At 41.7% G+C, this 121,896-nt stretch overlaps 1 protein-coding gene and 1 long non-coding RNA gene across 11 annotated transcripts; one reads left to right on the top strand and one right to left on the bottom strand.

The window, feature by feature from the left end:
* Positions 1–10,720: 10,720 nt before the first annotated feature.
* LOC119859997 lies at positions 10,721–78,292 on the bottom strand. Of its 4 annotated transcripts, XR_006277779.1 has the most exons (6): positions 77,741–78,292; positions 71,297–71,299; positions 61,467–61,525; positions 60,583–60,627; positions 40,923–41,055; positions 35,998–37,872 (listed from the first exon to the last, which is right to left on the bottom strand). It is a non-coding gene; the product is annotated as an uncharacterized LOC119859997 (long non-coding RNA). The 4 variants fall into 4 exon arrangements; XR_006277778.1 differs by lacking the exons at positions 35,998–37,872; positions 40,923–41,055; positions 61,467–61,525; positions 71,297–71,299 and adding exons at positions 10,721–11,093; positions 29,767–29,839; XR_006277780.1 differs by lacking the exons at positions 61,467–61,525; positions 71,297–71,299.
* A 1,180-nt stretch (positions 78,293–79,472) lies between these two features.
* SPRY2 (sprouty RTK signaling antagonist 2) lies at positions 79,473–86,739 on the top strand. 7 transcript variants are annotated; one of them, XM_043504650.1, is made up of 3 exons: positions 79,570–80,996; positions 83,569–83,653; positions 84,985–86,739. In XM_043504650.1, the coding sequence occupies exon 3, from the start codon at positions 85,036–85,038 to the stop codon at positions 85,975–85,977; it is 942 nt and encodes a 313-aa protein (XP_043360585.1). In that variant the 5' UTR covers positions 79,570–80,996; positions 83,569–83,653; positions 84,985–85,035; the 3' UTR covers positions 85,978–86,739. The 7 variants fall into 7 exon arrangements, with proteins under 7 accessions (XP_038268937.1, XP_043360585.1, XP_043360588.1 ...); XM_043504653.1 differs by lacking the exon at positions 79,570–80,996 and adding an exon at positions 82,324–83,079; XM_038413009.2 differs by lacking the exon at positions 83,569–83,653 and having other exon boundaries at positions 79,473–80,996.
* The last annotated feature ends 35,157 nt before the right edge of the window (positions 86,740–121,896 follow it).

Raw genomic sequence — 121,896 nt, 5'->3', positions numbered from 1 at the left:
GTATTGCCACCCTTACTTCTGTGCTGCCTTCAGAGCTCAGCAGTTGGAGAACAGTGACTGTTGGCCAGGTGCCCATCTCTAATGGCAGCGCCCCGCCAGCAGCAGTGCAGAGTAAGGGTGGCAATACCATACCATGCCACCTCTACTTCTGCGCTGCTGCTGGCAGTGGCTCTGCCTTCAGAGATAGGCTCCCAGCCAGCAGCCACTGCTCTCCAGCTGCCCAACTGAAGGCAGAGCCACTGCCAGCATCAGCAAGAAGTAAGGGTAGCAGTACTGCAACCCCACCTACAATAACCTTGTGATTTCCCCCACCCACAACTCCTTTGTGGGTCAGGACCCCTACAATTACAACAACATGAAATTTCAGATTTCAATACCTGAAATAATGAAATTTACTATTTTTTAAATCCTCTGACCGTGAAATTGACCAAAAAGGACTGTGAATTTGGTAGTGCCATAACTATATAGCTTGTCCAACCTTTAGATATAGGGGCCCAGATAGACACATAAGAATTATATTGAGTTCAGTGGGAGATGAGAAGAGCTAGCCTTAGCACTTTTGCGTGGGCCTGCAAAAAAAGTTTTATCACCCCTCGTATATACCATGTGCCACTATTCACATGGCTGACCTAAGGGTCTTGGGGAAGATCAGTGAGATAAGGTGTGTGTAAGGGGGCATATTCCACCTCTGCCACCATCATCAGCCTCCTGTTGCAGAAAAAGATTCCAACTATTCGTTCCTGTCAACTCTAAACATTGGTTGGTAATGGTTTATGCTTTCTAGGCTATCTTTACAGGAATAAAGACTTGAAACTAACTTTTCACTTTTCAAATTAAAACTAGTGTTCTCCTAGGCCCCCATCCTGCAACTGGCTCTGTCCCACAGAACCCTGCACCCAAACCAGGTGTAGCACTGGGTCTCTTGTTTCTCCAAATTAAGGAAGTTTGTTGCTAGGGAGTATGGGGCCAAAGGATGTACATATCTGAGAACAAAATCAGCCCTCAAGTATAAACTTCCAACATGTGTGCTCTTTATTTAATTGATTGATGCAGGGACATCAAGCCCCATGTGGTTTCATCCCTACCCACACATTTGAGCTGAGAGTAGAGGAGAAGCCAAAATTGAATTTATTTACATTTTTGGTGGCCGGTATTTATATTATCTTTAAAAAAATATACCTGCCTACAGCTTTGTTCTGGACTTGAAATGTATTTTTGCAGGACTTAAAATCATGCTTTTGCCACTCCATTAGAATTCCTTTGTGAGTTCACTGTAGTACAAAACAAACACATTCACACAGTCAGACCATAAGATGTCAGTACATACAGCAGACAGTTTGAAGAGTATCAAAAGCTGCAGCCATGCTACAGACTACATTAATTTTAAAAAGCAGGTATGTTAATGATATATACTACTTAGAAATATGATAGAGAATTTAATTATAAGTACAATCTGGGATTTATACATACTATTTATCATGAAGTGGAGAATATGAGAAATATTCTTTATGTTGTTTTTTAAAGAAATGGAGGTTACTCACCTGTAGCAGAAGGTTCTTTGAGATGTGTGGTCCCTATCTGTATTCCACACAAGGGTTACACATGCTCTGGAATTTTTTTTTGCAAGCAGTATCCGTTGGTCTGAACAAGCTCTCCTCATACACTGAACTGAGGGTGTATGGGCTGACACCTCTCCTGTTCCTACTTTTACCACAAATTCAGATAATCTACAGCAGAGAGGACGGAGGGTGGGTAGTGGAATACAGACAGGGACCACACATCTCAAAGAACCTCCAGTTACAGGTAAATAACCCCATTTCTTCTTCAAGTGATGGTGCCTGTGTGTATTCCACATGTAAGAAATTAACGAGCAATGGTCAAACAGGAGGTGGGTGTGAGGGTGCAGAAGTAATAGCTGACTCTAATACTGCTTTCCCTACAACTGTTTCTGCAGTAGAAGATTGGACCAAAGCGTAATGGCTTGTGAAGGTGTGCAAGGAGCTCCAAGTAGCTGCCCTATATATCTCTAGTAGAGGTACGTCTCTTAGAGATCAGCAGGGGCTGCCTGTGCTCTAGTGGAGAGAGCCCTCTCCTCTCTGGGTGGGTGGGTGGGTGGGGGATGTGAGCTAGGTGGTACCAAAGGATAATACAACCAGAGATTAATTTAGAAAGTCTGCATAGAGACAGCTTGACCCCTTAATCTCACTGCTATGGAAACAAATAGTGCAGGTTCTTTATAATGTTTTTTGCTGTTTGTAGATAAAAGGCCAGTGCCCTTCGGATGTCCAGAGAATGCAGTCTCCTCTTTTCATCCAAGCCATGCAGTTGAGGAAAAATATACTGGTAAGTGGATGGTCTGACTTATGTGGAACTTGGAAACATTTATACAGATTCATTTTGAGTGGGGGCATAATGAGGCCTTTTCTTTATAGAAGTCAGTACATGGCAGGTCTGCCATGAGTGTCTGCTGCTCGCTGCCTCTTCTCCCTGATGTTATGGCAATTAGAAAGACTACTTCCATAAACCAATGGGCCATAGAGGATGTGGCTAGAGGTTTTAAGGGAGGTCTGGTGAGAGACAAAAGAATGAAACTGAGGTCACACTGGGGCGCAAACTTCACCAATGGTGGAAAGGATCTAAATCTAGTTGTGACAAGATGAGTGAAGATTGTGTAGTTATCCACTGGAGGATGAATAGTGCTGATTGCTGCTAAATGCATCTTAAGAGAAATGAAAGAGGATGAATTCAGGATGAATTCTGGAACATGAGCACTCCCGTATACCAATGCCCATCCAAATACCAGGATCTGAGCTGCTGTCGTTCCAGACTGGGGTGCTTGAAAGTATATTTGCTTTGTGTTAGAAGGTCTGGAAATGGGCAGATGTTTATAGGTGGCTGAGCTGAGAGTTTCAGTAAACCTGTAAACCAGAACTGTCTCAGTCAATTAAGTGCAGTAAGAATGATTCAGTTTCTGTCTTGATGGCTTTTCTGTAGAACCTGCAGTATTAATGGAATGGGAGGGAAGGCATACTTCAAGTGATCTTTCCATGGTAGCAAGAGGGTATCTCCCATCGAGCCCTTGCATAGGGCTGTTCTGGAGTAGTACAGGGGTAGTTTCTTGTTCACCTGTAAGGCAAAAAGATTCCAGGACAGCATTCCCTATTGGGTGGAGACCTTGAATTGTGAATCTCCAATTCGTGGTTTGCAGAAAAACATCTGCTGAGACTGTCTGCTAGGGAGTTCTGCAACCCTGCTAAGTGTACTGCTGAAAGGGTTATATGATGGCTGATACATCAATTCCAGAGGCTGACTGCTTCTATACAAAGAGGGAGTGATCTTGTCCCCCCTGCTTGTTTATATAGAAGAGAGCTATACTGTCCAACATTATGGACATATCAGGATTGGATGAGTGGGAGGAAGGTGTTGCAGGCTCAATGGACTGCCCTGAGTTCTAGTAAACTGACATGAATTCTGTACTTCTGAGGGGTCCAGATGCCTTGAGTCATATGATCATCCATATGAGCTCCCCAACCTAAAAGGGAAGCATTGGTAATGATTGTTGCTTCAAGATTGTTGCTTGATCACCCAAATCTAATTATAGAGGTCTCTGTGTATAGAAATTTGCTCCGCGATCCTGGTTTTTAAGATGATTTTTCATTTTAATTCCCAAGACCTTTTGCTTTCACACGCCTCTTCCACTCACTGAGAGAAAAATAAAAACCTGCCATTTACCTACTAATGTAGTTGTCTTTGTGTTTCTTTTGAGAAACTCATGCTAAATACTGAGACAAATTCTTTGCCATGAGTGGCCTTGTGTATTCAACAACTTGGCACTCTGCTGTAAAGCAATAAGTCTAGAATGTCGAGGAATTCTTAGAAACTTGCCTCTTTGACCAAACATGGGCAAAGGAGAACTTGTATCAGAATGTAATAACAATATAAAACATTCTGTAAGTAGCTCTTTTACTGTGTCATGAATCAATCAAGAGCTTTACTACAGGACTATATTTTGGCAAGGATGCTAACCATATTATTTTTTTTCTGTTCTCATTTTTTTTCAAGATAGATATTTAGTTATCTTTTTGCTGTCCCTTCTAGATAAGTCACTGATCCTAAACAGAAATAAATGTAATTTTCTAAATTACAGATGTCTACAAAGAAGCTTTTTAGAATTTGTTTTCAATATATGTCTATTGGATTGTATAAAGGACTGAGAAGGTAGAATTTATACTTATGCTATCTTTCCTTTTTAAGAAAAAGAAGGCATCTAGTTTTGTCAATGAAATGCAATGTAAATCTGTAAACAACATGAATGGAGTGTTTGTCAATGTTTCTCTCTCAAGTTGCATAAGGGAAGTTAAATTACTTATTTTAACTTATCTTTGGAATAAATAAGGGGAACGGAATAATTTATCATCATGTTCTAAAACTTGTTTGTTTACCATCATGTTTTCATATCAGTACTTAAAATTCTATGTTTCTAAAGTGGTTTTTGGTTGTTGGATTGGTTTTTTTGATTGTTTGTGGTTTTGCATAATGGCCCAATGCCATCATAGTACAGGATGATACATCATGTGGCACAGGAAATTCAAAATGATGACACTGCGGATGAAAACCACAACAATTGTACTTATCTCAATAAAAAACCCAACCTGGCTCTACAACACTTCTAGCATGAAATTAATTTATTTTGGTAAGCACTGTCGTCTAGGAGAATAAGCACAAACTTCAGAGTCGGATGTTCCTGAGTTCTAATCCTCGTTCTCCCACTTATTTTGCTATGTAGCCTTAGGCAAGTGACTTCACTTTTCTGCTCAGTTTTTCCCAATCTGTAAAATAGGTTTAATAATAAATGGTTATTTAGTAGACCTAGTTGAATTTTTTTCAAATTTCAAAAACAACAACAGCAACCAGCATAATGTTTTGAGCTTTGACCAGTTCTATTAGAGAGGAAGAATGTTCTTGTGGTTAAGGCACTGGACTGGTACCCATGAGAGTAGTAAGGAGACTTACCTTGTGTAAAACATTTCACCTCATTATGCCTCAAACTCACATCTGAGGATAATAGTATCTCCTTTCTCCCACCCTTTGTCTTTTCTATTTAGACTGTAAAATTTCAGAGCAATGTCTCTAAGTGTTTGTGACTCACCTAGTGCAATGATGTCAGCTGAGTCGCTACATGATACAATAACCATAAATGTTTGGACAATGGATGTAAACTATTATTATGATTAAGAAGCCCCTGCATCTTCTCCTTCACCAGTCCTACCTTCTTCATCTCAGCATAATCACACTTTAGTTTGTGTTTAGCAGGTGCCAGGTCTAGTTCAACCTTCGCTTTCTACTTAGAATCCATATAGTTTTGTGTTGAAGTTGCACATGTAAATCCTTGTACAACAAGACATAAAACAATCCAGTAGAGGAGAGCAAAATAGGAAGAGGGACCCACCAGTTTTAGCTGTTGTTTATCATCATGTGAGTCAATGTTATACAGAAAAGTGACATTGTGTCACAGGACATGACATGGGAACAGGAATGATAGGGACAAAGGAACTGATATATCAAAGTTCATGTTCTCACACAGCCCCAACCCACACAAAACACCTCAAACAAGCCTGTGTATACTGGCACAAAATCTGGAGCCACATATGGGGAACATCCTTATATTTCTATCCTTCCCATTATGGAAGGAACTGACAGGGCCTTTCTGTTTCTCCTGGATTCTGGCTAAGGAAAGAGGCAGCTGGTGATGGAGTCTCCCATTGTACTGGAGGTAAGGGAGATCTGGAGTGCCAGATTCTGCCTCTTTCTCTCACAATCTCCTCTGGAGAGGCAGGGGAACCAGCAAGGAGACAGTAGAAAAAACATGGAGGGAGATATGGGACTTCCAGCTTGTTCAATTCTTCTCCCTCAACTGCTGGTAGGAAGCCTGGAACCACATAAAACTCTCACATTTTCCCTTCTAATGAGTCCTCATTTCATGAGCCAGTGAAGAGGAAGGATGAGGGGGAGCTCTGGGAGAACTGAGCTCTCCCAAATCCAGATAACGAAGAGGAGGCTGAGCGCTGTCCCTGATTTTAGAATTTACTTTAGCCATTGCTGAGCAACTGTAGCATGCTGGACTGGTGGTAAGCCACACAGCTCTGGGAGCTCCCTGGCCCAACGGTATTTTATTGAACCAATGTCAAAAACACTTTAAAGTTCCCAGCTCAGCATCTCTAGCTTGGTTGTCTGAGGTGAAAGCACAATGTTTTCTGAGGTTACTGACTCAACAGCTATAGCTTGTTTGGTTGATACCAGAACACAGGCCTTTGTGAGGTGATTAGATCAGCACTGCCAGCCTGCTTAGCTGGCTTGAAGATTCAGGTTTCTGTGAGGTGTGACAAAGTCAGGCTGGACAGCTGTAAGAGTGGTAGGAGGTAGGTATATTCCTGGAATGATAAAGGCCCTTTTCCCTATAAACTGAAAAGCAGTTACCTCAGGTAAACTAGGGACACCTGAATCCCATTAAGGGCTGCCTGAGACCTTTAAAAGTCCACCTCTGGTGAGAGAGAAGGAAGGAGAGACAAGCTGCTGCAGGGCTAATGGCAGCAGAAAGAAAGGCTGCTCCAGGGTGGATGGCTGCTCTCCTCCCTACTGGAGAAGTTACATAATACACTGCCTGTTTAGGGGAAGGACTAGCACCCCAGTGCCAATAACACCACACTCATGGGTAGGGGAGAGTAGGAAAGCCTATTCCTTTTCATTTTGTGTTAGAACTGGTTTCTCTTTTTGCTTGGAGATGGGGCACTTCTTGGGCCGGCCCTGAGGCCTGCCAGAAAAGTATTGGAAAATAAACCCCCAAGTGGAAGAACAAACACCATCTGGAGTGGGGCTGACTTACTCTAGGGCCTCACTGTCAGAGGGGGAAGCACTGAGGCCCCTATGTGGAGGTGCTCTGCCACAGATGTCAATAACTCAGCAATTTTAGCATGCTTGGCAGAAGCCAAGGCAAACACAACCCTTTCTAAAGTGGCTGGCTTGGTACCTCTGTCTTGCTAGTCTGATACTAAGGGCTAGTACAGACTGTAATAGGGTAGAGAGGATTTTGAATATAGAATGAAGGGGAGGACTTAAAGAGAAGGGAATCCTTGTGGGTTCATTTCACCATTTCAGTACAACCACTTGGTTGGTGGTTCCAGCAGAATAAAGCCATTTGTTAATGTGGTGTAGATGGCTCTGATACACTAATGTCTTTGTCTTCTGGGTGCTGCCTTTCATATTACTGAGGACTCTCCCTGGATATAGAGAAAACAGCCAGTTAATTCTCAGAGTATTTTCATTCTGTTACAGAGGCAGGGATCCATCACATATATGGGGACTAAACAGACTTGTTACAGAAGAGGCACATACCGTGATTTCTTTTGGAGACCTTACTTTTGTTCTTTCCATTTTAAATGTACTGTATATGGTTTCTTTTTTGTTTGGAAACATGTAACTCTTCTGACTTAAGAAAGTGAGTCTAAGTCTCTTGATACTGTTGCCTCAATGACAATAGCAAGATCACCTTCTACGCTGAAAAGGGTCCAGTAACAAAGAAAAACAGTGGAATAGTTTGCTTAATAAGATGAACAGATGATGTAAATAGTGCGGAAGCATCTGGAGTTATTTTCCAGCTGCTGATATACACAAGTATTTCACAACCTTGAAAGACAGTCCTGTAATCTAAACAGCAATTTTATACTGCTGATGCATCATGTTCTTGATATTGAACCAAAGTCAAAAGTGCCTGTTTTCTTACTATTTCTATTCCACATTATTTTGTAATGTAGGATGCACTTTAGCATAAACAGAATAATCTACACATGATGTCTTGCTGTTTAGGTAATTACTACAATGAGCCAAGTTCAGAAGTGACATAAATGTTGGTGTAAGTTACACATTGGTATGTCCCCACTGAAAGATCTTTTTCCTGAACCCCTAGTGCGAGTTTGTTTCTGTATGAGGGGAATGCAGACCCAGTGATATGGAGTCAGAGTTATAGGCAACAGTCAGCATGAGCCAACTCTCAATAGCTTATTCATTGTTTACTGAGTCCTTACTTGTCCCGTTGAGTTCAATGGGAGTTTTGCACATCTCCTGTCCCTGGTGATCAGCAGGCCTGGAGCACAGCTAGAATTCAGTCACCCAGCCAAGCTCTTCACTCATAGAATGCTACTCCATTTCTGATTGTAGAGGCCTTCTCAGAAGGGACCAGAGAGCCTTTCTATAGCAACCCTGCTCGGTTCAAAAATTCAGCTGTCAGTTGGAAATGACAGACAAATCAGTGAAGGGGTAGGAATAACCTCTCAAGACCCTCTTGAAATGCAACCCCCAAAAGGCCCTAGTTTAGCTGGGGATTTAGAATGAGCTTTCCCTATCCCAAGACCGTTATATCCCACAGAGGGAGATGGGAGTTCATTAGGGTGAGCTCTCTGCAATCTTCTGGGGCACTGCAAGTCCATAACATGGAACATATGAAGCAAAGAAAATCCTATAACATACTGTGAGGCAACTGCAGTACATATTAGGCACACTTTAATCAATGGGTAAACTAAAAGACATGCCCAGCATTCAAGCTCCCTGATTCCCAGTCTTCTCCTTTGACCATAATATTACCTACACTCCCTCATCTACTTAAGTGACCTCTTTCTGATTTTAATAAGAGGTATAATACTTGAAATCCCTCTCTAATAATAATTGGAGCCTTTCATAATTTGTTTGTACAAGGCCTGATCCTACTCTCATTCAAATCTACAAATGACTACAATGGAAGCAGGCCTGGGCCCATCTTGATGTATTCTACAACAGAAGGACCATAGTCTGGTAAATTATAATTGCTGCAAAGGTATTTGCAAGTATTTCAGCATTAGCTTTCTGGTTGCAGTCTTGGCAACTGGAAGCAGTTTGTTCCTGTTTGAAATAAAATATTTTTTTCTTGGCGGTGTAAATAAAGATGGGGGGGCGGGGGGTTCAAACAATGTTATTGACTTTTCCACAAGGAAAACAGGACTTGCTCCCATTCTCACTGAAATCAGTAGAAAATGTTCTTGTAACAGGGTAGAGGAATGCTAACAACATTATATAGAACTACTACACTTCCCTTTTTCCTGCACTTCAACTGAACTTTTTGGTGAAATCCAGGCCAGAGTTCAGTCTTTTCAAGACTTGTCAGAAACCATTATACGGAGTTAAACGTCGGGGTTATTTTGTGTAAAACCCTGAAAAATAGATATTAATAGTTTTCAGTCTACTTCAAAGAGCGAGAGTACCATATACTTCCTTAGTAAAACAAACATTTAATGCACACAGAAAACATTGCAAATAGCATTTGGAATACTATGAGAAACTTTTAAACAAAAACTATTAGTAAATACACTGGTGTTTCATTTCTGTTACACATAGTCAACTATAAAGTTTTGACATAACATTCTAGACTTTAGCACACACACACACACACACCAAAACACATTCCACTCTGATCTTCTCTCAGAGATTATTTTTCAGTCTTTATAGTATGTTTGTAATCTACAGATGTATCACTTGGACTCTTTAATGCTTGAGGAGAATGGCAGCACCTCAGTCCTTTCAAACACTTCAGAATCCTATCAGCAAAAAAAACCAAAAAAAAACCACCCCACAACAACAACAGTCTGGGAATCTCCACAGCCAGCAACATTCTAGCCCTTGGGTTAATAGCTGACGAGATCTCAGTTGGTGGTGACATTTAAGTCTGTAGCCTGTATCCAAAGGGGTACACAGAATACGATCAGTATACAAAAGATCCATTCTCTGAATCTCCCTAAGGCTTTTTACTCTATGGGCAGTCTCTTTCCCTCATATGCCCAGCTAAATTAGGCAAGAATTTCCAACCCCTCCCAACTCTGAGCTCTGCCCCATTCTCTTTAACATAGACATAATCCCAGTTTAGAGCAGTCAGATGATAGCTAAATGTAAATTCCGTAAGCTCTGTTGTGTGTATGAGTAACAAATGCCCTCCTCCCAGTTCTCCCTTTAGGGCCACAGAACATAACATGGTGGACCAAACATTCACCTAATGGAGGGCTTCCCTGTAAGTGAAACTGGAATAGCATTCACCTGTATCCAAAGTGATACAGGGTTTGGGAACTGGTCCTCACAGCAGACATATCTCTTGGTTCCAAGTCAATCAGCTGTTGAGTCCACAGGACTGTCTTTAACTCCTATATTTATAACTTTTCCTCCCTTGTGCTCCAATTGGCTTAGCCCAGAGGGCGACTAGGCTGTGATCTGCCAGGCAGATTGCCCCCAAAGAAACTTCCTGTAGAGATTCAGAAACTGCTGTTGAGCATGTTTAGTAACTAAACTGCCACATTCTAGATCAGGATGTTTCTGGACTCTTCTAGCCAAGTTTCCTGCCCTGTCCTCTGCAACACATGTACAGAGTATACCAACTAAAATCCACGTGTCCTCCCCACTGATTCTCTCCCTTTATTTGGGCAAACAAAGTCTAATGCTGCAGCATAAAACCTGTGGGTTATACTCCCATTGGAACCATGCTGCAGCTCCTAATGACCATAAAGAAGAACAAAGAACTTCAGTTGTTGGTTACAGATATGCAATGTCACATCAACAGAAGACTAGATACATACAGTGATAACCAGTACTTGTGCAATGCAGTATTTACAATAAAATAGCAATGATTCAGATTTTACTTTTTTTAATACAGGATTTCTTTAATTAGGCCTGGAATCTAAGGGCTAGATGGAAGTTTATCTTTGTAGAGGTAAAACAGTAAAGACAGAAAGAAAAAAAAAAGGAGCTGTGATGAGAGTAGGGAGAAGAAGAGGAAAGGATGGGACAGGTTAGGATGAAGGTGCCTGAGCATAAGACATCACATATAGACTACGTTTGAAGAAGATGCATTGCTTGCAGAATTCCCTTTATGGCTCTTAGGATCATGCTCCAAATCCTATACCAATTCACGTTAATGGAGTCTTTCCAGTGATTGTACTGTTGCAGGCAGTTAGTATGAACCAATTTCCTGAAATGCCCTCAGCAAAATGAAGCAGACATCCAGCTTGAATTATCCCAGCCTTTAATGAAACAAACAGACTGGATTAGTTTAGTCACTCATAAATGTAAACTTTTGTCTTTGGGTAATTAAAATTTTAGAGAGCTAGAGTCCTCCCAGGTTTTTGCAACATGCATTGACACAATCTTTTTTTTTTTCTCCCTATGTATTTTAGCAATGGCTGATTGCCCAACAGATTGAGATGCATTTTCAGTGAATAACAGAAGGCTTTCAAATAACTGAAAAAAACAAACAGGGCTGAAATAAATTAAATAAATACAAATGATTTCAAATGAAAAACACACTATAATCTCTTTTGACTTGAGACATCCTCCCCCAAAATCCAGTTTTCATACAACTTAGATGGAAAGGCAGTGTACAATTCACTTATGTAATCTTCTTAGAATTAGCATATGGCATATAGAATTAGCATATGGCACATAGACATGACATTCTTATTATAGGATTAAAGATGTACAGGTCCAATAACAGAACACAGAATAAGACGCCTCAGGGCAGATTGTCTGCACCACTCAAAGCAGCCAGATCACCTCTTAGGGGGTTACACTGGAGTGGGAGAATCCCCAGTGGATGCAAAGTAAAGGGTTCTTATACCAGAACCCTATAGTTTGCAGTGTAAGGGGTGTGAAGGGGCACGTAGGAGGCATGGCCAGAACACGCTGCACTCTAGCTATCCATGATGGGCAGATTTGAGGGAGGGAAGGAGGCAGGCAGCCAGTCAGCATGGGCTGCAGCAACCTAATTTATATCAGAACTGGGACCAGCTTAGAGCCTAACTCAGGACTGGGGGTCAGCCACGATCTGCATGGGAGACCCTCCCTAGCAATCCCCTGCCCCCTCAAAAAATCCTGTTCCATACTTCTCCCACCCACACCCTACAACCCTCCAGGTTCACACCCAGGTTCCTTCCCAGAAATTAATTCCCCCTCCCTCCGTGCCTCTGTTACCCCTGACTCCCCCATACCTGTGCACTGCTTCTGAGGGGTGCACGAAATATGTTTCTATTTTGTAGTTTCAATGAATTATTACTCAGAGTTCTGTATTGATAGGCCTACCAAGAAATTTGTCAAAAAATATTTCCTGAATTTTTTTTGTCATCTGTATTGTTACAGATGTATTTGCAGAGAGGTATTTTGAAATAAATTACCAAAATAATCGAAAATGGCTTGATTATATTGTGTTATTTTCACAAACAAAATATGCAGAATTTTAAAATATTGTGCGCCAAGTTTTTGGTGCAGAATTCCCCCAGAAGTATTTTATTGCTCTTTGAAGTCTTTTGTTGTGGCTGAACACAATGGGCATCTCTATTGACTCTGGCTACTAGGCCACACCGCCCTGCATACAAGGGCAAACTTACTGACTCTGGTCACTAAACCATACTGCCTGGCCACTGGGCCATCCCACCCTGCACTGAAGGATAGTCCTTTTGATTCTGGCTGTTAGGCCATACTACCCTGAATCTAGGGGCAGGCCCATGGACGTTGGCCACTGGGCCCTACCGTCCTGTACTGAAGGGTGGTCCTATGGACTCTGACCATTAGGTCATACTGTCCTGAGGAAGAGGGTGATTATTTGCACTTGGCCACAGGGCTATAATGACCGTCCCCCACACAATCCTTCATATATAAATTGACAAAATCCAGAGAGAGTGTCCTATTGTCATAAAGTACAATGGTTGCCGAGATAGATATATATATATATATATATATATATATATATATATATATATATATATATATATATGAGCATGGTGAGGAGAAAAAGTCTAGGGCAGAGAGATACCACCAGTCAAAGCCGAGAATTGTACATGGACATACTATAGTGACTGATGAGCATTCCAGAAAGGCTTACCAATATGTAAAGAGAAGACAAGGTTTGGGTAGACAGACAGAAGACAGTAGCTTTAAGGCACCAAGAAATGTTATTTGGAGCACCCAAAGGAAAAGACAGTTTCAAGGTAGTTAGCTCACCATGTTTTATGAATCCAGCCAATTCATGTTAACTGAATCTGAGTCTGGTTCTTTGACTAAAAGTGGTTTTAAAAATGCACGCAGACAATATTATAAGCATGTACTTCTTTCTGTGCAATACAAACAAACCAAAGGAAATTATACTCATTTAAAATCTGTAATTACAAATCAGCTGCTTGTATGGCATTGAGAGTTTTGCCACTGACATGCGTAGGAGAAGGATCACACTTCCTAAGTTCATGTTCAGTTAAACTCTTTTCAAATGTATTTTTGGGATGCACTTCTGGCAAGAGAATATACAGCAAAGCACCTGTTCTCCTACAGTTAAAAAAAAGTGTCCAAGACATTACAAAAGACAAAAAAAGGAGGAGACTAGACTTCATTGTAAATTTGAGCAATTAAAAACCATTTGCAACCAACATTACGAACAGAGCTTTATATAACGCGACATATCTCTGACTAAAGCTTTTAATCCTTGACCCTAAAACGTTTATTACACAAGTGACATATAGGGTCAATATTAAATTGCACCTTATAAAAATCAAGTTGCATATGTAAAATAAGGATCTATAAACTCGCACAAGTGAAATCATTTACTGAAATTCACTGCATCTCCGCTGTACTCTATGGAGATAATAAGGGAGGACTGTAATTTTAATTGGTTCAATAAAGCCAACTCGTATTATGGTAAATGAATGTAAAAGCTAGATCAAAGCCAGCCTGCACAACTGGCCTGTCAGCGGCATCATGGAAACAGAATTAGCAGCCCTTCCAGCACAGTGGTTAGCAGCGAGGAAGCACACTGCCATGCACAAGGTGATCCTCAAAGCTTTTTAATTTTTTTTTTCTTAAAGAGCTTCATCAAGTGAAGGTCATTGATTTTTAATGTTGTCTGGTGAAGAGAAGAGGCAAAGAGCATAATGGATGGGGAGAGGGAGACAGAGAGAAAAGGAAAAAAGGATATATATAAATGAGGAAAGGATGCCTAGTGCATTCTAATGTCCTAGGGTCCTTCCCTTGGCCCTGTACATGATCCTGAACTAAAGAGACAGAAAGAGGACATTAATTAGTAGCTTCCTCTCATATGTTTCCCAGTGATATCATCTCCTCACAATGATCCCAATCCTCATCCCAGTGACTATGCTCTGCACTAGGAAGTAATCTTCCCCTCCATGCTGCATAGATGATTTGTATCCAAGTCTAAGACCTCAATGCTGCAGTATCCTCTGATCTTGACATGCTACTCTATCTAGGGTACTTATATTGCCCCACTACCTCAATTGTAAATGTATATATCCTCCCCCTGGGAGGAAGGGAATAGCTATTAGCACTATTTTACACAAGTGGAAATAATTAACAGAAAATGACTTACCCAAGGTCACACAGGAAATTGAACTCAGGTTTCTCAAGTACCAGGTTACCACCGTAACCATTACACCATTCTTTATCTCTGTTAGGAGCAGGGGGTGAGGCTGCAAGTGGATCTCCATAGTCTCAGATCCTCTGCCTCCCACATACTCTCAACAGGAGGGCTTCCCAAAACCTGCCCTCCAAACAAGAGGCCTAAACTGGTTCCACTATATTCAAGGCACTTGCAACTGTGGAGGAAGAAGTGGGACTCTGCCTTATAAAAAGAAGGGACTGGCTGCAGTTTACTAATCAGTTTCACCTCAGATGTCAGGAAAGGGCACTAGAGAACATTATCCACTTGATAAGGTCCAATAAGCTCAACTTTAAAGGATTCTTTCCTCTCCATGAATACAATGAAACTGTCAAGTATAATTTCCACCCCAGCAATGCTATCACAGCTTCTCACCTCATAAGATTACACTATATAAGCAGAGTAGCAGCCCTTTTAGTCTGTATTCGCAAAAAGAAAAGGAGTACTTGTGGCACCTTAGTGACTAACAAATTTATTTGAGCATAAGCTTTTGTGAGCTACAGCTCACTTCATCGGACGCATTTGGTGGAAAAATGCATCCGATGAAGTGAGCTGTAGCTCACGAAAGCTTATGCTCAAATAAATGTGTTAGTCTAAGGTGCCACAAGTACTCCTTTTCTTTTTACTATATAAGCACTACACTATTTTCTGAGCCAAAATGTTTACACACACACACACACACACACACACACACACACACAGAAACAAAAATCCAGTCTGAAAACTTATTCCCAGCAGACTCAGGTAGTTTAAGGCCCAGCTACATGTATGACTATTTGAAAGAAGACTCAAATAGGCACATGGGAACAGAAAGCAATAAAGGTTTAGGAGAGCTATCCTAAGAAGCAGCAATACTTTAATAATTATAATTTCTACTAGTTTGTGACACATAATCCCCTTTAAAGGATAATATATTACTAATACCTGGTCTATAGGTATTTGTACAGTAATTTGAGAATTTCAGATTGAAGGCCCTAAAGAAATGCAAAATATTGTTTTTGTTGTTACTATTATTACATATCCCTTTTAAAGTGTGGCTTTGCTGTGAATTTAAAAGTGGACTGTAATACAGAAAAGCACTGTTCATAGTACACAGAGTAGTATAAAATTACAGCATTAATGGAAATTCAGAAGAAGAAGAATTTTCATCTTTGTTCTGAATTGATGCAACCATTCAACAACTCAGAACCTATCAGGTACACAGCTCCAAACTGGGAGAACAGTGATGAGAGCCCAGTATTTGGAATTCACAAAATGATAGAAAAGGAGACACTAAATATGAACCAGAAACTGCAAGTGGATGTGTATATAGAATCAAATCTCACAAATTGGAAGGTGTTCCAGGATTCAGAGCCTTGAATACTTGAGTAAACCTTAACTAGAAGATATAAACACAGCAGCCAATGGAATACTTAATAGTAGAGTCAATTGGAAAAACACAAGCAGCACTAAACAAACAGGCCACACGTTTGTGGACAGACTGCAAATAAAAAGGATATAGATTGAGCTAAACCTTCAAGGATACTATTAAAATAGCCAAGGAACTGTATTTTTTTTTATGTTTGGAAAGCACTTAGCTCATTGTGTTTGCTTCCCAAAAAAACAACCACCAACAGTATTGCGTAAACTGGATGTTAGAGGCAAAGGGGATGTACAGGTTTCAGAGTAGCAGCCATGTTGGGATGTAAAAAGGAAGAAAACTTTCTGACACCATCAAGGCACATGAATATGTAATTCAAAGCAGTTTGACCAAAAATAACTTCATTCAAGAAAAGTCAAGTGACACTGCAACACACCCAAAACAAAATCAAATTTGGATTTCGACCAAGTTGTTAACATTGGTACATAAATATGGAATGGACAGTGACAAACTAATTTCCAGTCCTAGATTTTCTGTGTTGATAGCACCACTGTTCTAATGCACAGCTACAGGCACAGGCACAGAAAAGAAGAGAAGGTCCCATAATAGGAGACTAACTTGGAAAAAGTCTCAGAGCACAATTGTATGAGCATGAGAACAACCCAAATCCCATCAGAATAAGCAGTTGTAAAAACCCATTGGATCATATCAAAGGAATTGAGTAAAGTAATAAAATTCAAAACACAGGCAGAAAGCTGATCATGATGTCTGTTAAAATACCCCCCCCACACACACACAAATCAATGAAGAACAAGCAGCCATTGCAAAATCAACCAACCACATGTAACTTTCTCAAATAAGTACAGAGAATGGTAAATGATGGCGAGGTGCCAACCTCAGGCAGTATGGGAGAAAGTGACTGAACCACTGGTATTAAAAATTCCACCATGGCTGAACAGAGTAAAAGAGATGATTAGAAGCAAAAAGGCATCCTTTAAAAGTTGGAAGAATATAGAAAGGAGCATAAACTCTGACAAGTCACATGTAAAAGTATAATAAGGCAGGCCAAGAAAGAATTTGAAGAACAAATAGCTAAGGACACCAACACGGAGAGATTTTTTTTTTTTTAAGTAAGAAGCCTGCCAAACAGTCATTGGGGCTCCTGGACCACTCAAGGTGCTAAAGGACCACGTAAGGAAGATAAGGCTGTTGCAAAGAAGCTAAATTAATTCTTTGCATTGGTCTTCATTGAAGATGATGGAAGGGAGATTCCCATACCAAGCCTGAGGAACTGTCCCAGGTTGAGGTGTTAGTTGAGGAGACTTTGGAACAAATTCATAAATTAAAAGTAATAAATCACTAGGACCAGACAGTATTCACCAAAAAGTTCTGCCAGAGCTCAAATATGAAATTGCAGAACTACTGACCATGGTATGTGACCTATCATTTAAAATCAGCCTCTGCACTAAATGACTGGAGGGTAGAGTATTTTTTAAAATGGCTCCAGACGCACTTCTGTCAATTACGGGTTGATAAGCCTAACTTCAGTACTAGGCAAGTTGATTGCAATTATAGTAAAGCACAAAATCAGACATAGAGGAACTCAGTGAGTTGGGGGAGAGTCAATATGGCTTTTGTAAATGGAAATTAGGCTCATCAATCTTTTAGAATTCTTTGAATGTGTCAACAAGAATGTAGACATGGGTGATGCAGAGGACATAGTGTACTTGGACTTTCAGAAAGCCTTTGACAAGGACCCATACCAAAAGCTCTTAAGCAAACTAGCAGGCGTGGGATAAGAGAGCAAGTCCTCTCCTGGATAATTACTGGTTAAGGGTAGGAATCAATGGCCAGTTTACACAATGGAGAGAGTAAATAGCATCCCACGAGATTCTGTATTGGGACCTGTGCTGATCAACATATTCATTAATGATCTGGCAAATGGGAATAAACAATGAAGTGGCAAAATTTACAGTTGATATAAAATTACTCAAGCTAGTTAAGTTGAAAGCAGACTGCTAAGAGTTACAAAGGGCTCTCACAAAACTGGGTGATTGGGCAACAAAATGGCAGATGAAATTAAATATCGATAAATGCAAAATAATGCATATTGGAAAACATAATCCCAAATATACATACAAAATGATGGGATCTAACTTAGCTGATACCACTCAAGAAATAGATCTTGGAGTCATTGTTGATAGTTCTCTAAAGACATCTTTTCAACATTCAGTGGTAGTTAAGAAAGCTAACAATGTTAGGTACCATTAGGAAAGTGATAGATAAGACAGAAAATATCAGAATGCTGCTATATAAATCCATGGTACGCCTACACCTTGAATACTGCATGTAGATAGTCACCTCATCTCAAAAAAAATACATTAGAGTTTGAAAAGGTGCAGAGAAGGGCAACAAAAATTATTAGTAGTATGGAACAGATTCCGTACGAGGAGAGATTAAAAAGAATGGGACTGTTCATCTTAGAAAAGGGACAACAAAAGCAGATTATTATAGGTCAAATAAAATCATGAGTGGTACGGAGAAAGTGAATAGGGAAGCTGTTTATTTACCCCTTCATAGAACACAAGAAGTAGGGGGTCACTCAATAAAATTAATAGGCAGCCAATTTAAAAAACAAAACAAAAGGAAATACTTCTTCACATAAACAGTTGAGCTGTGGAACTCATTGAGAGGTGATGCTGTAAAGGCCTAAAATTAAAACTGTGTTAAAAAAAAGAATTAGATAAGTTCATGGAGGACAGGTCCATCAATGGCTTTTAGCCAAAATGGCCAGGGATGCAACCCCATGCTCCAGGTGTCCCTGAAACTCCAACTGCAGAAGCTGGGACTGGGCAACAGGTGAAGGATCACTCAAAATTCCCCTGTTCTGTTCGTTCCCTCAGAAGCACCTGGCACTGGGCACTGTCAGAAACAGGATACTAGGCTAGATGGACTATTGGTCTAACCCAGTAAAGCTGTTCTTATGTTCTCAGGCTGAATTCAGTTCCAGCGAGGGGCAATGACTCATGCCAACTCTACAGCTTCTGTGTAGGTGAATGAGAGAAAGAATAGCCCCTTGGGTCCAAATCTGCCACTCTTACTGCCACTGAGTAGTAACTTATTCCTCCACTGAAATCAATGGCTGTATTGAATTCAAAGGGAGTTTTGCAATTGACTTCAATGGGGCCAGGATTTCACCCAATGGATCCAACTCAAAAAGGGTGGAAGAATTGTGTCCTTTCAGTCAAGGCAGTGGAAGAAATCCAGAGCCCTCAGTTAAAGCCAGAGGGCCCAATTCACCATTATTCTGCACAGATAAAATGTCTTCAAGTTGAGTGTAAGGCTTTGCTTCATTCAGCCAATTATCCTCATTTTACAGATAGGGCTAAAAGATAAGGGGATTTGGCCAAGGATAGACAGGAAGTTAGTGGCAAAGCCATTACTAAAATTCAGGCCTTCCTGACTCCCAGCTCTGTGCTAATTCCTAATTCTTCCACACAACACTGCCTTTCAGGGCTAATGGTTTAAACACTAAACGTTAATATAAGTGTTTAATTATATTAAGGAACTTCTAATATACAGTGACTGATGAGAAATCCCTGTTTTTCCTTTATTTCCATAATTTTCATTCAGATATACAAAAAATATTTGCAGTCACTATAGTAATAGAGGCAAATCTTATGTCTTGATATCTGCAGCTGTATGATTTCATGTTATGCATCTAGTAGTTTTTAGAAGCTAAACAGATTACGTTCTGGTCAATATTTAGATAGGAGACCTTCATGGTAAACCTAGATGCTGTACATAGTATTTTTTATTAAAAAAGGTGAAGCTTAAATACCTATATTTAAGAATCAAGCCCACAGCATTTACTGTGGTAAAGTGGTTTCCAAAATAGCGGGTGCATTTATGATGGGGCAAGGCCCCATTTTTCCCCTTATTCTGAGGAGTCCTAGATGCACAGACTTCTTATTCCAATACAATAAAAAATATATTTTTCAATATGACTCCACATAGAGAATATTTGTTTACCTGAATTATAGCCAGAAAGTCCATACTACTTTGCCAAAAAATGGAGGATTTATACAGTCCACATTTAACAGAAACCATCTAAAGCAGCTCTAATAAATCTTATCACTTGATCTCAAATCATCTCCAGTTAATAATCTCCAGAGGTTGTGTTCCTATTTGTTAAACTAGTTTATCAGAATAAATTCTCATTAAAATGTTTTTCTACACACTAAAAAGTTTCTTTGCTATGTCTAAAGCAAACAGTAATATGTTACATTTATCCTTCTGTAACAGGAACAGTGTGATAATGTATCTTTCACTTATCCTCTGAAAACAACACACTGTACATTTCTGTTTTCCTGTAACAGAACCCAGGCTTAATGCTGATTTTGTCATGTGCCTTCATTTCAACTGGTACTGGTTTTGTTTTTCTTGGACCCAGCTAAAGCTAAGTATACTGCAACATAGCTTATTTCATGTCAAAATATTTTGTGCTACACATACTGACTGATCAGGAGTTGTTTTCTCTAAACACAGCAAAGATTTCCTCTTGTTGTTTCAGGATATTTCTAAAACGTGCCTCTGAGCTTAAGGCTAGGGTTTGATTAATGCATGATTTCCTCTTTAAAATTAGAAACAGGAATCATGAGTGATGGTTAATAATTTTCATTTGCTCTTCTGCTCTGTTTTCCAAGCAGACTAATTAAGGTCCTGGTTCCCAGGCCTGATTAGGCTTCTTTTACATCTGACTGCAGTTTGCAGATAGTGCTTCAAGGCAGAACTCATGCTTATTTTCAGTAAATGGGAACAATATGGAAAGGAACAAGAAGGTTGGGGTTTTTTTCTCCTTTAATGAGAGAAATCGTAATGTCTCTTGCTTGATTCAACAAGATAATTTAACAATAAATGTCAGAATTGGAAGCAAAGTAACAAGGCACCGATTTATGTTTTCAGAACTGCACGGTGTAGGCATGTTATTAGTAACAGCTCTTTTACACTTTTACTGAATGTGTTGGATTGATTGGCATTGGGTCAATCTATATTGGCTTGAATTTAACATGAATCCAGAGAACTGTAATGCTTCCTTGCCTACTCCACCTGTTTAGTCTCCGAGACTATATACTGATGTATTCATGATATTGTGCAGTACCTACTGGACATCCCAGCCACCAGGCAGATTCCAGCTATTAGTCAGCAAGGGTGGAAAGATGCTAGCTGGTGTAAACAATCCAATCACAGACCTGAAACAGGAAGCGGAGGGAGGATCCATTGGACAAAGATCCCACACCTACCATTAGAAGAAAGGATGTGCATCCCCTCCCATACACACCACTGTGTCCCTTTTAAGCTTGGCTTTAGCAAAGAAAAAAAAAAACCAAACACCCAGGGTTTACCCATCAGCAGATTTCTTAAGACCAAATGTCCTATAATGACTGATTCATGATTGGCGATCCCTGAATTAGAGGATGACCTCTACCACGGATTTACATATGGGTCCTGAGATAACTCAGGAGTCTGATCCTGGAACCGCAAATCCACCCACAGTAGGTACAGACATTGTGTGGTAGGCCACCGGCCTGCTGGGAGAAAGTTTTCAGCTTTTGAGAGCAAGGTGCATCTCCTCAAAGTGGGCCATTCCCTGATATGGCACCATTGGCATCAGTTGGCGTCTTGCTCTTCCCAGCTTGTGATGTCCACTCAGTTTTCTTAAGATATGCTTTCAGTGTCTCTTAGTAGCGTTTCCTCTGACTATCGCGGGATCTCTCACCAGGGGCGAGCTGAGAGCAGAGGATTTGTTTTGGGAGGTGAGAGTCTGGCATCTGCACACAATGTCCAGCCCAGCGAAGTTGATGCTTGAGGATCACTGCTTCAATACTGGCAACATTGGCTTCAGTGAAGATACTGGCATTAGTGCAGTGATCTTGCCCCTTGACATGAAGGATCTTCTGGAGGCATTGTTGGTGGTACCTCTCCAAACTCTTGAGGTGCCATCGATAGGTCACCCAGGTTTCGCATCCACAGAGGAGTGTAGGAACAACAATAGTCTTATAGACCTGTATCTTGCTATCCTGCCGTAGGTCACGGTCCGTGAAAATGCATTGGAGCAATTTCCCAAAGGAAGCACTTGCGCACTGGATCCTGTGCTAGATCTCACTGTCGATTTTTGCATTTTGAGAAAGTGGGCTACCAAGGTAGCAAAAGTGCTCAACTGTCTCCAAAGTCTGGCCTTCATGGCGATTTGTGAAGAAAGTCATACTAGCAACTCAAAACTGAAGCCCAAAGGAAAATCCGTGGCATCAAAAATAAGTGGTGGAGAGAAAAGGCCATGGAGATTGAACTTTATGATGATAAATATGACATAAGCAGCATCTTTCAGGCAACAAGGGCCATTTACAGCCCATGCTCCCATGGACCCACACCACTCCAAGCCCAAAACGGATCAACATATTTTAAGGACAGCGAAGCCATAAAAGCCAGATGGAAGGAGCATTTCGAGTTACTCCTGAACCATAAGTCAACTGTCTCTGATGCCACTATTGAATCAATAGCTCAATGACAATGAAAGAGAATCTCTTGCTGACCCTCTCACCCTCAGCCATTATGAAACTAAGAACAACAAGACTGCAGGGCCTGATGGCACACCAGCTGAAGTCTACACGTTTGGAGGTGAAGAACTGGTAGGGAAGTTCTACACTCTTTCTTCATATCTGGAACGATGAGAAGATTCCAAAAGACTTGAGAAATGCTAACTTTGTTACAATCTTTAAGAAAGGAGATAAAAGTCGGTGTGTGGAAACTACTGAGGCATTGCCTTGCTATCTACAGCTGGGAAAATTCTTGCACGTATCCTCTCAAACCGATTACTTCACCTTGCTGAGGAAATATTGCCAGAATCTCAGTGTGGTTTGAGAGCATCCCGCGGGACAACCGACATGATCTTCGTTGCACGAAAAATCTCGGGCGCAAAAATCAGGACCTTTCATGACTACTTCCCCTCTCAATCCTTCAGTGCTTGGTTCTCAAAACATTTGAGCACCCTGTGGGCCACTGGAGATGTAGTGATTTGAGAAAAACTGGGCCAAGCTTATTATATAGTTTCAGGACAAATCTTTTTACTATGTTTTGTCAGAGCACTTCTGTCTTTCCACTCAGATGTATGTTTGTTCTCCTTCCCATAGAATCACAGAAATGTAGGACTGGAAGGGACCTTAAGAGGTCACCGAGCCCAGCCCCCTGTGCTGAGGAAGGACACAGTAAACTAAACCATCCATGACCGGTGTTAGTCCAACCTGTTCTTAAAAATCTTCAAGATGGGGATTCTGCAAACTCCTTCAGAAGCCTATTCCAGAGCTTATTTACCCTTATAGTTAGAAAGTTATTCTTAATATCTAACCTAATCTCCCTTGCTGCAAAGTAAGTCCATTACTTCTTTTCCTACCTCAAGTGGGCATGGAGAACAACTGATCACATTTCTTTTTATAACAGCCCTTAACATATTTGAAGATTTAACACGTCCCCTCTCAAGACTAAACCTCAAGGCCAGTTTTTTTAACCTGTCCTCATAAGTTAGATTTTGTAAACCTTTTGTCATTTTTATTGTTCTCCTCTGCACTCTCTCCAATCTATCCACAGCTGAAAGTGTGGCACCCAGAATTGGAAACAGTACTCCATCTGAGACCTCACTGGTGCCAAGTAGAGCAGGACAATTCTCTCCTAGGTCTTACATATGACACCCAATAATACACCCCAGAATGATATTAGCTTTTTTTGCTATTACATCATAGTTTTGACTCATTCAATTTCTGATCCATTATAACCCTCAGATCCTTTTCAAAAGTTCTACCTCCTAGTCTTTTATTTCCCATTTAATAGCTGTGCATTTAATTTTTCCTTCCCAAGTACAGTACTTTGCACTTGTCTTAATTGAATTTCACCTTGTTGATTTCAGAACAATTCTCCAATTTATCAAGATCATTTTTAATTCTAATCCTGTCCTCTAAAGTGCTTGCAACCCTGCCTAGCTTTGTATCATCCACAAATGGCATAAGCATACTTTTCCACTCTATCATCCAAGTAATTAATGAATATATTGACTAGCACCAGAACCAGAACTGACCCCTGCAGGGCCCCACTAGAAACATGATCCCAGTTTGACAGTGAACCATTGTACTTAAATATTATTAACCAATTTTTCAACCAGTTGTGCAAATTACACTAATTTCATTAGACCACATTTCCCTAGTTTGCCTATGAGAGTGACATGTGGGACTGTGTCAAAAGCCTCACTAAAAATCAAAGAGACAAGTTGTGCGAGATAATATTTATTGGACCAACTTGTGTTAGTGAGAGAGATAAGCTTTCGAGTTTACACAGAGCTCTTCTTCAGGTCTGGGAAACATATTCAGTGTGTCATAGCTAAATACAAGATGGAACAGATTGGTTAGCATAAGTAGTTAATACATATTTTAAGGAACCGTTCAAGGTTAAGGGGCCACATCACCTTGAATGGCCCCTTGAAATGTGTGTTAACTGCTTATGCTAAACAATCTGTTTCATCTTGTATTTAGCTATGACACACTGAATATGTTTCCCAGACCTGAAGAAGAGCTCAGTGTAATCTTGAAAGCTTGTCTCTCTCACCAACACAAGTTGGTCCAATAAAAGATATTATCTCACCCATCTTGTCTCTCTAATACCTTGGGACCGACACAGCTACAACACTGCTTACTAAATTCAAGATATATCACACCTACAGCTCCTCCCCCCACCCCATCCACTAGGCTAGTAATCCTATCAAAGAAGGAAATTAGGTTAGTTTGACATGATTACTTCTAGACAAATTCATGCTGGGTATTACTTAAAAACATATTATCCTTTAGGTATTTACAAACTGTAATTTATTCCAGTATCTTTCCAGTTATCAAAGTTTGGCTAACTGGTGCACAAGTCTCTGTGTCCTCTTTGTTCCCCCTTTTAAAGATAGGTACTATGTTTGTCCTTCTCCAGTCTTCTAGGACCTCACCTGTCCTCTGTAAGCTTTTGAAAATAACTCCTAACAGTTCTGAGAATGCTTCAGTTAGTTCCTTAAATAAATACTCAAGAATGAATTTCATCAGGCCCTGCCAACTTGAACACAGTTAACTTATCTATCCTTAAACTTTTATTTTCCTGTTTTGGCTTGCATTCCTTCCCCCTTGATGTTAATATTGATTGTGTTAAGCACCTGGTCACAATTAACCTTTTTAGTAAAAGAATGAGACAAAATAGGCATTAAACACCTCAGTTTTCTTGGTTCATTCTTTGTATGCCTTCCCCGCTAAGTAAGGGGCTACACTTTCCTTCATCTTTCTCTTGCTCCTAATTTATAGAAACTCTTCTTTTTGCCTCTTATGACCCTTGCTGGTGTGCCTTAGCCTTTCTGATTTTCTCCCTATGTGCTTGCATTATTCTTTTGTGCTCCTCCTTAGCAATTTGTCCATGTTTTCACTTTTTGTAGATTTCTTTTTGATTTCCACATCATTAAAATGTTCCTGATGCAACTATTGGCTTCTTACCATTATACCTAGTCTTCCTTCACATCCGGATAGTTTGCTGTTGTGTCTACTTTATTCCTTAACTTTTCTTCTTGGGGACCCTACCTATCACTTCTGAGGCTGTTAAAGACTGCTTTTTTTTGAAGTCCATTGTCCTTATTCTGCCTCTCTCCAATGCCTTCCTTTCCTTTGAATCATGAAATCTATCATTTCATGATCACTTTCATCCAAATTGCCTTTAACCTTTAGATCTGCAATCAATTCATCACAGTCTGAATCAAGTCTCAAATGGCTGTCCGCTTGGTACTTCCTCCAGCTTCTGAAACAAGAAGTCATCCCCGATATATTCCAAGAATATATTGAACATTTTGTGTTTTACCATAATACTTTTCCAACAGATGTCTGGGTGGTTAAGGACACTAACCAGGTCTTGTGTGCTAGGTATTTTTTATTTCTGAAAGAAATTTGTTCTACCACCTCCTGATTTTGTTGTGTATAAAAGACCACTACCATCTTATCACCCGTTTTTTTCCTTTATCTTCACCCAGAGACTTTCAACTGGTTTGCCTCACCTCCTCCTAGACCTCAGAACAAGCATATATAGTCTTGATGTACAATCAATATCTCCTCACTTTTTCCTCTCCCTGTTCTCCTGAACAAGCTATACCCTTCTATATCAATATTCTTCTCATGAGATTCATCCCACCAAGTATCTGTGATGCCAATTAAGTCATGATTTAGCTTATGTACTAAGACTTCCAATTCTTCCTGTTAATTCCCCATACTCCTTGCATTTGTGTACATCTAAAATACTGAGAATATTCCCCCATAGTAATCCCTATCATTGCTCTTATAACCCTACTGTAATGCCCCCCTCAATATTTAGCCCTTTGATAATGTCAACTTTTTTTATACCTACCTGTAAGCTTTTGTCACCTGCCCCATTTGAACCTAGTGTAAAGTCCTTCACTCTAGGTTTGTGAATCAGTGTGTGAACATGCTCTTCCCCTTCTTGGTCGGGTAGGCCCTCATCTTTTCCCAGCAGTAATCTTTTCCAGAGCAGCATCCCATGGTGGCAGAAGCTAAAGCCCTCCTATTGACACCATATTTTACAGCCATGCATTCATCTCCAAGATGTGCATGTGCTTTCCTGGGCTTTTACCCTCAACCAGGAGGATGGATGAGACCACCATCTGCACCCCTGACTGCTCAAAGGGATGGATAAGCCTCAGCAACTTTTCCATAACATCTCAGATCCTGACTCCTGGCAGGCAGCACACTATCAGTCATTGCTTCCCTGAACTGGATCCTCTCCATTTGCTGTACTCCTGTGACTCCAAGCTGCCAGTTGGGTAATGCTTCTTTTATTTTTTTTTTTTTAAAAGCCGTTTACCAGTAACAGAGTATGAAAGGATCAGAAGCATTAGAATGCTTCTAATTACACATCTTCCTTTAAGGTGTTCCTTACCCTGACAGACATGATTTCTATTTTATTCTTAATTTTGAATGTCTAGGACAACAATTATTTCAATGAAATATTTTTAAGGCAGCTGCTATATGTTGATGGGAAGAAAAGTGCTGATATAAATATTTTCCCTATAAGACACTTTTTAAAAAGGACAAGAAAAGTTAAGTAGTTTTTATTGGGCTCTAAGACATCAAAGCTACTGTATGAACTTCCAGGGAACCCACAGTAAAGCCCACTACTTCCAAAAGTCAGTCTTATGATTCAGCATTTTTCCTGATCTTATTAGGTCTGAAAGCTATAAATATAACAAGTCTTCAATGTAAATGAAAATACATGCTGATAATATTAAAGCCCTGAACAAAAAAAAAAAAAAAAAAAAAAAAAAAAGTCATACACTGTCTCTTTATACTTTAGCAGTAAAGGCTATTAACATAACAAGGGCTAGATCAGTGGTTCTCAAACTGTGGGTTGGGACCCCAAAGTGGGTCACGACCCCGTTTTAATGGGGTTGCCAGGGCGGGCTTAGGCTTGCTGGGGCCAAAGCTAAACCCCAAGCCTTAGGGCTTCAGCCCTGGGCGGCAGGGCTCAGGTTACAGGCCCCCTGGCCGGGGAAGGTGGGCCTTTGGCTTTGCCCCTCCACCCCTGGGAGACATTGGTCTCTCCTCCTGGGGTCCTATAGTAATTTTTGTTGTCAGAAGGGGGTCGCGGTGCAATATAGCCCGGGACTAGATTATTGCTTTAAGCCACATGATAGGAAAAATGCAGAAGTATGCTACTCCAACAGCAGATTTGGCATCTCCTGTAAGTAGGTACAATACCTCCAGGAATACTGAAGATGTGCACACAGCAGTGGCATCTACTATAACTTTCTATGAAGTGGGGTATGCACTTCCACTGGGCTAAATAAAGGATTCAGGAGTTTAATTTTAGGAACCCAGCACTGAAAATCCAAGAGCTCTACTGTGTCATCACTTTCAAGCCCCAATTGATTTCAAGCATTATCTTACATTACTATATCCCACAGTTTCTGTGGAGGGTTGCATATGTCTTAGAGATTTTATCTGGAAGTCTCCTATTTAAGTACTGACCAGGTCCAATATCGTTTAACTTGTGTATAATACTGAGTAAATTACAACCGAAAACCATATTATGCAAGTCCATTATACAATGTTGTTCTCTCCACAGTCTCACCTCCCTTTTTTTGTCCGGTGTTTTTACCGCTTTATTTCTCTCTCCCTGGGTAAATATGTATTATTTAACTCTGTAAAGCATTTTAGGCTGCACAGTAGTTTGTATGAAAGACACTATTCAAAGCATTATTTTAAACACACACACACACACACACACACACACGGAGCGTAAGGGAAACTATGAAACTACTCAGTTACACTTGTGAATAGGGGAAGACAACTTTGTTTTAACAAGATTTTCACATTAACTGATTTTATTTGATTAGATATTAAAAGCCCACAATGACTATCATGACAAGGTGGTGTATTTTGAAGAGAAGGAAAATAAAAACAGAGGAGAAAGGATGGGAAATGAAGCCTTCCTTGTCTTGGTAATAAGAGTTACATGAAAAAAACTATTACCATTTTCGGTGACTGACAGATTCATGAATTATGCTAGTGTCTCCAGGACCCATGTTTACCATCTAATCATCTAAGTGTTTTTTAGAATAAAACAGTTAGGGATGTGTTTATAGAAAGCAGACTGAGATTTTGATGACTCAAACACAAGATTCATAGATTCCAAGGCTAGAACAGACCACTGTGATCATCCAGTCTGAGCTCCTGTAAAACACAGGCCACAACATACCCCCCAAAAATTCCTAGAGCAGCAGAGGCATTACACACTTTGCCAATGCCCTCCATTCTTCTTATCCCACACAGACAAGTACTACAGATCACATTCATATTTTGTTATTAATCCACTTCGTCCTCCTCACGTCACTAAGTCGTAAGTCAGAAATGTATATTAAATCAGTAAGAAAAATATGTTTACGTTATTTCTGGCCTTTGTGTGCATCAGGACATCATTCATTTAAAAAATATATAATTTAATGTGGGGATTGACAGGTCATTTAGAATTGGTCTTATTACAGGTGGGGCTGGTAGCTATTAAGGTTGCCCAACACTTCTTATTACAAAATTATGTTTTCAGTTTCTTATAACTTTGCCAAACGTAACTTGTTTGGACTAAAATTTTCCATTCCAGGTATCTGCCTCAAGGTATCTGCCTTTTTAAAACATTTCAGCCAATAGGGTTCATCCATTCTGAGAATGAGGATAGAAAAAATATGTTGTTCTGCAATATTAAAAAATGCTGGTGACCTTTTACTTGAGAATCTCAACACCCTCATTCCTTGGGGCAGGAACTTGAAATGTGGGGACAGGGATGACCTTTGTGTTAAGTATATGACTTTTGCTGTCTGAAAATTCACCCAAATTTGGCCAAGTTTTAAAGCCTTTCAAAAATAGAAGTTGCACGTGCTCAGTTAGAGACTTTAGAGCTTAAAAGCTAAAATCTTCAAAGATTCAATCCTCATTGCACATGCTTCATCCTAGAGCTTACCAGACTGCATTTACCTTCCCCACAAAGTGACTGAGTATGCTCTAGCGTAGGCTACAGGGGCAGAGCTAGTTTTCATCCATACTGACATTTGAAATGCTGTGGTTGTTACCTTCCTAGTTGTCTTAAATTTTCAAATGTAAATAGAAAATCATTAAGCTACTTTAAATATTAAACACATAGGGCTTATTCTCATTCACAATAAAGCCCTTTTCTACCACTGACAGTATAAAAGGACTTAAGGTGAGTTTATATGTAACTGCCAACAGAGATTGCCAATCACCATTAGATGGAAGAAGTTACTTTAAGTTGTTACCTTCAGCCATTTCCAATGAATGTCCTTTCACTCAATGTACAACACATGCCATCTGCAGCATCCTTCCATGCACCTACAGAAAATGATTTTATTTATTTTGTACTTTGCTTGTTGTGTGTGTGAGGTTATTTATGAGTACTTGTTTCAATTTTGTTTTGGAATGTAAATATGGAATAGTCGGTTAATTTTTTTGATTATCTACTTTACAAAATGTTTCGTGGGCAGGCTACCTTTTACTAATTATCTTTTGCATTTAATTTTGTCAAGACATTTGGAATTCCTCAGGCATCAATACCCAAATATATTTTTATTTTGTATTATATTGTTTTAACTTAGCCCCAAGTTGGTAATATTAATAAATTAAACCAGTATCATAGAAATGGAAGGCTCTATATAACTTAACAATCCCCTTCAGATATCCAGTCCTACTTTTATTAACATACTTTCCTATTTATAGTTCTTTTAATAGGGCAAGAAATTTGGAATTTTCTTAACCAAGAAATGATTTAGAGAAAAGTTCAATATGCTATTGCCATTGTTTAAAATTCGACTGTGCACACTAAAGCTAAATATTCCATGGATTCATATAGAATTATTCTCAATTACATTAAACACTTATGGGAATCAGAAAACGACAGCTGATTATATGCCTTTAAAGGAATACTTTGTACCTGGGCTAATCAATTTTATACTATGAAATGTCATCAAAGTCCTTCACAAAAGAAATATAGGGTAACACTGAAATCAGTGACATTACTATAAAGTTTAAAATGATTGTTCAATGTATATTAGCATTGTTTCATGTTTCTAATTTGACTAGTAAGTTGAGCTAACAAATGAAGGCTTATGAGTAACACAAGCAAGAAAAGAGGGCAATCCTGTCTTGATCAAGATCTCATTTAGGCTGAATGGTTTTAACAACATTGTACCAATGATAAGTGTTGACTTAAAACTAAGCCGTGTATCCTCCTATTCTGTAAAACATCTGCATCATCTGAAACCTTGAATACCTGGGATCGCATTGTGCTCCACTCTGGAACAGTCCGATGGATGCTCATTCATGATGACATTTTCCCAGTGTAGACAGGCCTATTGAGGTGCCTGAGTAGTGGCCTATGCAAGTTTTAAAGTGAACTGAATCAGGGTGGAAGACTTCCCTCCCACACTCTCCTTCTGCCCACAGGTTTGTGTGTAGTATAAACAATTGAAAGGTGCTTGGTAGAGCAATGCTAATAATAAAACTTGGATCCTGACATTTAAGATTTGACCCAACCATACAAACCCTACGCAAGCCATTACTGAGGTCAATGGCTGTTCTACCAGACTAAAAACAAAATAATATGTTCTTGAAAGCATATATTCAGAGAAACAGGCAAGGAGGCACAGAGGAATACAATATTTTTACAACTTTAAAAACCTGTGAAATTCCCACACATAAACTTTATTAATTTAATGTTCAAGTAGCTTGACTGTTGCTTGGTATACACTTAAAAGTTACGTCAACATAGCTACATCTTAAAAACCACATCCATGTCTGACATAATCCCCATTGTAGATGCAGCAAGGTAGAAGGAAAAATGCTTCTATCAATGTAGTACCATCATTCAAGGAGCTGGTGTTTCTACATTGATCGAATAATCCCTTCCATTGATGTGGAATGTGTCTACACTACGGGGATATGCCAGCATAACTATCTCTAAATAGCTATATCAGTAGAGTATAGTGTAGATATACACACGTACATACCTTAAAAAGAAAGGAAGCAAGCATTTAAGTAATTTAACATCCCATTTACCCCTTCCCCTTCTCAATATCCGCTACCTTCCTTCCACCACACACAGCCTGCATACCTACACTCTTATCCTGAACCACCAACATGTAATCTTAATTCCAGGCATAAATATAATTCGCCAATGCACACACATGCAGATTTCAATTAACTGATGTCTACATAAAAACTATTGCTAAATTTAGAACAATCGGTAACAGAGATCACTCACTCATAACTTTTCCCAAGCATTACAGAAAGCCGTATACTGTAGACATCGTTTACAATCTGACACTAGACCTCTCTTCCTTGCACACATCAGTACAAAAACCACATTCAGAACTACATACAATCTGATTTATGAAAGCCACACCAACCTGAAAATAATCACAACTCAACATCACGTAACCAATAAATACGCTTGGAATTAAGGCTGCCCACTGGTTGTTCAGGATGAGGGAAGAGATATCTGAGCTGTAGGAGGTGGAAGGGAGGTAGCTGAGGCTGAAGAGAAGAATTTATTAGAGGAGTGGAGATGAGGTGTTGAAAGACAACTGCTTATTTTCTTGCTTTTCATAGTTTGTGTTGGTGGAATATGCAATCTAGCATTTTTAACTCTCAGCTAACCAAGTTTTATGTGGTAATATAAAGACCTGCCCACCTCCCATTAGGACATATATAAAAATCTAACCCACAAACAAATATAATCACAAAGTAAAAGCATAATTCACAAAACAAACCCTACCAACCATCAGGCCTTCTCCTCCCTAAGAGCCTGGAAGTGATGGGTTTTCCACTATGTCTGAAAGGTTAGTAATGGGAACTGAGAGTGCTCTGCAACTTTTAAAATCAGGCCACGTACTTACATATGTACTTTATGAATTTAGGTGCCTAACTGCAGAGAGGCAAGTCTGAAATTTTTGACCAGTATATTTAAGATATTCAACAAATAAAGCAAGGCATTGAGGCTCTGGTCCAAAGACCACGGTTAACTGATAGACGCTCATTAATGTCAAAGAGCTTTTGATCAGGCCTTAAAGCTGTACAAAGCTAAAAACAAAATGTTTCGAAAACCACACGTGGTAGTCTCTGCTGGCTCAGCCAAATTAAAATAATCTACGATTGTCTACCATTTAGATGGGGAGGGGATGTATTCCTCCTGCCTGTCTCAACATATGCAACTGAACAAAAATATGGAAAACATTCCATTAAATCCAATGTGTAAACATTGCATCCAGTCAGTAAATTAATCTAAAGCATAGCATAAAGCAGAATTCTATGAACCACTGAGTCCTGTAAAAACTCCAGGGTCACAGCATGTTATCAGTGGCACTATTAAGTATCACCGCCTTCTCTATTTCTGAAAGGCTCTTCTCATCTATTCTGTATTTACCCAGAAGTGGCCTACCAATTCACAATCTGCCCCCCCCCCCCAAAAAAGGTAATTATTTCTATCCATATAAATGCTTAAATTTTGATGGGAAAACAAAAAGCCTCGGCTCCTTCATCCCTAAGCCATAATATCCTATTCCTCTCTTGTATATTCACATATACAGCAAATCTAGGAAAAAAAACAAAAAAAAAACAGTAAGTTGCATTCATCATAGTATTACACAACAATGTTTTAATAGTAGAGGCTGCCTACTCCAGACTTGCTATCCTATCCTGCTCCAAGCTTGCTCTCTTTTGGTAAGATCTTAAGCAATCCTGAGCAACTGCTGTTTCTGCAGACTTCAACGGGTGTCATGGATGTTTTTCTGCTCAGGATCAAGTCTTTTATTATGTCAGTGGGATCACATGAGCCCTCACAACATAAATGGGAAACACACAGCACCCAGTGACTCCAATGAGGCCTACACATATGCATCTAAGGGTATGGCTACACAACAACGTAAGCTCAAAGTTAATGGAACTAGAATTAGCTGCCATGTGTTAGGGAACCCTGGGCTTGAGCATCTACATTGTATTTAACCCTAGGTTAAGAATTCTCTGACCCATGCTTGAAGCTAGGGCTCTGGCATTCACACTACAGTGCGCAGACCCGAGTCAGAGTAACCATATCCCAGAGTCCCTAGCACCCGCCCCCGATATGTGGCTGCTCTAGCCCTATGAACCTGGTGAACTGTGGAAAAAATTTCCTACCCATCCTGCAGGTTACCAGGAAGCAAAAGGCTTGATCAGTTCGCTCTCCATTGCAAACCCAGGAGGGTTCTCTGACAGTGGGCTTGCAGATCGGTGATCAGAAGAGAACAGGTTAACTATGACCTGAGCTGCTGCTCTTTGCAAAGGTGGGGGCATGGTTTCCGTTTTCAATCAAGTGAATTGGAGATTGTTGGGATAGAGAGGAGTAAGGAAGTTGTCCCATGAAATTGTGGGATACTTCTGGATGACTCCTGGGACCTGAATCAAAGAGGGTTGCGGTTACACTTCAAATCAATAGGGCTTAGACCCAGGGTCCCAGCTTGACTCAAGCTTGGGCCCTCCAGCCCTGCAGGGTCCTGGGTCCAAGCCTTGGGTTAGCACAGGGATCGGCAACCTTTGGCATGTGGACCATCAGGGAAATCCACTGGCGAGCTGGGATGGTTTGTTTACCTGCAGCATCCACAGGTTTGGCCGATTGCAGCTCCCACTGGCCGCAATTCGCTGTTCCATATCAATGGGAGCTGTGGAAAGTGGGGTGGGCCGAGGGATGTGCTGGCCGCCGCTTCCCGCAACCCCCATTGGCCTGGAACGGTGAACGCGGCCAGTGGAAGCTGCAATCAGTCAAACCTGTGGATGCTGCAGGTAAACAAACCGTCCCAGCCCGCCAGCGGATTTCCCTGACGGTCCACGTGCCAAAGGTTGCCGATCCCTTGGTTAGCACAATTGCAGTCTAGACACAGGTAGTCTAGACACAAGAGAGGTTAGCCTTGAGCCCGGGTACAAGCCCGGGCTTACACTGCAGTGTAGACAGACTCAAGGGGCAGAATTTGGACCCAAATCTTCATATAACCAGGAGAAATCTCTGTGAACAAGTTCTCATTTACAAATAGCTACCTTGTGAAATTACTCTCAAACTACAGTATATACATCTCATTATGCACCCATACCACTTCAGAGCAGACAAGCTGAGTGATTATTGTCTCCAAAGATAAACTAAGGTCTAAAAAAAGTGATGAGCGTAGCAATATACTTACCTGTATCAGTCATTACTATAGCAATATCCCAGTGTGTTGATTGTGGATGCTGTGGTGCTAAAGGTGCCATCTTTGGAGTGAGATGCAAAACTGAAGTCCTGAAAATGTGTGACCACCAAAGATCCCATGACACTTTTTGCAAGATCCTGGATATTAGTCATAGAATCATAAAAACGTAGGACTGGAAGGGACCTTCAAAGGTCATCTAATCCAGTCCCCTGCACTCATAGCAGGACTAAGTATTATCCAGACCATCCCTGACAGGTGTTTGTCTAACCTACTCTTAAAAATCGCCAATGATGGAGATTCTGCAATATCTCTAAGCAATTTACTCCAGTGCTTAACCACCCTGACAGGAAAAATTTCCTAATGTCCAATGTAAACCGCCCTTGCTGCAATTTATTCCCATTGCTTTTTGTCCTATCTGCAGAGGTTAAGGGGAACAAGTTTTCCCCTCCTCGTAACAACCTTTTTGGTACTTCAAAACTGTTATCATGTCTGTGCGTCCCCACCCACCCTCAGTGTTCTCTTCTTCAGACTAAACAAACCCAATTTTTTCAATCTTCCCTCATAGGTAATGTTTTCTAGACTTTAATAATTTTTGTTACTCTTCTCCGGACTTTCTCCAGTTTGTCCACATCTTTCCTGAAATGTGGCACCCAGAACTGGACACAATACTCCAGTTGAAGCCTTATCAGTGCAGAGTAGAGCAGAAGATTTACTTCTCGTGTCTTGCTTCCAACACTCCTGCTAATAATAATCCTAGTGTCTTATCCAAAATGCAGTTTGCATAGTTGCAGTATATCTAAAGTCCTCATTCCGTTTCTATTGAACACTGTATTCTTCTTCACAGAACATTCTAAACTGTTGTGTTGCATCACTGTGGATTGATAAATGGCTCCCATGTTTCAACCCAAGGGAATATCTACCAGAGTTAAATTTCAATTTAAATGAAATTTAAATGTGTGGAGATTAAAGATTTCATAGAAATAGAATGTATTACTATGGAATCAATTGTAGAAGGTGATGCAGACATCAGCTTAAATAATAAACCATCCCCCCACCCCAAAAAGAGCATCTATTTTTCTGCTTTGCATCTTAGAAATTACCAGGTTTGTTTTCAAATGGAGTACAAACATCACACTGCAGATTCAATTTCATATGCCAAGTTTCAGTCTAGAATGAATTTTTACAGCTAAATTATAAATCCCTGAAAACAGGGGGCTATAATGGAAATGCTGACTACACTATCATAAATAAAAGCCTGCCTCTGAAGGATTTCCAAGATTTCCAGTTCATAAAAAGTTTAATGTTTCAATTGAGACTTACACTACAAATGACAGCAAGCATTACAAATAAAAGAAATTTGCTCACGACATATTGCTGGTAACTGTTCAATGTCCCAGAAGTTGAAAATATCAAGTTAAAAAATAGCATGATAGACCACATGCTCTTAACCCATACATTTGCTTCCAAATAGGTTTTACTATGCCATATTGTTTCCTGCAAGCATTTTTCTGTGGTAAAAGAATATAATTGCAAGTCACAGTTCTACCATGTATACAGATCATTTTACAATAATAGATTTTTCACAGGATAATGCCTTAAACTTTTATACTCAAACTATGGCCATTTTTCCCCCTACACAATCTCTTGGCTCTACTGACATTTAGAAATGGCTGTTCCCATCATATTCAGAAGCATTTCAACTAGCTTTATTTATTTTATTTTATTTATTTACAAAAACTCCACATTTGCATTGAATAATTTATACATTTGCTATAATCTCAAACAGCAGACTTTTGGAGGTGATGTGGCCTGTGCTTATTTGGTGAGTAGTAATAGTTTCCAGAGAGTCTTTCACTTCTAGATGACCAGATCAAATTTAGGCCCAGGTCATTAGCAGCCAAAAAAGTCACTAATATCTAATGATTGTTCAGTGCTGTTTGTGAAATAAATTAGTAGTCTCCCTCCAGTTCCAACTGGGTAAGTTTCCATATGACCAAACCAGCAACACAGTTGGCATAAATGGTGGCAGTCACAGCAAAGATTTAAAGGATTTGATGGGCATGGAGACTAAATGACACTCTCACTGCTCCATCAGCCTCAGGGCATCTCTAACTTAAGCCATCTGAGGTCCCTAACAGTATGCCTCCCAGCCCAGTTATACGGACACACACTGGTTCTGCTCAAGCTAGCATGCTAAAAACAGCAATGTGGATGTAGCAGCAGGGGAATTAATTAATCCTCACAGCATCCTTACTGAAAAGGGGACTGACCCAAAGCCCACTGTAGTCAGTAGAAAGAGTTTCATTCATTTTAATGTGCTTTGGATTAGCACCCTGATGAAGAAATTAGAAGCCACGGAGCTTCAATCACTTGCCCAAGGTCACACCATAATTGAATCACAGAACTTCTGTGAAAGGAGGAAGGGAGATCTGACAATATAATAGAACATAAGTTGCCAATTTAAGCTAAATCTATATACACAATAGTCAAAGTAGCTCATATGCATCTATATTAGCCGTTTGCAATGGTTAAAATAAGTCACATTTAAATGGTTTAGTTAAATCATTGTGCTTTTCTAGTATAGACAAAGCCAAAGGTAGCACCTGAGGTTAATAGTTGTAGTAACAGAGTCATCAAAGCATAGTGGCTCAAGGAAGCTTTTTATCCTCTTTCTTTTTGTCTATCTGGACAAAAAGAAAGTGGGTGAGGTGGTAGCAGGAGGATAAAAACAGCAGCAGCTTCTGGCTGAAACTGCAGCTCAGTGATTTAAGCCATCCCCTGCCCTCCTATGCAAATTTATCTCCTGAAACCAAGTCTAACCTCTTACTTTTAGCACTATTCCTCCCTCTCTTGAGCCACTAATAGGGCCACAGAGCTCAGTTTAGTTCTGCTAAAATTATTTATATTATGGATATTCTTTGTTTTATTCTAAATTAAGCCATGTCTTCCCAATGATTCAGAAAGAAAGAAAGAAAGAAAGAAAGAAAGAAAGAAAGAAAGAATTCCTCCATCATTTAAATAGATCAAAGCAAAAGTACATATACATAATGACTGTAGGGTTTTGGTTTTTTCCTTCTCCTCCTCCCCTGGTTGCTTCTTTCTTGCTGCCTTGATCTAATGTTTTGCTTCTGAGAATAGAACTTATTAGCAACCCTAAAATAAAAAAAATAAAAAAATTAAAAAAAAAAAAATATTTTTCAACAAGAGCCTCCCCTTTGCCAAACATCCCAGTTTGTCTCCAAGGGCTTTAAAAGAAAGGAAAGAATGAAGAACGGAAACCATAAAGCATGCATTACTGCTATCATCTAATTACTGAATGAATAGCACAGTTGTTTTGTCTGATTGCACTAAGCTAGTTATCCACTGCTAGCTTCATTGACAAGAAGGGAATCTACACAAATTATAGGGAAATTCAAGCACTAACGGTATGTTTTGGTTCAGAGGTTTGCAATGACTATTGGCTTTGGTTTCTGGCACAGTTTGCCTTTGCCATATGAACTCTACTGGGCTGGGTCAGCCTAAAGCATTCCAAAAAGCCAGAGAAGAGGACAGACTTCCTTGTCATCTGTATCCCATAAATAAATTAAAGTGATGTTCTCCAGTTAGATTTTGTTTCTTGGCAGCCTAATCTGCAATCAAAGAAAGAAAAGCTTTTCATTTGTGGACTTCAGCTAAAGGAAGGAAGCTTTTGTATGCCGATTCACCAGAGACCAAAATATTAAAAAGTGAAAGAGGAAAAACATATGTTGCAGTCCCCTTAAATAAGTGGATCAAAAAAAGAGTTGTTTAGAGAAACTGACTCATTTTAAGATGCTGAAAAACAAGAGTGTTTCTTTACAAGCAGCAGGCATAAATGCACCCTCATTACCTTATTTCAACATTTTGACAGGTTTTTCCATACATTTCCTTCCAAACACATTTATACTTTCTGTATACTAGATCAGAAGAATTTGAAAATGGCTGTGTCTAACATAACTCTTATTCATGCTTTTTCCATCAAGAAACAAATCTATTATAACAAGCACTGGTAGTTATATATTTCTCCCTCTTTTTCCATTTTGTAGAAAGAGAAGCGATATGAAATTTACTTCCATGCATTTTGGATATCATAACTGCCAAGGAGCTGCAGCCAGAACGAACGGTGACATGGGCATCGCCAGTTCAGCCCACTGTATGTTGATTTTTAAGAATACAAAAACCTGCAGTAAAAGCAGTTGCATTTCTTATCTTGTGGCAACATCTCAAAGTTCCCTCAAAGTATCTCTGAACTTTGTTACGTGCGTTTACGTTCACATCTCTCCAGTTTTCAAACTGTTTCTTTTTGTTTGTCTTGTGCTCTCAGCTCTTCTGGAGTAAATCTTATTTCTCAGATCCCTTATTTTATTGTAAATGTATTTAGACTTCAAAATAATCCATTGACTGCATCCAGCATTAATACATTTTAATTTTAGGTACACATTATTTGAAAATAATTTAGCACCTCAAAGCTTGAGTCATTTAAAACTACACTAGATAAAGCACCAGACACTATACTGTAGAGCACAGGTGCTGACTTATTTTTCCTGGTGGATGCTTCACCCCCGTTGCACCAGAGGCCCCGCCCCCACTTCACCCCTTCCCCCAAAGCTCCACCTCTTCCTGCTCTGCCCCCTCCCGAGGTCCCGCCCTCCCTCAGATGCCTCCAGCCAGCTGCCACACAGCTGATCGTCAGCCCTGCCGAAAAGCTGTGGATGGTGGGCTCTGAGCAACCCCTATTTTTTTCCATGGGTGCTTGAGCCCCAGAGCACCCATAGATTCGGCATCTATTCTGTAGGGCAGTGGTTCTCAAAGCCGGGCTGCCGCTTGTTCAGGAAAAGCCCCTGGAGCGCCAGACCAGTTTGTTTACCTGCCGCGACAGCAGGTTCGGCCAATCGCGGCTCGCCGCTCCAGGCCAATGGAGGCTGCGGGAAGCAGCGCAGGCCAAAGGACGTGCTGGCCACCCTTCCCGCAGCCCCCATTTGCCTGGAGTGGTGAACTGCGGCCAGCGGGAGCCGCGATCGGCCGAACCTGTGGATGCAGCAGGTAAACAAACCGGTCTGGCGCGCCAGGGGCTTTCCCTGAACAAGCAGCAGACCGGATTTGAGAACCACTGCTGTATAGAACTAGTACCTACACTGGGAGTGGGAGGACTATGGTCAAATCCAAAGCCCACTGACATCAGTGGGAGACTACTGACTTCAATGGGCTTTGGATGAGACCATAGATGTGCTAATGCTTCTTTTCCCAACTTTTTTTTAAGTCGAATCATTATATTTATTTGCCCCAGTTATATCCTACTTTAAATCCATTTTTCTGGTTACATGAGAAGTAATGAAAAGTAGTATGACACGAATATACTCAAAGTCACATACCAGTAAGTGGCAGTAACTAACACCTTCTTACTTTTCCTATTCCCTCTGGAGAACCTGTTCCATTTATAGTAAAATCAATAGTCTATGGTTTCTGTATCTGCCTCATACTAAACCTGCTCCCCATCTGAATCAGCAACCATAGCTGCATGCAGAGATGAAAGTAATATTAAACTCTTACTTGTACTGGGGCTTGGCTCCAGGCCCCCGGAAGGGGTGGGGCCTCAGGCAGAAGGGGCAGGGCTAGGGGGTCAGCCTCCCCCAGCCAGCCCATCCATGCTGCCTGGCCTGTGCCACCCGGGGCTCCAGCAGCGATTTTAAAGGGCCGAGGGCTCTGGCTGCTGCTGCGCTAGCAGCAGCTGGGAGACCAGGGCTCTTTTTAAAATCGCCAGCCCCAGGGCAGCTGCCCCTTTTGCCCCCCCATGCCGTCAGCGGCCCTGCCAGTAGGATTGCCGATGTGAGGGGGAAGAGAGGGTGAAGGGGCAGTGAAGGATCATTTGCTGCAGAAGTGCTTTAACGTCTGCTGTATATGGGCCAGTACCAGCTTTTTACCGGTATGCCGTACTGGTCTACTTTCACCCCGGCTGCCAGTCTCAACAGTCTCTCTTTGGTGACTGTTTCTCAAACCTCCCATTCCAAAGAACATGGTGGCAGCAGAGGGCTCTACTCTTACCCCTACAGCTCCTTCCAACATCCTGCTCCCCCCTTCTTCACTAATACACTTTACATATTCCATCAATCTTTCATGCCCCAGGCTCCTTAGCTCACTCCTATCTAAAGTCAACACTGAGCCCTCCTCCTTTGTCTCTTTCTCACCTCCTACTCTTCTCCTGGATGATCCAAGTTTCCAGGTTCGTGATTCCTCCAGCTCTGCTGCCTCTCATTTCCACTCTTGCCTCTTCTTTCTACTTTCATCTCTACACAGACTTCCCCCACCACTGTTGTCACTCTAGAGAAATGTTTCAGAGTAGCAGCCGTGTTAGAATGTATCCGCAAAAAGAAAAGAAATACTTGTGGCACCTTAGAGACTAACAAATTTGAGCATAAGCTTTCGTGAGCTACAGCTCACTTCATGGATGCATTCAATGCTTTCTCTAAACCTTCCTGCCTTTGAGTGCTCTCTCCATGACCTCCATCTGTCCTCTTAACATTGCTCACTGCCCCACCTCTCAAGCTCACCACAACCTCCAATGCATGCCCCTGATTTCTCTGCATCTCTCAGCCTTACCTTCTCTCACCGTCCTCCTCTCTCGATTGCCTCCAAAGCGGTCACTTTCCTGAGTAGAAAACAGCACCCCCTCCAAAAAAATAATCTGCCCCCTTTGACTGTATTGTAGGGTTTGGCTTGAAGGCAGGTGCACCCATTTATGTGAGACACCGAGCAGCACCTTGTTTAACACGTACACCAGCCTAAGAACCAACATTCCATTCAGCTCCCTCCTGCCAAAAAAGAACAGCCAGAACAACATAGACTTTCTTCGGGGAGACCTTCTTCTCCACCTGCACATAGCTGCTCAGTCTCCAGTTTGTCTTTCCCTTTTACAGCCTTTCCATTTAAAAAAAAAAAACAAAACTAACTATGTTTTTGGGGATTCTCTTCCCTGTTAAAACTAATGGTCCCATGCCAACTCCATGTCTGCACACAACAAAAGGACCGTCACCTCTGAAGCATGCTCCGCACCCGCTTCTGACTCAGCAGAAATCCTCAACCTGAGGCTGTATTAACTTGTCCTGCTTTTCCCTTTGTGCTGTTGCTGAATCTTGTTTTAGACGAGACTTCATGGGGCAGCTGCAGTAGGGGAGCCCATAAAAGCACCACTGCTGGCAGAAGCATGCTGTCAAAGGACCACTGGGACCTGGTGAGGCGGGGCTGCAGAATGGAGGCAAGGAGCATCCATTCAGATGCCCCTTATCTCCTGCAAACTCCCCAAGATCCACGCAGATCCTGAGTGATCCCCATGTTGAGAGAGGAAATTACAGCTTCTTCTGCAGCGTGTAGAAAGGGAAGAGGCAACCTAACAGCTTAGTGGAAGAGCAAAATTAAAACTCATCAAATAGGGAAGAATGGGATCCTATCTAATTAAATTAGCCCAGCAGCATAAAACAACTTTCAACTCCCCCTCGGGGTACATGAGAAATGCATGGAAAGGTTAATCTGTGAAAACCAGCTCAGGGTCACGAATCAGCCAGTGAAAGCTTGTTCTGATATAATGCTTTGAATTCCAGTTCTCTAACCTGCTCCTGCAGATCAAAAATCTCTCTTAGAAAACACATTTATCTTCCTAACTCACTTGTAGATTCTTAACTATTACACTAAACACGACACCTCTGTTCATTTAGAGGTCAGAAATGAGAAGCTACAGAGACCACACAGCTCTGAACAGGACTCTCAGTCTCACAATAACAAGCTTTCTCATAGCTCTTCAATCTACAGTCAGAAATACTGGAACAAAGAACTAAGAATAAACTGGTATTCTATAAGTCCCCGTGATGGGGTGCGGGGATCCTGTCCAGTGTGGGGTGAATGCACCCCACGAATAGGTCCACCGGACTGTCCTTGGTATCAAGACTGTACAGCCTAATGGTCAGAGCCAACAGAGTTCTCTCCTCCCAGGGCTGTAAGGCCGAGCGGCCAGAGTCAAGAGTGTCACCCCCTCTCGCACAGCTGAGCGGCCCAGTGGCCAGCTGGTGAAGTTGGCTGCCACCTAGGGGTGGGTGACCGCTGGGGTAGGGGGACCCAGGCCCTCCTGCTCCGCCAAGTCCCTACCCAGGGCCCTAGCAGTGGCAGAGTGCACTGCCACTGAGCCAGCGGGGCTCCAACCGAAACAAGCTGGCTTCCTGCAGGACTATAGCTTGTCCCCACCTGAACCACTTCCTACCATGCCTCTTGAGGCTGCCATTGAGGCATCATCAGGGTCTCCAGGCTTCTTGGTGTGTGTGGGTCCTGATGACTCAGATTCCTCTCAGGTGTCACATGCTCTTGGTCACCTGTCTGGGTCTCAGCATCTCCAACTTCTGCGGTCAGGGGGTTCCAGCTTCTCCTGGGCTGGAGCCAGCAAGGAGCATCCTTCCTCCTTGGCAGTCAGCCCAGACTGAGCTGGGCTGCTCCTTCTTATACTAGTGCTGCACCTGGAGCATGCCCAGTAGGGATGTGGGGGTGTGGCTTGCTCAGCCCACAGTGAGGAATTAACCCGTCCCTGTCCAGTGCAGGGTGAGTGCACCCCGCCAAAGTCCCATCCAAAACTAGGAACTGCAAGAGCACAAAATTAAAATCTGTGGAGTTAACGGATCTTTTTCAAACCCGCAGAAAGCTTTGCTTCCGATATAGTTTGCAAAATGGAATTTTGGTAAGGCAGAGTACTACGTTTACCAAAAAAAATTGTTTACTCATCTCTTAACAACTCCTCAGTCATTTCTGTTTGAGGTTAGTACTGAAAGAGAAATTAATGTAATCTAGAGACTTCTGAGAAACTGAAAATTTGTCTATCTGGAAGTCAGGAGACCTGTTTTTTTCTTACCTCTGCCAGCAACTGACAACGTAACCTTGAGCAAGTCACTTAACCTCTCTGTGCCTCAGTTTACGCATTTCTAACTATATGCTTACTGATATCCACCTCTGTAAATTTCTTTGAGATCTACAGATAAAAAGTGCTATGTAGGTGATAAATATGACTCATTTAAATAACATTGCCAAATGAAACAAATTCAGCTTTGCTATTTTGTTTGATAATACTTGAAATCCTACCAAAGGATATTTCATCCAGGGAAAGAGTTATCAAAGCAACTACTGCATCTTTCACAAAAGCAACTCAGTCCTGAATTGATTTTAAAAAAAGAGAAAGAGTATGTGATGTTTCTCATGCCCCAAATGTAGAGAACTCCATGTATCTAATTGGTTCTGCCCAGCACTGGGTGTAACAGCAGCAGTATCAACTTAGTACATAGTTTAGTAATTAATTGTTTGGAAACAATTCCTTGTAAATACTTTCATATTTATAGCTACTGTGAAACAAAAGATAACATCTGAGAAGGCTCCATGTGAATTATTGCAGGAAGAAGCTGCAGAGGATGTGCCATTGTCACTATTAATAAGACTCTGTCTGACTGCAGAGCACAGTACAGAGATAAGTATCAGCTTTGTCCCTCGGGTGAAGAGACAATGCAAGGCTATGGCAAAAAGAAAACGAACACACCCTCTTGAGACAGTGTACGTGAATGATGAAGAGTCATTAATGGTCTATTCAAATCCATTCTCACAAATTTCATGGAAAGAACTATCTTTGCTGTTAGTTTACGAAGAGCACACAGTTTGTCTGTGATTCTGCATGGATTTTTGGCCCAGACTTACTCATTCTGCGTTAGTATACACCGAGAAGAAATGCCTTTGTTCACTGTGCACTAATAGCATGGGCTTGCACCAAGACACTGCCAATCCCTTTCTATTCACTACTCCCAGGTATAAATGACTACATAAGTTGCAAGGCAGTGGATAATTAGGCTCACACAATGCAGGTAATTATATCATGTAACAGTGTTTTAAATTCTTAGCTTTATTATTTAAAGTTTTCAATTATTTGTTGGAGAGAACAGTGCTAAGTCATTATCTGTAGTTCGAAATGTGAAAGATTTAGGGTATGTAGGGTTTTTTGGGGTTTTTTTGTTTGTTTGTTTTTTAAGGGGAGAAGATTATATATGAAGCAGCTTCCTGGAATTATCCTTATATTTTGTTTACTGGCTCAGCACATTATATTTGTATAGTAAAAATTCTTTCCAAACATGAGAAAGAATAATGCTGAGAATGAATGTTAGTCCACCATGTATGGACAGGCTATATAGACATCTAAGAGTTATTACACACACTAAAGTAAATATTACTGACCTAATTTGTTAACTGGCACCAGTTCAAACCTCAGCCAACACAGGTAGAAAAAATGTAACCAAATTGCAGGTATTTAGCTGATCTCACTTAGTTCTTCTTTCATTAACGCAAGGGGCCTTTCAAAAACACTTCATTTCTCTTCTACACGTATTCATATTCCCTTTTTATATTCATTTGGTAGGATAACAAGGAACATTACTGCTGAGCCATAGCAAAGTATTTGTAAAGACAAGCTCAGCAGGAGATTTCACACTGTGCTGTCAACAGCGCAAAATGGTAGCCCTTTAAAAAGGACACCAAGCTTACCATGTTATGCAGCAAAAATGGCCAGACTTTCAGTGCAATAACCAAAAGATTTGCAGAACATTGCACTCTAAGTTCTTACACTAATACTAATATCAAGAAGAGAGGCGCCTCTTTCTTTAAAATGAAAACAAGAATTTTCAGCGTGATTAGTCCCAGTGGTATTTGTAGGAGAGCTTGTTAAGTCCCACTTCGAAGTGATCTATGGAATCAATTCTTTAAAATGTCAGGAATACTTTAGTGTTTTCTGCCTACTTAAACATATTGCGGGTTGACACACAGGACAGATTCAGTAAAGTAAGGACATATCCAAAGTGGGAAATCCTCAACTGGGAACTGAAGGGGGAACTCTGAACTCCAGGTGCTGTGGTATTTTTCATACAAAGGTATTGTTTCCTCATAACTGTATTTTGAAAGTTTTGTATTCCTGATACTAGGAAATTTAGTAACAAAAAAATGTGGATAACACCCACAAAAAGGAACTTGGAATCCAACAGCTCATTCTCTCCCGCAAAGAAGCCAAAATGGTGCTCTGAATGGAACTTATCCTACTTTTATTGTAGTAGGTGAGAGATTTGTTATTGAATTCAATGGAGCAGGACTGGACGCTATTATGGTAGATACACACCCTGGAACATCCCTGCCTCAGTTTAAATACAATGATTTAAATGAGGCTTTTATGCAGTAGACAGTGTCCCTTCAGAGATCTAATTTATTTAATCAAAGACCAAAACCTGGGAAGTGCTCCCTCTCTGGCCTCCAGGCCCCTATAAAGACCAAATCACTACAGCTCTTCCCCAGAGCAGCATGCAATTCCAGAGGCTCTCTCTCTTCTGTCACCCTCAGAGCTGCTCTCTTCTGGCCTTTCCTTGTCAGTTATTCACCTTCCATTCCGGGTGGCAATTCCTTCTTCTGCTTTGGCGGAGCACCGCCCCCCCAAGACCCCTACCATACAGAGGAGCTTTGAAGGGGGTGAAGGAGGGAGCATGGGGGGGCTCCAACTTGGGTGAAGGGGATACTCTGGGGCTGCGGGTCCTGGATTGTTCCTACTCTCCTCTTCTTCCAGGACCTGCTCCCTTACCTATGGGGGCCATCCATAAATTACACAACACCTAGGGGTGGAGTGGGTCCTTAAATTTTCCATGACAAGTGTGTGTATTTCAGTGTTACGGGGGGGGGGGGGGGGGGGGGGTCTTGAAAAAAATCACCAAAAATGTGTTATGTAATTTATGACCAGCCCCCCTAGAGTTGGTCAATACATTTCCTCCTCTGGCCAGTTGAACAGAGGAGATGGAGGCCCAGGAGGTAGCACAGGATCAGGGGCATTCAGCACCGTCATTACGGCAATAAAGACTCTGGAGTTGATAGTGGATAACACCCACAAAAAGGAACTTGAATGAAGAAGGGGCTGGAAATGGGAAGGTACTGCTTGGTCAGCAGAAGGGGGACAGAAAGGAGGATGAAAAAACTGGGGATAGCTGGGGGAAGGGATTGGGGGAGTTGGCTGGAACATGAGGCTTGGTCACTGAAGACTGTCTTGCCCAGTAGTGAAACCACATCCATTGATTTTTATTTGCCATCTGGCAGAGGGGTCAGTATCGCTGGTATAGGCTTCCTCCCTGCACCAAGAATATCCAAAAGCCTTGAAGATGGAGGAAAAAGTAAGAAAGCACAGAGTAAGAAGAGACTGCAGGATGAAGAAAATAGAAAGGTGAAGAGAAGAGGAAGATCTGAGAGACTGAGGATGGGGAATGGAAAAGTGTGTGGCTTTAGGGGGAGGCCTACTGAACTTCCTTTGAGCACACCTGATGGCTTCTTCTGACTGTGGAGGATTCCATGACCCTCACAGGCAGAATGGGCAAGGGCAGATGGGGCAGCTGGATCCTTGGATGGTGGGAACATTGAATGTGAATAGTATTAGAGCACAGAAGACAAGAGTGTGGAAGATGGCAATGTTCCAAGACCTTCAGAACTTGGATGTATTAATGATTCAGGAAACTCTATTACACTCTGAAAGACTGTGAAAAGGCTAAAGTTAGTTGAAGGAGTTGAAGATGGTCTGTGTGGTCAGTAGGTGAAGATGTAACTGATGAAAGGGTAGAATAATATACTCATGCCAAGAGCCCTCAGCCACAGTTTTGGGAGATAGTTCCCAGGCGAGCAATAGTGGTGGATTTTGAGTACATATATGGCAATAAGTACAGTCTTATTAACATTTATGGACATCATAGCTAGAGAAGGACAAGAGCACTATTGCTGGAGATGTTACTCCTTTTCTTTTTACCTCTTGGACTGCTATTTCTGTAGTGGAAGCAGTGAGGTGTATGGGAAGGGACCAGGGGAACTGATGTTCAACTGTTATGTACATTATGGCAAAAAGCTGAACTGAAAGATGTCTTTTTGAAAGAGGATTTGGAGGGCAAGTCTCAGAAGCAGAAAGCGTGTGTGTGTGTAATTTTAGAGCAGCAAAGAAGACGAGAATTGACTAGTGGTACATACAAAAAGGGAGTAAACTGTATACAGTCCCAGGCCATCACATTGGAGGTAGTGAATCATTTATATCCAAGGCACCATAGCCATCCTACACCAGGATAAATGTATTTTTAACACATCTTAGCTAACCCATTAGCTAGTCTGTGTTAATATACTAGTGTAGACAAGATAGTTGTAGGTTTAACATCTGTTAGCTGGTTGAGGTAAACCCTAGACTAGACAGGGACTAGACTGGACCTTGAAAGCAAAGACAAATATTTTAAATATGAAATGATGCATTTTTCAAAGAAAATAATGACAACATTTCTAGCAAAATCTGCAGGATCTCTTCGTAAGGTGGTAATTTGATATGGACAAATGATATTCTATGCCTGCGTACCCCGAACAGCGGTGTCACACTGAGGCATAGCCAATCTAGGCATGTATCTAGGGCCCAATTTGTGGGCAGGGGAGTGAAGTGGGGACAGCTGGCATGGTGGTGTGACCACATGAACAAGGTCACAGTGCCATTCACTCAAATTTGTCCCCCCCACCCCCCAACCTCATGACAAAAAGGCAGCAAGACCAAATCTAAGCAGGCAGTGGGTCAGTCAGTGATGTTCCTCCTTGCTGCTGCCATGGGGCTGGCTTCTGCGCCAGACCCACTGCCCTGGGGGCATAAGCACCAACCCCGCAGGTGCTCCAGGGCTGGAGCACCCACAGAAAACAGCTAGGCTGCTCAGCACCCCACAGCAATCCCACAGATCAGTTCCTCCCTCGCAGCCCTTCCATCCGCTGGCAGGCCCCGCAGATCAGCTCCTCCCCTTCCCTCCCAGTGCCTCCCTCCTGCCATGATCAACTGTTCAGCAGTGTGCAGGACACACTGTGGAGGAGAAGGAGGAGTTGAGGCAGGAAGAGGCAGGGGCCGGGGGATGGGAAGGGGCAGGATAGGGGTGCTGATGAGAAGAGGAGGCGGAGCAGGGGCAGGAAGAGACAGGGTGTGGGTGGAGGCTTGGGGAAGGAGTGGAGTGGGGGCAGGGCCTGAGGCAGAGTGGGGGGTCAAGCACCCCCCGTGAACTCAGGAAGTTGGTGCCTCCACTTCCAGCAGCAGTCGCATCCTTTTTGCTCTGTCTACAGGACTTGCTCAGAGACAGCTGCAGGGGAGAGTTGGGTGGGAGATGGGTGGCAGGGAGCCCTGTGAGGCTGGACATGAAGGGGTTTTGCCTGGGGCCCAGTGATGGGTTAATCCAGCCCTCTCAGCAGGTGTGAAGAAGCTTGTAATATAACGGTGTTTACTAGACACAGTTAAGTCAAATTAAGGGTCACTTAGTGATTTCAGTGCCTAGAAGTCAAGACAGCTTTAGTCATTTGCTTAGCCACCACAACAAAACAAATGATGTGCTTTGGTCCCATATGGGAATACACACAAACCTAACCTTTCTTGAAAATCTGCCCAGCCCAGCAAGGTGAATGTAAATAGCCTGCTTTAAGTGGAAGAGCAGGCTCCACATTTGAGTATTCTGGTTTTCAAAGAAATCCCCCAGACCACATTATCAAAGCTTTCAAGGTCATTTATAGAAGCATAATTAAAGAGGGACTCTTATTTCCTTCCTCTTTTCCTGCTTCCCCCTTGCCCACGTCTACAATCAAACAATTATTTAAAAAAAAAAAAAGTTTTGCTGTGTTATTGATACTTTCAGAGGATGGAACTTAAAACACTTCCCTGGAGCTTTCTGCTTGGAGGGGGTAACCCTAAGCCCACTGAAGTTAATGGAAAGATTCCCATTGCCTTCAATGGGCTTTGGAATGAGTCCTATTATAGTAAGGTCCTGATCCTGCATCAGAAACCACTGGCACAGTCTCCTGAACCTGTGCAGACCTCCACTGATATCAGTGGGACCCTGCATGGGTCTAGGTTAGCGGATCTTAATGAAGGATAAGAGCTACAAAGATTTACAGATCATGGAGGTAATTTTTTTTTCTAAAGAAAAGTTTTAAAACTGAGTTTTTGCTATGACTACACAAAGCCACTAGCTTTGAAACAATGCCATAGCAATAGCATCCTGTGCCAGATACTACATTTATTCAGGGTTACTTGAGCAAAAGTAATGAGAAGTATTAAAGTAATGTTTACATAACGAAATGTAATATCGATCATGCTATGTACATTAGCGATAAGAGGAAAGATTGAGTTGTTTTGGATAAAACAGTGCTCTCCTCTTGAGGATGGAAAATTACTGGTACGCTGTAAATTTTGACTCTTAATTTTTAATGTTATTTTTCATTTGGTATTAACAAGTTCTATTGTAATTCATTTTGACAGGATGACAAAATTCTCTTCTAAAATGTCGGCACTGAGTGATTTTACAACATGTGAAACATGAAGACTGGTAATAACCTACCAAAATGTGTAGGTTTCGTGATATGTAGACTGTTGTCTCCTGTGAATGGAAGTAAATCCACAAAGCTTATATAGGAGTGAGCAGATACTAGAGCTAAAATTCCAGCAATTAATCAAAACTGTTATTCAGATCCCTCATCTTAATGGCCCATGATATTTACATGTACTTTTTTAATAAGATGAAGAAAAAATATGGTTAAGAAATTTGAGAGTTGTGTGTACAGTAAAGTATCAACAGAACTCAATTATCCAAGGATAACAAAATTAAACCACTTCTTAAGAATATTAAGTTCCAGGGGACTAGCTGGGTGAGGAACTGGTAATGTGATAGTCTTTTACCTCTAGGTTACCAGTTGAAATCTAGATCAGTTGTGACCAAAAGTGATAAGTCATAGATTCCAAGGCCAGAGGGGACCACTGTGATCATCTAATCTGATCGCCTGTATAACACAAGCCACAGAAATTCCCCAAAAATAATTCCTAGGGCCTAGCTTTTAGAAAAACATCCAATCTCATTTTAAAAATTGTCAGTGATGGAGAATCCACTATGTCCCCTGGTAAATTGTTCCAAAAGTTAATTACACTTATTGTTAAAAATTTACACCTTATTTCCAGCTTGAATTTCAACTTCCAGCCATTGGATCATGTTATATCTTTCCCTGCTCGACTGACAAGCCCATTATCAAATATTTGTTCCCTCTGTAGCTACTTACAGATTGTGATCAAGTCACCCCTTAACCTTCCCTTTGTTAAGCTAAGTAGATCAATCTCCTTAAGTCTATCACTATAAGGCACATTTTCTAATCCTTTAATTATTCTCTGAACCATCTCCAATTGATTAATGTTCTGTCAATATTTATCAAGCATTTAATCATATTTTGGATGTCTGAAGTCCCACATTTAATGAGTTTGTAGTTTCAAGCAATGCCTAAGGGTCAAGTATTCATATCACAAAACCACTAACACTGCCACTAACTGATTCTCTTCCCTAAAGGTGATTTCTCCAAGGTGGGACTGAAGTTCATTAGCGTGGAGAAGTTTGTGTAGCTAATGCATGTGGTACACCTATTCCTCTATATTTCATTCTCCTGTGCTCCTAATACAGGTCTTCAATTAATTCACTAAAACAGTGAGAAATAAAAAATACTCAGTTCACTGGAGAGGGGGATGCTTTTCTGCTCAGGATATAAAAGCATAGCTCACATTAGCTCTGAGAGGTTGGTCAGCAATGAAATGAAATGAAATAGCAACTGGGTGAATCCAAACTATAAGTGAGTTTGGCTTGAGAGGAAGCGTGAGGGGGTTGTACATACCCCACACTAGACTAGGCAGGGAAGGTACTAAGTTCTTGCAAAGGGAACCAGGCAGAAGGCTTGTCCTGCCTTGGAGAACCTGTTGTGCCTCCCAGTTAAAGAGACAAGGCTGGATTCTCCACAAAACAAAGTGGCCTTCATCTGCACCAAGATCCACACTGCATCCCTCCTGGCATACTGTCTTCTCCATCAGCTATTCCCAATGCCACCTACATAACAGGGAGGAGGGAAAGTAGCGAGGATGGGGGGCAGCATGGCAGAGCTGAGCTTTGCTAAGCCCTTTCTTCCACTGCCATATTGCACCCATGCCCAAAGCATAAATTAAAAGCTGAATCTTCCTGCTATAACTTACATCGGATGCAGGCAGCCCAGAGAGTTGCAACCGGCTCCCTGCTACCACCTCTCTCTAGGACATCCAAGCATCGCGTGGACATGCTGAAGAATCAGGGCCATAGAATTTATACCTGGGCTCATCAAGGCACGTACTTCATCCAGAAGAGGACAAAGACTGAGATACTTTCAGAGGGAATCAGGAAGTGTCTTGGCCCATCTACCTGCCTCACACTTGGGGAGACAACCAAGCCAGGCAGCTACCAGAACTGATTAACAATGGGCAACCTGCTTGTCCTGAAATAAGGGCTACTTTACTCCTACCAGAGGAGCTGTATTTACTCCTCACCCACCCAGGGAATTCAACGCTGCTTCCCTGCTAATGAGTGGACCACTGCATCAAAGGTTTCTGGAACAAGACTCCTTTAACCTTGTCAGAGGACTACACTTACCTCCTTTGTAAATACTTTGAAATCTATGGATGAAAGGCACAATACAAGAACTATTACACTGATTATGTATTAAAGACACTTAGCTAAGTCTTTATTTACTTTATTTTGATTACCCACGGCTGTAGTGAACCTGCCAAGGGCTGGCAGCAGAATCTACCCAGGGAACAAGGTGGAGGGAAAGCTGTGACTTAACCTTCTACAAACTGACTGAAGCAAGAAGAATGAGCTGGGAGGCCACTAGTACCTTAAAGAACCAGTATTCTGTCTTTGTTTGTTTGTGTTTCCCACTCTTATTTTCAGTTGTCTGATGCGCTGACCTGGGTAACCCACGCACACTGAGCTAAGTGATGAGTGGTAAAATGAAGTGGCAACCAGCAGTGATGGGAGTCAAATATAGAATACTCATAAAAGGTGCAGCAGGGAATGAGAGATAGCAGAGGGGGGGAGTTCTTGTATGGAAGGCTTTGATGCTAAAACATTCCTGCACGTGAGATGATTGTCTGAAGAATGTTAAGAAACAACTGCTATAAACAATGGGTATGGAAGGATCCAGAGCACTCTGAGGTGGAAAAGAATGCTTTATGAATGATGAAAGACCATATTAAGTGCAAACTGGTTTCTGTACTGAGAAAAAAGGAGTAGGGACATGAACTGAAATTTAGATCACCAAGGGAAACAAAGAGGCCCAAGATGGACAAAGACCAAAGGGAAAAATCATCAAGAAAGAAAAGATGGATCAGGACTCTAGACACAAGAGAGGTAAAAGATAGAGCTATGTGGCATCAAAGAATCCTAGAAGCTATAGGAAAAGCAGATGGGAAGCCATGGCTGTAGACATTTAATATTGACCCCTGCAACGTCGATCACTACCACAATCTGGCATCAAGAGGTAAGCAGTGAGAGGGAGCTATCAAAAAGAAAGAAGCAAACAATCCTGAGTGGTTACTCCACAGAAGGAAAGTATCTTGATACATTAGTGTCCAAAGAAAACAAGATAGACTGCTATCATTCCAGGACCAGGATAAAAAGATGTCATAATAAGGATGGTGCAAGGTATCTTGAAAAATGTTTGGGGAATTCTTAATGATTATATTTCCCATGGGAACAAATGTCAGCAGCGAATGAAGCTTATATATTATTATTTGATCAAAAATTACTTCAGTGAGTTGGAAAGAGTACTGAATTTGAAATTATACATGTGATCTCTTTAGAGAGCTTTCTTGTACCAAACTAGGGTGAATAAAGGAGAACACCAATACTGGAAACTAACCAATAGATGACCTGATAGTGTAGGTAGCCAGGGTTTGAATTCACAGATCATTGGAATGCCTTCTGCAATGAGAGCCAACTGTTTGGATTAGACTGTCTCCACTTAAGCTGGCAGGTTGCCAACCTTTTAGGTTCAGAACTGGTGGGGCCAGTTAGGCAGGTTCTATACTTTAACAAACAGGAGGCGGGAAAGGGAAACCTTTCACTTAACTTGATTAATCCATCATGTACTTCCAACATACAAATTAAGACAGAAAATTGAGAGTTGTTCTGAAGCAGAAGATGAAGGGTAAAAACAATATAATGCTTGATGCAAATGTTCAGGGAAACAACAGGAAGAAGTGGTACTAAGTAATTGAGATCATGATCCAGAGAGTATAACTGAAACTTGGTGGGGTGACTCTTATAAGTGGAAGATTGTGTCTATCTAATCTCTCTAGATGGGAAAGAGAACTGAGAGAAGAAGTAGAAAGAAGAATTGTATAAGAAAAATATTTACAATGCACATGTTAATACAATTAATGTGGTGGAAGACTACAGGAAATGAAGAAGGAAAAAAATAGAAGCAATAATGTGCATCTGCTAAGGCCACCATTCTGGAAAAGTTAGGGAAATCACAAGATATTCTACTCACAGAGGATTTTAACTAGCCAGACTTCAGGTAACAAATACAGCCAAACGTCCACATAGAAGTCAGCTTTTATATGCAGGAAGTAAAGAGGTCCTTCTGGCTCTAAGTCTTACTCACTGGAGGAACAGATTGAGAATAATGCAGGCACATATAATAGTAGTACCCATGATCAGGAACTATCTGAATTCACTATAGTAAGAAAATGGTTCACAGAATGCAATAAAGGAATAATATTTCAGAAAAGTAATTGTAGAAAATTAAAACAAAAGAGGAGAGTCTGATAGGAGGAAACATTAAAATCCACGTATATGGAAGACAGCTGAAGAACTTTAACAGGAACCATGACTAAGACTCATTCCTCTAGGGAGAAAAAAGAATACTGAAAAGCATAAGAAATGGTGACTGCACCTCCAAAAGGGGCCGTTCAAAGTTCTGAGGTTTAGGAAAATAGCTAAAGCGAATAACAAGGGATTATACAAATATTTAAAGGGGTAAAGTAATAATAGAGAGAAATTAAAGTAGATCAAGACTGAATTGGGTACTGAACTGCTGGTGAATCAGTATTTAGCCTGTGAATCTGTGACCTCAGTGATAAATACAGAGCCTTGGTCATGGCAAACTGAGGGAGCTCCTGAAGATTAGCACAAAGCTAATGTGCAAAAGAAAGAGTGGTCATTGCCATTACACTCTAGTAAAGCCAACTTCAGTCACTAGTAAGGTAGATGGGGCGTACATTAAGAGACAATATTTGAGTCAGAGCCTCAGCTTGTGTAAATTGGAGCCGCTCCAGTGACTTGAGCAGAGCAGCATAGATTTTCACCAGCAGAGGATCTCGCCCGCTATCTCTCAGTCATGAGGATAACAGGACCATTAACACTATGCAACATAGTTTTATAAAGGATATATCTCAGCCGACAAACTTAGGGCCTGATTTTATTCCATCGGCTTTAATGGAACATGACTGGTTGATTTCTTTTTTGTGACTGGAATTACAAAGCTAGCAGATGAAGGAAAAGTAGTAGATGCAATGAGGTCTGAACCCAACTGTGTCTGACCCTTCACAGATGCACAGGAGGGAGAGAGGAAGCAAGCATCCTTTCCTACATTTTGTGGACTCAGGCTGGACACTATGGCAATTCTTATACTCTTCTGGCTTCAGGGACTTTCCAGAGGGGCTGTCCCTGCATCCTCACTCAGCTAGTGAAACTGGACCCATAGCCATGCAGCAGCATGTGTTTGCTCTCCCTGAGGATGGCAGAGTGAACAGGCACCAACTGAGCTCTGAGAAGCAATGTGCTACAGGTAAATATTATTATGCTGAGGATTGGGTGAAGGCCTGTTGAAGTTGGTGGTCATAACAGCCGTCCTTCATTCAGGATAAATGTAAAAAGCAATTAAGCTCCTTTATGGAATAGAAAGCTGCTAGATAAGAGACACCACCCAAAACACAGGCCACATGCAAGGCTGCAGCAGGAGTTGTAAGCAGGGTCTGAATGAGCTTTCCCCGACACATAGTGATGATGGGGGAAAAGACTTCTGCAGCAGACCGTGTCTGCATAGAAATGCTGGCTCTGCTAGGTGCACAGCAGAGGAAACTGCTCTGCCAAAATGACCAGTTTTGGCTGGGGAGGGTTACAAATCACTAGTATTTGAATGCAGGGGTAATGAAATGTTATCCTGACCACACGAGTAAAAGGCGGCAGAGGAGGGGTCACCCTCAACTGAACCTCACTCACTAAGCAGGGGGTAGGAACACCAAAATCCCAGTGAAAGAAGCTTTGCCTAAAGAGCCCTAGGCACCATTTGAACCTCCTCCTCTTCACTGTTTAAAGACAGAACCAATTAGACTCAATTGAGAGTCCTTGTTTTGTTCAGTGATCACTACAGCTGAAATCACCGGTAACCAGGTCTCGGTGCTGAGCCTAAGACCTGGTGTGGGACAGCATTGCAGTAAAACAGACTCCCCAGCCTGCAGTGATGGTCCCCACTACCCGCTGAAATCACTGAGAGCTGTGTTAAGTGGTAGAACCTCAGAATATGCCGTCAGAGTGAATGTCAGCAGCCAGCAGCGCCAGAGTGAATGGTGGCAACTGTGAGTCAGTTGCGAGGCTGCAGCAGCAGCTGCAGCATTGCTTGATGCCTCCCCCAACTCCAGTATGGGAGGTGAACTCATGTGACTGCACCTCTGAACTCTGGCCCTTCACTGACCAAGGACAGCAACTGTGAGTGGGGTGCAGTGGAGGGAGAAGGCAATGGCAAGTTAAAGGAACATTTGTTGGACTTCCACTTCATTCTGCAAGATGAGAAACTGAGGCAAAGGAAACTGCCCACCATATTATGGGGTGGGGGTATGCTCATATGCTCACGTGCTTTCAAATCAGGTTTGTGGTGTTTTCCAAATTAATGCCAAGTTCCTTTTCCCTTTTTACTACAAGTTTTCTTTTGTTATATACAGACTCAGCGCTTGAGAAAGGGGAAGTATTGCTTCTTAGAGGTGCCCAGAGGTGGTGTTAAGTTTTCCCAGATTCCTGGGAGGGGGCTCGAGCTGGTTCTGTTTTGTATCCTTAGGAGGAACCCATAGATATTGAACCCGGCCCTCACTGCTGCTGCTTCCACCTGGCAGAAGGGTTACAGAGTTGAGCCATGCACTTTGAGGGGTTTCACTGGGAGCTGAACACAAATGCAGGAGTTTTGTGTATGGTCTGATATAGAGCTAGAGAGAGAGAGAGAGAGAGAGAGAGAGAAACACAGAGGCAGACAGAGAAGGCAACAAGGGAGGCCCAGAGAAGCACCAGTAGCATGACCCTAATAAAAACCTAAGAGAAAGTGCTTTTGAGCAGAGGCCTGGTTAACAAGAGTCTTGGAACTGTGAGAAAAAAAACTGCCTCCTGTTGTTTGATTTCTACTATGTTCAGGGAAACAAGACTTTGTACGTTCTTTGTAAATAAACAGGACTGCATCGAAGAAATACATGACTCCATCATCAATTTTTCCTTCCAACAGAAACAACCTGCAAAACCCTGAATATTGGCTAACTGCTTCAATCAAAAGTGGTAAATATATACATAGCAAGGGTGGATTAAGGGGAAGATATGAGCCATCTCTAAATTAGAAGTGTGCTGAGGAGGTAGTATTTGAATTCTGATCAGAATCTCGATTAATTTTTGGCTAGTTTAGATTTTAGGTTTCAGATTGAACAAGGATTGGGGCTTGGGTTTGATGGTACTGACATCGGGCAGGTAGAAGTCTCAACTTGCACCCCAAAATGGAAGAAACTTCATGAGATTACCTGACTTAATTTTTATTTCCTGTATCTTGAATGGTGGCAATATCACAAGATGAACCAGTCATGCTATTTCTTCCCCCATATGCTGCATTTAAACAAGGTTTGGACAACATACTCCTGGTTCAGGATCTGGTTTTGTGGTGGATTCAAATCTAATCACATGGCCACAAAATATGGTGTAGAGCAGTGGTTTTCAAAGCCGGTCCGCCGCTTATTCAGGGAAAGCCCCTGGTGCGCCGGACCAGTTTACCTGCCGCGTCCGCAGGTTTGGCCAATCGTGGCTCCCACTGGCAGCAGTTCGCCGCTCCAGGCCAATGGGGGCTGCGGGAAGCGGCGCGGGCCAAGGCATGTGCTGGCCGCCCTTCCCGCAGCCCGCATTGGCCTGGAGCAGTGAACCGCGGCCAGTGGGAGTCGCAATCGGCCGAACCTGCAGACACGGCAGGTAAACAAACCAGTCCGGTGTGCCAGGGGCTGTCCCTGAACAAGCGGCGGACCGGCTTTGAAAACCACTGGTGTAGAGGGTTCAGATTTTTGATTCAGGCCCATCTATGGTACAGATATAAGAAAGAAGGATGTAAACTCCAAGGATGAAATCCTTGCCCCACTGAAGTAAATGGTAAAACTCCCACTGACTTCAATGGGGACAGGATTTCACCCCACGAAAGATGTGGAATTATTTAGGACAATTAATGACAGTATAACCAAAAGAAATGGGATGAAATTAATAGATGTGAAATTGAGGCTTGATATCAGGAAAAACTTCCTAATAGTGAGATCAATCAATGTCTTAAGGGAGATGACCAGTATTGACTGGAAAAGGCATTAAAAGAGATACTGTGTAGAAAGATTCTATGCTGGCAGGGAGATGGACTAAAGAACCTAAAAGGTATTTTTGATGTCTAATCTCTGTGATAAAAGAGTGTAATGGGAGAACGTTGCCCTACTTGCTTTCACAAATTGCAGATTGTATGTGTTATGTAGATTTTTAGCTGTCTACCAAAAGAGTGCATTTGGAAAAGTATTTTATAATAGGAAGAAAGGAAATGATTTGGAGAGCCTTGATACCTTTAATGGCACCATGCTAGGAACACAGGGAGCTATCACCATGAATGTAAATGTAGTGCATATTCATTACAGAGGTAACCGCTGCCAGCATGCTTTCACCATGGTGGGTCTGTGGTCTCTAAAATGCTGCAGAAGTAATTCCTGAAGGACAGCATCCTTATGGGGGAACTGTGCTCTTTCGCAGGTCTGCTGAGATCCTATTGTATGCATCCCCTAAAAAAAATCCTGATTCTGGGTGGCAAGTAGACCTGTTGTATCTCCTCTGCGGCCTTTCCTTCCCGATGAAAAGCATGGAATAATCCATCAGCTAATGGACTAGAAATGGAAGGCTTGTGAGATTAAACAGTTTTGTAACCCAGCCTTTTCTTTACAAATTCTACTTTCAGGTATTACTCAGTTCAAAGTGCAAACTGTCTTACAAAGCCAACAATAAATGCTTTTATTAAAGGAAAAATGTTCAGTTTTTTTAACTGAGTTCTTACAGAAACTACAGAACTCATTTAGCATCCAGAGGTAACTAAGGAACCTAAACTTTGGCACTTTCTAACTGAGGAGTGCCTGACTTTGCCACCTTAATGTTCTTTTAGCATAGGTTTTTAGGATGTAATTATTGTAGAAATTTGAATACATAAAATACTTGGAGTTTGTACTATGTATATCCTGACTAGTCAGTGAACCCTTGGAACACTGTGTAACCAGTATTGAAATTGTTCTTTGAGGCACAGTGACCATGAGTGTAGTCCTGAAAGGGCCACTGCTGGAATGCCCCCCCTAGAGTGACTTCACGTGCACACAGTGTGTGGAGGACTCCATTTCGCTGTACAAATCATCATCCTCCATGCAGTGTAACCTTGCGTGCACGGTCATGCTGTGCAGAGTGCCAAAAGTGCCAGTATGCCATTCCAACATGAATCAGTCCCACAACAGCACAGGGGGTGACACTTCTGTATACATAATCACATAAGTCGGATGTACTGTGCAATTACACCACTAACTGATGGCATCAGATCCAGCTGCCAGGGAACATACTATGCCACAAATCACATCAGTATTGCCTCTTATACACAGTGCCTAAAGTGGTCTTGTGGAACAGGCTTTAAATCAGTGGTAGGCAACCTGCGGCCACTGGGATCTGTGAGTGGCTGTGCCTGCGGATGTCCAATGTAAACAAACTGTCTCGCGGCCCACCAGCAGATTACCCTGACGGGCCTGCAGGTTGCCCACCACTGCTTTAAACCTAACAAAAGTACAAAAGGGAATAATATGCTCCTGCACTTCAGCCTTGCAGATGCAGGGCAGTGGAGTCATGTCTGCACCCCTGTTGTTTCCCCCAAGTGGCCATATTCACCGCTGCTGGCACACTATTCCTGGGCTTGGGATCTCCCACCTCTCAGGTAGGTGCCTTAACCACTGGACTACTGAGTCATTCTCACAGATACACACACACTCTGTCTGGCTCAAAGACTGTTCTGCTGTGAATAAATACTTAATACTCATTAGGCCAGAGAGATAATGACAATGACTCTATAGCCTGGTGATTAGCCCACATGGGAAATGAGAGACCTAGGAGCCAGTCCCCCTATCCCAATGATTCTTTCATTATATATCCACAATGGAACAGCTTCAGTAGGAGAGACTGAGGTAGCCCCATGTTAGAATACCCTATAACTTAGTAATTAGAGCACTTTGCTGAGAGAAGTGGGAGACCCCTGTTCAAATCCTTTCTGCCCGTCAGGCAGTGGGAGGGGGGATTGAACCTGAGTCTCCCACATCCCAGGTAAGTGCTCTAACGACCAAACTAAATGTTGTAAGGTGAGTGGTAGCACCACTGCCAGTTGTTTTATGGGGATCCAGGCCACCGCTTAACTCATTTCTACAAGAAATGCATTAGGCTCCTAAACTGCTGGACTCCAGGGGATTTGAAAGAGGACATAACAATGTTGAGATTCATGGAGCTCAGAGGAAGGTGCAACGGTGTTCAAGAACTGTCCAAAAAGTCTAACAGAAACAGAAAACAACCAATGAATATATTTATCATACAGCTAATTTTTACTAGAACAAAAAGAAGCACTTACTTGATTGGGACTGTGAGCTCTCACCATAGTTTCTAATAGTGCTACCTAGAATACAAAAGAATGAAAAGTGGTGAATGGTAATGCCATCAAGTGAAAGTATTAAAAACTATCAAACATCCAGTACCAACTGGGGACAGGTAGAAGTGCCAGGGTCGGGAATCATGGGGGCAAACTTCCCCTGAGACCATGGAGGGCAGGTAGCATAAGCAGGGGAAGGCTGTGCCTCCTCAAACAGCCTGGCATAGCCCCACCCACGCTCCACCCCGAGTGCCTCTCCTGCCTGCTTCTAGTTCCCTTCCCGCTCTTCTATGACCAAGAGGCTGGGGCAGGCAAGCTGGGGCCAGTGCGCACCAGGCCCAGGGCTGGGGGCACTGGAGCTAGGGCTATGCCATGTTGCCTGCCCAGAGCTCCGGGGCGGGGGACCCTCTGGGCTGGAAATGGAGGCACTTTGGCCACACCACCCGCCTGGCACTCCAGGGCTGGGGACGGTCCAGGGCTGGGGGTGCTCCAGCCATGCCACCCGCCCACCCAGCAAGAGGGCTGGCGGCCACAGGGGGGTATATGTTCTGGGCTCCGGTAGGGGAGGAGGAGCGGACCTCAGGCAGAGTGGGTGGGACCAGAGGCTAACCTCCCACAATGGCGTGTTCACCTGCCACCCATGCCTGAGATCCTGGAGCAGCCAGAAATCCGCCACAAGGTAACCGTGGTCATTTATCCTAGAGTAACCCTAGCACACATCTCTACAGAGGGGAAAAACAGGAGGATGCATGTAGCAGTGGATACTCTGTCCCTGCCTCTCTATCCCATCCACACCTACATCTGACATGCTCGTGTGGAGAAACCCCACAGAACTTAGCTCTGTACTGTGTAGAGGGCATATGTACCCCTTCCATGACTATCTTTCCAGAACCACACCAGTTCCTCTCCCCAGGGGCATGATTTTCTCCAGCATGGGAAGTGAAACTCTAATCAGTGAAGGTTCGCTTATCTAACCAAAATAGTTGCATTGTGCTTCTAAGCTTGAGGCTTGCCTGGGAGAACTAAGAAATCCCAAGTCAAAGGAAAAGCTTGCAGCTCTTTTTAAAAGCTTTGTTGTGCTCATTTCCACAAACTCTTCCACTGTAAACTGAAGTACACACAAGTATCAGAAGTGCTGAGTGAAGAAACATAATCTAGAACAGGGGTTGGCAAACTTTTTGGCCCGAGGGCCACATCTGGGTGGGGAAATTGTAGGCAGGGCCATGAATGTAGGGCTGGGGCAGGGAGTTGGGATGCGAGAGGGAATGTGGGGTGCGGCAGGCTGCTCAGGGCAGGGGATTGGGGTGCAGGAGAGGTGCAGCAGGGGGCTCAAGGCAGCGGGTTGGGGGCTCAGGGTGCGGGCTCTGGCCCAGTATCACTTACCTCGAGCAGTTCCAGGGTGGCAGTGGCATTAAGGCAGGCTCCCTGCCTGCCCTGGCCCCGCACTGCTCCCAGAAGTGGCCGGCATGTCCAGCAGTGGCTCCTGGAGGTGGGGTGGAGCAGGCGGCTCCGCCGCACGCTACCCTCAGCTGTGGGTACCACCCCCAAAGCTCCTATTGGCCACAGTTTCCCGTTCCCGGCCAATGGGAGCTGCAGCAGGAGGTGTCTGCAGGTGAGCGCAGCACACGGAGCCTTCTGCCCTCCTCCGCCCCGCAGGGGCTGCAGGGACATGGTGCCGGCTGTTTCCGGGAGCAGTGCGGGCTAGAGAAGGCAGAAAGCCTGCCTTTGCCCCGCTGTGCCATGGGGCTGGCAATCCTGCGGGCCGAACTGAAAGCCGTCATGGGCCGGATCTGGCCCACAGGCCATAGTTCACCCTCCCCGATCTAAAACATAAAAATGGCCATACTGGGTCAAACCAAAGGTCCATGTATCCCAGTATCCTTTCTTCTGACAGTGGCCAATACCAGGTGCTTCAGAGGGGCTATTGCTTCCTGTTCTCCTTCAGTGTCACCATATGAAGTTTAACAAAAAATGGTGATACTGTGGCTGAGCAAAATTTTTCTTACATTTGGACATTATAGTTTGTAAAGAAATTTCCATACCTAAACAAACAACATATAAAATCAGATGATTTAGTTACAGAGAATATATTATAGGTCATTAATGAATGCAAATTGCCACTTCTTAAAGGATAATTGGAAAGAAACAGGACAGATTATTAGTTAGTATTAAGTAATATCTCTTCTTTACTATTCTATTTAAAAATAAAAAAGTTTATTAATTTAAGTGACCTCCAAGAACCATACTACAAGGAACAAGTCAGAGGACAGCAGCACTCAATCTAAGAATCACTTCTAAACCATGAGCAGAAAAAAATTCCATAGTATTCTTGGTTCTGCAGATTATAACAGACTAGAGAGGTTCACTCTTTGTTGCGTTAGAATATGTTAAACAATTCAACCCAGCTGTTCACAGAAATTCAGGATCAGTAAGATTAGTCATGTTTTTCCTTTAAAATCCTTATTTTTGTAAAGAATCACGCAATCAGGGCTGGAAGGGACCTCAGGAGGTCATCTAGTCCAAACCCCTGCTCAAAGCAGGACCAATCCACAATTTTTGCCCCAGATCCTTGGTTTAGCAGGCCAATGCTCAAACCACTGTAAGAGCGAGGTGACAAACCAGAACCCTTAAAAAAATTTATTATTTAACTTGCAAGCCTCCTAACTAAGCGATTCTCATTTAACACTAAAATTACATAAGGCTTGTTGTGTACCGTATCAATACATCTCTGAGAGCAAGGTTTGTTGGTTACCTGCTGCTTTACAGCCAGCAGAGGGAGCACAAACCATTGGTTTTTGTGGGCTCCAAAACCAAAGTAGCTGTTTTTCTTTTCTGTATTCATTTTTCAACACCAGCCTGGCAAATTTTAGAAACTTTAAAATTTACACCTTATGTGCGACAAATGCATTTCTATCATACAGGAGTAAAACAGCTATTTGCAAAATTCCTCTTTTTAAAAATTACTTTTACTACATGCCTTACTGCTCCAAATTCAAATAGACAATACCCTACAGATCCCAATTTTTATAGAAGCAAGAGATAATATATCCAGTACAATGGTGGCTAGATTCTAACCCCTAAAACACACGTTAATATCATCCCCATGAGTAGAACACATCCTCGGTGACAGCAGCCACTATGCTAAAAAGGCACTCTGTCTTCCAAAGGACTTATTTATACTCATACACCCATCCAACACACCTGTGATCAATAACTAAAAAGGGAATTTTATCTGTGAAGAAGGGTGTTGTGAGGATTAACTAGCTAACGAGCCAAATCCTCTTGTCATTACTCAGGCAAAACATTCATCAATTTTGAGCCTAACTTTTGTGAAGCTTTTGCCGATGAAAAAATGCTAAGTAAAATTATTTGTCTGACAACAAGGAAGGTTTGGCCCCAAACCCCAGTTATTCACTTATGCCAAAAAAGGGTGTGGGGGGGAAATATGTTATGCAGATCTCTCCTAAACACAAGACAATCCATACACAGGAGCCCCTTTAGATGCAGTCTGTCAAGACCCGATCTCACATGACTCACTGACACACCTCACAGAATTTGACACAACTAATTCAACACGCCTTTAAGGAGACACCACCTGTAGTAGGCAACAGCAGCCTGCAACACCTGAAGGGATCAGCCCCTAAATAAAGATCCAAAAGGAAAATCCAGCAGTCAGAGCCATCATGTGGATTTGTGATTCCCACTCCCTATGCCCCCCTCATGGGAGTCTGGACCCATAAAGTGTACAGGATCAGCTTTTCAGAAGGTCAGACCTGAGATCTACTTGCATTGTTGAACCTTTTTTTCATGCCCAGTTACTGCAATTGCATATGTACAGGTGGCATCTGTGCATGCGAACAGAGATTGTAAGCACACGGGCCAAAGCAGGCAGACAGATATTCAAATATACACACACACCTCAGGCCTCACTTTATATGAAAATCTGCTCCAGCATATATAGCAAGGCTTTTTTAACCTTTTTTTTAATATATGGGGTGAAATCTTGGCCCCAATGAAGTCAGTGGCCAGTTTTGTCATTGACTTCAAGAGAGCCTGGATTTCAACTGTTCTGGCCATATGCTCTTGAACCTGAAGATACATCTGTGATAATGCTAGGGTGCAAGTTTCACTCATAACTTAACTGACAGCCTAACTGCTCCCAGGTTTAGGTCCCAATCCTGCAAACATGCACAAACGTAACTTTACACATGTGAGTAATCTCAAGGCATTACTTTTGAGTGTTCATTTCTGCAGGGCTCTGGCTCTAGTTTGGAGCTGGGAGACACCTTCACTGAGTGCCTTGTATGTTGACTTGTTGAACAGGGAGAGTGAAGAGAGAAAATCTGGAAACTTCTGAGTAGCAGAAGTTGAAATCTTTTACTTTTTTTCTCCCTGAAATTACCAGAAAGACTGACGAGGTTGTGGGAGGGACCTGTGGGGAGGCTGAAAGAATATTCCAAAGCCATCTCTACTGGGAGCAGGTCATTATGAGAGCCTGCAGGTTAGATATTTGTAGCTATAAATCAATCATTGTCTTTTGTCAGAAGTTATTTTTGAAGTATATTTTCTCTTATAACACGTATATAGTTCAAATACTTGGAAGAGATTTTATACCAATTTAGCTCAGTGTTTTATACTAGACTTTTTTTCTTTTTTCTGTAATTTTCCTTCCTCTTAGGCCACATTCAGCCCTGTGACATCACTGGAGTTATACCTTGACGCCAATGAAGTCAATGGCAAAACTCACACTGACTTCAGTGGTGCCAGGATTTCACCCCAGGTGTTGGAGGAGAAGAGCTAAGAGTAGCAGCAAGGCTGAGGCAAAGGTGAGAAGTCGGATGGGAACTCCTTATCTCTCTTGCCTCAGCCTTACTGTCCCTCTCTCTTCTCCTCCAGCATCCGATGTTACTCATCCTCCCCTTGCTTTCACTGTCTTCAGACAGCAAGGATCGCACCTTTAGCCTACAACCCCTGCTCATACAGTCAGCCCCCACATAACGCACATGTTTTCAGTACATCAAGTAGGTGCTTCCTGAATCCTATTAAAGATGCTCCAGGAATGTGCTCAGAACAGGAACCTGCAAGGGAAAGAACAGTATGGGTAGGGCTTGCCGGAACAGTGTCTCCTCGAAGCTTTGAAAGATGCCAGCAGTGGTTTCTACTCTGCCCCAACAATGCTCCCAGATGGTGGCTTTTCTTTTGCCCCCTTCTCCTCTCCAAGGGCTGAGAAAGGATTCAGTTATGGTGGCACATTTTAAGTCTCCCCTAGCTCTCTTGTAACAGGCTTTTCAAACACTCTGATGGGTGGCAATCTTTGATGAGTGAGATTTTTCACCAATCTAGTGGTGTCCAGAAAATGCTGTCACACTGCTTTGAAAAGGCAGAAGCAGCAGCCTTGCCAACATTGATGCATTTTCAAAACTATTTCCCAGTCACATGAGCCGAGTGAAAGAGACACCCAAAAGCATATGGCTCATTAGCATGACAGAGTTCTAAAGTATTATCAGTTTGACAGTAAAAGATTGCCATACATATAATTCAAGTACATTCTCAACCATTGTTGGATGGTATAACGTTACATTGCTATAGGTAATTTGTGACTATAACAAGCAGAAACAGGATATGGTAAATGTGGCCATAATATATTACATTTCCAGGGAATACATGGGCATTATTTGGACTCTACACTGGCAGATCCAAATTATGTATTGCATAATGCTATTTTATTTTAATATGTATCATTTATCATACAGATTTTGGGCCAAATTCTCTGTCAGTATAGCTCCTGTGAATTCCACAGCAATTTATACCAACTGGGAACCTGCCCCTTTACATAACAGTTCCAATAACAACAACATCTAAAGGGGAAGAACGGATTAGTGATGTTACTTGGACAGCAGTGGAAAAAAGAAGTGTAAAGCAACAACTCATGAATGCTAAAGACATGAAGAGACAAGCAAGTCACAAAAAGAATACAGAGCTCTAGACAGAGAGGTAAAAGGAGTGCCAGAAAAGATAAAAGGGCATTTATTGATAGAAAATGTCAAGAGGCTGAAGATGTTAGCCAAAGAGATAACCTTATGATCTTGTATAAGACAATCAAACAGCTAACAGGAAACTTTAGCAATACTGGAGGTCCTATTAAAGATGCCAATGGAAAGATTCTTAGTACAGAAGAACAACAAAGGAAAAGATAAGCAGAATATTTTCATGATATTTTAAATAGAACAATACCAACTGAACAACTAATGTGATGCAGACCTATCACTAAAGCTTGATATTAATTTAGGATTTATTGCAATGGAAGAAGTTAGACAAGTCACCAGTAAACTCAAAAATGGGAAAGCAGCTGGAAAGAACAACATTACTGGAATGATGCTTAAAGCAAGTGACAAAACAGCTCTCCAGAATATGGAAGGAAGAAGAGAACTCAATCCAGTGGAAGAGAGGCCTTATGGTAATATTGCCAAAGCTACCTTATCAACTCTAATAACTGGAGAGGTATCACATTATTGTCAGTGCCTGAGATAATCATGTGCATCATCATCTTGGAACGTATCAAGAAAAAAAAAAAAAAAAGACCTTCAACTTAGAGAGAAACTAGCAGGTTTTAGATCAATGAGATCGTGTGCAGACCATGTCATAGTTCTCAGAGATATCACAGAACAAAGTGCGAAGTGGCAAGCACTTCTTCTGATACATTTTATAGATTTCCAGAAAGCTTTTGACAGCATAAACTGAGACAATTTTTGGAAAATCATGGCACACTATAAAATACCAGAAAAAATAATTAGAATAATCAAGGATGTATATGGGAATTCTGAATGTGCACTCAGAGACGATGGCAACATTGGCCAATGGTTGGCAATGACAATTGGAATAACGCGACAGTGTATTATATCCCCTCTGTTATTTGCAAATGGCCATTGACTACATCATGAGGAAAGTAACCACAGAAGGGAAAAAAGGGATTTTATGGAGAAAAGCACAATTGGGTGACCTTGTTTTTGCTGATATTTTTCTGCTTAGTTCAACACATTGCTTAGTGAAAGAAAAGACCCAGCTTTTGGTAGATACAGCAAAACAAGTTGGTTTGTTCATCCACAAGGGTAAGACAAAATATATGGCTACCAACATCCACAAAGTAACTATTAGAGTGGATGAAAGAAGAAGTGAACTATTTTACCCATCTATGGAATGAGATGTGCAATGATGGTGACACCATGCTAGATGTCAAGCAATGACTATTAAAAGCAGCAAACAACTTTCATAAACTTGAAAAGATTTGGAAAAATTGCATGGCGGGCACCTTAGTTCCCTCTAAGCTGCACGGTCACACAGCTGCACAGCACCCTAATAAGCGCCACGCAGGCACTCAGGGCTGCGGCAGGAAGAGATGCCTTTCCCGCAACCCCAGACCTGCCACGGCCTGGGGAGAGGCGACCCTCCCCTAACCCCATCCCAGCCCTAGACCTGCCTAATATGGACATATTAGACACACTTTAAGGATACCACATACATGACTTCCACAGCAAATGAGAATATGGACACCACCTGGAAAGAGAAAAAGAGGGTAAGCTAGAGAAACAATCCACAGAACGGAGAAAGAAGGCAAATCTATCAACTTGACACAAGCCTGAACAGACCAGCAGAAAACCAAAATAAATGGTGAAAACTGGTGGGCACCCAATGCACCTCTAGGTGTGGGAGGAAAAAGAAAGAATAAAGAATAATTACACCACTGAAGATGTGCTAAGAGCTTTACAGACAGTAAGAAGACAAGGTCTCCATCTCAAAGAACTTACAAGATAAAGGCCTGATACTGCAAAGGCATCTCCTACAAGAGACGGAGCACCCTTCAGTTCCTCTTAGATTCAATGAGTTACTTTCAGGTGGGCCACAGGAAAACATTGCAAGTTCCAGTTTTAAAGCCTACAAACTATTCTCAACTAAACAAATCCAATATGCTTTTTAAATAAATTCTTAAAAATTCATTGTGTAATGGGCATTCAGAACAGGCACATGGTTGACAAAATTTCATTAACAGAGATATATAGGCACCAATACCATAAGTATAGGGTGAACAATGACCACGTTTCAAAGATACAGAAATCACATGCTCAGCCTGATACTACCCACACAGAGCTGCCAAAACAAACACAGCACTGTCATGGTGTAAACTGTGCTGCTTATATAGCACACAGAGATAAATCTGCTTTCCCCAGCTCTCTTTCCAGGACAACTGTCTCTTTTTGTACCTAACCAAATTGTGTTGTTCTTTACATTTTGTAAACAGATGACTAATGTGAAAAAACAAGAACAAAAATCCAGTGCTATGTGAATGCGAAGGTATTCAAAATCTGGGATTTTAATTAGCAATTTAATGCTAACCTGAGACCAACAAACTATTTTCTCCTCTTAATTCTGCTTTTACTGAGCCTAGACCTCCAGAGAAGTTTGTTGTTCTGCACAACCTAATCTCTGCTTTTACCATCAACTTTTTAAAAAAAAAAATGGTCACATTTCCATCTTTGCTGTAATGCTTTAAGCATAGCACATGGACATTGCAGAGGGTTTCAAAAGCACATTTGAACTCAGCCTTTTGTTTCCTGAGTATATCACCAATTCTGACGAGCTAAATGTATTAGCAGACGTGAGTTGGGCACTACTCTGTGGTAACATTAAGAACTCTCAAATTGTAATAGATTTAGATTTTAGCAAGTTAGTATATAGTAAATGTCTCTTGCTGTGGCAGAGAATTAAAGCTCAGACTGAAATCAACGTGGGTGGGCCTGTACTGGGGCTCTATGCAGACGTAAATGTTTGCCTTTGTGGATCCAATTGCAGGATCAGGGCCTAAGACTGTAAGGTTCTCTCAGTGGGGACCTGTAACTTTTTAACTGTCTGAACAGCCCCCTACACATCAGTGGCACTGTACATATATTAAAATATTAAGTGCAGCGTGTATATATAAAATATTAAGTACATTGTAGGCCTGTACACCTTCAGACATGCCTATGCCCCATATATGATTTGGGTTCCTAAAAGAACAGTCCAGCCAAGCTCAATTCATCTGTGGGGACTCCAACATATGAAGACTTTTCCATAGTTCCCCTTGCAAGCTACTCAGATCGCTTCCCTAGCTGTGTGGAAGACGGGATGCAAATTGTGGTAGACATTGTGGCAAAGGCACAAGCTATTGAAGTGAGAAGATAAAAAGTCAAAGCCCAAAGTTGGCTAGGGTATAATACTGAAAAGAGGAGAAGTGTTTAACTGCTAAATCACCTAAACTGCTTTGCCAAACTTTGACATGCTTGATTTCCTGTGCTTAAATAATTTTTTGACTTAAAAAAAAAAGTGAAGAAAAATAACCAGCTGTTCCTTGTATAGTCCAGGAAACAAGTTTGATTTATTGCTTTAAGGTTATTTTTGAAGGGGCTGCTTGTGGCAGCCAGAGTGCCGGAGAAGTCACTGAGGCCTGTCCACTTGAAGGGCTCAAACTGTTTCCTGAACAGCCCTTTTTCACTCGTCACCTCCGACAGCTATTATTGACAACGTGTGACTGGGGCCTTGGAGTATTTTAAAACAGCAGGGGTTCTGGCCAAACAATCAGCCTGTCAATTACCTTTTCCCCTGTTGTGAAAAGGGGGCCCAGGACAATGCAACTTCTCAGCAGGGGGTTGTGCTGCTCCAAGTACGTGACCCACTCTGCACAGTGCAGCATTCAAAACCAAATAAATGCTGGTGCCTGTCCTTTTCTCTGCTTGGATGAGAATTACTGGAAGGTGTAGGTGTCTGCATGGAAAGGTTTATATATTCTGCTGAGGCAGAACTGACTGCAAATTATCTCTCTGTGTTCCCCTTTCTTATGTTAGGTGGAAAAAAACATCCTTCCTCCCACTGCCCAAGTAGCCCTGACCACAGGGGAACGCCCAAGCTGCTCTACCTATATTGTGTCTTTAAAAACTTCCTGTGTGCCTTGATCACTTGCTGAGAGGACTGTCCATCATACAGCCGCTTTGTCTGGCAGTCACTTCCATTTGAATTTGACTGACTGAGGAAGCCTGAGTTATTTGTAATGAACAACAAGGCTTTTCATTCATAATTTCAGTAGTGGGACAGGGTGCTAATGACTGAGCTTGAATAACCAGGGAATGTGGTATTCAGGGCAGGAAGAAGCCCAACTGGCTGCCAAATGAGAGGAAGGGGGAGATGTAGGTGAAAGTGCTGGTTTGAGAAGGCAAACAATAAAATTAGGATCACATATGTATACAAATTAAAAATGTAAGACAAGCAAAAAGATAGACGCGGTAAAGACAGCTGGGGAAAGTCAAACTTTGTATTTCATCTAGCATCAAATCACATGCCAGATTAAGAATGGCTATACTGGGTCAGACAAAAGATCTATCTAGCCCAGTATCCGGTCTTCCGAAAATGGCCAATGTCAGGTAATCCAAAGGGAATGAACAGAACAGGTAACTATCAAGTGATCAATTCCTTGTCATCCATTCCAGGCTTCTGGTAAATAGAGGCTAGAGACACCATCCCTGCCCATCCTGGGTAATAGCCATCATTGATGGACCTATCCTCCATGAATTTATCTTGTGCTTTTTTGAACCCTGTTATAGTCTTGACCTTCAGAACATCCTCTTGCAAGGAGTTCCACAGGTTGACTGTGTGTTCTGTGAAAAAATACTTCCTTTTGTTTGTTTTAAACCTGATGTCCATTAATTTCATTTGGTGACCTCCAGTTCGTGTGTTATGAGGAGTAAATAACACTCCCTTATTTACTTTCTGCACACCAGTCATGATTTTATAGACCTCAGTCATATTCCCCTATCGGTCATCTCTTTTCCAAGGTGAAAAGTCCCAGTCTTATTAATCTCTCCTCACATGGCTGCCGTTCTATACCTCTAATCATTTTTGTTGCCCTTTTCTGAACCTCTTCCAATTCCAATATATCTTTTTTGAGATGGGGCGACAACATCTGCACACAGCATTCAATGTTTCAAGATGTGGGCATACCATGGACTTATAAAGAGGCAATATATTTTCTGTCGTATTATCTATCCCTTTCTTAATGATTCTCAACATTGTGTCTGCTTTTTTGACTGCCGCTGCACATTGTGTGGATGTTTTCAGAGAACTATCCATAATGATTCCAAGATCTCTTTCTTGAGTGGTAACAGCTAATTTAGACCCCATCATTTTATATGTGTGGTTGGGATTATGTTTTTCCAATGTGCATTACTTTGCATTTATCAACACTGAATTTCATCTGCCATTTTGTTGCCCAGTCACCCAGTTTTGTGAGATCCTTTTGTAGCTCTCTGCAGACTGCTTGATTCATAAAGTGTCTGCAAAGGAAGTGATCTTTTCTTTTATTCTATTATTTTAGTGAACTGGCAATGGAAGAAAAGACTTTCACTTTTATGTTACATTTTACTGTTTTATACAACCTGTTTTTGAAGTCAGTCTGAATGATGATTCAGTCTTTTCTGAATATGTCTTTTCAGTCTTTACAAAAGATCAAAACACAGATGCACTAAAATCATGGCTCTCTATTTTTACAGTCTATGGCCCACAACATATGTTTTACACACTGGTTTTTAGATACATATATGTTCTCTAACTAGATAAAGAGTTTGATCTAAAGTCCATTGACGTTAACAACACCCTTCTTTCTATTGACTTCACTAGGCTATGGATCAGGCCCTAACTGAAATTGAGTTAGGTGCTCAAAAACCTATTATAGAACCATATTTTTATTTCCCAATGAAAAATAATTTTCTTTCTGAAAAATATAACAGCTTATATCTTAGCCATATTCTAACTGCCACATCTAAATTTAAATGAGAATACATTAAAAGCACTTGCATTAGTTTTACTTATACTATCTGAAAATGATATTGACAGGACATTACAAACTTAAAAATAAAAATCACACTCCTATCTGAAAACGTTTACCTACCAAGAAATGGGATACCGGTATTTTCTTCTAGTTACAGAGTTTGTTTACTTCATGCACTTGGCAGCATTTTGTTTACTATCAGATTCATTGTTCCGCTTGTATTTAGTTAATTAGGCCACAATCCTGTAAGCTGACCTGTGCAATTGGACTCCTGCACCTCCATAGAGCCCCATTTACTTCACTGGGGCTAGAGAAGGCTTTAGAGAGGGGTCCACTTACCCAAAACAGCTTCTGAAATCAGGATCTCAGTCAATTTCCACCATCTGTCTCTATGATACTTTCAAAAGCAACAAAGCTGATTAAAAAATTGGAAAATGTGATTCTTAAACTACAAATAATGACAGAAAGAACCAAAGCTAGATGCAATACCTGAAACTGCTTTTAAACATTTCAAGTTTACAGTGGCCTATTAAGCCAGTGGTGGGAGTGGATCGTCCTACACAGATAACCTTGTTTAGATAATCAAGTGTCTTGCCAGCTTCTCTCTTTAAGTATAATTAGTTGACTGTTCCTATCTCTTTTAAAGTGTTTTTTAGTCTATTCGGCCCTGATCTTGCAATCACATCTGCACAGACAGACCATTCAGCCCACGGTGGAGTACCACTGACTTCAGTGGGGCTACCTATATGAGCACAAGAGTCCACCTGTGTGGATCTGACTGTAGGATAATGGTTTTTGTCAATTATTGTTAGTATTATTACAATTACTTTAATAGGAGCAACACACTTATGACAAAAAATACAGTGTTGGGAGAGAAAGCATTTTTGATGTTTCTTATGACTTTGAATCCATTCCTCATTAACAAAGGTCCCCTTCTGCATGCTGTCTATGCCAACTCTGCTTCTAGGAGTTTTTACAAGCCACTTAGACAAAGGGTAAAAATATTTCACATAGGAAAAAACAGCTCCCGGGCCCTGATAGAAAGATGAGAATATTTAACAATTGCTTAATAGGCTTCTCTTGGTTTGCAGGAAAACTACAAGTGGAATGATGTTTTAACCTAGCCCAGATAGCACCTTACTAATTTGCCTGCTACATGCCTCAAACTGCCAAAATTCCAATAACCTTCCTTCGCAGTCCAGCCTCTCTTTTTCCCTAAAATTTCCACAATTTCTACCACCTTTCTCCACTGTCTCCCACTAGTGACCTCAGTAGGCTCAGCCTAAGAGTAAACCAGAAGCATTTGCATGCTGAAAAAAAATGTTTGGAGAAACATTTGTCAAAACTAGTCTTTACTCACAAATGTGTTAACTGATTCAAAGTCACTCACGATCAATTGATTCAAGGTAAAACTCTAGTGTAGCTGAGCCTAGTCAGGTCATCTAACCCTGCTCAAAGCCGGTCAGGACAACGCAGCAGTTAAAATGCTTGTCTACACCCTAACTCACACTCCAACCACCTGGCAGCAGCATATGAAAATTTAAGGGAAAAAAGATTACAGCAAGGTTTCCCAACTTGTGGTACGAAAGACTAATGTCCCATCCATTCACTTCACAGCAATTTCCCACTTTTGAGGAATATGCTGTTAGACTCTATAGGAAAAGAAAACCGAGTCATGAAATGTATTATTTAAGAGAAAGAGGGAAAGCGTATAACACTTCTAGTAACTCTGATAATCTTATTAATATAAATATAATAAAATAATTATAGTGCTCCTGTTTTATTAGAACAGTTCCTATGCACATAATTGTGGTGAATCTTTCCACAGGCTCACCCCTCCCTTTTCTTTAGGACAATTTTAGGATCTGGAGAAAAAAAAATGTGAACAGATATATATTTGATATTCAACTATAAAAATGTTCTTTTTGGTACATGTCCCTAGATATATTGGGCCAGATCCACAAGTGATTTAGGATCATGCCTGTTATCTCACCAAAGACGACAGAGACTGTTGGACAGCTCTGAATGATGATGGCCTGATCCTGAAGGGTACTGAGCACTACTAAAACCATTAGTTGCAGGTAGCCACTCTGTTTCAGGACTTTATTCACTGATTTCAGTGGGAGTCACAGTCCATGCCTTGGACTAGGTACAAAGTACAAAGTCAAAATATTACCTTTTTACTCCCCCACCCCGCCGGACTCCCAAAATTTCTTCCTCCCAACCTTTAATGAAAATCATACATCTGAAATGAAAGGTATTTGAATCAAGGACACAAACGATGCACATAAAATCAAATCAGCTATTAGGCTGAGCTTTTCAAAGCTGTCTAATAGATGTAGGCAGATATCACCCACTCATTCATTGAAAAATATGGGTATAAATACCCTAGACTTCTCTAAAAATCTCAATTTAATATTTTATCAATGGGAAGAGGACTTCAGACTAGCCACTCATATAAGCCAATTTTACTATAACTAGCTCCCTAATGTACATTAACTTTTTTCAAAGGCTCAAACATGAAAGACAAAATCAATTAAAGGTTTAGGATTCTATGGAATTACTAGGCAATAATAGCTATGTGTAGGCAATCACATTCACTACATGGTGTCCATAATCCATACCTTCACATTGCCACATTAACATAGATGTAGAAAATGCTCAGAGGAGGCACCAAACAACCTGAGCTGCCATCCCCTTGTGATGAACAGCCACCTATAAAGATGTATTTTTGAAAAAGGGAAGTGCATTGCATATTTTTACTCTGCAGCCCAAACAATGGAAATCAAATAAAAGCATGTACGGTACATTTTCAATATTTAGGTGCAGCAGACATCCTACCAGGACCTGACTGTCAGTCCTTACATGGGCAAATCTCTAACTGAGGTGATTGGAATTGCCAGTGTAACTAAACCATGGCCACATATATACATTTACTGCGGTCCACAGCTGGGAATGAACCCAAAAGCAAGAGCACTGAAAACACAGGCTTCTGCTTGAATTAAAATCAAACTCTTGTTGAAAGTAGCAGACTGTGCAGTCATCAGTTCAAGCCACTAGGGGAGACATAATTGCATATACTAACACTAGGCCATTTCATTTCACAAAGGCTGCAGGATTATTTCTTTTGCTGACTATCTGGAAAGTGCCAGCATGCCAATAGTTAAAATTTACCAGTAAACTTTTATTGCCCTAATAGCCCCAGCAATTTTGGAGCATTTGCATATTTTTCTTAATGGGACACCTTCCACTTTAAAATAGTTTGAACTCATTGCATAAAATTAATTCTAATGTAGTTTCGGTACTACATCTGCCTTAGTCATGCTGACAAATGTTGGAATTTTACAGTCACATGTTCCTATTTGCCAATTGTTTTTCTCACCCTGGTCGCTCTGTGAAAGTCACAATAAGGGAAACTGAGCATAGCTTTGATCCTCCAAGGCACGTTGTGAAGATGAACATCTGCCTATATAGCGCACCACCTAGGACATGCAGGATTGGGGCCTCACTAGCTAACACCTACTGAACTCACTTACTTGCACTAAGTAGTATCTTTGGCCCCAATTTTTAAAGGTATTTAATGCCTACTCTGATTTTCAAAAGCATCTAGGCACCTAACTCCCATGGAGTTCAATAGAATTACTCAAGTGGGTAAGCGTTCATCAACTTAAAGGTTGGATAATCTAGTTTGCGGTTCCTGAGCCTGTAAAGATTTACACATAAACCCATTCACATACATAAGGCTAAACATGTACATAAATCTTTGTAGGACTGATTCCTTAGGGCTTATCTACACTGGCAATTTAAAGCGCTGCAACTGTCTCTCTAAGGGAGCGTGAAAAAACACCCCCCTGAGCGAAGCAAGTTTCAGCGCTGTAAAGCCCCAGTGTAGATAAAGCACCAGCTGTAGACAGTGTAGACAGTGCACCTCGTGGAGGTGTTTTTTTTTTTTAAAGTGCTGGGAGAGCTCCCTCCCAGCGCTCTGTTGTGACCACACAAGCCACATTAAACTGCTGCCGTGGCGGCAGTGCTTTAGCGTTGCCAGTGTAGACTAGCCCTAAATTTGTAAATTCATCAGGATTAAGGCCTTGTTTACATTAGAAAATTAGGTCAGCATAACTCAGTCACTCCACTCCTCTCCTCTCAGGGAGGAGTATTACCTATGGTGATAGGAGAATCCCTCAATGTAGGGGCATGCTAGTGTCTACAGTGAAGCACTACAGCTGCAGCATTTTAAGTGTTAACAAACTAACATATGGTCTTTTTAGATTTTCTGTAAGACCTTGATCCTGAAAACACACATATTCTTACCTTTGGGAATATGAATAACCCCACTGATTTCCTATATTTCATTAGGACTATTCACATGTCAAATAAATGTACATTTGCAGGACTGGAGTCTAACATGTCTACCATACTACTGGCTGCTATAAAAATAATAGTATTGTGAACACTCTTACACTACACAGCTTGTCAATTTAAAAAAAAAATTGACCTAAAAGACCTTAGCCATCTCCAATATCTGTATTTTTTAAAACCTCTCTAATTTGGGGGTGAGGTTTGTATTTGGCAAGAACTGATTTTTTGGGGGGGAAGGGGAACCTTGCCAACAGGACTGCAATTAACATGGTCCTTTCTGTTTGCCTCCTAATGGTTGATCTGAAGTAGATGTGGACCTGAACTAAACAGCCAAATCTGAATTCCTTAACCTTCACAGCCAAAGCAGGCTCCCTGAGCCCGTTCCCAAGTGGGGAAATGCAGCCCCAACACTAACCGGATCCAAGTGCACACGCTGCGGGCCAGGCCCAGCTGTAACCTGCAGGCAATTCAGACAGGAGAACTGTCCAGCCTCACTCCCCTCTGGTTTTTTTCCACCAAATGCATCCGATGCAGTGAGCTGCAGCTCACGAACGCTTCTGCTCTAATAAATGTGTTAGTCTCTAAGGTGCCCCAAGTCCTGCTTTTCTTTTTGCGGATACAGACTAACCCGGCTGCTCCTCTGAAGCCTGCAAATCATGGAAACGCTGACTTTTCCCGGCCAGAGGCATCTGATCGGAAAAGGCCTGCGGTAAAGCCCCTGGCAGAAAAGCCCCGGGGAGCGTCGGGCGCGGGGGGAGCTCGCTCCCGGCGCCTCTCCCCCGAACGACTGAGCCCCCGCGGAGCGCAAAGGCCGCCCCAGGAGAAAAGGGGCGCGGGGAAACTTGCAGCCCCGGAGGCCGGGCGGGCGAGGTGGGGCTTGGCGGGCAGCCCCTGAGCGCCGCCGCGTGCGTGCACAGGCGGGGCTCTTACCTGCTCAGCCTGGGATTGACTGGCCAGGCGCCTGCCCGGCGGCGGCGGCTCCCGCTTAGCGTTACACAACGGCGGGCAAGCGCACGCCTTCCTCCGCCCGCCCGCTCCGGGCAAGACTGGGCAAGCGGGCCGCCCTGCCGGCTGAGGCGAAGCCCGCCGAGCGCCGGGCTTTGCGGTTCCGAGCCGCCGGCGTCTCTCCCACGGAGCGACCCTGGGCTCCCTCTAGCGGAGACCCGGCACGCGGCCGCCTTTCATTCATCAAGAGGGCTCAATGGAGCCCAGCCCTGCGCCGCGGCAGCTCCCTGGCTTTTTGTCCTCGGGCAGGCCGGTCATTGACAGATCCGTCCGCTTTACTCGCGCCCCTGACGTTACACGAAAGGGGAGAAGACGCGGGAGGCAGCGAATTCTCTCCAGCCCAAGATCTCAACACCAGCACCCTGCGCGGACCTCTCGGAAACAGCCGCAGTGCAATGAAACAGGCAGCGCAAGGGAGCTAGAGAGTCTAGCGAGGGTTGTCAGTCGCTAAGGCGCCGCAAGTCCTCCTTTTCTTTTGGGGATACAGACTAAGGGGGCTGCTCTACTCTGAAACTAGAGAGTCTACTGTGAGCGGTCAAGGGAAGAGGTCAGGTTACCTATAGACCGGCCTTATTAAGAAGTTGTGGTTAATTTTCTTGTTTGTGTCTGGCTAGATAGATCTCGCCCTAGAAAGAGAATAGGTGAGGGTGTAATACACCATCCACTTTATTTTCATGAGGCGTGCACGATCGTCTAATTCGCAAAGCCATACTTGGTATATGTAAAAGAGGATGTGGAGGCAGACCAGATAGAGGTCGTACAAGACTTGTTCCTAGAGGAACGCTCATGAAAATAATGCAATGTACTGCTGACTTTTATTTCTTACAAAATAGGTGCTGTGACTATAGGGTTGTTTGTGTGTGGGGGGGGGGGGGGGATGTACCTAGATATGTTTGGGCATAAAATACGCAATAAGGAACGTGGCACATTTTGAAACCAATTATTTCACCTAGTGCCTGCCAAGCCAGAGAAGAGAGGATCGTGCCATTCGGACCAAAAAGAAAAGGAGGACTTGTGGCACCTTAGGGACTAACAAATTTATTGGAGCATAAGCTTTCCTGAGCTACAGCTCGCTTCATCGGATGCATGGGGTGGAAAATTATTATCACATACGATGTCCACCAACCAAGCAGCTGAGTTGTTTTCAGACACTGTCCCGCATGTTAACTGAACGTAAATAAAAACAGGTTTCAGAGTAGCAGCCGCCTTAGCGAGCTGTGGCTCACGAAAGCTTAGGCGCGAATACACGTGTTAGTCTCTAAGGTGCCACAAGTCCTCCTTTTCTTTAAATGAAAACACTGCGTCTCCGGCGCTAGGCACGGCTGCTCTGGCAGGGGTATCGCGCTCCAGCACCTCCGACTCCTCGTACCTTAACCCGGCGCTACTCAAAGTGGCGGCGGGCCACCGGCTGCCGCTCTGCGCGCACGTTGGGAACCCCATTGCGGGGCCCCCCCCGCATCAGCTACACGGGCCATTCATGCGACAGGCTAGCCACAGTCCCCGCGCCGAGGCCGGAGTTGCCCCTTCTTTTTGTTGTTGGTTTTCAGTCCGTATCACGGCGCGGGGCATCAGGCCGATCCCCGGGACAGGAACCCCCGCCCCGCCCCAGGGCGACTCGCTCCATCGTGGGCAGGGCAAGCGTGTCCCGAGCGGATCGCTGGTGTCCGAGCTACACCGCGATCCGCTTCTTCTCGCGGCCACTAATTTGGGGGAGGAGGCGGCGGCGCGGCTGCGACTCTGATCGTGTTTCCGCAGCAGCCCGTACCCAAAATAATGCCCCCTCCTCCGGCCGAGAAGGGGTAGGCGACTGGATGAACTACAAAGCAAAGGAAGGGAGGGGGGGGGGAGGGGCGTTTTGCACTTCTCTTTAGTTCTACTGCAAAAACACCCCCGGCAGGGGTTTGTTGTCTTCCACCCCGCAGCCTCCAGGGGCTTCCGTTCAGTCCAGCGGGACCAGCCGGCTCGCCTGAGGGTCCCACGTAGCCTTTTTGGTTTGCTCTGCCCGAGTGTCTCGCGCGTACGACGGGTTGCGTTGCTTCGCCCGAAGGAGCCTCTTGCAAAAAAAAAAAAAAAAAAAAAAAAAAAATCGGTGGCCCCCGCGGCCCTGGGAGGGAGTCGCCGCTGCGCCAGGCAGCCCGGGGGTGGCGAGGCCGGGCCGACGCAGCCGCGGGAAGAGCGGTTGTAACAGTAATAGGGCGGCGGTGGCGGCTCTCCTTGCAATTGCAGGGCAAGCCGTCTGCCTCCCCCGCGGGCTTGCTCGGTGCCGTTGCCCTTTTGAATGCCTCCTGCGGCTCAGAGTGCTGGCAGGGCGCTGGGAGCGTGAGTGAATGTAGCCCCGCAGAGCCAATGAGCTGGGACCGGATGCGATATATCCTCTGGGACAACAACTGCTCTGTTCCTCCTCAGATCCACATGACGCCATTTACTGCTGCTTTTGCAGAGAGATCACCCTACCTCCTCCGGAAAGGAAAAGAGAGAGAGAGAGAGAGAGAGAGAGAGAGAGCAGAAAAACGCCAAGCCCCCGCCGCTCAGCTCTCAAATCTTCCTCCTCCTCCTCCTCCAAACACACAACAACAGGCACCACCACAAATCCGCTGCGCTTCCAAAACACCCCCTGATTGCAAACCACAGCGCTGCCTGCAACACTCACACGCTCACAGAGGGAGCGAGAAAGCTAAAGAGAGAGGGGAGCTTGCAGCTTCTCAGCAGAACGGCTACATTGCACGGGCTGCGTTTTTGCAGGAGCTCAGTGGAAGAAAAGCTTTGGGATTTTATTTTAGATCCACTTTATTGTGTTTGCTTTGGCTTCTCCCTCCCCTCCCGCCCCTTGATCATTTGCAACAACAAAAAAAGTGACTTGGTATTGGCGATTGAGGGGGCGGGGGGAGAGGAAATAGTGTATGAGTGATTTCTTTTTAGGAGCAAAGAAATACCCACCCGACCTGGAGACCTTTTATAGAGGTTTATATTTATAATCGATCTGGGGACACTGAGGTCACTTTGCTCTGGATTTTTGGAGATGATGGTGATGATGATTTGCAAGTTGGACTAAAGCTGAGTTTGGAAAAGATTTTTTTTTTTTTTTTTTTTTTTTTTGCTGCTTTAGGCTGGATTTACTTGCAAACCGCAGGAAGAAGAAAACACGAGAGAGAGGGGGGGTTGGTGCAGTGCCGCGATCACGGTGAGAGCATTTTCCTTCTTTGCAAAACAAGCTTTTTTTAATAGTCTAGTTTGTTCCGAGGAGCTCGTGGAAATGTAGGTGTAAGGTCGATCCCTTTTCAGTCCGGGAACAAATCTCCCCACCCCAGGAGTTGAAAGTGGAATTTCAGCGAGATTTTTTTCTTTCTTGGGGAAGTTCGGCGGGCAGAGGGGGGAGCATCGGAGGGTTTCTAAGGGCTGTTTCGCGTGTGCTTCCCCTCAAAAATGACTTTGCAGGGAGGGAGCCCCCCCAGCTCCGCGCCATTGGGCGGTGGGGGGTGAGTTTAGAGGGCGGTAATCTGTACTCAGGTTTGAGCATTTGCAGGGAGCAATGTCTGCGAAATATTGCAAGGACTTGAAGCAACTCGGGTGACTTCCTTGCATGCTGTATTCTCCTGCAGTCGCAGGAACATGCCCCTGCAAGGTAGAGACGGGGAAGTCCTGGTAGATCCTGTCTCAAAGCATTACATGAGTTTTGGTTAGGATTTGGGGGGTTGTTTATTTGTAACGCCTTTGGTCCCTGTACTTGGTGTCTTTAGCCACCTCTGTTTAAATGGAAGATTGACACTATTCTGTAAGTGCATTGGGAGATTTGTGCAATTCGGAAGTGAGCTCACGCCAGCTATAAATATATTTTCCATGCGATAAAGTTAACTACCTCGTCGACATGACAGGGAGTAAATTCTTCCCCTGGCTTCATTCTGTGGTGTGTAGGACTAAAGCAGTTTGGGGGGAGGAGGGCACGGAAAGGCTTAATATTTGTGGTGGTGGCTTACTTTGCAACAGCTTCTGAAAGTTGCTGGTGTTTGCAGCAAGCTGTTTGTGTGTCAATTTGCGCCACCCCGATGTGAAGTCCCTTTTGCCCTAATCCATAGTCCGATCACACACTCAGCCCTTGATGGGGGTTTCAAAGCACTTTCAAAGAAGAGGTGCATGGTGTGTGCGCGATGGAGATGGGGTGGGGGTGTGCTGCGAGGGCTCCTGAGACAAAACAGAAATTCATGGGCAGAGAACTTTTTCCCCCTTAGGCTTCCCTTCTCCCAGCCAACACGACATGGGTTTTTCCACAGCACACAAGGAGCACTTTGCGTTTTAAACTTCCCCAAGCGTGCAGAGGATAAAACCCAGCCCCTTTTCCCAATCCCAGTTAGCAAGAGTTAGCAAATCATGGCATTTCTGCTCAGCAAGTGAGTGGACTTCGGTTTTTGGAAGTGATGAATCGCGTTATCTTAAAAAAAAAAAAAAAATGCAAATGTTACTCTTGCTCTGCTCTTATTCGGTAGGTGGAAAAAAGGGGGTGGGTGGGAAGGAGGGAAGGGGAAGCATTGAGATCAACCGAGATTAGAGAGGGGAGAGTCCTGTTTCCCTGAAAAAACTACAGTGCAAAAACAAGAGTGCTGTAGATCTGCATCTTGCCCTGATAACGGATCTTTCCGGAGCTCTCGGTGCAATAAAATGCAAGGGCTGTTTGTTATGCGACTAATTCAGTGGGTGTCCCTTTGAAATTCCTAATCTGGGAATCTGGTTGAAATTTACACAAAATAGGTAAAATAGTAGCAGCACTGGCGAGATATCCTACCGCTGACTTCCTGGAATTGGAACTGGTGCTTAATGGTAGCCCTGGAAGGGGAAACCTGCACTTTAGTAAACTACCTTGGAGATGTTCTCTCAAATGAGACGTAATGCAGGAAGCTTTACATAACTCTGACTCCTCCAGCATCTCCGGGGGGGGGGGGGCGGATACACAATAGTTAAAAGGAAGCAGGGGCTTGACTTTCCTGATAAGGCAACTAAGAAGCCGCCTCCCTCCTCCACCCTAGAGGATGTCTCCTATTTATCTCCAGGTTGTCTGCATTGGTGAGGCTGCTTGCTTCATTTGCAATATCAGCCAGTCCTGAGAGAATTAAGGGATTGCTGAGCCCCACCTGCTGAGCACGTTGTTCTGGGCAAAGATGAAGCCTATAAAAGGAAAGGAAGAAAAGAGCAGTGTTTCCTTCTGCCGCTTTTACCTTGTTGTTCGCAGGGGTTCAGTTTCTAAGACCCTTGTCTTTTCAAAGAACCTGTCGGTCAGCGTCAGTCATACTTTTAGACAGTGTTAACAATACTGCAGAGGCAAAAACATCTCTCATTTGCTCTTTGAATTTAGTTTAAACCTAGAACTGGAAGAAGAAGGGTATGTGATGTTGCAAATTCCTCTCGAGGTGGGGAGAACCTTGTTTTAACCTTGTTATCCTTAAATAGCTTCTAATAAGGACATGTCTGTTCTGGGCATTGGATTTAAACTTTTCTCTTGGCAAGGGTTTTAATTTGAAGTAAATATAAACAAGAGTTAAAGATGTGTTTGCAAGATAGCTTTCACGTGCTGAGAATCATGATTTCTAACATGCATGCTGGGTAAAAGCCAAGATTTAACAATAATGAACACACCCAATATTTTTATTGAATTTCATCCTTTTAGAAAAGGACCAGCTTATAAAATAAAACAAAGAGAGAACTTATTTTGGCTTGAAAAGTAACCAACGTGTAAGAAGTTAAACGTTTTCCTTTGGTTTTAGCATAAAGACAGCATATGGAGATGTTCACTGTTGAAGTGTCTTTTTGGATATATTTTACAATACTGTGGTGTAGTATTATTTGATGGTGAGTGATGTGTACAGAGTAACACTGTGGTGCTCTTTCTAGGTATAATTGAAGACATTGTGTGGCCCTTGCAAGAAGCAAGTTCAGATTTGTTTTTAAGTCAAAACAAATTGCTTTGGACGTTTATGTAGCTAATTTAATTTTTATCTACTTTAGAAACCATTAATGAATGACAGATTGGTAAATTCTGCTCTACAGATTTGTTATCCATTGTACTAAGAATCAGTATATTATAAGTTTATGATGCTAGTCATACACTGATTTTCATTAACTTTATGCATGTTTTGGGTTTCCACTGAATTTCTTAAGGCAACTTCCGTTCTTAATTACTTAGTGATGTATCCTCAATCAAATAGTCTTGGATGGTAGTGTTTAGATTGTATTCTGCATATTTCTGTTCCACAAATTGCTCTGTATTTTCTAGTCATGCCCAATATTTGAATTATAATCTACAGATAGTTTGAAATGTAAAAACAATTCCGCAGTGGTATTTAATAGGAAATAAATAAAATAACTGACGTGAAGTACACAAGTATGACACACTTGACAATCTTGGAAAGAGACTTTTTTTTTTTTTTACTTCTGCAGTTGACGTTTTTGGTAGCACTAACTCACTAGCGTCTAACCTCAAACATTTTATTGCTGTTTAGTGTTTTTCTTGGGACCATTGGTATTAAACTACAATTTCCTATTTACATCATGTTAAGTTTAATGTGTAAAGAGACTAGCCTACCAAAATATTACCCAGTTTTAAATAAAGTTGAAGAATTAAATAATGTCTGTCGTCAGAAGGTCACATTACACTTTCTAAAACATTTGTAGCTATTCTTTGTGTAAAATGTATTTTTAGTAGTGTTATGTAAAGGAAGAGTCACTTTAAGTAGCTATGTTAAAATCCACGTTCTAGCCAGAGGATGACTGGGAGGTCTCAGTATCAGGTTTTAAATACCTAGATTTCCTGGAATCACAAGTTAAAGTCCTGCCAGGGTCAGTAAAATCCTCTCTCCTTGCATTATAGATAAACTGAGTTCTGTGCTGTTTACTGGCTGTGAATCATCTTTATGATGAGTTCTTAAAAAACCTAAAACTTCTGTGTTCTGCATGGATGGAGAAAAAAATATCCTTTAGTGTGTTTTTACTAAAAGTAGAAGTCTCTTTAGCAAAATCAGACAGGTGCAGAGTACTAAACAACCTCCACCTCTAATGTGGCTCCATTTTAATAGTGGTGTACTTTATTTAATTAGTAAAATGCTCTGGGATCTTTCAGGAGGAAAGACCATTTGCAAATGTACAATGTGACACAATAGTGAATCTTCTCTTTGTTGCTACAGGAGTTCAGATGTGTTCTAAGCCTGCTGGAGTGACCACTCTTCAGGATACTGATGGAGACAAGAGCTCAGAATGGCAGTGGGTCCCAGTCTTTGCTACAGGTTCGGCATGACGGTGGGAGGCAACAGGGAGACTCTGACCTGAGGGATGTTCTGACACAGCAGGTTCATGTGTTGTCACTGGACCAGATCAGGGCCATCCGAAATACAAATGAGTACACAGAGGGACCTACAGTGGCTCCACGACCAGGGGTTAAAGCTGCCCCTCGTCCAGCTAGCCAGCACAAAAACGAAAGACCTCATGGCTTGCCTGAACATCGTCATCTTACCAGGGTCCAACATGCACAGGTACATACTTCCTCCCGGGCACCCCTGTCCCGTTCCATCAGTATGGTCAGCACAGGTTCACGGAGCAGTACAAGGACAAGTACAAGCAGTAATTCATCTGAACACAGACTTTTAGGATCATTTTCTGGGCCAGTGGCTGATGGGATAATCAGGGTGCAGCCCAAGTCTGAGTTTAAGTCAAGCGAGCTGAAGCCCCTGAGCAAAGAAGACTTGGGCATGCATGCCTATAGGTGTGAGGACTGTGGAAAATGTAAGTGTAAGGAGTGCACTTCTCCAAGGACCCTACCCTCCTGTTGGATCTGTGACAAGCAGTGTCTTTGCTCAGCCCAGAATGTGGTTGATTATGGGACTTGTGTTTGCTGTGTGAAATGCCTCTTCTATCACTGCTCTAATGATGATGAGGACAACTGTGCTGACAACCCATGCTCTTGCAGTCAGTCACTTTGCTGCACTAGATGGTCTGCCATGGGTGTTGTATCCCTCTTTTTGCCTTGCTTGTGGTGTTACTTACCAGCCAAGGGTTGCCTTAAATTGTGCCAGGCGTGTTATGACTGGGTAAACAGGCCTGGATGCCGCTGTAAACACTCAAACACAGTTTGTTGCAAAGTTCCCAGTATTCCCCCCAGGAACTTTGAAAAACCAACATAGCATCACTAATCTGGAATACTAAAGTTATAAGGATTCTTCTAACACACATATGCAACCAACTAAACAGCTATAACCTTGGCACTGTTGTTAGAAGGGTTGGGGTACACTTTGCTGTTTGCAGTGAACTGCTTTTCTGCATATGCTTGTTAGAACCCAGCTAATGGAGCTCAAATATGGGATGCAGTACTTTGGGACCCATATATTGCATAAGATAAAGCAACACAGACACTCCTAGGTGACTCTATTGTTTGTGAATAGTACTTGCAAAATTTGTAAATTAGCAAATGACTCCTTTTTTTTATTGTTTTCTGCCAGAGATAATGTGCTATATTTTTGTATATACGATAATATTTTCAACTGTGAAAAACAAGTGGTGTCATAGAACATGGCACAGTCACAAAATATTATACTAATATGTTGTACATTCGGAAGAATGTGAATCAATCAGTATGTTTTTAGATTGTATTTTTTGCCTGATGGAAACCCTCTATTACAAGACCTTGATTTCCCTTTGGACTTCATGTATATTGTACAGTTCCAGTAAAATTCAGCCTTTATTTTCTAATTTTTTTCAACATATTGTTTAGTGTAAAGAATATTTATTTGAAGTTTTATTATTTTATAAAAAAGAAATATTTATTTTAAGAGGCATCTTACAAATGTCACCCCTTCTTATGAGGACGTCATAGTTGCTGCAAATAAGGGGTGACAGATGCATATGTTCACTATAAAATAGAAAATATATTAACGTTTGAAATTAAACTGGGCTGCTTGTCATTTTTTTTCCCCCTTATCTTTATTGCTCTGAATTGGAAAATCTGATTTGTGGGGTTTGTTTGTGTGTGGTTTTTTGTTTGTTTGTTTGTTTGTTTTTATAGAAGGAAAAATTCAAAGAAACGTTCAAAAAGTGGCTAAAATAATAAATTGATTTAAGAACTTTAGGTTAATGAAAAGGCAAACTTTAAATGTTATTTCTTTACCTGAAAATAATGCATTTTTCTTACCCTTACAGAAATGGTATAAATGCTCTTTGCATAGCATAAGACGAAATTGAACATAGGAAAATGCATGAACTCATTCCAGACTAGGAATAATCAACACTGAAAACTGACCTATCCTGTTAAGTGATGAGCTTTTTGTGCTTTAAATAGGAAATAAGTAACACCAGTTCACAAAAAGGTTTGGCTTGCACAGGCTCAGTATGCAGGGAATAAGGGACAGCTAATATGGTTAGTTCGAAGAGTTTGTATGATTATTTGTTAAAAGGAGAAGAATATGCTACAGGGAGTGACAGGTCTGAAAGCAGTCCAGACTTGCGTAAAACATTTGCCTCACTTTTTTAAGAAGAAAGTTGCTTAGTTGATTTGTCACTTGTGGCAGTTACCTTCCACTGAGGTCAAAATTCTTTCACTGCTAAGTGCCCTCGGAAGTTTAGAAAATGATTTACCTTTCTTTATTAACAAACTACCATTTCCTGTTCTGAGCATGTCTCTCCAAGTCTAGGGTCTTGGTGCTGATTTTATACATCTGATTTTTAGGTTGGCATTTAAGAAATATCACAGCCTCCTCTGAATCCTCTCCAACAAAAACAAGGTTAAAATTAATACATTAAGAACTTATTTACTACAAGTTTAACTTGGGGCTACAGGAAATTGCAAATTTTTACCCATTACTTTTAATTCTGATGTTCTGACACTTGGGATGTTTTACATAGGTTTGCAGTGCTGAAAAATCCTTCTCTGTGGAAGTGTGTGCACACTGGTTATCAATTGTCAAGTGAAATCAGAAGATGCAAGCCCTAACTAGTTTGCTAATCAGGAATAGTTGATGCACAAGCCCCGCCTTTTTTTTTTTTTCTGATGGGGAAAAAGCAAGCTAGATTTCTTTATTTCTCAGCACCAAACGACTGGCTGACGGGTGTAAAAAGACAAGCTATTTAGTCAGGTAAAGCTTGCATAGCATACAAATTCTTTCAAGAGTGCACAAATATTGTTGTGTCTAGGCTTTTGAGTATGACTCACGATATTTATCCGGCTGATCAAATCAGTTTACTTAGAAACAGTGCATTCAGATATCAAAGGAGTGACTGATCCTTGTGTGTTTCTATTCACTTCCTCCAATTCTTGAAATGGGTCCAGCCTATATCAGAGGTGGCATGTGCAGGTCTTGCATCTGTCCTGACTGAAAGTAACCACAGAAATATTTAAATAGCACAATTATCTAAAGTCTTTGCCTCTGAGATTACGTTTGGAAATAAAAATACAATTCATATTACAAAATAACTCAAATTTGTTATCTTGTATTAATGAACTTGGTAATGTGGCTATTGAATTCTTTGTCCTTATTGACTTAGATATATATTTTAAAAAAATATACTAAAATGCATGATACTAAAGTTGAAATTGGCAAATTGGAGTGTGTCCTAATTGTTTGACAAATTAAAGGTGTACATTACTTCTGGTGCATAGGTACTGAAAAGCAAATACTAACCGTTTTTGATTTATTTTATATTTGCTGGCTATCTAACTAGTTATCTGCATTGATAGACTTTTTCCCCTTCGCCCAGAATCACTGTAGGGAAATATGAATCTGGACTTCATTTAAGAATGATTTGTCAACATCAACTCAGTTCTTAATTAAAGACAACTGGCCAAATTTTGCTTCAAGTTGCATCCATTACTAATCATTGAGAGTTATGACACTTAAGCCTTGTGTGGACTAGGAATTAAGGTGTAATGCTAGTAATTTTTAGCTAACGTGTTGTAACAGTGTTTGAAAAGTCTAGACTATAACTTGAATAGTTTAGCACATGCTAAACCCAGTGCCTTATCCACACTAGACTTCTCCAATATGTTAGCTAGCATGTTAGTTAACGTGCTAACATCACACCTTTTAAATCCTAGTTTAGACAAAATTTAGTAGTCTAGGCCAGACTGAAACCTGCCCTCAAAACTGTTAGCCTGTGTATTAATGAGCATTAAAAGGACTTTTCAGTTGGAATGAGCTAACGTAATTGAAAATTGCGCCCTTTTTTGCCCATCTGGACGGAGCCATTGAGAGCAGAATTTGACCCAATACTTACATTTGAGGGTCACTGTGGTGCCTTGCCAAATGTATGCAATGTAGAAGCATGCCCTGGTGATTTTAGATGTTCGCTGTGAAAGTGTGCCTGCCTGTCGATGAGAGAGAAACAAACCACACCCAACTAGCTCAGTTTGTTACATTGCTCTTTCAGCGTTTTGATCCTCAGGTAAACTCTGACTTGCATGCAAATTTGGTCTGAGATGGGGACTCTGAATCAGATATTGGCAGATAATATAGTATGATGAATTATAACTTTAAACAAATCACAGCTTACATTTTCCTCTATGGTGTGCAAATTACAGGTATTGTAAAAGAACACCTCTGCATAACTATTTGGATGTCCAAATTAATATCCTCAAACATATTGTCTATTTTGTATATTATAACAGCTTGGGGGGGGGGAGAGGTTTTTTTTTGTTTTGTTTTTTTCTGAAGGTAGCAATCAAAGCAGTAAAAGCAAAGGAACTCAATTTTATCAGGACAATAATTGGGTATAATACCTTTAATGGAAATAAAAGGTGGTTGTTCATGTGGAAAGTATATCCTGTTCAAATGAACTATCAAAGCATTAATTTTAACACTACAGTTTTAAAGAGTCAGATTTATTTTCCAGTTGGAGAGGAGTAATAGCTGGACATTCATATAAGTTCATTTGATATTTTTACAGTTTCCTATAAAAATGCCTACCGATGCCATGCCTGTATGCCTATGTAAGTCACCCGATACTTGACAGTAACAAAAATATTGGCTACTTACTGCAGTGTCCATAATATGCTTACAACTTTTATGCACTGCATTACCTGATGGGATTTTTTTCTCATTCTGGGAATATTTTAAAAAGCTTGGTAAAATAGAAGTGTGACCCCACCTTATTGAGACTTATTTCTGTCAATTACCAGTGTGCAGAGATCTGCAAATACATTTGGCTTCACATGAAGGCCTCACTTGATATGAGTTGCATTGGTTTTGGGTAGCATTGCTTGTTGACATTTTATATAACCCTAAATAAACAGCAGGCTGGGGTGATAGGAGCTGAAAACATAACTAGCGGTGCCGAAACCATAACACATTATGCTGTCTGTTCTCTCTTAATGGATAAAGTACTAAGTTCTCTTCTGTTTGTTTTGCATTACCAAAAAAAGGTTTTTTTTAATGGAAGTTGTCAAAAGTTTATTGGAAACAGGAAAATCAGAAATCCAAATAAAACTGTTCTTATTGGAAGCAAAAGTGTGATGTACTGAATTTAAATATATTGCATGCATATGTAGCATTTCTTCTGCCTCAGTATTGTCTAGTGTCCAGTTTCCTTACTTCTCTGTAAGGAGTTTACTAACTCAGGAGATCCTGCTGCATTTGTCATATTTTTGTCTCTACATATTTGTTCCATGTTGTACCAGTTTCTTCTTTCAATACTTAAAGGTTTATTGCTACTTCTAGTGCATGGGATGAAAGAAGAGCATGAAACATGCTTTTCTTATGAGCATGATCTGTCTTTGAAGGTTTTATGGGCGGGGGGAGGGGAGGACAGAATGATTACCTTGACATACTTGTGCCACATTTTAAAAAGATTTCAAATGTTTTCCATCTGTCTATGACACCGGTCCCCAAGGTTCTAGGACATATATTATTTTCATTTGTTTAGTGTGCTTTTGATTATGGCAAAATGAGGTTAGCCTTTAACATGTTCTGTTCATGATGAAATACTTCCTCCTAGTTAAATAAAACATTTCAGTTTACTGGTGCTGTAGTTCAATGGGCTGGAATCTAGATCACACTAGATTCCACTACTAATACTCCAGTGTTTAATTGCTCCTCCTCTCAATAATAAATGTTTTGTTTGAAATAGAGTTTTTGTTATGCTATAATGGTAGAAAGGCAACAGATCTTGTACTGCTCAGCCAACAGATTCTTTTGGCCCGGCCTGGCTGTGTCAGTACTGTTAACAGACCCTCCTGCAGTGACTTAAATCCTGCATATGCTGGCTAGAAAATGCTGCCCAAAATGCTCAGACTTTGGGAAGCCTAACAGTTGATTGCAGTGGGAGTTGTGGATACTCGGAAGCTTTTAAAAATCAGGCTACTTTGAGTTAAGTGCTGAAATATAAACTTAGGAGCCTTACTTTAAATAATCATTTTTAAAAGTTTGCCCAGTGCTATAAGCTGGTTTTAAAAAATTATGCTATCGGACTACTTCCTGCTACCCAGGGAATCTACTGTGTGATTATAGAGCTGCTCTCTGTACTTGAGCTACATCAGGAGAGAGAACATCGAATGAAGATCTGAGATATATATGCAGGGCAAAGTCTAACTTGGAGTGACAATCTGAGTCTACATTAAAAAGGTAGGTCAGATAGGTAACTTACATCAGATCTATGAACATAATGTTTTGTGCATGTGGACTTTTTAACTTTGTGGCCAAAACTGATGTTGGATAATGCATGTGGATTTGACTGTAAATTGTGCATAAATGTGATAGTTGTGAAAGAGTAGAATGGTCATGTGCTATTTTACAGCATCACTTTCTCAAAATAACATCTAACTTGCAAGGTTCTCAGTTGCTGAGAAGTGAAATATTTATAGTTTCAGGTACTACAGTCTGCCTACTAATTTGTGCGGTTTTGTAATCACTGATCTTTTTTTCTCCTAAGGGTTTCCCCCCCCCCCTCCATTGTTGCTGTGTAAGATACCCAGACAAGTAAGGGAAGCTGACAATTCACAACATACTGTCAAATGCACAAAGTAAACAAACTGAAATAATAAACTTTTCATCCTGTCTTTATTATTTGTAACACTAGTAGAGAAAAACATTTTTTTTTTTTTTTTTGGTTGCTGTACCTTTTAATTCTAGACAAGTGATATTTCATTAAGGGCATGTCAGATTTCCCCCACCCCCGATGGCTTTAACAAAACAATAAGGTATGCAAGTAATCCAGCCAGATTACCAATAGTGAACATTGTGTACATGCTAGATTTCAATTGCACTGAGTGGGGAGTGTATATTCCTTTTAATATGTCTGAGACCAAATTTGTGTGCAATATTAATTGTCAGCAGGTTTAATGTTTACTACTACACGGGAGACAGGAAATGTTTCAAGTTTGCTGTGAATTCATCCCATCCCATCTCCCTGCAGGAAAAAGCATGGGGTTCATGCTCTAAACCAGTGGATTCCCTGATATCTCAGTTGGTTCCCAGGGTTTTCTGATGAGCCAGGTTCTCCATCACAAGCTTCCAGCCTCAAATCTAGTTTGTACTTGACTCCACCATTCTTCTGTCTCCCTGAAGCCATCTGAGAGAAGACAGGTTTCAGAGAAGCAGCCGTGTTAGTTTGTATTCGCAAAAAGAAAAGGAGTACTTGTGGCACTTTAGAGACTAACAAATTTATTTGAGCATAAGCTTGTAATGCATCCGATGAAGTGAGCTGTAGCTCATGAAAGCTTATGCTCAAATAAATTTGTTAGTCTCTAAGGTGCCACAAGTACTCCTTTTCTTTTTGAGAGAAGACACTCTGTAGTTGACTTGGTATTAATTTACCCAGAAAAAACACCTTTAGGATGAACATAATTCCATGGGGATGAACCATAATCCCAAATCCACTCCCAGTCCAACCACAGCACAGAGACAGAAACTGTGAAAGAGGGTCCATGAGGGAAAAGGTCCTTTCCACACACCTCCCCCCAAAGAAGCTCAAGTCTGTTGTATCTTGTCGCCTTTGCTCCTGGAATTTGGAGATACGATTGCACCCCTATTAACTACCTCAAACTTCACCCACTTGTACTCATTTCAGCCTCTGCTAAAGAACAAATATGATTGTCAATATAATTTGTTAGTAATGTTTTTTTATTAAAAACAGAGTTAAAGGGGAACTTGTGCCCCAAATACAGAATAACTATCTAAAATCATACAGATAAACCCCAGTTATGAAGATCTGTTATCCTAAATTTCATATCTGTGCTGAAATTAGTGCTTTTATGAAACTCCTATTCCCTCTGACTCTGCCATAAATCTGAATTAACTTGTATTTCTATATTTCTCTTGCTGTATATTTGCATGCTTCACAAGTGACTTCCTTTTCTTTGTTTTTTGAAGATACCGTACGCTAGTGTTGAAAGTGACATGCTTCTTGAAAGCACAATCGCAAAATAGTTTCCTTAGATGATGATTAATAAAACTTCTCTCGTACTTAATTTTTCTTTCAAAGGAGATGTCTGGAAAACACCATCTCTTCTTCCTTTCATCCACATGCTCTAACCCTAGTTTTAGGTTGCTTCTGGAACCTTAACCTACAAAATCATTCTTCACTGTATCCATTAAGCAGAGCTGAACATAGGGCAATGTATGCTACACTTGAGCTTTGTACCCAAGTGAACAACTAGCCCTTGGTACCAGATGTTCAGAGTACACAAAGAAGAATGAGATGTAATATGAGGGGGTGTAACCGAAGGGGAAAGGACTGTCACAATCCACCCATTAAAGTTACTGTTTCAGAACAATAGGAAAATTTGCCCATTTGATTAAAATTAACTAGGCAAAATAGCTGATGTGCAGAGAGATCCCACTCAGTCTACTAAACTTAGCCAGTGTTTATGCTATTTGCATTCTATATTTATCAGGGTCATGATATTCTAGTCAGTAGGCTAACTTCAGCTTTTTATTATAAGATAAATAAAGGCCTTGGTTGAAATCCTGGCCCCATTGAAGTTTGGTAGCAATTTCTTCCCTCAGTGTGGGTCTTACTACCAGTTGGGATGAGCTGGCCCCTAGTTTGAAGACTACCTATCAAGTATAGCAGTTATAACACTGGGAATAAGTCCTCATGTTGTCTGGAACTTGTCATGTCTAAATCTACCCTTGTAAGGTAATGCATTAAATTGCATTGCTGGAGATTTTCTTATCAAACTGTGGCCCAGATATTCAGTGTGGGTAGATTGATGTAGCTCTGTTAAGTTCAGTGAGGCTATGCTGATTTGCACCAACTGAGGATTTGACCCATAAATTATCACAAAAAAATAGTTGCACAGTAGAATAAGAATGAGCTGTTTTATCGATGTTTGTTTCTTACTGTGTCTGTTGAACAATAGCCATTGTCATGCTTCTAGAAAGTCCAGAATCCTTATTTATAATACTTTAAGAGCTGCTATTTATTGCTTTCTAAATGTTTGTGCAGGAGGAATGCCTCCAACTAAATCACTTTATTTTAGGTTTCTGGGATCATTTGAGACTTCCCAGAGTTATGAAAAACACCCAGGCCATTGTAATTCACCAAGATAAATGCAAACCATTTTACTTTTTTAAAAATAATGTTGAAAGTATGCATGGTGTGGCAGAAGTTTATGCAGAACATTTTTATTGTAGTGTGATTTTTTTTTTTCCCCCAAGAATGATTTATAGAGCTTATTTTTGAGGCTGTTTTGAGTTCTGGTCATTTCTACAGATGCAACAGCTCATTCGTTTACTGGTGGTTTGAACTAACCTCAGCTACCTGTTGTTGGCTGTGAATGGAATAATTTATTTTTAGTGCAAAACCACAATATGAATATTTTCCACTCTGAAAGTATATTTAAAAAAAACCTTGAAGAAAAAGAGTTGGCTCTTTCTATCTGATGTCAGATGTAACTGGGTTTGTCTTACAGACAATGTTTTTAAATACCTGACTCTCTATTGAAGTTGACAAGAATTTCCTCCACTTAACCCCTTCAGTGCCCTAGGGCGTTCTGCATACATCAAACAAAAGGGGGCTCCTATGCCTTGTAGGCAGACATGGTGATATGCTGACAAACCCAAATTGAAAAGAGAGACTTAAAACCTGGGGCCTTAGGCAGTCACGAAGGGGTTCTGGGGGAGGGTCCGTTTCATGGTGTGTGTGTGTGTGTGTGTGTGTGTGTGTGTGTGAGAGAGAGAGAGAGAGAGAGAGAGAGAGAGAGAGAGAGAGAGAGAGAGTACTTCCCCCCCCCCCCCCCGCCCCCAAGATGTAGCTTTCTGAACTGTGTAACTGTTACAGCTGCAATGCTCTATGTGAGCGCCCCAGCCCAGTGCTACATTTTATGTTTGTTTGGCTACAGCATTTGAGGGAGAGAAGCCCTTTGGTGAAGATTCAGTGCAGTGCTTGAAGAAGAGGGAAGCACATTTTGGGAAGCATCCGTTGTGCTTTACATAAATGGATGGATGAATGAATCAACAAGTAACTAGATAGACGCTATCAGCCCTACAGCATGAGATAGGATTCCTGAGTTGTTTATTAAGGGCCAGATTGTCAACTTCTTACACTGGGGTAACACATTGGATTAAATGGGACTACTTCTACAAGTAACTGCCCACTGATGTGACAAAGGGGGTTATAATCTAGCCCTAAAAATTAATTACTGTAGAGTAAGAAACTGTTACACAAAGTAAAAACTATTTCCCCATGATAATTTTTTTCCTCCTACTGTTACACCTTCTTGTCAACTGTTTGAAATGGGTCATCCTGATTATCACTACAAAAGGTTTTTTTTTTTTCTCCTGCTGCTAATAGCCCACCTTAACTAATTGGTCTTGTTACACTTTGTATGGCAACACCCCCTTTTTTTTTTTTCCAAGGTGTGTGTGTGTGTCTTCCTACTGTATTTTCCACTGCATGCATCCAATGAAGTGGGTTTTAGCCCACGAAAACTTAGGCCAAAATAAATTTGTTTGTCTCTAAGGTACCACAAGTATGCCTCGGTTTTGCTGTTTTTTTCGTTTTTTTTGTTACATATATAAGGGCCATATCCCACCACTGAGCCATATACAAACCCTCATTCGATTCAATCAGAGTACTGTGGGTGGAACAATGGCTCTATATGTATCAGCGGGGTCACTCTCTTTACACATGTAAAATCTTAGAGATGAGCCTGAACTGCAAAAGTCAAATTGAGTTTGACCCCTCCAAAGTCAGTGCACTGTGTGTTTTAATTTTATATTTTCTCAGTTGACCCTTCATAATAACACTGGTAAAACTGATAAGATAATGTGGAGAACAGGAACAAAGTACTGTTTACAAACTGGACAAAGTTCTTTATACAGGATCTAAGGTTGGTCTGGCCCATTTTGAGAACAAGCGCTGGCCATTAAACTCTCATCTAGATCTGGGTTTCCCCAAATTATCAGGGACTTTATTGGCTTTAGTTGAGTTCCATAACTGTTTTATTTCAGTTCCAGACAGGAAAAGCTAGTGACCCTCCAGCCTGAGCTTGTTGCTATTCCTCACATTGCCAGAGCTTAATGAAGATTTATATAGTACTTTGTGACTATCCTTATTAGAAGATGAATTTGTTCCTCCCTCTTTTATGGACCCGACCTGCCCCCGAAGAGTTCATATTTTGTCTCTATCTTGGAAGACAAAAAAGGTGCATTTCCAATCTTGTTAGCTCAATCAACTTTGTCTAATACAAAAGTTCTCTTAAGGCTGATCCTGGGTGTTTCTACAATAGCAAAAATGATGGTTTTCTACCACATGTTAGCTAACTCGTGATAACAGATGGTAAAAATCCTAATGTGAACAAGGCAGTTGTAATTTTAACACATTAGCATGTTGAGGTAAACACCTATTTCTCCTAGGCTATGGGTATGTCTACACTATGAAATTAGGTCAATATTATAGAAGTTGATTTTTAGAAATCAATTTTATACAGTTGATTGCGTATGTCCATATTGAGCGCATTAAGTCGAGGGAGTGCATCCTCGCTACCATGGCTAGCATCTACTGACGGTGGACAGTAGCTATCCCGCAGTTCCCACAGTCTACGCCGCCCATTTGAATTCTGGAATAAGCTCCCAATGCCTGATGGGGCAAAAACATTGTCGCGAGTGGTTTTGGGTACATGTTGTCAGTTGCTCCTCCCTCCATGAAAGCAACAGCAGACAATCGTTTCGTGCCTTTTTTCCGTGCCTTCATGAGATGGTGCAGTAGGACTGCTAACAGTCGGTCATACACTGCTTCCGCTGCAACTCTGCTCTGATGCTATTGTCTCAATAGCGAATTTCTCCATATTGTCTGTAATGGGCTCCCAGGTACATGTGTTCTTCGTTGGGAAATGTGCGTGGTGCTAACCATCGTCATCCACCACTTCCACTTCTACTCTGCTCTCCTGCTTTCATGAAGCCACCTCGCAGGTCCTCTCGTTGTTCTCTATAAATAGCTATTCTCTTGGCATCCATTGTCAGCCACCGCTTCCGCTGCAACTCTGCTCTCCTGCAGACGCCATACCACGGCAAGCATGGAGCCCGCTCAGATCACCGCGGCAGTTATGAGTATTGTAAACACCATGTGCATTATCCTACAGTATGTGCAGAACCAGAACCTGCAAAAGCAGGTGAGGAGGCAACGGCAGCGCAGTGACGAGAGTGATGAGGACATGGACACAGACTTCTCTCAAAGTACGGGCCCTGGCAATTTGGACATCCTGGTGGCAATGGGGCAGGCTCATGCCATGGAACGCCAATTGTAGGCCCGGGAAACAAGCACAGACTGGTGGGACCGCATAGTGTTGAAGGTCTGGGATGATTTCCAGTGGCTGTGAAACTTTCGCATGCCTGAGGACACTTTCATGGAACTTTGACTTGCTTTCCCCTGCCCTGAAGAGCAAGAATACCAAGATGAGAGCAGCCCTCACAGTTCACAAGCGGGTGGCGATAGTCCTCTGGAAGCTTGCAATGCCAGACAGCTACCGGTCAGTCGGGAATCAATTTGGAGTGGGCAAATCTACTGTGGGGGCTGCTGTGATTCAAGTAGCCAGCGCAATCACTGAGCTGCTGCTATCAAGGATAATGACTCAGGGAATCCCATTGCAGCAAAGCCATCCTCTATGACCTGCACGTTTCCCAAACTGTGGTGGAGCAATAGACGGAACGCATATCCCTATCTTGGGATAGGACCACCTTGGCAGCCAGTACGTAAACCACAAGGGGTACTTTTCAATGGTGCTGCAAGCACTGGTGGATCACAAGGGACATTTCACCGACATCAACGTGGGATGGCCGGGAAAGGTACATGACGCTCGCATCTTCAGGAACTCTGGTCTGTTTGAACAGCTGCAGGAAGGGACTTTCTTCCCAGACCAGAAAATAACTGTTGAGGATGTTGAAATGCCAATAGTTATCCTTGAGAACCCAGACTACACCTTAATACCATGGCTCATGAAGCCATACACAGGCACCCTAGAAAGTAGTAAGGAGCTATTTAACTATAGGCTGAGCAAGTGCAGAACGGTGGTAGAATGTGCAGTTGGACATTTAAGAGCACACTGGCACAGTTTACTGACTCAGTTAGACCTAAGAGAACCAATATTCCCATTGTTATTGTTGCTTTCTGTGTGCTCCACAATATCTGTGAGAGTAAGGGGAAGACATTTATGGCAGGGTGGGAGATTGAGGTAAATCACCTGGCCCCTGATTACACACAGTCAGACACCAGGGCAATTAAAAGAGCAGAGCAGGGCATGCTGAGCATCAGAGAAGCTTTAAAAAGCCAGTTTCATGACTGGCCAGGCTACATGTGACAGTTCTTTGTTTCTCCTTGATGAAAACCCGCCCCTTGGTTCACTCTACTTCCCTGTAAGCCACCCACCCTTCCCCCTTCATTCACCACTTGCAGAGGCAATAAAGTCATGGTTTCAAAATCATGCATTCTTTATTAATTCATCACAAAAATAGGGGGATAACTGCCAAGGTAGCCTGGGAGGAGTGTGGGAGGAGGGAAGCACGGGTGGGGTGGTGGATGAGGGGAGGAGGGAAGGACAAGGCCACACTGCACTTCAAAACTTATTGAATGCCAGCCTTCTGTTGCTTGGGCAGTCCTCTGGGGTGAAGTGGTTGGGTGCCCAGAGCCCCCCACCCCCCGTGTTCTTGGGCATCTGGGTGAGGAGGCAATGGAACTTGGGGAGGAAGGTGAGCGGTTACACGGGCTGCAGCGGCGGTCTGTGCTCCTGCTGCCTTTCCTGAAGCTCCACCAGACCCCAGAGCATATCAGTTTGATCCCCCAGTAGCCTCAGCATTGCATCCTGCCTCCTCTCATCACACTGCCACCACCTCTCATCTTGCTCCCGCAACCTTTCATCTTGCTTGTCCCTCCTGTCCTCGCGTTCATTTTCTGCTTTCCTGGACTCTGCCACTGTTTGCCTTCATGCATTCTGCTGAGCTCTTTCAGTGCGGGAGAACTGCATGAGCTCAGAGAACATTTCAGCGTGAGTGTGGTTTTTTTTTTGTTTTTGCCTCATCTGCACTAGCCTCTGGGATGGAGATTATGGGGGAGTGTTGAAACATTTGCAGCTGCAGGAGGAAAAAAAGGGAGAGTAGTATTTAAAAAGACCCATTTTAGAGAACAAGGGGTAGACTCTTTCATAGTAAACCAAGCTGTTAACATTACATAGCACATGTGCTTTCAGTACAAGGTCACATTTTGCCTCTTATATTGAGGGCCTGCTGATTTGGTGTGAGAGATCACACACAGGGCCGGGCAAGAGAATTCGGCTTGCAGGCAGCCATGGTAAGACAGTCTTTCGGCTTCTTCAACCTTCATAACATGTGGGAATGGTTTCAGACAGCAGCGCCCTCCTTTCTCATACCAAGCACCTGTTGAGTTGGCCATTTAAAAGGAGGAGCTGCGGTTTTCGGGTTAACGTGCAACATAAACCCAACTAACCCCCCCCCCCCAATTCTCTGGGGTGATCGCTTCACTTCTCCCACCGCGTGATTAGTGTCAGGGAAGATCCCTGCCAGCAAAACTCGAACAGCTCAGTGTGAACGCCCCGCCACCCCATGGCTAAAAGCGGGGATGATTTCTTTTCCGCCACAGGCAAACAGCCTAGCAGGAACGGCCACCTCTGAATGTCCTGTTAATAATGTCCCTGGAGGATTTCCACTCCATCCCCAGACGCGTTAACAGACTTTTCCAGCAGCTGTACTGGCCACGAATGCATCCCAAGTCTTCAGGGCAAATTAATCATTAAACACGCTTGCTTTTAAACCATGTATTATATTTACAAAGGTACACTCACCAGAGGTGCCTTCTCCATCTTCATGGTCTGGGAGCCTGGGTTGGGAGGGCTCCAGGGTGATAAACAGTTCCTGGCTGTCTGGGAGAACAGTTTCTCCGCTTGCCTGTTGTGCACTATCCTCCTCCTCCTCCTCCTCATCATCATCTTCCTCATCCCTATTGTGTGAGACTCCCTCCCTTGCAGGTGTCCACAGACAGGGGTAGGGTAATGGTAGGGGCACCCCCTAGAATTGCATGCAGCTCATCATAGAAGCGGCATGTCTGGGGCTCTGACCCAGAGCGGCCGTTTGCCTCTTGGTTTTTTGTTAGACTTGTCTGAACTCCTTAATTTTCATGTGGTACTGCTGCGGGTCCCTGTTATAGCCCCTGTCCATCATGCCCTTGGAGATTTTTTTCAAATATTTTGGCATTTCGTCTTTTGGAATGGAGTTCTGATAGCACGGATTCATTCCCCATACAGCTATCAGATCCAGTACCTCCCATTCGATCCACGCTGGAGCTCTTTTGTGATTCTGGGACTGCATGGTCACCTGTGCTGATGAGCTCGCCATGCTGGCCAAACAGGAAATAAAATTCAAAAGTTCCCAGTGCTTTTCCTGTGTACCGGGCTAGTGCATCTGAGTTGAAAGTGCTGTCCAGAGCAGTCACAATGGAGCACTCTGGAATAACTCCCGGAGGCCAATACTGTCAAATTGCATCCACACTACCCCAAATTCGACCAGCAATGTCAATTTCAACACTAATCCCCTCATCGGGGAGGAGTACAGAAATCGATTTTAAGAACCCTTTAAGTCAACAAATAATGGCTTCGTCGTGTGGATGGGCGCAAGGTTAAATCAATCTAACGCTGCTAAATTTGACCTAAACTTGTAGTGTAGACCAGGCCTATGTCTTCACTAGAAACACTGCTGTAACTTTTCAGTTTGACTGCATCACTAGCTTTCTGCTGAAACGAACTGCAAAACTGCCATTGACTTCAATGGGAGCAAGATCAAGCCCGTATTTCTCTTCCATGATTTTCTTTCCTTTCTGCTGCTATAGAATTTTTCCACAAAATGACAAAGGTAGGAGGCCCAAGATGCACAATGGTCAATCCTATCCACTATCTGCCAAATCCTTCACAATTCCTGGAACAATTTTAAGTGTGAAAAATACAGTGAAAAGTTAAAATTCCAAAGATCAGTTCATTGACTAGGTTTTAAGCGAACATTTTAATGTCATCCACTCCCATTCCCTTTAAGAAACCCTATAGTTCGGGATTATTATAGTAGCCCATTTATATTATCTGAACTGATCCAATGCTTGCTGAAGCAAACTGTTATTTGTTGTTAAGGAGTTAGAAAATGTAGCTCTGAGATTCTTCATCAAGGAGAGAAACATAACATCCTGTTTACAACTCTAATACAGGGGTTGTCTGCATTGGAAACTGACACTAGCTACACATTTAAAAAAAAAAGTCATTTTTATTCTAGAATAATATGTCCATACAGAGAGTTAGACTGGCATAGTTACACTGGTATAATTATACTGTTCTACAGGTCTGCCAATCAATTTCCCCATCCAAGCTCAAATATGCTATGACCAAGGTTATTGTGCAAACATATAAAAATGATTCATTACTTCCTAAGGCCTTATTTTGTTCTAAATGAGATGTTCTTGTGTGATTTGAAGGAAAAGGTGAGATCCAGGTTGGATTTTAATTTGACTATGAGGCCAAATCTTCTACTGGCTACCCGTGTGTAAGCTTGGCCCCAAGCCTATGCCACTATTTCAGCAGTGGTTTAAACAGTAAATACATTCAGCTAATAGCTGTTAGATTGCTGGCTAGGGAGATTAGTGCAGGAGTAATTCTAATTAAATAAGCCAACACTGAAGAGAGCTGAAATGTTTTTAGACAAGATTTTTGTCTCCCAAGGCTCATTAGGAATATAAAATTAGCTTCAATTGTAGACAGGATAACTTGTCAAAAGTCTGATCTTTCTAAATATGTAGCAGCTGCATCATTTACATTTTCTAATATTTCTTTGAATTTTCTATAATAAAATTATTTTAAAAGATGCCACGTCATTGCATTTCTTTTCACATTGGTAATAACTTCACCCTGCATTTAGATGTAGGAAGAGACTGCATCCGATCTATTCTACCCATTTTTAGGCCTCTGTAGACTTTGGGTGAGTGAGCTCTGTAACATTCCCCTTTGATCATTCTGCTATTTGTTGTTGTGTTCCCCCATCCTTTTAGGTATGAAGTGACCAAAACTTTAAAAAGGATTTATGGAAAAGGTAAGAACAAGAAGATGAAATTAACCTTTTTTCAAGTTAAACCATTTTAAAATGGCACATTGTTACATGCTGCATAATTATTGAATGATATTCTAATAATTAGCACAAGAGTAAGCATTTTGTAGTTCTAATGGCTGTGAATTTTGTTTCTTGATCTTGTACATAGTAAAAATTCTAGTCCATGTGGCTTGCTCGCCTTCAAATCTGGGTCTCTGAAATGGGGTAGTCTTGCCACTGTAGCTTTGCCAATAGATTGGTTCTCAGTAATCAGGGCTTGAAAAATCCACTAATGAGGGGTGAGTATGAGTTTTTTCCCTGGTGATGTGTGAGAGCCTAAGCCAACAATTTCTGAAGAATTGACTTCACTTAAATTAAAGAATAAAATCTGTAGCCCTTATGTTTTAAGGGTTTATCTAGATGAACAGCTAGTGCACTGCAAGATTTGGTGTAAATCTATTTCGCATGCTGCCACCCTCACTGTCTGTGTGGACCCTGCTGCCGTGCACTAAAAGTTCCCTTCATGCACTTTGATCTATCCTGCTTTGAAAGGGGGACAAATCAAAGTGTGCTAGGGAAATTTTAGTGTGCAGCAGCAGGGGCCACAGAGAGTAGGTGTGCAGCCTGTGAGGTAGATTTAATCCCAGCTTGCTGAGCACTAACAAAGCCCTAAACTAACTTTCCAGATGTAGACTGAGCATGAGCTGATGCAGTACTATCTTCCTGAGTCTGCATAGACTCCTCATCTGCTGCTGCCCACCCATAGGTTGGCCAAGTGGCAGAGGAGGGAAATTAACAAGATTGGTCACCTTCACCAGTGCAGAGTAGCAGCCATGTTAGTCTGTATCCCCCCAAAAAACAGCACAAAAGCTTATGCTTAAATAAATTTGTTAGTCTCCTTTTCTTTTTGCGAATACAGACTAACACGGCTGCTACTCTGAAACCTGTCATTATGCAAGGCACTGAATTTAGCCATATAGAGTGGAAATCTATCAACTTCATGAAAAAACGTGTACAGATACAGACAGACATCATCTTCCTCTCCAAATGCAAACAGAGGAATGCACTGATGAAGTGAGCTGTAGCTCATGAAAGCTTATGCTCAAATAAATTTTAGTCTCTAAGGTGCCACAAGTCCTCCTTTTCTTTTTTGCGAATACAGACTAACACGGCTGCTACTCTGAAACCTGTGGCACCTCAGAGACTAACAAATTTATTAGAGCATAAGCTCACAAAAGTTTATGCTCTAATAAATTTGTTAGTCTCTAAGATGCCACAAGTACTCCTGTTTTGTTTTTGGTTTTGGTTTTGTTTTTTGAACCAGTGCAGTTTAGAATGAGGTAGCATACAAGAGTCATACAAATTTCACCAGCTTCTGCCTGGCAAATATCTGAGCCGTGGCAGATAGTGGAATTATTCACAGGGGAGGAAGACTCGAAAACAGAGGTTGGAGAAAACAGTTGAGTAACACAGACCATCTCCCTTCACAGTAGGGATGTGGGTGCTGGGTGGGGCGAAGACCCAGAAAGCTCCTTCTTCCTTCCAATAGCTAGAGGGGTTTTGCAGAGGGTGAATCTTCAAATTCACCAGAGAGCTATTAGCCAGAGGCTGACATGAAAGGTGTAGTCCCAGTCATAGACTAGGGCAGCAGTTCTCAAACTGGGGGTTGGGACCCCAAAGTGGGTTGCGACTGCATTTTAATGGGGTCGCCATGGCCAGCATTAGACTTGCTGGGGCCCAGGGCTGAAGCTGAAGCCCAAGCTCCACCACCACCCAAGGCGGCAGGTCTCAGGTTCCAGCCCCCTCCTGGGGTCATGTAGTAACTTTGTTGTCAGAAGGGAGTCACAGCGCAATGAAGTTTGAGAACCCGTGGTCTAGTGGACTGCACCCTCCCATTCCCAGCACTTAGAATAGCAGACAATTGAGCTTTTCCCAGGGCAATGCTTGTGGACGCTCTGTCCCTCCATCCCACTTTTATCTTTCATACCTATCAATGGATAGTAAATTTTGAGTCATAACTAATAAGTGTTGGACAATGTTTTTGCCTATCAATATCTATATCTGTTATGATTTTTAAAGCAAACTTTGGCCATTTCTCGTCAAAACTTCCTGCATCTCCTTGCATAATATAAATGCACTCTTTTCTTAGTGAATTATGTTATTTGTATCACAGCAGAGTCCAAAAACCTCAATCAGGATCAAGGTCTCATTCTGCTCAGGGTTGAAAAACAGTGTGTGTGTGTGTGTGTGAGAGAGAGAGAGAGAGAGAGTCTCTGCTCCAAAGTGTCACGAACAAAGCAAATATCTCCCTGTTCCACAAAATTTGTAGGGCTAATTCACTGTCTGAGTCTGAATTAGTCAGGTTTACAGCTGCTTCGCATTGCCAGAACAAAACAAAGCAGCAAGGCACACCAGTTTGTTTGGTTTAGTATATTGATTTCTTGCTGTTCTGAATCCTGATACTTTGATCCTTTTGGCTGGTGTCTTTGTGCTGTAAATAGAGCAAAACCAATGCATAGGGCCTTCTCCCTTGAGTAGTACCTGGATCAGGTATGCAGGCTGCTGGCTGAGGATTTTCTAAGGTAAATTTGCAAAACATGTAGCTACAGGTTTCCCTTTAGGAAAGGCTTAGATCCCACCTCTCTCATTTTACAAGTTAAATCTAGCCTGGGGGAACATCCACCCACACCAAATGGAAAAGCCAAATTTCCTTCCAGTTCCAAAAACACTATAGACATCTGCCAAATGACATTTCTAATTCTTCCCGTAAAAATGGAAAGCTAAATGGAGGCTGTGCTCTTCCAATAAATCCATTCCAAACTTTTCCTGATTCATTCCAGATCTTTCCCATTTGTGTAAGACTGTTAAAAACCCACTTCTGTTTTCCCTATGGAGCTTACATTTTATATTGGTGTTCCTTCAGAATCTTTGTTTAAAAAATACTGTAGAAATCATAAAGGGGTGCAACTTGACTTCTGATACATATGTCCAGTTCCCATTGACTTCACTGTGGGGTTTTTAAACCAGAATATTTAGCAAAGTGTTAGAAACACTTATGTAGGCATCCTAAGGCGAACGAAGAGCCCTGGATAAATGTTTGCATTTCCAACAACTACAACAAAATCCAAGGGCCTTAAATATATTTTTTTTAAAGCAAGAGAGAAATCATTAAAATATGTTTAACAAAGCATGGAAATGTCTAAATAAAGAAAGCCACAAAACCATCTTGTCAAAAGGTCTTTTGAGGACTATCTAATCGCACCAACAGCTCACAACAGATGAATCATCTCTGAAATGTAAATAAAGTTTTAACTCATTTTTATAGCTGTGAGACTGTTGGAAAGCATCCAAATTTGTATTACCATAAAGAAAATATGTTTTAAGATTTTTACCCTTTACATTTTAAGGATGATGAGAGATGTTTTGAGCTGTCGTCGTGTCTTTGTTTTGGAAGTTTTCGTAAATCTGATTCTGCTAAATATAAGGGTTGGTTTTTTAACTTGTCACAGTGAATGGTGAATATCTGCTGTCAAATAGTCATAATGGAGTTGAAAGGTCCATAATACTGAGCATGGGCAAAAGCAGTTCAGATAAAATAGGAGTTCTCCCATCTCTACCCATAAATTTTTCTAAGTACCTGAGCTGAATTTGATGTGACCATTTTGCGGTTAGCAACATTCAGTTACCTTTTATGTTTTCTTATTTTTCCATGTTCCGGCTCTTCTGAGTTCTTGCAAGAACTGGAATTGATGTAATAAATGGCTTGACCAAACCCAGGAAATAGTGGATATCTCACTGGGAAGTTAATGTGATTTCCAGCCCAATTTTGTAAACATAAGGGTTCAAGTATACTTTGACTAACCCTCCAGATTTTGCAGTCAAAGGATTGCATTAATTCAACTGAGTGCAGAGTTGGCCATTAGTATGTTATTAGTAAAAGCACTAATATAACAGGCTAATTGCCATTAAAATTTGTCCTCACTTTCTTGAGTACTGTTGTTATGCTAATACACAAGAGCACCATGCATATGGACAGAACAGGAGGACATACAATATATATTTGCCCACTTTGTTAGATATATCCCATTCATGCACAGGTAGTGATGGAGATTCTCTGACAAGTATCTATTGCCATTCAGCTATTGTTTGAACATTCAAATTCATGATTTATTCTTTTAATTTTGCTTTTATTTTGGAATCTAGTTCTCTTTCAGTTCTTTAGAAGCTGTATGTTTCTGGTGCTACTGATAGGACTGCAGTTCTATTTACTGATACAATCATTGTCCAAAATAATGTTAGATGTGGACTACAAATCCAGGCCATACAGCTGCTTTAGATTTTCATGGCTTTGGTCTATGCAGGCCAAAGGTCCTTTTTGTGGGCTAAATGTGGTGAGCTGGTCAGAAAATCTGTCAAAACATTTCAGTGAGAAATGGAAAGAAACAATTGTGGAAATCTTCACAAAATTGTTTTCTAACCAGCTCTAGTAATGTGTGAGTTAAGAGAGAGAGAGAGAGAGAGAGAGAGATGGACCGTAGCTCTCTTGCTTAATTTGGCTCCTGTCTAAACTGCGCATTCAAATGTGCCAGGGGATATCGTAACAAAATAATTGTCCCTGGATGTAGTTAAAGAACTGTTCAATTTTTGTAGTGAAGATTGGATCTATCTACTTGAATCATAGCAAAGTTTTTTAATATTTTAAAAGATTTTTACAAGCATCAAGTCTTGTCATGAATTGGGCATATGATTAGGTCCTATCTACACTACAAAATGGAAACATGCTTTAACTGGGTCAGGGGACAAGCAGGTTGTAACCCAGTCCAGTAGCATGGCTGAATTTGTAACATAGATGAAACCTAATTTCCCATGAGCTTTGCCCAAATAGGGACCGAGGTACATTCAGCTGACTATGTTTCAAACCTGAAACATCACTTAGTCAGTAAAGATCAGTGATCAATGACCCATCCTAATAAATGTGACAAACCATGGCATAATAGATAGTTGCATGAGTGGGTGTAATTTCAGGAGATTTGATGATCCATCTACAAACTTTTCTCCATCTGCTTTTGATTACACCATTTGTTTCACTATCTAGAGCAGTATTGTCACATTAAACAATGATAGTTTTAAAATGATCCTCTCTGCTTCCTAGAATGATAGTCATATATTGAAGAAGGAACTAAATCTTCTTCTTGTCATTTTTTTAATATAATTTCTTTTTTCTTTCAGTTATTAATTGCAATTCACTATTATTTTTGTGAAGAGTAGCCTCATGAAGGCAAAGAGTTAAAGACATCACTTTAAATGACAAAAGCTGAACACTTTACCCCACTTTCAGTCTCTCATCAATTCATTCTTTTCATTGTGAATTTAGCTATTTCAGCTTTCTAAGCTCTTCAACTACCTGCCCCTAATTTGTATTCCCGGGAAGAGGCCTCAACTGGTTATTTTGCATTTGTGTGCTAATGGTGATGAGTTTGCTTCTAAGGGTAGACTGGGGAGGGGTGGACAGGAGCCTCCAAAAGGGTTGACGTGGGGGTGGGGGTGAAGGTGCAGGAGAGGTTGTTTGGGGGAGAGTCATGCTGAATTTTAACCTTGAATGCTTTCTTATACAATTTAGCACAAAGCCCTCCTGATTATATGGAAAATGACACCCTGTGAAAGCTTGCCTGCTTATATACACCTTTTAAGGAAACAAGTTAGTCAAGTGCCTGAAAAGCTGGGCTTGGAAGAGAGTTTGGGATGATCATTGTATTAATTTTTTTTTAAATAGGCCGGAGACATTGCAAAGCATTTTCTCACATTGTCCTGAAAATTATTTAGCATTTGTCTGGCGTCTGCAGTATTCTGGGAAAAGTTTACTGAGAGAAACAGTCCAGGCATCTAAATTGTTGCAGGGAAAGAAAGCTCTGGTTTGTTTGGTAAACCCATTTACTTGTACAGGGTTATTCTTGTTTCTGTGCATTTAGAGGCAGTACCAGATAAAATGTCTTTCATTAGGCTAAATAGGCAAATGCTCAGATGCTTTTTGACTTATTGATTAGTATTTCAAAGCTAAATGTTTCTTATGCTAATCATTTTAAAACTAATTTAACAGGGTAAAATAATGCCATTATGAATAATTGGTGATTGTTAGTAATTTAGTTTCTAATTAACTAGAGATGTGACAGACCATTACAGATGAGAGTACTCATTAGCCATTGGAGGGATGGGTGTTTTACTGCTTTCCTGGCTTTTACATATGTTTAAAATGGCTGCGGTTTGGGCTTTTTAATATAACATTTTCATTTCATGCTGATGGGTATGCCAGATTGTGGTATCTTATCATAGGATGACCCAGAAAAAGAAACAGAGCACCTGATGCAACAAAGCACCTAGATAAGGAATTTAAATTTTCAGTTTCAATAGCTTTATTGGCACGAGAAAGCCATGTGATTATTGAAAAAAGAAAATAAATACACCAAAAGGTAAATTTTGAAGAGGGCTGCCACCTTCCTTTTGCAGGTGTAATTTGCACTCTCAACTGGACTTTTGCACCTGCAATTACACATCAAATCATGTAGAGCGAGATAGACACAAGTACTCAATTTGTACTTGTAATTAAGTTTGCAGGCATAAACGTAGAAAGTATAAATGATATCCTTAAACAGGGAGACTCGGCTCCAGCCTAGTTGAAAATTTACCTTTGGTACCTATGTTCGTGACAAGTTTCATGGAATGGTAACGTGATTTTCTAGATACATCCATCTTATATCACACATCAATTTTGATTCAGCGGCACCCTGCTGAATACGAGGAGGCTATTTCATCAAACTCTCCCATTTCTTCTGTTCAGTTCAACATGCCAGATTACCGGTGCCATTTTTGCTTTTACCAGCTTACCCTGCTTCTTGGTCACAGTTTTGGAACTTTTTGTTTAATTTAAATTTCCTGATTCAGTTTCCCAAGACAAACCAAAATGCATGAATCTACAGAAAGACCCTCTTCCCCAATAAGAATGTTCTAGGCCTTCTCTGAAGTGTGGGTGACAGGAGTACTGTAGAGTTAGTATATCTAGTCTTTCTGGGGGATGGGAGCGACGAGTGACTTGAGCAGTCAGGTAAGTAGCAGCACTGACAGGCTTTTATGGGAGTCATTGAGCTAGAGAGAGAGAGAATAATTCTATAGCTTGGTGGTTAGGGGGAACGCATCTGGAAGGAGGGAGACCCAGAATCTGATAGCCATTGATGGATCTATCAGTCTATTAGCCAGGATGGGGAGGGATGGTGTCCCTAGTCTCTGTTTACCAGAAGGTGGGAATGAGTGATGGGGAATGGATCACTTGATTACTTGTTCTGTTCATTCCTTTTGGGGCACCTGGCATTGGCCACTGTCGGTAGACAGGATACTGGGCTAGATGAACCTTTGGTCTAACCCAGTATGGCTGTTCTTATGCTCTCCCTGCTCCAATGATTAATTATTTATCCAAAGTGGAACAGCTTCAACAGGACAGATAGAGGGAGCCCTATAGATTGGTGCTGAGAGGTGGGAGACATGGGCAGCATGTGAGCCCCCCCTTTGGAGAGGTTAGCCATGTGGCCCTGCCCCTTCTGCCCACCCCTCCCCCACCCAAGTGCTGGAGCCCTGAACCTCCCCCCAAAAAACCTCCCTCAGCTCTGAGCCCCCACCCATCGGAGCCCTGAGCCTCCCCCTGCTATCCCCAGCAGCTGGAGAAGCCCCAGCCGAACAGCCCTGGGCTGCTAGCCGGCCCAGAGCTGGTCCCCACACCCACTGGCTGGCCCCAGCCACCTGCTCGCTGGGTCTCCAGCCAGCCCCAGCACCAGGTCGCTGGCCGGCCTGAGTGTCAGCCCCAGCACCGGGCAGCTTGCTGGCCCCAGCCACCTGCTGGCCTCCAGCCGGTGCTGAGCTGCTGCCAGCTTGGAGGAGAAGGTGTGGCATGGGCAGAGCCCAGGCTGGGCATAAGCCTCCCTCCCCTGGCCCACTATACCCGCCACCCATGGTGGGAGATCCCTGTTCAAATTCTTTCTCTCCCTCAGGCAGCGGGGGGAGTTGTTCCCAAGTCTCCCAGATCTGGGCTGAGTGCCTTAACCATGGAACATATTGAATAACTAACATCCTACCTTTCCCTAAAATCATGTGGGAAGTCTTGGGGGGAACAAGACTTCCCACATGATGAGCAAACCACAGAGAGTTTAGGGGGTTAAATAAGCACCCAGATGTTTGGAAAGTCACTCCAAGCTTGTGTAAAAGAAGTAGGATCTGTAAAATTTGGGCTACTGTGGGAAGAAGTTTCATCACAAGATTTCTGGTGACTCCTGCTTCTGATTAGGCTGAAAGAATTTGGAAAATAACTTTTCTCCTGGCATTTGCATGTCATTTTCAGTGTGAAAATGAAAAATAATAATGGGGAGTAAAGTGAACTTTTTCAAATATCAAGTTTTGGGTGATCAGTTTGGTGTAAAGGTTTTTGGTTTTGCATAGGACATAGCACTGGAAGGGACCTCCTGGGTCATCTCGTCCAGTCCCCTGCTATCCTCAGATACCCTGTTGTATAATCAGGGTGGGTGACGTGGGCAACCACCCAGAGCACCGTGGTCAGGGGAGAAAAGTGACTAACACCCGAGTCCTGGCACCAGGGCCGGAACTCAAAGGAAGGGAGCCAAAATACAAGTTCGCCCAGGGCGTCATTCTCACAAAGGCTGGCCCTGTGTATAATCCTGTACATAAATCCCATAATGTATAATCCCATACATAAATTTATATAATGTATAATCCCATACATAAACTTATAAAACTCCATCTTAAAACCAGTTAGGTTGTTTGCCCTCGCTACTTAGGCTGTTTCAGAATCTCACTTTCTACCTGAACTAGTTTGCTCACAGAAAAATACAAGTAACAATGAGAAACTTCCTAAAAATACACTTGTACCTTAACCGTGCCCTTAAATCTGGAGAAATATTAGTGGGGCAAGAGAGGGAGATATGCCTCAGTCATAGGTGCTGACTTCGTGGGTGCTCTGGGGCTGGAGCACCCACCGACAGCCCCGCCAATCAGTGCCTCCCCTCCTCCCCCCCCCGCACCACCCGCCTGCTGCAAATCAGCTGTTCTGCGGCATGCAGGAGGTGCTGGGGGGAGGGGGAGGAGCAAGGGCACACTTGGGGGAGGTGGTGGAGCGGGGGCAAGAAGAGGTGGGATGGGGCAGAGCCGGGGTCAAGCACCTCCTGGCACAGTAGAGGCACCCCCTGGTGCCTCTGGACTCAATCTTTATGCATTTCTAGGTTCATACTTCTACTAGGAGTGTGCCAACTGGGTCACATCATGGAATCCTCCCACTGACTTCAGTAGAAACAGGATTGGGCCCCATATTAAGTGAGCTGCAATTGTTCTGTAGTAATAGTCACCATTAAGCACTAGTAGATACTTGTAGGTCAATTGTATTTAGGACTGTATGCATATAAATTGATGTCTCATATATAGAAAGAGATGAAAATTTGTACTTAGCTACCCTGCTTTGTAATATTAATTGATCTCCATGCAAGTTGCTTTTAAACAAGAAACAAAATTAAATATATTAACTACAATAATCTAACTTTCATTAATCCATAATTGAAATGGATTTTGCATGTGCATTTCAGGTTATTGCTAAGTAGAATGTTGTCTGAGCTAGTTTCCGAATACTAGGTGATAGAGTATGTTAATATCAATTATTTTAATTTAAAAGTAGTATGTTTTCTCAGGATTCTAAGCTATGTTCTGATTCAGATGCATAAACATGAATAATTTAGCTATAACTGTAGCTAAAGCTAAGCTAAGATTAGACTCAAGCCACAATTGCAATATCAGATGCCACAAAAAAGCTTGCTATAAAAATATCTAAATGGTTCTTTCTTCAGCTGCAATAACACATCAGTTTACATTACCAGATGTTCAAACATTATAGACTATCTGACAGCAAATACTATATCAAAGGCAGTTCAAAAGAGAAGCAAAGATGATTTTCATATATTTAATCATGGTTGCAGATGGGTTTAGGATAATCTGTCAGAGTTCAAAAAGAACAGGAGTACTTGTTCAAAAGTAGAAAAGAAAAGAAACAGGCTTGATATAACTTGGCTAAGTGGTCTGTTTCAAGTATGATTCAGATACAATGGGAAAAAACAACTTAAATAGGTCTTTGCTTAGAAAACAGACGCAGCATAGAAGTGAAAAATCTTACCATGTTAAGTTGAAAGCCACAAAAGAAAAAGTTTTGAATTTTAAAAATATATTAATAGATAATTTTCAGAGTAGCAGCTGTGTTAGTCTGTATTCGCAAAAAGAACAGGAGTACTTGTGGCACCTTAGAGTCTAACACATTTATTTGAGCATAAGCTTTCGTGGGCTACAGCCCACTTCATCGGATGCATAGAATGGAACATATAGTAAGAAGATATAGATATATATACATACAGAGAAGGTGGAAGTTGCCATACAAACTGTAAGAGGCTAATTAATTAAGATGTGCTATTATCAGCAGGAGAAAATAACTTTTGCAGTGATAATCAAGATGGACCATTCTCCTGTTGATAATAGCTCATCTTAATTAATTAGCCTCTTACGGTTTGTATGGCAACTTCCACCTTCTCTGTATGTATATATATCTATATCTTCTTACTATATGTTCCATTCTATGCATCCGATGAAGTGGGCTGTAGCCCAAGAAAGCTTATGCTCAAATAAATGTGTTAGACTCTAAGGTGCCACAAGTACTCCTGTTCTTTTTGATAGATAATGAATCAAAAAAATCCATCAGAGCTCTTCAATATATTTGTCTATGATCATTTGCTTTTTAGTTTTTTAAAATATATTTGCTGTTCTTTCCCCTAACTATACTGAATCAACAAACTTGGGCACCCTAAGTAAATATGCCCCTTTGTATAGTAATATAACATCCCATACCAGCTTTCTACAGTAAGGGTAGAAACCTAACTACAGATGTAGTGGACTCCCACAGTATTAGCAGTTCTGCAATGTGATGCACTAGTTCAACTGTAAGAGACAGCAAGAGTATTTAGAATGCTGATTTTGTATTCTTTGGCAGGGAGCACTACACAGACTAAGTCCTTTTCAAGGGTCTTTGAGATCTAGAAACCCAGTGCTTACAAATATGTGACTTTTGCCTGGAAGTTCTGGGTGCATGTCTTCAATGTCCTTGAATTTTTAACTACATAATGTTCCTTCTCAGTCTGGCATAAAACTGAATTAAGGAGTGAGATTTAAAAGACAGGAAAAAAGGTCAGATATTAAAAATAATAATCCATAATTATCCTGAGACATTTCTATAGCACTTGTATAGAAGTGTTTTAATTTATATCCATTAAGATGTGATCTGTGATTGTTTACCAGTTTGCTTTAGACACTGCCCTTGTTTGACATCATATTTTATTTTCATTGTTGTCTGTGATATCAAATGTGTGAAAGCTGAGGACTCCCGTACTTGGAACTGAAGACAATATCTTCTTTGGATTTCATACAAGGTATTCTTGTATAACCTTCTTCATAGTTTAGTCATTGCTTTTAAATGCTTTACAGCGAACTTGCTGACAGACAGCTGCAGAGGGATTTAAAATGACTAATTCAGCAGTGTTGTTGTAGCTGTGTTGGTCCCAGGATATTAAAGAGACAAGGTAGGTGAGGTAATATCTTTTACTGGCCCAACTTCTGTTGGTGAGAGAGACGGGCTTTCGAGCCACACAGAGCTCTTCTTCAGGTCACCTTGAAAGCCCGTCTCTCTCACCAACAGAAATTGGTCCAATAAAAGATATTACCTCATCCACCTTGTCTCTCTAAATCAGCAGACGCATTTTAAAAATCAAAAATGGCAGGGGAGAGGAACAAAAATCTCAGCACATGCCCAACATCAAAAATCTAGTCCTTCAATATAAACAATAACCTGAAGGTTGACTGTGCCTTTATGCACACGCTCCAGCAATGTCTGGGTTTAGATGCCCCCTCCCCCTCCCTGGATGGTTCCACAGCTCAGTGGCTTGGCTTAGGTGCAGTTGGAAATGCCCTAGAAGGGCTCTTTGTTGATTTTCGCCTGCGCTAGAGCCCAGTGTTGCTGTGAAGCGAAGTGCTATTGAATTTGCTCACTCAGGCAGAACACTCAACAGGAAGGAAGGAAGCAGCCATTCTTTCTGGTCCTATTGTCTGACCACCAGGCTTAAGCAATCAAACAGCTCTGTGGCCTGAGCTTCGGTGCTTTGCAGGCCTGGCTGTTCTGGTGGGCGGGGAGGATGCGGGCAGGCGGGGTGGGGGGGAGGGAATGGAAACTGGCTTCTCATGGCTTTTACTTTGTTTTTGATACACTCCAACAGCATCTTTTCAGGGCTCGCAGGCTGCCTCAGGTAGCCATTTGCCAGCACTCTGCATTTCTGAAGTGAAAAGAGCTGAGGACTCTAGGGGTTCATTAAAAGTCCCACATGAGCAAACTCTGGCTAAAGCCCCTGAAGGAAATTTCAATGTTAGCAAATATTTCTGCTGTGTTCAGAGGGACCTTGTCACTGCTTAAAGGCTCTGTCTAGCTACGGAGCTATACATCAAGGATGGGGATGGTGGAGTGGTTGCTTGCAAGATCTAAACAGAGGAAATGTGTTTTCTGATGCAGTTTTACTAATAAAGGCGCAGAAGTTTAGGGTCCTGATTCTGCAGTCCTCATTCAGACTAAACGCCCCTTGAAATCAAACCCTTTAATCAGCAAGAGAAAAGGCGAAAGGCAAAAACAGCTCAAAAGGCCTGTATTGAAAAATGAAATTATAAGATGCTTCTCCTATTTGCTCGTATTTATAAAGCAACAGGGTGCATCACACATTAGAGAAGAGTTTGCCTTTCAAAGGCTTGGGGGTAAAGTGCAAAAGATACCTCTCCTGTAATAATGTAAAGAGCAGCAATCTGTTCACCTTAGAGTTTTATACATCTCTGTAATATCAGAACACTTTCAACGTAAAATCAATGTAAAAAGTCCCGTGGGGACTTTTCAGGGTAAAATCTCTGCATAACTCTGGATTTGTTTGTTTGTTTGATTTGTTAGTTTGATTGTTAACGGTCATTTGGTTTGGTTTCAATGGGTTTTTTTGGGAAGTGTGGGGGGTTGGAAGGTACAACCTGTAGTAGTGATGTGCCATTCTTGTTATGGTGGAGAAAAGTGATCAATTATGCATTAGTGAATCTGAAATCCATTATTATAGAACATACATTGCTTACAATAAATACAGGGATTCTACTATACATGTGATCTTCCACTCCTGTTAAAGAAACTAAGAACTCTTCAAACTTGAGCCCCAATCCTGTAAAGGCTTACACATATGCTTAAATTTACGCACTGTGTAGTTAGTTCCATTTGCTTCAATTGGGCTATTCACAGTGCGTAAAGCAAAACGTGCATATACGTCTTTGCAGGATTGGGACCTCAGAACATCCCATACTTGTTACTATTTTTTTTTAAAGATGGACCAGCTTCTGCTCACAGTTACATCAGTGTAATTGCAGAGTAACTTCACTGGGTCAATGGAGTTACTCCGGATTTACACCAATGTAACTGAGCAGAGTTTAGCACTTTTATTTTTAAAGGAAACAAGTGGAAATTACTAGAATCAGATTGAAATTCAAAGCCAGGCAGAACTCTTGTCTTTGGATTTTGTTACAGACTTGAAATGCAGGCCAGGTTCAATGGAATTTGTAAACTCTGATCCAAAGCTACACAACGCTAGATGTTCCTCATGAGCTGCTACCCAGAAATATTGCTACTGATGCATGTACATTTCACCTTGAATGTGTGAAGTGATTTGACATATTTGGTCATTTCCCAGTTCTTATAATACTGTATTAATTCACTGGTGAAGTATGCTTCTGAGAATTCCATTGTGGGGGAAATAATTCAGAAATAATTTTTTTCTAATACCTTGTATATTTATAGTCAAACAGCTATTTTCATTTACATTACTGATGCATGGTCAGTGAACCTTACACATTGTACTGATGAAGAAACCATTTTAATACAAATGTCTAATGGGATATCTTCAATCAGCTCTAACTGACACACAATGCAGACTCTATACACACACTGACATATCAAAATGCAACCACCTTCAGTCTTTCTGTTTCCGTACAGGGTAACAGAAATATTTTTTTTGCTTACCATAGACCCTGAAGCTAGATATCTCTTTCCCTCCTTTCCCCCCTTTATCCTAACCTCCTTTATTTACTTGTATACGATGATGCGTCTGGTATTTTGATATATTTGTTGTATTTGGAAAATTTAATACAAAATTTATAAACAAAAATATATTTTTTGGAAATTTAGGCTAGACAGAATACTTTGATATCTGAAAAAGTCCTATAAGCAATCATGTTTCTCCTTTATACACCATATGGACAGCAACGTAGGGAGTTTATATACTTTTGCATTTCCAATTAATGTTAATTTTACTAAACCATAAGAAATTCTGGCAGATGTGTGTCTACTCTAGGTAGTGTGGTACCCAAGCTACTGCAAAACGTCTTCTGTATTAAGATTGAGTTTTCATCACACATGGAGAATCACGCTGGGCCATGAAGATCAAGTTGTATCATGTGCTGCATCATTCATAACCCTACATAGATGTTCTGTTGTACAGTTTTGACAGGATTTTTAAATCACACTAATCTTTCTGCCTGTAGAACCCGCATTAAGTCAATGGGAAATCTAAGTGTGGAGAGATGGCAGGATCAGGCCCTGTGGCTAGAAGAAGACAAAATATTAAGATATCAGCAATAGTTATGGTACCAATAGTCTCCTCTCTTGAATGGCTCTAACTGATCCTCCTAATTTCAAACAGCCAGGGACACTGAGAAGCCAGGCCATGGGAATAATTATTGCAGTTATGATAAAGTCACTTTCATGGCTTGTCAGCATTGAGGTGCCGATTTCAAATACGGTCAGGAAACTGGGACTGGATCATTTTTCCAAAGTGCAGGAGAGAAGAAAAAGGCTTCTGTACATAACCCTTCTGCTTCTGCACCACTGGCTTACATGTAGGAATGCAGTGGTCAACGGGGCAGTGGGGAAAAGAGAGAGAGGGAAAAGTGGGGAGGAAGAGAAGAAGAGACAGTTGCATATCTAGAATGTATTTGCTGCCACTTTCCCAAATCCATTCTCATCACTGGTTGCCCCATCACAAGAGTATCTGTGATCAGATAACTTCCCTGTTTTTCTAGTTCTGAGAAGATCACAGAGCTGATCAACAATACACAATGACTTATTTTAATCACTTTGCAGACCTACACTTGTTTTGTATCCATTAATTCTTCCTCTTGTCTAACTTGCCCTTCTCTCCTGCATCTGACAGCATTTCCAATGTTGCTGTAATGTCCTTAAACAGATACTGGAAATGCTCGGCTTCTTTTGCTGCTTTCACTGTTGTCGGAGCCGTGTCAGTCCCAGGATATTAGAGAGACAAGGTGGGTGAATTAATATCTTTGATTAGACCAACTTCTGTTGGTAAGAGAGACACGCTTTCAAGCTTACACAATAAAATATATGACTCACTCTCCTTGTGTCTCTAATATCCCGGGACCGACACAGCCCTGATAACAGTGAAAGCAAAAGAGGCCGAGCATTTCTAGGATCTATTTAAGGACATTACAGCAACATTGGAAATGGCTGCATTTGAAAGCCATCTCAACCAAAATATCCTTAACAGAAAAAAGCACCTTCCACCCAAACACAATTACATTTATTTTAAAAATTGCAGTGCTGAACTAGACATGCAGAGCTACATTCTTTCCTGCACCAGCACTCTGTCTGCCACAGGAGGAGTGAGGGGGAGAATCAGGGAGACTGTTGCAGCTTTTTGATTTCTCAGGATCAGCCCCAGCCCAACTTAGAGAGGCTTCTGGGCTACTCTGACTGGTATAGACCATACTCCATTGGAGGATTGCTATAATAGAGCACACGCTGTCATGCTGATTTCCCATCTCAGAGATATCCTCCTATGCCATTTTTTTTTAAGATGGGAATTCTCTGCTGGGCATTTGTGGCCAGATTTCTGCCCCTTTGCACCACCTGAGCAATGCAAAGGAACCATAACACAGTAGATGATCTGCCCTCTTAAATTCTATTTAGACAAGGGACTTGGTGTTCATTCCAGGATTTTTCAGTTTGTTGAATTTGACCTGGCTACACCTAAAATTTAATAGAAAATTAAATAGAAAGTTTCACGTCTGTAACATATATTTCCCCAGCAATAACATGTTACATGTCTGTAACATAGTTCCCCAGCAATAACTTTGCGAGTGGCTGGTTCATTAACTGTGTAGCTGACTTTGATGCTAGCTCCAAAGCCATTTCTGGGTGCTGCCTTGCAGTCAGGATGCAGTGGACATATGGGCTGCTTGATCTGTGTGCAAATATTCTCCTCCCCTTCTCTCCCCCTCCCCCGCCACCGCTTTAGTTCACAGTGGAGTGTAATGAGTTTAAGTGTCATGTTTTGAAGATAAACTTGCACACAAGCTTATTCAGGATAGACATGTGTAAAGGGGCCCTTTGAACTGGAGGACAAGTGTTTCCTAATGGCCATACAATTTTTTTGGCACACATCCATCCATTACCAGTATCATTGCACATATTCTAGCAGATGGCACATCCATGATTTTTGTAGGTGTAGAAATTCCTGGGGGCCCAGTGAAACAATACATGCTACCCTTGTTTGACTTCAGGACCTCTGTCAAGACTAAGGATCCACAATAAATGCTGATCCTGATTTTTGTGGCAGCTTCTAAGAAGCCAAGAAGACTATCTGGAAAATTCCATACAAAACAAAAAGGACTGCCAAAGCCTTCTCACTGACAAATTAACTTATCAGCTGGAGAAGTTTTGATTTATGATAGTCGCTGTTGGTTACTGAAAGTCTCCCATTTAAAATTAATTACCTCATAGCTGATGAATGATGAAGCGGAAAAGGAAGTATGTCTAAGAGTGAATAAAAATCATCAGGTGAAAGGGGAAGTCTGTGATTATGGAATAAAAACTAGTCATTAGGGCTTTAAAAATAAAATCCAGAGCTCTACATCACACTGGTAGTGGTGGCTGTTTTCTTGGAATAGAAAATGACTCCCTGCCACTGCCCTCCACCAGGATATGTGGTGCTATAAAAACAATCCCCTTCAGAACTAACTTCAAAATCTGCTAACATAATACTTCTCTGAAGAAGAATGAGAATGTTGGTTTTACAGCAAATTAAGGGGTTGGGGTCAGGAACTTGAAATATGCCCATTAAGGTATGGTTTTCTGGTTAAAGAGTCATAAATATACAGTACATATTATTAAATAACTAGAAGAAGACTGTTTTTTTAAATATGATAGTTGCCTTGGCGTATAACAGCAGATAAATATATGTTGAAAGAAGAGAGGCAGTGCACCTTGGCAGTAATTGGTTATGCCAGATCAGCAGAAAAGCTTCATTCATTGTTACCTGTGCATTCCTCTCCCTCCTCTGCAAAAATGTTGACCTAATTCTTTTTTTCCCCAGCCTTTCAGAGGATAAAGAAAAGAGGCAAGTAGTGTTGACTGCTTAGTCTGTAAGAAAGATGCTGGTTTACACACTCCATCACTTCCAGGATCACTGTTATGATAATTCTGTCAGACTTTGGGAACTCTTCAAGCATTTGGGAACTCTTCCTGGATCGCACCGTTTCTCCATCAAGCCATGATAGAGTTAATTTTGAAAAGAAAGCAAACAGAAAGACTTGATCTTTGGCAAACTTGGGGCTAGAATGTTCCCACATACCCATGCACATTTAGAAGAGAAGGCTGTTTTTCTTAAAAGCAATGATTTTAGTATTCATGATACTTAGTGGTAAACTAGCAAAGCTTTCAAGTAGGCATGAAAACAAATATCACAATTTATCTCAGTTCTTCTGTGCTTCTTGTTATAAAGGGTGTGCACTTTTGTTTTCAATGTTTTCCACATTTTTTTTGGTCTTATTTCTAGTTAACCTAATTTTAAATCTTTTTTATTTCCCTATGGTCAAAGCATTTTTGAATTTCTGCCAAAAAGTTACTATGTTGTACTCAAGAGTTGGATTCCTCATGACTAGCAACCCCAAAATAGTGTCTATTCTTGTTTTAGACGGAAAACGAGAGAGGAAAGAAACCTTAGGAACAAACACAGAAGGATGAAGCCAAACAGTTACAGAGCATTCTGGAAGCCACTCTTCTATTAGATGTTAGGTTGGCTATCATTGGATCTAATCCACAATGTAGAAAAACCTGAAGATGAAATACAATCCAGTCCAGTTTTACTAATTAGTGTTATGGAAAGCTACCTGGTTTTGCTTCCTGACTATTTATTTTTGGAAGGTGACATTTTTGTGAGGCACAGTAGAATGTTTCCATTTTTTACCAATGAACAAAACATGAAATTTCCACCAGAGTTAAATTACAAGTTCAACCAATCGGACAAATTTCACAATTTGTACAGAGAAAAATCGATATTTTTACAATGAAATAGCTTTTCAGTATGACAGTGTAGATAGAAGAGATAGACATCTTAGCTAAATTCCAGGTTTGAAACACTTAGAATCCCTGGAATTACAGCCCTCGTTCTTTTCAGAAAGGATTTAATTTGGTTGTGTAGCTGTCTGTCAGATGAGACTTTAAAAACCAGGGTTGGCATGAACTTAAAGATATCATGGCACTTTTGGGGTAAAAATGGTGATTTAACCTACCCAGAGTCCTCAGTCAAACTTTCACCCTCACCCTCTCCATTGTGTAGTGTACCATGCAATGACTGGTTTTTGTTCTCTAACCCAGAGAAGGTTGCATTTTGGTGATATAGCAGTTTATGCACCTTTCAGATGAAAGGTACTATATGCGTATAAAGTACAGTATCTACTATTAATTAGTAAAAATGAAATGTTTTAGAAGAATGTGAAATTTTATTACTGATTTATTAAAACCAGTCCACATTTTGAGATGAAAACAAGATGTTTTTCTTACGGATCATTTCTTTGAACACCTATGGATGATATTAACAAAAAGCTTAATGTTCAGATCAGTTACAGGTGTACGAAAAAGGAACAGACCTGGGGATAAAAAGAGGTGTATAGGGAAGAGAATATAAAGATATTGTAGCCCTAGGATACTCAGAACTTTATGATTTTCACTGTATGCTGTACCTCATAGCCACTTAGCCATTCACAGCGACAACAAAGAGAGAACACAGTTTTTCCTGCTCCAAATGCAGTGGTTACCACCATATGAGTTAAAGAAGAATATTCTTTACCTCTTAGTAATAGAGGTCTTATGACACACAGTGGACAGTTCTGATTCTAATCAACAGGGGGCAGTAGCATACAGATACAATAGCTAATTCATTATGATGTGTACAAAGAAAACCATGTTCTCAATTTAATAAAAGATGAACAAATTGTCAAGATAGTCAATATATCAAAAAAGAGAGAGAGAGACTGACTCTGAACTATATTTTTAAAAGAGTGTAGTAATTTTGGATGCCTCAGTTTTCAGGT

This window comes from Dermochelys coriacea, chromosome 1 (genome assembly GCF_009764565.3).
Source record: "Dermochelys coriacea isolate rDerCor1 chromosome 1, rDerCor1.pri.v4, whole genome shotgun sequence".
Taxonomy (NCBI): Eukaryota; Metazoa; Chordata; order Testudines; family Dermochelyidae; genus Dermochelys; species Dermochelys coriacea.
The sequence above is the reverse complement of the archived record's forward strand: the minus strand, read 5'-3'. Positions and strand labels throughout refer to the sequence as shown.

Excerpts from the sequence above, each read along its gene's own strand:
- SPRY2 (XM_038413009.2), top strand. The coding sequence starts at position 85,036 with ATGGAGACAAGAGCTCAGAATGGCAGTGGGTCCCAGTCTTTGCTACAG.